This window comes from Telmatherina bonti (genome assembly GCF_933228915.1).
Source record: "Telmatherina bonti genome assembly, chromosome: 3".
NCBI classification, from domain to species: Eukaryota; Metazoa; Chordata; class Actinopteri; order Atheriniformes; family Telmatherinidae; genus Telmatherina; species Telmatherina bonti.
This window is the reverse complement of record NC_136621.1, coordinates 42316508-42454996: the sequence shown is the minus strand read 5'-3', so window position 1 is coordinate 42454996 and position 138489 is coordinate 42316508.

The following is a 138489-nucleotide window of genomic DNA, read 5'->3' as shown; positions in this document are numbered from 1 at the left end:
GACAGGTCTGTAGCTGGTTAGAGACAGGTCTATAGCTGGTTAGACAGGTCTGTAGCTGGTTGGAGACAGGTCTGTAGCTGGTTAGAGAAAGGTCTGTAGCTGGTTAGAGACAGGTTTGTAGCTGGTTAGAGACAGGTCTGTAGCTGGTTAGAGACAGGTCTGTAGCTGGTTAGAGACAGGTCTATAGCTGGTTAGAGACAGGTCTGTAGCTGGTTAGAGACTGGTCTATAGCTGGTTAGAGACAGGTCTATAGGTGGTTAGACACAGGTCTGTAGCTGGTTAGAGACAGGTCTATAGCTGGTTAGAGACAGGTCTGTAGCTGGTTAGAGACAGGTCTGTAGCTGGTTAGAGACAGGTCTGTAGCTGGTTAGAGACAGGTCTATAGCTGGTTAGAGACAGGTCTGTAGCTGGTTAGAGACAGGTCTATAGCTGGTTAGAGACAGGTCTGTAGCTGGTTAGAGATAGGTCTATAGCTGGTTAGAGACAGGTCTGTAACTGGTTAGAGACAGGTCTATAGCTGGTTAGAGACAGGTCTGTAGCTGGTTAGAGACAGGTCTATAGCTGGTTAGACAGGTCTGTAGCTGGTTAGAGACAGGTCTGTAGCTGGTTAGAGACAGGTCTATAGCTGGTTAGAGACAGGTCTGTAGCTGGTTAGAGATAGGTCTATAGCTGGTTAGAGACAGGTCTGTAACTGGTTAGAGACAGGTCTATAGCTGGTTAGAGACAGGTCTGTAGCTGGTTAGAGACAGGTCTATAGCTGGTTAGACAGGTCTGTAGCTGGTTAGAGACAGGTCTATGGCTGGTTGGACACAGGTCTGTAGCTGGTTAGAGATAGGTCTGTAGCTGGTTAGAGACAGTTCTATAGCTGGTTAGACAGGTCTATAGCTGGTTGGAGACAGGTCTGTAGCTGGTTGGAGACAGGTCTGTAGCTGGTTAGAGAAAGGTCTGTAGCTGGTTAGAGACAGGTCTATAGCTGGTTAGACAGGTCTGTAGCTGGTTAGAGACAGTTCTATAGCTGGTTAGACAGGTCTATAGCTGGTTGGAGACAGGTCTGTAGCTGGTTAGAGACAGGTCTATAGCTGGTTAGAGACAGGTCTGTAGCTGGTTAGAGACAGGTTTGTAGCTGGTTAGAGACAGGTCTGTAGCTGGTTGGAGACAGGTCTGTAGCTGGTTAGAGACAGGTCTGTAGCTGGTTAGAGACAGGTCTATAGCTGGTTAGACAGGTCTGTAGCTGGTTAGAGACAGGTCTGTAGCTGGTTAGAGACAGGTCTGTAGGTCGTTAGAGACAGGTCTGTAGCTGGTTAGAGACTGGTCTATAGCTGGTTAGAGACAGGTCTATGGCTGGTTAGAGACAGGTCTATAGCTGGTTGGAGACAGTTCTGTAGCTGGTTAGAGACAGGTCTATGGCTGGTTAGAGGCAGGTCTGTAGCTGGTTAGAGACTGGTCTATAGCTGGTTAGAGACAGGTCTGTAGCCGGTTAGAGACAGGTCTATAGCTAGTTAGAGACAGGTCTGTAGCTCGTTAGAGACTGGTCTGTAGCTGGTTAGAGACAGGTCTGTAACTGGTTAGAGACAGGTCTGTAGCTGGTTAGACAGGTCTGTAGCTGGTTAGAGACGGGTCTACAGCTGGTTAGAGACAGGTCTATAGCTGGTTAGAGACAGGTCTGTAGCTGGTTAGAGACAGGTCTATAGCTGGTTAGACAGGTCTGTAGCTGGTTGGAGACAGGTCTGTAGCTGGTTAGAGACAGGTCTGTAGCTGGTTAGAGAAAGGTCTGTAGCTGGTTAGAGACAGGTCTACAGCTTGATAGACAGGTCTATAGCTGGTTAGAGACAGGTCTGTAGCTGGTTAGAGACAGGTCTATAGCTGGTTAGAGACAGGTCTATAGCTGGTAAGAGACAGGTCTGTAGCTGGTTAGAGACAGGTCTATAACTGGTTGGAGACAGGTCTGTAGCTGGTTGGAGACAGTTCTGTAGCTGGTTAGAGACAGGTCTATGGCTGGTTAGAGACAGGTCTATAGCTGGTTGGAGACAGGTCTGTAGCTGGTTGGAGACAGGTCTGTAGCTGCTTGGAGAAAGGTCTGTAGCTGGTTAAAGACAGGTCTATTGCTGGTTAGAGACAGGTCTGTAGCTGGTTAGAGACTGGTCTATAGCTGGTTAGAGACAGGTCTGTAGCCGGTTAGAGACAGGTCTGTAGCTGGTTAGAGACAGGTCTTTAGCTGGTTAGAGACAGGTCTATAGCGTGGTTGGAGACAGTTCTGTAGCTGGTTAGAGACAGGTCTATGGCTGGTTAGAGACAGGTCTATAGCTGGTTGGAGACAGGTCTGTAGCTGGTTAGAGACTGGTCTATAGCTGGTTAGAGACAGGTCTATAGGTGGTTGGAGACAGGTCTGTAGCTGGTTAGAGACAGGTCTATAGCTGGTTGGAGAAAGGTCTGTAGCTGGTTAGAGACAGGTCTATAGCTGGTTAGAGACAGGTCTGTAGCTGGTTAGAGACAGGTGTGTAGCTGGTTAGAGACAGGTCTGTAGCTGGTTAGAGACAGGTCTATAGCTGGTTGGAGAAAGGTCTGTAGCTGGTCAGAGACAGGTCTATAGCTGGTTAGAGACAGGTCTGTAGCCGGTTAGAGACAGGTCTATAGCTAGTTAGAGACAGGTCTGTAGCTGGTTAGAGACAGGTCTGTAACTGGTTAGAGACAGGTCTGTAGCTGGTTAGACAGGTCTGTAGCTGGTTAGAGACGGGTCTACAGCTGGTTAGAGACAGGTCTATAGCTGGTTAGAGACAGGTCTGTAGCTGGTTAGAGACAGGTCTATAGCTGGTTAGACAGGTCTGTAGCTGGTTGGAGACAGGTCTGTAGCTGGTTAGAGAAAGGTCTGTAGCTGGTTAGAGACAGGTTTGTAGCTGGTTAGAGACAGGTCTGTAGCTGGTTAGAGACAGGTCTGTAGCTGGTTAGAGACAGGTCTATAGCTGGTTAGAGACAGGTCTGTAGCTGGTTAGAGACTGGTCTATAGCTGGTTAGAGACTGGTCTATAGGTGGTTAGACACAGGTCTGTAGCTGGTTAGAGACAGGTCTATAGCTGGTTAGAGACAGGTCTGTAGCTGGTTAGAGACAGGTCTGTAGCTGGTTAGAGACAGGTCTGTAGCTGGTTAGAGACAGGTCTATAGCTGGTTAGAGACAGGTCTGTAGCTGGTTAGAGACAGGTCTATAGCTGGTTAGAGACAGGTCTGTAGCTGGTTAGAGATAGGTCTATAGCTGGTTAGAGACAGGTCTGTAACTGGTTAGAGACAGGTCTATAGCTGGTTAGAGACAGGTCTGTAGCTGGTTAGAGACAGGTCTATAGCTGGTTAGACAGGTCTGTAGCTGGTTAGAGACAGGTCTGTAGCTGGTTAGAGACAGGTCTATAGCTGGTTAGAGACAGGTCTGTAGCTGGTTAGAGATAGGTCTATAGCTGGTTAGAGACAGGTCTGTAACTGGTTAGAGACAGGTCTATAGCTGGTTAGAGACAGGTCTGTAGCTGGTTAGAGACAGGTCTATAGCTGGTTAGACAGGTCTGTAGCTGGTTAGAGACAGGTCTATGGCTGGTTGGACACAGGTCTGTAGCTGGTTAGAGATAGGTCTGTAGCTGGTTAGAGACAGTTCTATAGCTGGTTAGACAGGTCTATAGCTGGTTGGAGACAGGTCTGTAGCTGGTTGGAGACAGGTCTGTAGCTGGTTAGAGAAAGGTCTGTAGCTGGTTAGAGACAGGTCTATAGCTGGTTAGACAGGTCTGTAGCTGGTTAGAGACAGTTCTATAGCTGGTTAGACAGGTCTATAGCTGGTTGGAGACAGGTCTGTAGCTGGTTAGAGACAGGTCTATAGCTGGTTAGAGACAGGTCTGTAGCTGGTTAGAGACAGGTTTGTAGCTGGTTAGAGACAGGTCTGTAGCTGGTTGGAGACAGGTCTGTAGCTGGTTAGAGACAGGTCTGTAGCTGGTTAGAGACAGGTCTATAGCTGGTTAGACAGGTCTGTAGCTGGTTAGAGACAGGTCTGTAGCTGGTTAGAGACAGGTCTGTAGGTCGTTAGAGACAGGTCTGTAGCTGGTTAGAGACAGGTCTATAGCTGGTTAGAGACAGGTCTGTAACTGGTTAGAGACAGGTCTGTAGCTGGTTAGAGACTGGTCTATAGCTGGTTAGAGACAGGTGTGTAGCTGGTTAGAGACAGGTCATTAGCTGGTTAGAGACAGGTCTATAGCTGGTTAGAGACAGGTCTGTAACTGGTTAGAGACAGGTATGTAGCTGGTTAGAGACTGGTCTATAGCTGGTTAGAGACAGGTCTGTAGCTGGTTAGAGACAGGTCTACAGCTGGTTAGACAGGTCTGTAGCTGGTTAGAGACAGGTCTATAGCTGGTTAGAGACAGGTCTGTAACTGGTTAGAGACAGGTCTGTAGCTGGTTAGAGACTGGTCTATAGCTGGTTAGAGACAGGTCTATAGCTGGTTAGACAGGTCTGTAGCTGGTTAGACAGGTGTGTAGCTGGTTAGAGACAGGTCATTAGCTGGTTAGAGACAGGTCTATAGCTGGTTAGAGACAGGTCTGTAACTGGTTAGAGACAGGTCTGTAGCTGGTTAGAGACTGGTCTATAGCTGGTTGGAGACAGGTCTGTAGCTGGTTAGAGACAGGTCTATAGCTGGTTAGAGACAGGTCTGTAACTTGTTAGAGACAGGTCTGTAGCTGGTTAGAGACTGGTCTATAGCTGGTTAGAGACAGGTCTGTAGCTGGTTAGAGACAGGTCTATAGCTGGTTAGAGACAGGTCTGTAGCTGGTTAGAGATAGGTCTATAGCTGGTTAGAGACAGGTCTGTAACTGGTTAGAGACAGGTCTATAGCTGGTTAGAGACAGGTCTGTAGCTGGTTAGAGACAGGTCTATAGCTGGTTAGACAGGTCTGTAGCTGGTTAGAGACAGGTCTGTAGCTGGTTAGAGACAGGTCTATAGCTGGTTAGAGACAGGTCTGTAGCTGGTTAGAGATAGGTCTATAGCTGGTTAGAGACAGGTCTGTAACTGGTTAGAGACAGGTCTATAGCTGGTTAGAGACAGGTCTGTAGCTGGTTAGAGACAGGTCTATAGCTGGTTAGACAGGTCTGTAGCTGGTTAGAGACAGGTCTATGGCTGGTTGGACACAGGTCTGTAGCTGGTTAGAGATAGGTCTGTAGCTGGTTAGAGACAGTTCTATAGCTGGTTAGACAGGTCTATAGCTGGTTGGAGACAGGTCTGTAGCTGGTTGGAGACAGGTCTGTAGCTGGTTAGAGAAAGGTCTGTAGCTGGTTAGAGACAGGTCTATAGCTGGTTAGACAGGTCTGTAGCTGGTTAGAGACAGTTCTATAGCTGGTTAGACAGGTCTATAGCTGGTTGGAGACAGGTCTGTAGCTGGTTAGAGACAGGTCTATAGCTGGTTAGAGACAGGTCTGTAGCTGGTTAGAGACAGGTTTGTAGCTGGTTAGAGACAGGTCTGTAGCTGGTTGGAGACAGGTCTGTAGCTGGTTAGAGACAGGTCTGTAGCTGGTTAGAGACAGGTCTATAGCTGGTTAGACAGGTCTGTAGCTGGTTAGAGACAGGTCTGTAGCTGGTTAGAGACAGGTCTGTAGGTCGTTAGAGACAGGTCTGTAGCTGGTTAGAGACAGGTCTATAGCTGGTTAGAGACAGGTCTGTAACTGGTTAGAGACAGGTCTGTAGCTGGTTAGAGACTGGTCTATAGCTGGTTAGAGACAGGTGTGTAGCTGGTTAGAGACAGGTCATTAGCTGGTTAGAGACAGGTCTATAGCTGGTTAGAGACAGGTCTGTAACTGGTTAGAGACAGGTCTGTAGCTGGTTAGAGACTGGTCTATAGCTGGTTAGAGACAGGTCTGTAGCTGGTTAGAGACAGGTCTACAGCTGGTTAGACAGGTCTGTAGCTGGTTAGAGACAGGTCTATAGCTGGTTAGAGACAGGTCTGTAACTGGTTAGAGACAGGTCTGTAGCTGGTTAGAGACTGGTCTATAGCTGGTTAGAGACAGGTCTATAGCTGGTTAGACAGGTCTGTAGCTGGTTAGACAGGTGTGTAGCTGGTTAGAGACAGGTCATTAGCTGGTTAGAGACAGGTCTATAGCTGGTTAGAGACAGGTCTGTAACTGGTTAGAGACAGGTCTGTAGCTGGTTAGAGACTGGTCTATAGCTGGTTGGAGACAGGTCTGTAGCTGGTTAGAGACAGGTCTATAGCTGGTTAGAGACAGGTCTGTAACTGGTTAGAGACAGGTCTGTAGCTGGTTAGAGACTGGTCTATAGCTGGTTAGAGACAGGTCTGTAGCTGGTTAGAGACAGGTCTATAGCTGGTTAGACAGGTCTGTAGCTGGTTAGAGACAGGTTTGTAGCTGGTTAGAGACAGGTCTATAGCTGGTTAGACAGGTCTGTAGCTGGTTAGAGACAGGTCTGTAGCTGGTTAGAGACAGGTCTATAGCTGGTTGGAGACAGGTCTGTAGCTGGTTAGAGACAGGTCTATAGCTGGTTAGAGACAGGTCTGTAACTGGTTAGAGACAGGTCTGTAGCTGGTTAGAGTCTGGTCTATAGCTGGTTAGAGACAGGTCTGTAGCTGGTTAGAGACAGGTCTATAGCTGGTTAGAGACAGGTCTGTAGCTGGTTAGAGACAGGTCTATAGCTGGTTAGAGACAGGTCTGTAGCTGGTTAGAGACAGTTCTGTAGCTGGTTAGAGACAGGTCTGTAGCTGGTTAGAGACAGGTCTGTAGCTGGTTAGAGACAGGTCTATAGCTGGTTAGAGATAGGTCTATAGCTGGTTAGAGACAGGTCTATAGCTGGTTAGAGACAGGTCTGTAACTGGTTAGAGACAGGTCTATAGCTGGTTAGAGACAGGTCTGTAGCTGGTTAGAGACAGGTCTATAGCTGGTTAGACAGGTCTGTAGCTGGTTAGAGACAGGTCTGTAGCTGGTTAGAGACAGGTCTATAGCTGGTTAGAGACAGGTCTGTAGCTGGTTAGAGACAGGTCTGTAGCTGGTTAGAGACAGGTCTGTAGCTGGTTAGAGACAGTTCTATAGCTGATTAGAGACAGTTCTATAGCTGATTAGAGACAGGTCTATGGCTGGTTGGACACAGGTCTGTAGCTGGTTAGAGACAGGTCTGTAGCTGGTTAGAGACAGTTCTATAGCTGGTTAGACAGGTCTATAGCTGGTTGGAGACAGGTCTGTAGCTGGTTAGAGACAGGTCTGTAGCTGGTTAGACACAGTTCTATAGCTGGTTAGAGACAGGTCTATAGCTGGTTGGAGACAGGTCTGTAGCTAGTTAGAGACAGGGTGTAGCTGGTTTGAGACAGGTCTGTAGCTGGTTAGAGACAGGTCTGTAGCTGGTTAGAGACAGGTTTGTAGCTGGTTAGAGACAGGTCTGTAGCTGGTTAGAGACAGGTCTATAGCTGGTTAGAGACAGGTCTGTAACTGGTTAGAGACAGGTCTGTAGCTGGTTAGAGACTGGTCTATAGCTGGTTAGAGACAGGTCTGTAGCTGGTTAGAGACAGGTCTATAGCTGGTTAGAGACAGGTCTGTAGCTGGTTAGAGACAGGTCTGTAGCTGATTGGAGACAGGTCTTTAGCTGGTTAGAGACAGGTCTGTAGCTGGTTAGAGACAGGTCTATAGCTGGTTAGAGACAGGTCTGTAGCTGGTTAGAGACAGGTCTGTAGCTGATTGGAGACAGGTCTTTAGCTGGTTAGAGACAGGTCTGTAGCTGGTTAGAGACAGGTCTATAGCTGGTTAGAGACAGGTCTGTAGCTGGTTAGAGACAGGTCTGTAGCTGGTTAGAGACAGGTCTGTAGCTGGTTAGAGACAGGTCTATAGCTGGTTAGAGACAGTTCTGTAGCTGGTTAGAGACAGGTCTGTAGCTGGTTAGAGACAGGTCTATAGCTGGTTAGAGACAGGTCTGTAGCTGGTTAGAGACAGGTCTATAGCTGGTTAGAGACAGGTCTATAGCTGGTTAGAGACAGGTCTCTAACTGGTTAGAGACAGGTCTATAGCTGGTTAGAGACAGGTCTGTAGCTGGTTAGAGACAGTTCTATAGCTGGTTAGAGACAGGTCTATAGCTGGTTGGAGACAGGTCTGTAGCTGGTTAGAGACAGGTCTGTAGCTGGTTAGACACAGTTCTATAGCTGGTTAGAGACAGGTCTATAGCTGGTTGGAGACAGGTCTGTAGCTAGTTAGAGACAGGGTGTAGCTGGTTTGAGACAGGTCTGTAGCTGGTTAGAGACAGGTCTGTAGCTGGTTAGAGACAGGTTTGTAGCTGGTTAGAGACAGGTCTGTAGCTGGTTAGAGACAGGTCTATAGCTGGTTAGAGACAGGTCTGTAACTGGTTAGAGACAGGTCTGTAGCTGGTTAGAGACTGGTCTATAGCTGGTTAGAGACAGGTCTGTAGCTGGTTAGAGACAGGTCTATAGCTGGTTAGAGACAGGTCTATAGCTGGTTAGAGACAGGTCTGTAGCTGGTTAGAGACAGGTCTGTAGCTGATTGGAGACAGGTCTTTAGCTGGTTAGAGACAGGTCTGTAGCTGGTTAGAGACAGGTCTATAGCTGGTTAGAGACAGGTCTGTAGCTGGTTAGAGACAGGTCTGTAGCTGGTTAGAGACAGGTCTGTAGCTGGTTAGAGACAGGTCTATAGCTGGTTAGAGACAGTTCTGTAGCTGGTTAGAGACAGGTCTGTAGCTGGTTAGAGACAGGTCTATAGCTGGTTAGAGACAGGTCTGTAGCTGGTTAGAGACAGGTCTATAGCTGGTTAGAGACAGGTCTATAGCTGGTTAGAGACAGGTCTCTAACTGGTTAGAGACAGGTCTATAGCTGGTTAGAGACAGGTCTGTAGCTGGTTAGAGACAGGTCTATAGCTGGTTAGACAGGTCTGTAGCTGGTTAGAGACAGGTCTGTAGCTGGTTAGAGACAGGTCTGTAGCTGGTTAGAGACAGGTTTGTAGCTGGTTAGAGACAGGTCTGTAGCTGGTTAGAGACAGGTCTATAGCTGGTAAGAGACAGGTCTGTAGCTGGTTAGAGACAGGTCTGTAGCTGGTTAGAGACAGGTCTATGGCTGGTTGGACACAGGTCTATAGCTGGTTAGAGACAGGTCTGTAGCTGGTTAGAGACAGTTCTGTAGCTGGTTAGAGACAGGTCTATAGCTGGTTAGAGACAGGTCTGTAGCTGGTTAGAGACAGGTCTATAGCTGGTTAGCGACAGTTCTGTAGCTGGTTAGCGACAGTTCTGTAACTGGTTAGAGACAGGTCTGTAGCTGGTTAGAGACAGGTCTATAGCTGGTTAGAGATAGGTCTGTAGCTGGTTAGAGATAGGTCTATAGCTGGTTAGAGACAGGTCTATAGCTGGTTAGAGACAGGTCTGTAACTGGTTAGAGACAGGTCTATAGCTGGTTAGAGACAGGTCTGTAGCTGGTTAGAGACAGGTCTATAGCTGGTTAGAGACTGGTCTGTAGCTGGTTAGAGACAGGTCTGTAGCTGGTTAGAGACAGGTCTGTAGCTGGTTAGAGACAGGTCTATAGCTGGTTAGAGACAGGTCTGTAGCTGGTTAGAGACAGGTCTGTAGCTGGTTAGAGACAGTTCTATAGCTGATTAGAGACAGGTCTGTAGCTGGTTGGACACAGGTCTGTAGCTGGTTAGAGACAGGTCTGTAGCTGGTTAGAGACAGTTCTATAGCTGGTTAGACAGGTCTATAGCTGGTTGGAGACAGGTCTGTACCTGGTTAGAGACAGGTCTATAGCTGGTTAGACACAGTTCTATAGCTGGTTAGAGACAGGTCTATAGCTGGTTGGAGACAGGTCTGTAGCTGGTTGGAGACAGGTCTATAGCTGGTTAGAGACAGGTCTATAGCTGGTTAGAGACAGGTCTGTAGCTGGTTAGAGACAGGTCTGTAGCTGATTGGAGACAGGTCTTTAGCTGGTTAGAGACAGGTCTGTAGCTGGTTAGAGACAGGTCTATAGCTGGTTAGAGACAGGTCTGTAGCTGGTTAGAGACAGGTCTGTAGCTGGTTAGAGACAGTTCTATAGCTGGTTAGAGACAGGTCTGTAGCTGGTTAGAGACAGGTCTATAGCTGGTTAGAGACAGGTCTGTAGCTGGTTAGAGACAGGTCTATAGCTGGTTAGAGACAGGTCTATAGCTGGTTAGAGACAGGTCTGTAACTGGTTAGAGACAGGTCTATAGCTGGTTAGAGACAGGTCTGTAGCTGGTTAGAGACAGGTCTATAGCTGGTTAGACAGGTCTGTAGCTGGTTAGAGACAGGTCTGTAGCTGGTTAGAGACAGGTCTGTAGCTGGTTAGAGACAGGTCTGTAGCTCGTTAGAGACAGGTCTGTAGCTGGTTGGAGACAGGTTTGTAGCTGGTTAGAGACAGGTCTATAGCTCATTGGAGACAGGTCTTTAGCTGGTTAGAGACAGGTCTGTAGCTGGTTAGAGACAGGTCTATAGCTGGTTAGAGACAGGTCTGTAGCTGGTTAGAGACAGGTCTGTAGCTGGTTAGAGACAGGTCTGTACCTGGTTAGAGACAGGTCTATAGCTGGTTAGAGACAGTTCTATAGCTGGTAAGAGACAGGTCTGTAGCTGGTTAGAGACAGGTCTATAGCTGGTTAGAGACAGGTCTGTAGCTGGTTAGAGACAGGTCTATAGCTGGTTAGAGACAGGTCTATAGCTGGTTAGAGACAGGTCTGTAACTGGTTAGAGACAGGTCTATAGCTGGTTAGAGATAGGTCTGTAGCTGGTTAGAGATAGGTCTATAGCTGGTTAGAGACAGGTCTATAGCTGGTTAGAGACAGGTCTGTAACTGGTTAGAGACAGGTCTATAGCTGGTTAGAGACAGGTCTGTAGCTGGTTAGAGACAGGTCTATAGCTGGTTAGAGACTGGTCTGTAGCTGGTTAGAGACAGGTCTGTAGCTGGTTAGAGACAGGTCTGTAGCTGGTTAGAGACAGGTCTATAGCTGGTTAGAGACAGGTCTGTAGCTGGTTAGAGACAGGTCTGTAGCTGGTTAGAGACAGGTCTGTACCTGGTTAGAGACAGGTCTATAGCTGGTTAGAGACAGTTCTATAGCTGGTTAGAGACAGGTCTGTCGCTGGTTAGAGACAGGTCTATAGCTGGTTAGAGACAGGTCTGTAGCTGGTTAGAGACAGGTCTATAGCTGGTTAGAGACAGGTTTGTAGCTGGTTAGAGACAGGTCTGTAGCTGGTTAGAGACTGGTCTATAGCTGGTTAGAGACAGGTCTGTAACTGGTTAGAGACAGGTCTGTAGATGGTTAGAGACTGGTCTATAGCTGGTTAGAGACAGGTCTGTAGCTGGTTAGAGACAGGTCTATAGCTGGTTAGAGACAGGTCTATAGCTGGTTTTAGACAGGTCTGTAGCTGGTTAGAGACAGGTCTGTAGCTGATTGGAGACAGGTCTTTAGCTGGTTAGAGACAGGTCTGTAACTGGTTAGAGACAGGTCTATAGCTGGTTAGAGACAGGTCTGTAGCTGGTTAGAGACAGGTCTGTAGCTGGTTAGAGACAGGTCTGTACCTGGTTAGAGACAGGTCTATAGCTGGTTAGAGACAGTTCTATAGCTGGTTAGAGACAGGTCTGTAGCTGGTTAGAGACAGGTCTATAGCTGGTTAGAGACAGGTCTGTAGCTGGTTAGAGACAGGTCTGTAGCTGGTTAGAGACAGGTCTATAGCTGGTTAGAGACAGGTCTGTAACTGGTTAGAGACAGGTCTATAGCTGGTTAGAGACAGGTCTGTAGCTGGTTAGAGACAGGTCTATAGCTGGTTAGAGACAGGTCTATAGCTGGTTAGAGACAGGTCTGTAGCTGGTTAGAGACAGGTCTGTAGCTGGTTAGAGACAGGTCTGTAGCTCGTTAGAGACAGGTCTGTAGCTGGTTGGAGACAGGTTTGTAGCTGGTTAGAGACAGGTCTGTAGCTGGTTAGAGACAGGTCTATAGCTGGTTAGAGACAGGTCTGTAGCTGGTTAGAGACAGGTCTGTAGCTGGTTAGAGACAGGTCTGTAGCTCGTTAGAGACAGGTCTGTAGCTGGTTGGAGACAGGTTTGTAGCTGGTTAGAGACAGGTCTGTAGCTGGTTAGAGACAGGTCTATAGCTGGTTAGAGACAGGTCTGTAGCTGGTTAGAGACAGGTCTGTAGCTGGTTAGAGACAGGTCTGTACCTGGTTAGAGACAGGTCTGTAGCTGGTTAGAGACAGTTCTATAGCTGGTTAGAGACAGGTCTGTAGCTGGTAAGAGACAGGTCTATAGCTGGTTAGAGACAGGTCTGTAGCTGGTTAGAGACAGGTCTATAGCTGGTTAGAGACAGGTCTATAGCTGGTTAGAGACAGGTCTGTAACTGGTTAGAGACAGGTCTATAGCTGGTTAGAGATAGGTCTGTAGCTGGTTAGAGATAGGTCTATAGCTGGTTAGAGACAGGTCTATAGCTGGTTAGAGACAGGTCTGTAACTGGTTAGAGACAGGTCTATAGCTGGTTAGAGACAGGTCTGTAGCTGGTTAGAGACAGGTCTATAGCTGGTTAGAGACTGGTCTGTAGCTGGTTAGAGACAGGTCTGTAGCTGGTTAGAGACAGGTCTGTAGCTGGTTAGAGACAGGTCTGTAGCTGGTTAGAGACAGGTCTATAGCTGGTTAGAGACAGGTCTGTAGCTGGTTAGAGACAGTTCTATAGCTGATTAGAGACAGGTCTGTAGCTGGTTGGACACAGGTCTGTAGCTGGTTAGAGACAGGTCTGTAGCTGGTTAGAGACAGTTCTATAGCTGGTTAGACAGGTCTATAGCTGGTTGGAGACAGGTCTGTACCTGGTTAGAGACAGGTCTGTAGCTGGTTAGACACAGTTCTATAGCTGGTTAGAGACAGGTCTATAGCTGGTTGGAGACAGGTCTGTAGCTAGTTAGAGACAGGTCTGTAGCTGGTTTGAGACAGGTCTGTAGCTGGTTAGAGACAGGTTTGTAGCTGGTTAGAGACAGTTCTATAGCTGGTTAGAGACAGGTCTGTAGCTGGTTAGAGACAGGTCTATAGCTGGTTAGAGACAGGTCTGTAACTGGTTAGAGACAGGTCTGTAGCTGGTTAGAGACTGGTCTATAGCTGGTTAGAGACAGGTCTGTAGCTGGTTAGAGACAGGTCTATAGCTGGTTAGAGACAGGTCTATAGCTGGTTAGAGACAGGTCTGTAGCTGGTTAGAGACAGGTCTGTAGCTGATTGGAGACAGGTCTTTAGCTGGTTAGAGACAGGTCTGTAGCTGGTTAGAGACAGGTCTATAGCTGGTTAGAGACAGGTCTGTAGCTGGTTAGAGACAGGTCTGTAGCTGGTTAGAGACAGGTCTGTACCTGGTTAGAGACAGGTCTATAGCTGGTTAGAGACAGTTCTTTAGCTGGTTAGAGACAGGTCTGTAGCTGGTTGGAGACTGGTCTATAGCTGGTTAGAGACAGGTCTATAGCTGGTTAGAGACAGGTCTGTAGCTGGTTAGAGACAGGTCTATAGCTGGTTGGAGACAGTACTGTAGCTGGTTAGAGACAGGTCTATAGCTGGTTAGAGACAGGTCTATAGCTGGTTGGAGACAGGTCTGTAGCTGGTTAGAGACAGGTCTATAGCTGGTTGGAGACAGGTCTATAGCTGGTTAGAGACAGTTCTGTAGCTGGTTAGAGACAGGTCTGTAGCTGGTTAGAGACAGGTCTATAGCTGGTTAGAGACAGGTCTCTAGCTGGTTAGAGACAGGTCTATAGCTGGTTAGAGACAGGTCTGTAGCTGGTTAGAGACAGGTCTATAGCTGGTTAGACAGGTCTGTAGCTGGTTAGAGACAGGTCTGTAGCTGGTTAGAGACAGGTCTGTAGATCGTTAGAGACAGGTCTGTAGCTGGTTGGAGACAGGTTTGTAGCTGGTTAGAGACAGGTCTGTAGCTGGTTAGAGACAGGTCTATAGCTGGTTAGAGACAGGTCTGTAGCTAGTTAGAGACAGGTCTGTAGCTGGTTAGAGACAGTTCTATAGCTGGTTAGAGACAGGTCTATGGCTGGTTGGACACAGGTCTGTAGCTGGTTTGAGACAGGTCTGTAGCTGGTTAGAGACAGTTCTATAGCTGGCTAGAGACAGGTCTATAGCTGGTTGGAGACAGGTCTGTAGCTAGTTAGAGACAGGTCTGTAGCTGGTTAGAGACAGTTCTATAGCTGGTTGGAGACAGGTCTATAGCTGGTTGGAGACAGGTCTGTAGCTGGTTGGAGACTGGTCTATAGCTGGTTAGAGACAGGTCTATAGCTGGTTAGAGACAGGTCTATAGCTGGTTAGAGACAGGTCTGTAGCTGGTTAGAGACAGGTCTATAGCTGGTTAGAGACAGGTCTATAGCTGGTTAGAGACAGGTCTGTAACTGGTTAGAGACAGGTCTATAGCTGGTTAGAGATAGGTCTGTAGCTGGTTAGAGATAGGTCTATAGCTGGTTAGAGACAGGTCTATAGCTGGTTAGAGACAGGTCTGTAACTGGTTAGAGACAGGTCTATAGCTGGTTAGAGACAGGTCTGTAGCTGGTTAGAGACAGGTCTATAGCTGGTTAGAGACTGGTCTGTAGCTGGTTAGAGACAGGTCTGTAGCTGGTTAGAGACAGGTCTGTAGCTGGTTAGAGACAGGTCTGTAGCTGGTTAGAGACAGGTCTATAGCTGGTTAGAGACAGGTCTGTAGCTGGTTAGAGACAGTTCTATAGCTGATTAGAGACAGGTCTGTAGCTGGTTGGACACAGGTCTGTAGCTGGTTAGAGACAGGTCTGTAGCTGGTTAGAGACAGTTCTATAGCTGGTTAGACAGGTCTATAGCTGGTTGGAGACAGGTCTGTACCTGGTTAGAGACAGGTCTGTAGCTGGTTAGACACAGTTCTATAGCTGGTTAGAGACAGGTCTATAGCTGGTTGGAGACAGGTCTGTAGCTAGTTAGAGACAGGTCTGTAGCTGGTTTGAGACAGGTCTGTAGCTGGTTAGAGACAGGTTTGTAGCTGGTTAGAGACAGTTCTATAGCTGGTTAGAGACAGGTCTGTAGCTGGTTAGAGACAGGTCTATAGCTGGTTAGAGACAGGTCTGTAACTGGTTAGAGACAGGTCTGTAGCTGGTTAGAGACTGGTCTATAGCTGGTTAGAGACAGGTCTGTAGCTGGTTAGAGACAGGTCTATAGCTGGTTAGAGACAGGTCTATAGCTGGTTAGAGACAGGTCTGTAGCTGGTTAGAGACAGGTCTGTAGCTGATTGGAGACAGGTCTTTAGCTGGTTAGAGACAGGTCTGTAGCTGGTTAGAGACAGGTCTATAGCTGGTTAGAGACAGGTCTGTAGCTGGTTAGAGACAGGTCTGTAGCTGGTTAGAGACAGGTCTGTACCTGGTTAGAGACAGGTCTATAGCTGGTTAGAGACAGTTCTTTAGCTGGTTAGAGACAGGTCTGTAGCTGGTTGGAGACTGGTCTATAGCTGGTTAGAGACAGGTCTATAGCTGGTTAGAGACAGGTCTGTAGCTGGTTAGAGACAGGTCTATAGCTGGTTGGAGACAGTACTGTAGCTGGTTAGAGACAGGTCTATAGCTGGTTAGAGACAGGTCTATAGCTGGTTGGAGACAGGTCTGTAGCTGGTTAGAGACAGGTCTATAGCTGGTTGGAGACAGGTCTATAGCTGGTTAGAGACAGTTCTGTAGCTGGTTAGAGACAGGTCTGTAGCTGGTTAGAGACAGGTCTATAGCTGGTTAGAGACAGGTCTCTAGCTGGTTAGAGACAGGTCTATAGCTGGTTAGAGACAGGTCTGTAGCTGGTTAGAGACAGGTCTATAGCTGGTTAGACAGGTCTGTAGCTGGTTAGAGACAGGTCTGTAGCTGGTTAGAGACAGGTCTGTAGATCGTTAGAGACAGGTCTGTAGCTGGTTGGAGACAGGTTTGTAGCTGGTTAGAGACAGGTCTGTAGCTGGTTAGAGACAGGTCTATAGCTGGTTAGAGACAGGTCTGTAGCTAGTTAGAGACAGGTCTGTAGCTGGTTAGAGACAGTTCTATAGCTGGTTAGAGACAGGTCTATGGCTGGTTGGACACAGGTCTGTAGCTGGTTTGAGACAGGTCTGTAGCTGGTTAGAGACAGTTCTATAGCTGGCTAGAGACAGGTCTATAGCTGGTTGGAGACAGGTCTGTAGCTAGTTAGAGACAGGTCTGTAGCTGGTTAGAGACAGTTCTATAGCTGGTTGGAGACAGGTCTATAGCTGGTTGGAGACAGGTCTGTAGCTGGTTGGAGACTGGTCTATAGCTGGTTAGAGACAGGTCTATAGCTGGTTAGAGACAGGTCTACAGCTGGTTAGACAGGTCTATAGCTGGTTAGAGACAGGTCTATGGCTGGTTGGACACAGGTCTGTAGCTGGTTTGAGACAGGTCTATAGCTGGTTGGAGACAGGTCTGTAGCTGGTTGGAGACTGGTCTATAGCTGGTTAGAGACAGGTCTATAGCTGGTTAGAGACAGGTCTGTAGCTGGTTAGAGACAGGTCTATAGCTGGTTGGAGACAGGTCTATAGCTGGTTAGAGACAGGTCTGTAGCTAGTTAGAGACAGGTCTGTAGCTGGTTAGAGACAGTTCTATAGCTGGTTAGAGACAGGTCTATGGCTGGATGGACACAGGTCTGTAGCTGGTTTGAGACAGGTCTGTAGCTGGTTAGAGACAGTTCTATAGCTGGCTAGAGACAGGTCTATAGCTGGTTGGAGACAGGTCTGTAGCTAGTTAGAGACAGGTCTGTAGCTGGTTAGAGACAGTTCTATAGCTGGTTGGAGACAGGTCTATAGCTGGTTGGAGACAGGTCTTTAGCTGGTTGGAGACTGGTCTATAGCTGGTTAGAGACAGGTCTATAGCTGGTTAGAGACAGGTCTACAGCTGGTTAGACAGGTCTATAGCTGGTTAGAGACAGGTCAATAGCTGGTTAGAGACAGGTCTGTAACTGGTTAGAGACAGGTCTACAGCTGGTTAGAGACAGGTCTATAGCTGGTTGGAGACAGGTCTGTAGCTGGTTGGAGACAGGTCTATAGCTGGTTAGAGACAGGTCTTTAGCTGGTTAGAGACAGGTCTGTAGCTGGTTAGAGACAGGTCTATAGCTGGTTAGAGACAGTTCTATAGCTGGTTAGAGACAGGTCTATAGCTGGTTAGAGACAGGTCTGTAGCTGGTTAGAGACAGGTCTGTAGCTGGTTAGAGACAGTTCTATAGCTGGTTAGAGACAGGTCTATAGCTGGTTAGAGACAGGTCTATAGCTGGTTGGAGACTGGTCTGTAGTTGGTTAGAAACAGGTCTGGAGCTGGTTAGAGACAGGTCTGTAGCTGGTTAGAGACAGGTTTGTAGCTGGTTAGATACAGGTCTGTAGCTGGTTAGAGACAGGTCTGTAGCTGGTTAGAGACAGGTCTGTAGCTGGTTAGAGACTGGTCTGTAGCTGGTTAGAGACAGGTCTGTAGCTGGTTAGAGCCAGGTCTATAGCTGGTTAGAGACAGGTCTGTAGCTTGTTAGAGACAGGTCTGTAGCTGGTTAGAAACAGGTCTGTAGCTAGTTAGAGACAGGTCTGTAGCTGGTTAGAGACAGGTCTATAGCTAGTTAGAGACAGGTCTGTAGCTGGTTAGAGACAGGTCTGTAGCTGGTTAGAGACAGGTCTATAGCTGGTTAGAGACAGGTCTGTAGCTGGTTAGAGACAGGTCTCTAGCTGGTTAAAGACAGGTCTATAGCTGGTTAGAGACAGGTCTGTAGCTGGTTAGAGACAGGTCTGTAGCTGGTTAGAGACAGGTCTATAGCTGGTTGGAGACAGGTCTATAGCTGGTTAGAGACAGGTCTGTAGCTGGTTAGAGACAGGTCTATAGCTGGTTAGAGACAGTTCTATAGCTGGTTAGAGACAGGTCTTTAGCTGGTTAGAGACAGGTCTGTAGCTGGTTGGAGACTGGTCTATAGCTGGTTAGAGACAGGTCTATAGCTGGTTAGAGACAGGTCTGTAGCTGGTTAGAGACAGGTCTATAGCTGGTTGGAGACAGTTCTGTAGCTGGTTAGAGACAGGTCTATAGCTGGTTAGAGACAGGTCTATAGCTGGTTGGAGACAGGTCTATAGCTGGTTAGAGACAGGTCTATAGCTGGTTAGAGACAGGTCTATAGCTGGTTAGAGACAGGTCTATAGCTGGTTGGAGACAGGTCTGTAGCTGGTTAGAGACAGGTCTATAGCTGGTTGGAGACAGGTCTGTAGCTGGTTAGAGACAGGTCTGTAGCTGGTTAGAGACAGGTCTATAGCTGGTTGGAGACGGGTCTGTAGCTGGTTGGAGACGGGTCTGTAGCTGGTTGGAGACAGGTCTGTAGCTGGTTAGAGACAGGTCTGTAGCTGGTTGGAGACAGGTCTATAGCTGGTTAGAGACAGGTCTGTAGCTGGTTAGAGACAGGTCTGTAGCTGGTTAGAGACAGGTCTGTACCTGGTTAGAGACAGGTCTATAGCTGGTTAGAGACAGTTCTATAGCTGGTTAGAGACAGGTCTGTAGCTGGTTGGAGACTGGTCTATAGCTGGTTAGAGACAGGTCTATAGCTGGTTAGAGACAGGTCTGTAGCTGGTTAGAGACAGGTCTATAGCTGGTTGGAGACAGTACTGTAGCTGGTTAGAGACAGGTCTATAGCTGGTTAGAGACAGGTCTATAGCTGGTTGGAGACAGGTCTGTAGCTGGTTAGAGACAGGTCTATAGCTGGTTGGAGACAGGTCTATAGCTGGTTAGAGACAGTTCTGTAGCTGGTTAGAGACAGGTCTGTAGCTGGTTAGAGACAGGTCTATAGCTGGTTAGAGACAGGTCTCTAGCTGGTTAGAGACAGGTCTATAGCTGGTTAGAGACAGGTCTGTAGCTGGTTAGAGACAGGTCTATAGCTGGTTAGACAGGTCTGTAGCTGGTTAGAGACAGGTCTGTAGCTGGTTAGAGACAGGTCTGTAGCTCGTTAGAGACAGGTCTGTAGCTGGTTGGAGACAGGTTTGTAGCTGGTTAGAGACAGGTCTGTAGCTGGTTAGAGACAGGTCTATAGCTGGTTAGAGACAGGTCTGTAGCTAGTTAGAGACAGGTCTGTAGCTGGTTAGAGACAGTTCTATAACTGGTTAGAGACAGGTCTATGGCTGGTTGGACACAGGTCTGTAGCTGGTTTGAGACAGGTCTGTAGCTGGTTAGAGACAGTTCTATAGCTGGCTAGAGACAGGTCTATAGCTGGTTGGAGACAGGTCTGTAGCTAGTTAGAGACAGGTCTGTAGCTGGTTAGAGACAGTTCTATAGCTGGTTGGAGACAGGTCTATAGCTGGTTGGAGACAGGTCTGTAGCTGGTTGGAGACTGGTCTATAGCTGGTTAGAGACAGGTCTATAGCTGGTTAGAGACAGGTCTACAGCTGGTTAGACAGGTCTATAGCTGGTTAGAGACAGGTCTATGGCTGGTTGGACACAGGTCTGTAGCTGGTTTGAGACAGGTCTATAGCTGGTTGGAGACAGGTCTGTAGCTGGTTGGAGACTGGTCTATAGCTGGTTAGAGACAGGTCTATAGCTGGTTAGAGACAGGTCTGTAGCTGGTTAGAGACAGGTCTATAGCTGGTTGGAAACAGTTCTGTAGCTGGTTAGAGACAGGTCTATAGCTGGTTAGAGACAGGTCTATAGCTGGTTGGAGACAGGTCTGTAGCTGGTTAGAGACAGGTCTATAAAGCTGGTTAGAGACAGGTCTGTAACTGGTTAGAGACAGGTCTGTAGCTGGTTAGAGACTGGTCTATAGCTGGTTAGAGACAGGTCTGTAGCTGGTTAGAGACAGGTCTATAGCTGGTTAGAGACAGGTCTATAGCTGGTTAGAGACAGGTCTGTAGCTGGTTAGAGACAGGTCTGTAGCTGTTTAGAGACAGTTCTATAGCTGGTTAGAGACAGGTCTATAGCTGGTTGGAGACAGGTCTGTAGCTGGTTGGAGACTGGTCTATAGCTGGTTAGAGACAGGTCTATAGCTGGTTAGAGACAGGTCTGTAGCTGGTTAGAGACAGGTCTATAGCTGGTTGGAGACAGTTCTGTAGCTGGTTAGAGACTGGTCTGTAGCTGGTTAGAGACAGGTCTATAGCTGGTTGGAGACAGGTCTATAGCTGGTTAGAGACAGGTCTGTAGCTGGTTAGAGACAGGTCTATAGCTGGTTAGAGACAGGTCTATAGCTGGTTGGAGACAGGTCTGTAGCTGGTTAGAGACAGGTCTATAGCTGGTTGGAGACAGGTCTGTAGCTGGTTAGAGACAGGTCTGTAGCTGGTTAGAGACAGGTCTATAGCTGGTTGGAGACAGGTCTGTAGCTGGTTAGAGACAGGTCTATAGCTGGTTAGAGACAGGTCTATAGCTGGTTAGAGACAGGTCTTTAGCTGGTTAGAGACAGGTCTATGGCTGGTTAGAGACAGTTCTAAAGCTGGTTGGAGACTGGTCTGTAGTTGGTTAGAAACAGGTCTGGAGCTGGTTAGAGACAGGTCTGTAGCTGGTTAGAGACAGGTTTGTAGCTGGTTAGATACAGGTCTGTAGCTGGTTAGAGACAGGTCTGTAGCTGGTTAGAGACAGGTCTGTAGCTGGTTAGAGACAGGTCTGTAGCTGGTTAGAGACTGGTCTGTAGCTGGTTAGAGACAGGTCTGTAGCTGGTTAGAGCCAGGTCTATAGCTGGTTAGAGACAGGTCTGTAGCTGGTTAGAGACAGGTCTGTAGCTGGTTAGAAACAGGTCTGTAGCTAGTTAGAGACAGGTCTGTAGCTGGTTAGAGACAGGTCTATAGCTAGTTAGAGACAGGTCTGTAGCTGGTTAGAGACAGGTCTGTAGCTGGTTAGAGACAGGTCTGTAGCTGGTTAGAGACAGGTCTCTAGCTGGTTAAATACAGGTCTATAGCTGGTTAGAGACAGGTCTGTAGCTGGTTAGAGACAGGTCTGTAGCTGGTTAGAGACAGGTCTATAGCTGGTTGGAGACAGGTCTATAGCTGGTTAGAGACAGTTCTATAGCTGGTTAGAGACAGGTCTATAGCTGGTTAGAGACAGTTCTATAGCTGGTTAGAGACAGGTCTATAGCTGGTTTGAGACAGGTCTGTAGCTGGTTGGAGACTGGTCTATAGCTGGTTAGAGACAGGTCTATAGCTGGTTAGAGACAGGTCTGTAGCTGGTTAGAGACAGGTCTATAGCTGGTTGGAGACAGTTCTGTAGCTGGTTAGAGACAGGTCTATAGCTGGTTAGAGACAGGTCTATAGCTGGTTGGAGACAGGTCTATAGCTGGTTAGAGACAGGTCTATAGCTGGTTAGAGACAGGTCTATAGCTGGTTAGAGACAGGTCTATAGCTGGTTGGAGACAGGTCTGTAGCTGGTTAGAGACAGGTCTATAGCTGGTTGGAGACAGGTCTGTAGCTGGTTAGAGACAGGTCTGTAGCTGGTTAGAGACAGGTCTATAGCTGGTTGGAGACGGGTCTGTAGCTGGTTGGAGACGGGTCTGTAGCTGGTTGGAGACAGGTCTGTAGCTGGTTAGAGACAGGTCTGTAGCTGGTTGGAGACAGGTCTATAGCTGGTTAGAGACAGGTCTGTAGCTGGTTAGAGACAGGTCTGTAGCTGGTTAGAGACAGGTCTGTACCTGGTTAGAGACAGGTCTATAGCTGGTTAGAGACAGTTCTATAGCTGGTTAGAGACAGTTCTGTAGCTGGTTGGAGACTGGTCTATAGCTGGTTAGAGACAGGTCTATAGCTGGTTAGAGACAGGTCTGTAGCTGGTTAGAGACAGGTCTATAGCTGGTTGGAGACAGTACTGTAGCTGGTTAGAGACAGGTCTATAGCTGGTTAGAGACAGGTCTATAGCTGGTTGGAGACAGGTCTGTAGCTGGTTAGAGACAGGTCTATAGCTGGTTGGAGACAGGTCTATAGCTGGTTAGAGACAGTTCTGTAGCTGGTTAGAGACAGGTCTGTAGCTGGTTAGAGACAGGTCTATAGCTGGTTAGAGACAGGTCTGTAGCTGGTTAGAGACAGGTCTATAGCTGGTTAGAGACAGGTCTGTAGCTGGTTAGAGACAGGTCTATAGCTGGTTAGACAGGTCTGTAGCTGGTTAGAGACAGGTCTGTAGCTGGTTAGAGACAGGTCTGTAGCTCGTTAGAGACAGGTCTGTAGCTGGTTGGAGACAGGTTTGTAGCTGGTTAGAGACAGGTCTGTAGCTGGTTAGAGACAGGTCTATAGCTGGTTAGAGACAGGTCTGTAGCTAGTTAGAGACAGGTCTGTAGCTGGTTAGAGACAGTTCTATAGCTGGTTAGAGACAGGTCTATGGCTGGTTGGACACAGGTCTGTAGCTGGTTTGAGACAGGTCTGTAGCTGGTTAGAGACAGTTCTATAGCTGGCTAGAGACAGGTCTATAGCTGGTTGGAGACAGGTCTGTAGCTAGTTAGAGACAGGTCTGTAGCTGGTTAGAGACAGTTCTATAGCTGGTTGGAGACAGGTCTATAGCTGGTTGGAGACAGGTCTGTAGCTGGTTGGAGACTGGTCTATACTGGTTAGAGACAGGTCTATAGCTGGTTAGAGACAGGTCTGTAGCTGGTTAGAGACAGGTCTATAGCTGGTTGGAGACAGTTCTGTAGCTGGTTAGAGACAGGTCTATAGCTGGTTAGAGACAGGTCTATAGCTGGTTGGAGACAGGTCTATAGCTGGTTAGAGACAGGTCTATAGCTGGTTAGAGACAGGTCTATAGCTGGTTAGAGACAGGTCTATAGCTGGTTGGAGACAGGTCTGTAGCTGGTTAGAGACAGGTCTATAGCTGGTTGGAGACAGGTCTGTAGCTGGTTAGAGACAGGTCTGTAGCTGGTTAGAGACAGGTCTATAGCTGGTTGGAGACGGGTCTGTAGCTGGTTGGAGACGGGTCTGTAGCTGGTTGGAGACAGGTCTGTAGCTGGTTAGAGACAGGTCTGTAGCTGGTTGGAGACAGGTCTATAGCTGGTTAGAGACAGGTCTGTAGCTGGTTAGAGACAGGTCTGTAGCTGGTTAGAGACAGGTCTGTACCTGGTTAGAGACAGGTCTATAGCTGGTTAGAGACAGTTCTATAGCTGGTTAGAGACAGGTCTGTAGCTGGTTGGAGACTGGTCTATAGCTGGTTAGAGACAGGTCTATAGCTGGTTAGAGACAGGTCTGTAGCTGGTTAGAGACAGGTCTATAGCTGGTTGGAGACAGTACTGTAGCTGGTTAGAGACAGGTCTATAGCTGGTTAGAGACAGGTCTATAGCTGGTTGGAGACAGGTCTGTAGCTGGTTAGAGACAGGTCTATAGCTGGTTGGAGACAGGTCTATAGCTGGTTAGAGACAGTTCTGTAGCTGGTTAGAGACAGGTCTGTAGCTGGTTAGAGACAGGTCTATAGCTGGTTAGAGACAGGTCTCTAGCTGGTTAGAGACAGGTCTATAGCTGGTTAGAGACAGGTCTGTAGCTGGTTAGAGACAGGTCTATAGCTGGTTAGACAGGTCTGTAGCTGGTTAGAGACAGGTCTGTAGCTGGTTAGAGACAGGTCTGTAGCTCGTTAGAGACAGGTCTGTAGCTGGTTGGAGACAGGTTTGTAGCTGGTTTGAGACAGGTCTATAGCTGGTTGGAGACAGGTCTGTAGCTGGTTGGAGACTGGTCTATAGCTGGTTAGAGACAGGTCTATAGCTGGTTAGAGACAGGTCTGTAGCTGGTTAGAGACAGGTCTATAGCTGGTTGGAAACAGTTCTGTAGCTGGTTAGAGACAGGTCTATAGCTGGTTAGAGACAGGTCTATAGCTGGTTGGAGACAGGTCTGTAGCTGGTTAGAGACAGGTCTATAAAGCTGGTTAGAGACAGGTCTGTAACTGGTTAGAGACAGGTCTGTAGCTGGTTAGAGACTGGTCTATAGCTGGTTAGAGACAGGTCTGTAGCTGGTTAGAGACAGGTCTATAGCTGGTTAGAGACAGGTCTATAGCTGGTTAGAGACAGGTCTGTAGCTGGTTAGAGACAGGTCTATAGCTGTTTAGAGACAGTTCTATAGCTGGTTAGAGACAGGTCTATAGCTGGTTGGAGACAGGTCTGTAGCTGGTTGGAGACTGGTCTATAGCTGGTTAGAGACAGGTCTATAGCTGGTTAGAGACAGGTCTGTAGCTGGTTAGAGACAGGTCTATAGCTGGTTGGAGACAGTTCTGTAGCTGGTTAGAGACTGGTCTGTAGCTGGTTAGAGACAGGTCTATAGCTGGTTGGAGACAGGTCTATAGCTGGTTAGAGACAGGTCTGTAGCTGGTTAGAGACAGGTCTATAGCTGGTTAGAGACAGGTCTATAGCTGGTTGGAGACAGGTCTGTAGCTGGTTAGAGACAGGTCTATAGCTGGTTGGAGACAGGTCTGTAGCTGGTTAGAGACAGGTCTGTAGCTGGTTAGAGACAGGTCTATAGCTGGTTGGAGACAGGTCTGTAGCTGGTTAGAGACAGGTCTATAGCTGGTTAGAGACAGGTCTATAGCTGGTTAGAGACAGGTCTTTAGCTGGTTAGAGACAGGTCTATGGCTGGTTAGAGACAGGTCTAAAGCTGGTTGGAGACTGGTCTGTAGTTGGTTAGAAACAGGTCTGGAGCTGGTTAGAGACAGGTCTGTAGCTGGTTAGAGACAGGTTTGTAGCTGGTTAGATACAGGTCTGTAGCTGGTTAGAGACAGGTCTGTAGCTGGTTAGAGACAGGTCTGTAGCTGGTTAGAGACTGGTCTGTAGCTGGTTAGAGACAGGTCTGTAGCTGGTTAGAGCCAGGTCTATAGCTGGTTAGAGACAGGTCTGTAGCTGGTTAGAGACAGGTCTGTAGCTGGTTAGAAACAGGTCTGTAGCTAGTTAGAGACAGGTCTGTAGCTGGTTAGAGACAGGTCTATAGCTAGTTAGAGACATGTCTGTAGCTGGTTAGAGACAGGTCTGTAGCTGGTTAGAGACAGGTCTATAGCTGGTTAGAGACAGGTCTGTAGCTGGTTAGAGACAGGTCTCTAGCTGGTTAAATACAGGTCTATAGCTGGTTAGAGACAGGTCTGTAGCTGGTTAGAGACAGGTCTGTAGCTGGTTAGAGACAGGTCTATAGCTGGTTGGAGACAGGTCTATAGCTGGTTAGAGACAGGTCTGTAGCTGGTTAGAGACAGGTCTGTAGCTGGTTAGAGACAGTTCTATAGCTGGTTAGAGACAGGTCTATAGCTGGTTAGAGACAGGTCTGTAGCTGGTTGGAGACTGGTCTATTGCTGGTTAGAGACAGGTCTATAGCTGGTTAGAGACAGGTCTGTAGCTGGTTAGAGACAGGTCTATAGCTGGTTGGAGACAGTTCTGTAGCTGGTTAGAGACAGGTCTATAGCTGGTTGGAGACAGGTCTGTAGCTGGTTAGAGACAGGTCTATAGCTAGTTAGAGACAGGTCTTTAGCTGGTTAGAGACAGGTCTATAGCTGGTTAGAGACAGGTCTCTAGCTGGTCGGAGACTGGTCTGTAGTTGGTTAGAAACAGGTCTCGAGCTGGTTAGAGACAGGTCTGTAGCTGGTTAGAGACAGGTCTGTAGCTGGTTAGAGACAGGTCTGTAGCTGGTTAGAGACAGGTCTATAGCTGGTTGGAGACAGGTCTGTAGCTGGTTAGAGACTGGTCTGTAGCTGGTTAGAGACAGGTCTATGGCTGGTTAGAGACAGGTCTATAGCTGGTTGGAGACAGGTCTGTAGCTGGTTGGAGACAGGTCTGTAGTTGGTTAGAGACAGGTCTGTAGCTGGTTAGAGACAGGTCTATAGCTGGTTAGAGACAAGTCTGTAGCTGGTTAGAGACAGGTCTGTAGCTGGTTAGAGACAGGTCTGTAGCTGGTTAGAGACAGGTCTATAGCTGGTTAGAGACAGGTCTGTAGCTGGTTGGAGACAGGTCTGTAGCTGGTTAAAGGCAGGTCTATAGCTCGTTAGAGACAGGTCTGTAGCTGGTTAGAGACTGGTCTGTAGCTGGTTAGAGACAGGTCTGTAGCTGGTTAGAGACAGGTCTATAGCTGGTTAGAGACAGGTCTGTAGCTGGTTAGAGACAGGTCTGTAGCTGGTTAGAGACTGGTCTGTAGCTGGTTAAAGACAGGTCTATAGCTGGTTAGAGACAGGTCTGTAGCTGGTTAGAGACAGGTCTGTAGCTGGTTAGAGACAGGTCTATAGCTGGTTAGAGACAGGTCTGTAGCTGGTTAGAGACAGGTCTATAGCTGGTTAGAGACAGGTCTGTAGCTGGTTAAAGACAGGTCTATAGCTGGTTAGAGACAGGTCTGTTGCTGGTTAGAGACAGGTCTATAGCTGGTTGGAGACAGGTCTGTAGCTGGTTAGAGACAGGTCTATAGCTGGTTAGAGACAGGTCTGTACCTGGTTAGAGACAGGTTTGTAGCTGGTTAGAGACAGGTCTGTAGCTGGTTAGAGACAGGTCTCTAGCTGGTTAAAGACAGGTCTATAGCTGGTTAGAGACAGGTCTGTAGCTGGTTAGAGACAGGTCTGTAGCTGGTTAGAGACAGGTCTATAGCTGGTTAGAGACAGGTCTTTAGCTGGTTAGAGACAGGTCTATGGCTGGTTAGAGACAGGTCTATAGCTGGTTGGAGACTGGTCTGTAGTTGGTTAGAAACAGGTCTGGAGCTGGTTAGAGACAGGTCTGTAGCTGGTTAGAGACAGGTTTGTAGCTGGTTAGAGACAGGTCTGTAGCTGGTTAGAGACAGGTCTGTAGCTGGTTAGAGACTGGTCTGTAGCTGGTTAGAGACAGGTCTGTAGCTGGTTAGAGCCAGGTCTATAGCTGGTTAGAGACAGGTCTGTAGCTGGTTAGAGACAGGTCTGTAGCTGGTTAGAAACAGGTCTGTAGCTAGTTAGAGACAGGTCTGTAACTGGTTAGAGACAGGTCTATAGCTAGTTAGAGACAGGTCTGTAGCTGGTTAGAGACAGGTCTGTAGCTGGTTAGAGACAGGTCTATAGCTGGTTAGAGACAGGTCTGTAGCTGGTTAGAGACAGGTCTGTAGCTGGTTAAAGACAGGTCTATAGCTGGTTAGAGACAGGTCTGTAGCTGGTTAGAGACAGGTCTGTAGCTGGTTAGAGACAGGTCTGTAGCTGGTTAAAGACAGGTCTATAGCTGGTTAGAGACAGGTCTGTAGCTGGTTAGAGACAGGTCTATAGCTGGTTGGAGACAGGTCTGTAGCTGGTTAGAGACAGGTCTATAGCTGGTTAAAGACAGGTCTATAGCTGGTTAGAGACAGGTCTGTAGCTGGTTAGAGACAGGTCTGTAGCTGGTTAGAGACAGGTATGTAGCTGGTTGGAGACAGGTCTATAGCTGGTTAGAGACAGGTCTTTAGCTGGTTAGAGACAGGTCTATGGCTGGTTGGAGACAGGTCTATAGCTGGTTGGAGACTGGTCTGTAGTTGGTTAGAAACAGGTCTGGAGCTGGTTAGAGACAGGTCTGTAGCTGGTTAGAGACAGGTTTGTAGCTGGTTGGAGACAGGTCTGTAGCTGGTTAGAGACAGGTCTGTAGCGGGTTAGAGACTGGTCTGTAGCTGGTTAGAGACAGGTCTGTAGCTGGTTAGAGCCAGGTCTATAGCTGGTTAGAGACAGGTCTGTAGCTGGTTAGAGACAGGTCTGTAGCTGGTTAGAGACAGGTCTGTAGCTAGTTAGAGACAGGTCTGTAGCTGGTTAGAGACAGGTCTATAGCTAGTTAGAGACAGGTCTGTAGCTGGTTAGAGACAGGTCTGTAGCTGGTTAAAGACAGGTCTATAGCTGGTTAGAGACAGGTCTGTAGCTGGTTAGAGACAGGTCTGTACCTGGTTAGAGACAGTTTTTTAGCTGGTTAGAGACAGGTCTGTAGCTGGTTAGAGACAGGTCTATAGCTGGTTAGAGAAAGGTCTGTAGCTGGTTAGAGACAGGTCTATAGCTAGTTAGAGACAGGTCTGTAGCTGGTTAGAGACAGGTCTGTAGCTGGTTAGAGACAGGTCTATAGCTGGTTAGAGACAGGTATATGGCTGGTTAGAGACAGGTCTGTAGCTGGTTGGAGACAGGTCTGTAGCTGGTTAGAGACGGGTCTACAGCTGGTCAGAGACAGGTCTATAGCTGGTCAGAGACAGGTCTATAGCTGGTTAGAGACAGGTCTATAGCTGGTTAGAGACAGGTCTATAGCTGGTTAGAGAAAGGTCTGTAGCTGGTTAGAGACAGGTCTGTAGCTGGTTAGAGACAGGTCTATGGCTGGTTAGAGACAGGTCTACAGCTGGTTGGAGACAGGTCTGTAGTTGGTTAGAAAAAGGTCTGGAGCTGGTTAGAGACAGGTCTGTAGCTGGTTAGAGACAGGTCTATAGCTAGTTAGAGACAGGTCTGTAGCTGGTTAGAGACAGGTCTGTAGCTGGTTAGAGACAGGTCTATAGCTGGTTAGAGACAGGTCTATGGCTGGTTAGAGACAGGTCTATAGCTGGTTGGAGATAGGTCTGTAGCTGGTCAGAGACAGGTCTGTAGCTGGTTAGAGACGGGTCTACAGCTGGTTAGAGACAGGTCTATAGCTGGTTAGAGACAGGTCTGTAGCTGGTTGGAGACAGGTCTGTAGCTGGTTAGAGACGGGTCTACAGCTGGTCAGAGACAGGTCTATAGCTGGTCAGAGACAGGTCTATAGCTGGTTAGAGACAGGTCTAAAGCTGGTTAGAGACAGGTCTATAGCTGGTTAGAGAAAGGTCTGTAGCTGGTTAGAGACAGGTCTGTAGCTGGTTAGAGACAGGTCTATGGCTGGTTAGAGACAGGTCTATAGCTGGTTGGAGACAGGTCTGTAGTTGGTTAGAAAAAGGTCTTGAGCTGGTTAGAGACAGGTCTGTAGCTGGTTAGAGACAGGTTTGTAGCTGGTTAGAGACAGGTCTGTAGCTGGTTAGAGACAGGTCTGTAGCTGGTTAGAGACTGGTCTGTAGCTGGTTAGAGACAGGTCGATAGCTGGTTGGAGACTGGTCTGTAGTTGGTTAGAAACAGGTCTTGAGCTGGTTAGAGACAGGTCTGTAGCTGGTTAGAGACAGGTTTGTAGCTGGTTAGAGACAGGTCTGTAGCTGGTTAGAGACAGGTCTGTAGCTGGTTAGAGACAGGTCTGTAGCTGGTTAGAGACAGGTCTATGGCTGGTTAGAGACAGGTCTGTAGCTGGTTGGAGACAGGTCTGTAGCTGGTTAGAGACAGGTCTGTAGTTGGAAAGAGACAGGTCTGTAACTGGTTGGAGACAGGTCTACAGCTGGTCAGAGACAGGTCTATAGCTGGTTAGAGACAGTTCTGTAGCTGGTTAGAGACAGGTCTGTAGCTGGTTAGAGACAGGTCTGTAGTTGGTTAGAGACAGGTCTGTAACTGGTTAGAGAAAGGTCTATAGCTGGTTAGAGACAGCTCTATAACTGGTTGGAGACAGGTCTGTAGCTGGTTAGAGACAGGTCTATAGCTGGTTAGAGACAGGTCTATGGCTGGTTAGAGACAGGTCTATAGCTGGTTAGAGACAGGTCTTTAGCTGGTTAGAGACAGGTCTATGGCTGGTTAGAGACAGGTCTCTAACTGGTCGGAGACTGGTCTGTAGTTGGTTAGAAACAGGTCTCGAGCTGGTTATAGACAGGTCTGTAGCTGGTTAGAGACAGGTCTGTAGCTGGTTAGAGACTGGTCTGTAGCTGGTTAGAGACAGGTCTGTACCTGGTTAGAGCCAGGTCTATAGCTGGTTAGAGACAGGTCTGTAGCTGGTTAGAGACAGGTCTGTAGCTGGTTAGAGACAGGTCTGTAGCTAGTTAGAGACAGGTCTGTAGCTGGTTAGAGACAGGTCTATAGCTAGTTAGAGACAGGTCTGTAGCTGGTTAGAGACAGGTCTGTAGCTGGTTAAAGACAGGTCTATAGCTGGTTAGAGACTGGTCTGTAGCTGGTTAGAGACAGGTCTGTAGCTGGTTAGAGACAGTTTTTTAGCTGGTTAGAGACAGGTCTGTAGCTGGTTAGAGACAGGTCTGTAGCTGGTTAGAGACAGGTCTATAGCTGGTTAGAGAAAGGTCTGTAGCTGGTTAGAGACAGGTCTATAGCTAGGTAGAGACAGGTCTGTAGCTGGTTAGAGACAGGTCTGTAGCTGGTTAGAGACAGGTCTATAGCTGGTTAGAGACAGGTCTATGGCTGGTTAGAGACAGGTCTATAGCTGGTTGGAGATAGGTCTGTAGCTGGTCAGAGACAGGTCTGTAGCTGGTTAGAGACGGGTCTACAGCTGGTTAGAGACAGGTCTATAGCTGGTTAGAGACAGGTCTGTAGCTGGTTGGAGACAGGTCTGTAGCTGGTTAGAGACGGGTCTACAGCTGGTCAGAGACAGGTCTATAGCTGGTCAGAGACAGGTCTATAGCTGGTTAGAGACAGGTCTATAGCTGGTTAGAGACAGGTCTGTAGCTGGTTAGAGACAGGTCTGTAGCTGGTTAGAGACAGGTCTATGGCTGGTTAGAGACAGGTCTATAGCTGGTTGGAGACTGGTCTGTAGCTGGTTAGAGACAGGTTTGTAGCTGGTTAGAGACAGGTCTGTAGCTGGTTAGAGACAGTTCTGTAGCTGGTTAGAGACTGGTCTGTAGCTGGTTAGAGACAGGTCGATAGCTGGTTGGAGACTGGTCTGTAGTTGGTTAGAAACAGGTCTTGAGCTGGTTAGAGACAGGTCTGTAGCTGGTTAGAGAAAGGTCTGTAGCTGGTTAGAGCCAGGTCTGTAGCTGGTTAGAGACAGGTCTATGGCTGGTTAGAGACAGGTCTGTAGCTGGTTGGAGACAGGTCTATAGCTGGTTAGAGACAGGTCTGTAGTTGGTTAGAGACAGGTCTGTAACTGGTTGGAGACAGGTCTATAGCTGGTTAGAGACAAGTCTGTAGCTGGTTAGAGACAGGTCTATAGCTGGTTAGAGACAGGTCTATAGCTGGTTAGAGACAGGTCTGTAGCTGGTTAGAGACAGGTCTGTAGCTGGTTAGAGACGGGTCTACAGCTGGTTAGAGACAGGTCTATAGCTGGTTAGAGACAGGTCTGTAGCTGGTTGGAGACAGGTCTGTAGCTGGTTAGAGACGGGTCTACAGCTGGTCAGAGACAGGTCTGTAGCTGGTCAAAGACAGGTCTATAGCTGGTTAGAGACAGGTCTATAGCTGGTTAGAGACAGGTCTGTAGCTGGTTAGAGACAGGTCTGTAGCTGGTTAGAGACAGGTCTGTAGCTGGTTAGAGACAGGTCTATAGCTGGTTGGAGACTGGTCTGTAGTTGGTTAGAAACAGGTCTGGAGCTGGTTAGAGACAGGTCTGTAGCTGGTTAGAGACAGGTTTGTAGCTGGCTAGAGACAGGTCTGTAGCTGGTTAGAGACAGGTCTGTAGCTGGTTAGAGACTGGTCTATAGCTGGTTAGAAAAAGGTCTGTAGCTGGTTAGAGACAGGTCTGTAGCTGGTTAGAGACAGGTCTATAGCTAGTTAGAGACAGGTCTGTAGCTGGTTAGAGACAGGTCTATAGCTAGTTAGAGACAGGTCTATAGCTGGTTAGAGAAAGGTCTGTAGCTGGTTAGAGACAGGTCTATAGCTGGTTAGAGACAGGTCTATAGCTAGTTAGAGACAGGTCTGTAGCTGGTTAAAGACAGGTCTATAGCTGGTTAGAGACAGGTCTGTAGCTGGTTAGAGACAGGTCTGTAGCTGGTTAGAGACAGTTTTTTAGCTGGTTAGAGACAGGTCTGTAGCTGGTTAGAGACAGGTCTGTAGCTGGTTAGAGACAGGTCTATAGCTGGTTAGAGACAGGTCTATGGCTGGTTAGAGACAGGTCTAGAGCTGGTTGGAGATAGGTCTGTAGCTGGTCAGAGACAGGTCTGTAGCTGGTTAGAGACGGGTCTACAGCTGGTTAGAGACAGGTCTATAGCTGGTTAGAGACAGGTCTGTAGCTGGTTGGAGACAGGTCTGTAGCTGGTTAGAGACGGGTCTACAGCTGGTCAGAGACAGGTCTGTAGCTGGTCAGAGACAGGTCTATAGCTGGTTAGAGACAGGTCTGTAGCTGGTTGGAGACAGGTCTGTCGCTGGTTAGAGACAGCTCTGTAGTTGGAAAGAGACAGGTCTGTAACTGGTTGGAGACAGGTCTATAGCTGGTTAGAGACAGGTCTGTAGCTGGTTGGAGACAGGTCTACAGCTGGTCAGAGACAGGTCTATAGCTGGTTAGAGGCAGTTCTGTAGCTGGTTAGAGACAGGTCTGTAGCTGGTTAGAGACAGGTCTGTAGCTGGTTAGAGACAGGTCTGTAACTGGTTAGAGACAGGTCTGTAGCTGGTTAGAGACAGGTCTGTAACTGGTTAGAGAAAGGTCTATTGCTGGTTAGAGACAGCTCTATAACTGGTTGGAGACAGGTCTGTAGCTGGTTAGAGACAGGTCTATAGCTGGTTAGAGACAGGTCTATGGCTGGTTAGAGACAGGTCTATAGCTGGTTAGAGACAGGTCTTTAGCTGGTTAGAGACAGGTCTATGGCTGGTTAGAGACAGGTCTCTAGCTGGTTGGAGACTGGTCTGTAGTTGGTTAGAAACAGGTCTCGAGCTGGTTAGAGAAAGGTCTGTAGCTGGTTAGAGACAGGTTTGTAGCTGGTTAGAAACAGGTCTGTAGCTGGTTAGAGACAGGTCTGTAGCTGGTTAGAGACTGGTCTGTAGCTGGTTAGAGACAGGTCTGTAGCTGGTTAGAGCCAGGTCTATAGCTGGTTAGAGACAGGTCTGTAGCTGGTTAGAGACAGGTCAGTAGCTAGTTAGAGACAGGTCTGTAGCTGGTTAGAGACAGGTCTATAGCTAGTTAGAGACAGGTCTGTAGCTGGTTAGAGACAGGTCTGTAGCTGGTTAAAGACAGGTCTATAGCTGGTTAGAGACTGGTCTGTAGCTGGTTAGAGACAGGTCTGTAGCTGGTTAGAGACAGTTTTTAGCTGGTTAGAGACAGGTCTGTAGCTGGTTAGAGACAGGTCTGTAGCTGGTTAGAGACAGGTCTATAGCTAGGTAGAGACAGGTCTGTAGCTGGTTAGAGACAGGTCTGTAGCTGGTTAGAGACAGGTCTATAGCTGGTTAGAGACAGGTCTATGGCTGGTTAGAGACAGGTCTATAGCTGGTCGGAGATAGGTCTGTAGCTGGTCAGAGACAGGTCTGTAGCTGGTTAGAGACGGGTCTACAGCTGGTTAGAGACAGGTCTATAGCTGGTTAGAGACAGGTCTGTAGCTGGTTGGAGACGGGTCTGTAGCTGGTTAGAGACGGGTCTACAGCTGTTCAGAGACAGGTCTATAGCTGGTCAGAGACAGGTCTATAGCTGGTTAGAGACAGGTCTGTAGCTGGTTAGAGACAGGTCTGTAGCTGGTTAGAGACAGGTCTATGGCTGGTTAGAGACAGGTCTGTAGCTGGTTAGAGACAGGTCTGTAGCTGGTTAGAAACAGGTCTATGGCTGGTTAGAGACAGGTCTATAGCTGGTTGGAGACAGGTCTGTAGTTGGTTAGAAAAAGGTCTGGAGCTGGTTAGAGACAGGTCTGTAGCTGGTTAGAGACAGGTTTGTAGCTGGTTAGAGACAGGTCTGTAGCTGGTTAGAGACAGTTCTGTAGCTGGTTAGAGACTGGTCTGTAGCTGGTTAGAGACAGGTCGATAGCTGGTTGGAGACTGGTCTGTAGTTGGTTAGAAACAGGTCTTGAGCTGGTTAGAGACAGGTCTGTAGCTGGTTAGAGAAAGGTCTGTAGCTGGTTAGAGACAGGTCTGTAGCTGGTTAGAGCCAGGTCTGTAGCTGGTTAGAGACAGGTCTGTAGCTGGTTAGAGACAGGTCTGTATCTGGTTAGAGACAGGTCTGTAACTGGTTAGAGACAGGTCTATAGCTGGTTAGAGACAAGTCTGTAGCTGGTTAGAGACAGGTCTATAGCTGGTTAGAGACAGGTCTATAGCTGGTTAGAGACAGGTCTGTAGCTGGTTAGAGACAGGTCTGTAGCTGGTTAGAGACGGGTCTACAGCTGGTTAGAGACAGGTCTATAGCGGGTTAGAGACAGGTCTGTAGCTGGTTGGAGACAGGTCTGTAGCTGGTTAGAGACGGGTCTACAGCTGGTCAGAGACAGGTCTGTAGCTGGTCAAAGACAGGTCTATAGCTGGTTAGAGACAGGTCTATAGCTGGTTAGAGACAGGTCTGTAGCTGGTTAGAGACAGGTCTGTAGCTGGTTAGAGACAGGTCTGTAGCTGGTTAGAGACAGGTCTATAGCTGGTTGGAGACTGGTCTGTAGTTGGTTAGAAACAGGTCTGGAGCTGGTTAGAGACAGGTCTGTAGCTGGTTAGAGACTGGTCTGTAGCTGGTTAGAGACAGGTCTGTAGCTGGTTAGAGCCAGGTCTATAGCTGGTTAGAGACAGGTCTGTAGCTGGTTAGAGACAGGTCAGTAGCTAGTTAGGGACAGGTCTGTAGCTGGTTAGAGACAGGTCTAGAGCTGGTTGGAGATAGGTCTGTAGCTGGTCAGAGACAGGTCTGTAGCTGGTTAGAGACGGGTCTATAGCTGGTTAGAGACAGGTCTGTAGCTGGTTGGAGACAGGTCTGTAGCTGGTTAGAGACGGGTCTACAGCTGGTCAGAGACAGGTCTGTAGCTGGTCAGAGACAGGTCTATAGCTGGTTAGAGACAGGTCTGTAGCTGGTTGGAGACAGGTCTGTCGCTGGTTAGAGACAGCTCTGTAGTTGGAAAGAGACAGGTCTGTAACTGGTTGGAGACAGGTCTATAGCTGGTTAGAGACAGGTCTGTAGCTGGTTGGAGACAGGTCTACAGCTGGTCAGAGACAGGTCTATAGCTGGTTAGAGGCAGTTCTGTAGCTGGTTAGAGACAGGTCTGTAGCTGGTTAGAGACAGGTCTGTAGCTGGTTAGAGACAGGTCTGTAACTGGTTAGAGACAGGTCTGTAGCTGGTTAGAGACAGGTCTGTAACTGGTTAGAGAAAGGTCTATTGCTGGTTAGAGACAGCTCTATAACTGGTTGGAGACAGGTCTGTAGCTGGTTAGAGACAGGTCTATAGCTGGTTAGAGACAGGTCTATGGCTGGTTAGAGACAGGTCTATAGCTGGTTAGAGACAGGTCTTTAGCTGGTTAGAGACAGGTCTATGGCTGGTTAGAGACAGGTCTCTAGCTGGTTGGAGACTGGTCTGTAGTTGGTTAGAAACAGGTCTCGAGCTGGTTAGAGAAAGGTCTGTAGCTGGTTAGAGACAGGTTTGTAGCTGGTTAGAAACAGGTCTGTAGCTGGTTAGAGACAGGTCTGTAGCTGGTTAGAGACTGGTCTGTAGCTGGTTAGAGACAGGTCTGTAGCTGGTTAGAGCCAGGTCTATAGCTGGTTAGAGACAGGTCTGTAGCTGGTTAGAGACAGGTCAGTAGCTAGTTAGAGACAGGTCTGTAGCTGGTTAGAGACAGGTCTATAGCTAGTTAGAGACAGGTCTGTAGCTGGTTAGAGACAGGTCTGTAGCTGGTTAAAGACAGGTCTATAGCTGGTTAGAGACTGGTCTGTAGCTGGTTAGAGACAGGTCTGTAGCTGGTTAGAGACAGTTTTTAGCTGGTTAGAGACAGGTCTGTAGCTGGTTAGAGACAGGTCTGTATCTGGTTAGAGACAGGTCTATAGCTAGGTAGAGACAGGTCTGTAGCTGGTTAGAGACAGGTCTGTAGCTGGTTAGAGACAGGTCTATAGCTGGTTAGAGACAGGTCTATGGCTGGTTAGAGACAGGTCTATAGCTGGTCGGAGATAGGTCTGTAGCTGGTCAGAGACAGGTCTGTAGCTGGTTAGAGACGGGTCTACAGCTGGTTAGAGACAGGTCTATAGCTGGTTAGAGACAGGTCTGTAGCTGGTTGGAGACGGGTCTGTAGCTGGTTAGAGACGGGTCTACAGCTGTTCAGAGACAGGTCTATAGCTGGTCAGAGACAGGTCTATAGCTGGTTAGAGACAGGTCTGTAGCTGGTTAGAGACAGGTCTGTAGCTGGTTAGAGACAGGTCTATGGCTGGTTAGAGACAGGTCTGTAGCTGGTTAGAGACAGGTCTGTAGCTGGTTAGAAACAGGTCTATGGCTGGTTAGAGACAGGTCTATAGCTGGTTGGAGACAGGTCTGTAGTTGGTTAGAAAAAGGTCTGGAGCTGGTTAGAGACAGGTCTGTAGCTGGTTAGAGACAGGTTTGTAGCTGGTTAGAGACAGGTCTGTAGCTGGTTAGAGACAGTTCTGTAGCTGGTTAGAGACTGGTCTGTAGCTGGTTAGAGACAGGTCGATAGCTGGTTGGAGACTGGTCTGTAGTTGGTTAGAAACAGGTCTTGAGCTGGTTAGAGACAGGTCTGTAGCTGGTTAGAGAAAGGTCTGTAGCTGGTTAGAGACAGGTCTGTAGCTGGTTAGAGCCAGGTCTGTAGCTGGTTAGAGACAGGTCTGTAGCTGGTTAGAGACAGGTCTGTATCTGGTTAGAGACAGGTCTGTAACTGGTTAGAGACAGGTCTATAGCTGGTTAGAGACAAGTCTGTAGCTGGTTAGAGACAGGTCTATAGCTGGTTAGAGACAGGTCTATAGCTGGTTAGAGACAGGTCTGTAGCTGGTTAGAGACAGGTCTGTAGCTGGTTAGAGACGGGTCTACAGCTGGTTAGAGACAGGTCTATAGCTGGTTAGAGACAGGTCTGTAGCTGGTTGGAGACAGGTCTGTAGCTGGTTAGAGACGGGTCTACAGCTGGTCAGAGACAGGTCTGTAGCTGGTCAAAGACAGGTCTATAGCTGGTTAGAGACAGGTCTATAGCTGGTTAGAGACAGGTCTGTAGCTGGTTAGAGACAGGTCTGTAGCTGGTTAGAGACAGGTCTGTAGCTGGTTAGAGACAGGTCTATAGCTGGTTGGAGACTGGTCTGTAGTTGGTTAGAAACAGGTCTGGAGCTGGTTAGAGACAGGTCTGTAGCTGGTTAGAGACTGGTCTGTAGCTGGTTAGAGACAGGTCTGTAGCTGGTTAGAGCCAGGTCTATAGCTGGTTAGAGACAGGTCTGTAGCTGGTTAGAGACAGGTCAGTAGCTAGTTAGAGACAGGTCTGTAGCTGGTTAGAGACAGGTCTATAGCTAGTTAGAGACAGGTCTGTAGCTGGTTAGAGACAGGTCTGTAGCTGGTTAAAGACAGGTCTATAGCTGGTTAGAGACTGGTCTGTAGCTGGTTAGAGACAGGTCTGTAGCTGGTTAGAGACAGTTTTTAGCTGGTTAGAGACAGGTCTGTAGCTGGTTAGAGACAGGTCTGTAGCTGGTTAGAGACAGGTCTATAGCTAGGTAGAGACAGGTCTGTAGCTGGTTAGAGACAGGTCTGTAGCTGGTTAGAGACAGGTCTATAGCTGGTTAGAGACAGGTCTATGGCTGGTTAGAGACAGGTCTATAGCTGGTCGGAGATAGGTCTGTAGCTGGTCAGAGACAGGTCTGTAGCTGGTTAGAGACGGGTCTACAGCTGGTTAGAGACAGGTCTATAGCTGGTTAGAGACAGGTCTGTAGCTGGTTGGAAACGGGTCTGTAGCTGGTTAGAGACGGGTCTACAGCTGTTCAGAGACAGGTCTATAGCTGGTCAGAGACAGGTCTATAGCTGGTTAGAGACAGGTCTATAGCTGGTTAGAGACAGGTCTATAGCTGGTTAGAGACAGGTCTGTAGCTGGTTAGAGACAGGTCTGTAGCTGGTTAGAGACAGGTCTATGGCTGGTTAGAGACAGGTCTGTAGCTGGTTAGAGACAGGTCTGTAGCTGGTTAGAAACAGGTCTATGGCTGGTTAGAGACAGGTCTATAGCTGGTTGGAGACAGGTCTGTAGTTGGTTAGAAAAAGGTCTGGAGCTGGTTAGAGACAGGTCTGTAGCTGGTTAGAGACAGGTTTGTAGCTGGTTAGAGACAGGTCTGTAGCTGGTTAGAGACAGTTCTGTAGCTGGTTAGAGACTGGTCTGTAGCTGGTTAGAGACAGGTCGATAGCTGGTTGGAGACTGGTCTGTAGTTGGTTAGAAACAGGTCTTGAGCTGGTTAGAGACAGGTCTGTAGCTGGTTAGAGAAAGGTCTGTAGCTGGTTAGAGACAGGTCTGTAGCTGGTTAGAGCCAGGTCTGTAGCTGGTTAGAGACAGGTCTGTAGCTGGTTAGAGACAGGTCTGTATCTGGTTAGAGACAGGTCTGTAACTGGTTAGAGACAGGTCTATAGCTGGTTAGAGACAAGTCTGTAGCTGGTTAGAGACAGGTCTATAGCTGGTTAGAGACAGGTCTATAGCTGGTTAGAGACAGGTCTGTAGCTGGTTAGAGACAGGTCTGTAGCTGGTTAGAGACGGGTCTACAGCTGGTTAGAGACAGGTCTATAGCTGGTTAGAGACAGGTCTGTAGCTGGTTGGAGACAGGTCTGTAGCTGGTTAGAGACGGGTCTACAGCTGGTCAGAGACAGGTCTGTAGCTGGTCAAAGACAGGTCTATAGCTGGTTAGAGACAGGTCTATAGCTGGTTAGAGACAGGTCTGTAGCTGGTTAGAGACAGGTCTGTAGCTGGTTAGAGACAGGTCTGTAGCTGGTTAGAGACAGGTCTATAGCTGGTTGGAGACTGGTCTGTAGTTGGTTAGAAACAGGTCTGGAGCTGGTTAGAGACAGGTCTGTAGCTGGTTAGAGACAGGTTTGTAGCTGGCTAGAGACAGGTCTGTAGCTGGTTAGAGACAGGTCTGTAGCTGGTTAGAGACAGGTCTATAGCTGGTTAGAGAAAGGTCTGTAGCTGGTTAGAGACAGGTCTGTAGCTGGTTAGAGACAGGTCTATAGCTAGTTAGAGACAGGTCTGTAGCTGGTTAGAGACAGGTCTGTAGCTGGTTAAAGACAGGTCTATAGCTGGTTAGAGACAGGTCTGTAGCTGGTTAGAGACAGGTCTGTAGCTGGTTAGAGACAGTTTTTTAGCTGGTTAGAGACAGGTCTGTAGCTGGTTAGAGACAGGTCTGTAGCTGGTTAGAGACAGGTCTATAGCTGGTTAGCGAAAGGTCTGTAGCTGGTTAGAGACAGGTCTATAGCTAGTTAGAGACAGGTCTGTAGCTGGTTAGAGACAGGTCTATAACTGGTTTGAGACGGGTCTACAGCTGGTTAGAGACAGGTCTATAGCTGGTTAGAGACAGGTCTGTAGCTGGTTGGAGACAGGTCTGTAGCTGGTTAGAGACGGGTCTACAGCTGGTCAGAGACAGGTCTATAGCTGGTTAGAGACAGGTCTATAGCTGGTTAGAGACAGGTCTATAGCTGGTTAGAGACAGGTCTGTAGCTGGTTAGAGACAGGTCTGTAGCTGGTTAGAGACAGGTCTGTAGCTGGTTAGAGACAGGTCTATGGCTGGTTAGAGACAGGTCTATAGCTGGTTGGAGACTGGTCTGTAGTTGGTTAGAAACAGGTCTGGAGCTGGTTAGAGACAGGTCTGTAGCTGGTTAGAGACAGGTCTGTAGCTGGTTAGAGACAGGTCTTTAGCTGGTTAGAGACTGGTCTGTAGCTGGTTAGAGACAGGTCTGTAGCTGGTTAGAGCCAGGTCTGTAGCTGGTTAGAGACAGGTCTGTAGCTGGTTAGAGACAGGTCTGTAGCTGGTTAGAGACAGGTCTATAGCTGGTTAGAGACAGGTCTGTAGCTGGTTAGAGACAGGTCTGTAGCTGGTTAAAGACAGGTCTATAGCTGGTTAGAGACAGGTCTGTAGCTGGTTAGAGACAGGTCTGTAGCTGGTTAGAGACAGGTCTGTAGCTGGTTAAAGACAGGTCTGTAGCTGGTTAGAGACAGGTCTGTAGCTGGTTAGAGACAGGTCTATAGCTGGTTGGAGACAGGTCTGTAGCTGGTTAGAGACAGGTCTATAGCTGGTTAAAGACAGGTCTATAGCTGGTTAGAGACAGGTCTGTAGCTGGTTAGAGACAGGTCTGTAGCTGGTTAGAGACAGGTCTATAGCTGGTTAGAGACAGGTCTTTAGCTGGTTAGAGACAGGTCTATGGCTGGTTAGAGACAGGTCTATAGCTGGTTGGAGACTGGTCTGTAGTTGGTTAGAAACAGGTCTGGAGCTGGTTAGAGACAGGTCTGTAGCTGGTTAGAGACAGGTTTGTAGCTGGTTAGAGACAGGTCTGTAGCTGGTTAGAGAAAGGTCTGTAGCTGGTTAGAGACAGGTCTGTAGCTGGTTAGAGCCAGGTCTGTAGCTGGTTAGAGACAGGTCTATGGCTGGTTAGAGACAGGTCTGTAGCTGGTTGGAGACAGGTCTATAGCTGGTTAGAGACAGGTCTGTAGTTGGTTAGAGACAGGTCTGTAACTGGTTGGAGACAGGTCTATAGCTGGTTAGAGACAGGTCTGTAGCTGGTTGGAGACAGGTCTGTAGCTGGTCAGAGACAGGTCTATAGCTGGTTAGAGACAGTTCTGTAGCTGGTTAGAGACAGGTCTGTAGCTGGTTAGAGACAGGTCTGTAGCTGGTTAGAGACAGGTCTGTAACTGGTTAGAGACAGGTCTATAGCTGGTTAGAGACAAGTCTGTAGCTGGTTAGAGACAGGTCTATAGCTGGTTAGAGACAGGTCTATAGCTGGTTAGAGACAGGTCTGTAGCTGGTTAGAGACAGGTCTGTAGCTGGTTAGAGACGGGTCTACAGCTGGTTAGAGACAGGTCTATAGCTGGTTAGAGACAGGTCTGTAGCTGGTTGGAGACAGGTCTGTAGCTGGTTAGAGACGGGTCTACAGCTGGTCAGAGACAGGTCTGTAGCTGGTCAAAGACAGGTCTATAGCTGGTTAGAGACAGGTCTATAGCTGGTTAGAGACAGGTCTGTAGCTGGTTAGAGACAGGTCTGTAGCTGGTTAGAGACAGGTCTGTAGCTGGTTAGAGACAGGTCTATAGCTGGTTGGAGACTGGTCTGTAGTTGGTTAGAAACAGGTCTGGAGCTGGTTAGAGACAGGTCTGTAGCTGGTTAGAGACAGGTTTGTAGCTGGCTAGAGACAGGTATGTAGCTGGTTAGAGACAGGTCTGTAGCTGGTTAGAGACTGGTCTATAGCTGGTTAGAGAAAGGTCTGTAGCTGGTTAGAGACAGGTCTGTAGCTGGTTAGAGACAGGTCTATAGCTAGTTAGAGACAGGTCTGTAGCTGGTTAGAGACAGGTCTGTAGCTGGTTAAAGACAGGTCTATAGCTGGTTAGAGACAGGTCTGTAGCTGGTTAGAGACAGGTCCTTAGCTGGTTAGAGACAGTTTTTTAGCTGGTTAGAGACAGGTCTGTAGCTGGTTAGAGACAGGTCTTTAGCTGGTTAGAGACAGGTCTATAGCTGGTTAGAGACAGGTCTATGGCTGGTTAGAGACAGGTCTATAGCTGGTTGGAGATAGGTCTGTAGCTGGTCAGAGACAGGTCTGTAGCTGGTTAGAGACGGGTCTACAGCTGGTTAGAGACAGGTCTATAGCTGGTTAGAGACAGGTCTGTAGCTGGTTGGAGACAGGTCTGTAGCTGGTTAGAGACGGGTCTACAGCTGGTCAGAGACAGGTCTGTAGCTGGTCAGAGACAGGTCTATAGCTGGTTAGAGACAGGTCTAAAGCTGGTTAGAGACAGGTCTATAGCTGGTTAGAGACAGGTCTGTAGCTGGTTAGAGACAGGTCTGTAGCTGGTTAGAGACAGGTCTATGGCTGGTTAGAGACAGGTCTATAGCTGGTTGGAGACAGGTCTGTAGTTGGTTAGAAAAAGGTCTGGAGCTGGTTAGAGACATGTCTGTAGCTGGTTAGACACAGGTTTGTAGCTGGTTAGAGACAGGTCTGTAGCTGGTTAGAGACAGGTCTGTAGCTGGTTAGAGACTGGTCTGTAGCTGGTTAGAGACAGGTCGATAGCTGGTTGGAGACTGGTCTGTAGTTGGTTAGAAACAGGTCTTGAGCTGGTTAGAGACAGGTCTGTAGCTGGTTAGAGACAGGTTTGTAGCTGGTTAGAGACAGGTCTGTAGCTGGTTAGAGACAGGTCTGTAGCTGGTTAGAGACAGGTCTGTAGCTGGTTAGACACAGGTCTGTAGCTGGTTAGAGACAGGTCTATGGCTGGTTAGAGACAGGTCTGTAGCTGGTTGGAGACAGGTCTGTAGCTGGTTAGAGACAGGTCTGTAGTTGGAAAGAGACAGGTCTGTAACTGGTTGGAGACAGGTCTATAGCTGGTTAGAGACAGGTCTGTAGCTGGTTGGAGACAGGTCTACAGCTGGTCAGAGACAGGTCTATAGCTGGTTAGAGACAGTTCTGTAGCTGGTTAGAGACAGGTCTGTAGCTGGTTAGAGACAGGTCTGTAGCTGGTTAGAGACAGGTCTGTAACTGGTTAGAGAAAGGTCTATAGCTGGTTAGAGACAGCTCTATAACTGGTTGGAGACAGGTCTGTAGCTGGTTAGAGACAGGTCTATAGCTGGTTAGAGACAGGTCTATGGCTGGTTAGATACAGGTCTATAGCTGGTTAGAGACAGGTCTTTAGCTGGTTAGAGACTGGTCTGTAGTTGGTTAGAAACAGGTCTGGAGCTGGTTAGAGACAGGTCTGTAGCTGGTTAGAGACAGGTTTGTAGCTGGTTAGAGACAGGTCTGTAGCTGGTTAGAGAAAGGTCTGTAGCTGGATAGAGACAGGTCTGTAGCTGGTTAGAGCCAGGTCTGTAGCTGGTTAGAGACAGGTCTATGGCTGGTTAGAGACAGGTCTGTAGCTGGTTGGAGACAGGTCTATAGCTGGTTAGAGACAGGTCTGTAGTTGGTTAGAGACAGGTCTGTAACTGGTTGGAGACAGGTCTATAGCTGGTTAGAGACAGGTCTGTAGCTGGTTGGAGACAGGTCTACAGCTGGTCAGAGACAGGTCTATAGCTGGTTAGAGACAGTTCTGTAGCTGGTTAGAGACAGGTCTGTAGCTGGTTAGAGACAGGTCTGTAGCTGGTTAGAGACAGGTCTGTAACTGGTTAGAGACAGGTCTATAGCTGGTTAGAGACAAGTCTGTAGCTGGTTAGAGACAGGTCTATAGCTGGTTAGAGACAGGTCTGTAGCTGGTTAGAGACAGGTCTGTAGCTGGTTAGAGACGGGTCTACAGCTGGTTAGAGACAGGTCTATAGCTGGTTAGAGACAGGTCTGTAGCTGGTTGGAGACAGGTCTTTAGCTGGTTAGAGACGGGTCTACAGCTGGTCAGAGACAGGTCTGTAGCTGGTCAAAGACAGGTCTATAGCTGGTTAGAGACAGGTCTATAGCTGGTTAGAGACAGGTCTGTAGCTGGTTAGAGACAGGTCTGTAGCTGGTTAGAGACAGGTCTGTAGCTGGTTAGAGACAGGTCTATAGCTGGTTGGAGACTGGTCTGTAGTTGGTTAGAAACAGGTCTGGAGCTGGTTAGAGACAGGTCTGTAGCTGGTTAGAGACAGGTTTGTAGCTGGCTAGAGACAGGTCTGTAGCTGGTTAGAGACAGGTCTGTAGCTGGTTAGAGACTGGTCTATAGCTGGTTAGAGAAAGGTCTGTAGCTGGTTAGAGACAGGTCTGTAGCTGGTTAGAGACAGGTCTATAGCTAGTTAGAGACAGGTCTGTAGCTGGTTAGAGACAGGTCTGTAGCTGGTTAAAGACAGGTCTATAGCTGGTTAGAGACAGGTCTGTAGCTGGTTAGAGACAGGTCTGTAGCTGGTTAGAGACAGTTTTTTAGCTGGTTAGAGACAGGTCTGTAGCTGGTTAGAGACAGGTCTATAGCTGGTTAGAGACAGGTCTATGGCTGGTTAGAAACAGGTCTATAGCTGGTTGGAGATAGGTCTGTAGCTGGTCAGAGACAGGTCTGTAGCTGGTTAGAGACGGGTCTACAGCTGGTTAGAGACAGGTCTATAGCTGGTTAGAGACAGGTCTGTAGCTGGTTGGAGACAGGTCTGTAGCTGGTTAGAGACGGGTCTACAGCTGGTCAGAGACAGGTCTGTAGCTGGTCAGAGACAGGTCTATAGCTGGTTAGAGACAGGTCTAAAGCTGGTTAGAGACAGGTCTATAGCTGGTTAGAGACAGGTCTGTAGCTGGTTGGAGACAGGTCTATAGCTGGTTAGAGACAGGTCTGTAGTTGGTTAGAGACAGGTCTGTAACTGGTTGGAGACAGGTCTATAGCTGGTTAGAGACAGGTCTGTAGCTGGTTGGAGACAGGTCTATAGCTGGTTAGAGACAGGTCTGTAGTTGGTTAGAGACAGGTCTGTCACTGGTTGGAGACAGGTCTATAGCTGGTTAGAGACAGGTCTGTAGCTGGTTGGAGACAGGTCTACAGCTGGTCAGAGACAGGTCTATAGCTGGTTAGAGACAGTTCTGTAGCTGGTTAGAGACAGGTCTGTAGCTGGTTAGAGACAGGTCTGTAGCTGGTTAGAGACAGGTCTGTAACTGGTTAGAGACAGGTCTATAGCTGGTTAGAGACAAGTCTGTAGCTGGTTAGAGACAGGTCTATAGCTGGTTAGAGACAGGTCTGTAGCTGGTTAGAGACAGGTCTGTAGCTGGTTAGAGACGGGTCTACAGCTGGTTAGAGACAGGTCTATAGCTGGTTAGAGACAGGTCTGTAGCTGGTTGGAGACAGGTCTGTAGCTGGTTAGAGACGGGTCTACAGCTGGTCAGAGACAGGTCTGTAGCTGGTCAAAGACAGGTCTATAGCTGGTTAGAGACAGGTCTATAGCTGGTTAGAGACAGGTCTGTAGCTGGTTAGAGACAGGTCTGTAGCTGGTTAGAGACAGGTCTGTAGCTGGTTAGAGACAGGTCTATAGCTGGTTGGAGACTGGTCTGTAGTTGGTTAGAAACAGGTCTGGAGCTGGTTAGAGACAGGTCTGTAGCTGGTTAGAGACAGGTTTGTAGCTGGCTAGAGACAGGTCTGTAGCTGGTTAGAGACAGGTCTGTAGCTGGTTAGAGACTGGTCTATAGCTGGTTAGAGAAAGGTCTGTAGCTGGTTAGAGACAGGTCTGTAGCTGGTTAGAGACAGGTCTATAGCTAGTTAGAGACAGGTCTGTAGCTGGTTAGAGACAGGTCTGTAGCTGGTTAAAGACAGGTCTATAGCTGGTTAGAGACAGGTCTGTAGCTGGTTAGAGACAGGTCTGTAGCTGGTTAGAGACAGTTTTTTAGCTGGTTAGAGACAGGTCTGTAGCTGGTTAGAGACAGGTCTATAGCTGGTTAGAGACAGGTCTATGGCTGGTTAGAAACAGGTCTATAGCTGGTTGGAGATAGGTCTGTAGCTGGTCAGAGACAGGTCTGTAGCTGGTTAGAGACGGGTCTACAGCTGGTTAGAGACAGGTCTATAGCTGGTTAGAGACAGGTCTGTAGCTGGTTGGAGACAGGTCTGTAGCTGGTTAGAGACGGGTCTACAGCTGGTCAGAGACAGGTCTGTAGCTGGTCAGAGACAGGTCTATAGCTGGTTAGAGACAGGTCTAAAGCTGGTTAGAGACAGGTCTATAGCTGGTTAGAGACAGGTCTGTAGCTGGTTGGAGACAGGTCTATAGCTGGTTAGAGACAGGTCTGTAGTTGGTTAGAGACAGGTCTGTAACTGGTTGGAGACAGGTCTATAGCTGGTTAGAGACAGGTCTGTAGCTGGTTGGAGACAGGTCTATAGCTGGTTAGAGACAGGTCTGTAGTTGGTTAGAGACAGGTCTGTCACTGGTTGGAGACAGGTCTATAGCTGGTTAGAGACAGGTCTGTAGCTGGTTGGAGACAGGTCTACAGCTGGTCAGAGACAGGTCTATAGCTGGTTAGAGACAGTTCTGTAGCTGGTTAGAGACAGGTCTGTAGCTGGTTAGAGACAGGTCTGTAGCTGGTTAGAGACAGGTCTGTAACTGGTTAGAGACAGGTCTATAGCTGGTTAGAGACAAGTCTGTAGCTGGTTAGAGACAGGTCTATAGCTGGTTAGAGACAGGTCTGTAGCTGGTTAGAGACAGGTCTGTAGCTGGTTAGAGACGGGTCTACAGCTGGTTAGAGACAGGTCTATAGCTGGTTAGAGACAGGTCTGTAGCTGGTTGGAGACAGGTCTGTAGCTGGTTAGAGACGGGTCTACAGCTGGTCAGAGACAGGTCTGTAGCTGGTCAAAGACAGGTCTATAGCTGGTTAGAGACAGGTCTATAGCTGGTTAGAGACAGGTCTGTAGCTGGTTAGAGACAGGTCTGTAGCTGGTTAGAGACAGGTCTGTAGCTGGTTAGAGACAGGTCTATAGCTGGTTGGAGACTGGTCTGTAGTTGGTTAGAAACAGGTCTGGAGCTGGTTAGAGACAGGTCTGTAGCTGGTTAGAGACAGGTTTGTAGCTGGCTAGAGACAGGTCTGTAGCTGGTTAGAGACAGGTCTGTAGCTGGTTAGAGACTGGTCTATAGCTGGTTAGAGAAAGGTCTGTAGCTGGTTAGAGACAGGTCTGTAGCTGGTTAGAGACAGGTCTATAGCTAGTTAGAGACAGGTCTGTAGCTGGTTAGAGACAGGTCTGTAGCTGGTTAAAGACAGGTCTATAGCTGGTTAGAGACAGGTCTGTAGCTGGTTAGAGACAGGTCTGTAGCTGGTTAGAGACAGTTTTTTAGCTGGTTAGAGACAGGTCTGTAGCTGGTTAGAGACAGGTCTGTAGCTGGTTAGAGACAGGTCTATAGCTGGTTAGAGACAGGTCTATGGCTGGTTAGAGACAGGTCTATAGCTGGTTGGAGATAGGTCTGTAGCTGGTCAGAGACAGGTCTGTAGCTGGTTAGAGACGGGTCTACAGCTGGTTAGAGACAGGTCTATAGCTGGTTAGAGACAGGTCTGTAGCTGGTTGGAGACAGGTCTGTAGCTGGTTAGAGACGGGTCTACAGCTGGTCAGAGACAGGTCTGTAGCTGGTCAGAGACAGGTCTATAGCTGGTTAGAGACAGGTCTAAAGCTGGTTAGAGACAGGTCTATAGCTGGTTAGAGACAGGTCTGTAGCTGGTTAGAGACAGGTCTGTAGCTGGTTAGAGACAGGTCTATGGCTGGTTAGAGACAGGTCTATAGCTGGTTGGAGACAGGTCTGTAGTTGGTTAGAAAAAGGTCTGGAGCTGGTTAGAGACAGGTCTGTAGCTGGTTAGACACAGGTTTGTAGCTGGTTAGAGACAGGTCTGTAGCTGGTTAGAGACAGGTCTGTAGCTGGTTAGAGACTGGTCTGTAGCTGGTTAGAGACAGGTCGATAGCTGGTTGGAGACTGGTCTGTAGTTGGTTAGAGACAGGTCTGTAGCTGGTTAGAGACAGGTCTATGGCTGGTTAGAGACAGGTCTATAGCTGGTTGGAGACTGGTCTGTAGTTGGTTAGAAACAGGTCTGGAGCTGGTTAGAGACAGGTCTGTAGCTGGTTAGAGACAGGTCTGTAGCTGGTTAGAGACAGGTCTTTAGCTGGTTAGAGACTGGTCTGTAGCTGGTTAGAGACAGGTCTGTAGCTGGTTAGAGCCAGGTCTATAGCTGGTTAGAGACAGGTCTGTAGCTGGTTAGAGACAGGTCTGTAGCTGGTTAGAGACAGGTCTGTAGCTGGTTAGAGACAGGTCTATAGCTGGTTAGAGACAGGTCTGTAGCTGGTTAGAGACAGGTCTGTAGCTGGTTAAAGACAGGTCTATAGCTGGTTAGAGACAGGTCTGTAGCTGGTTAGAGACAGGTCTGTAGCTGGTTAGAGACAGGTCTGTAGCTGGTTAAAGACAGGTCTACAGCTGGTTAGAGACAGGTCTGTAGCTGGTTAGAGACAGGTCTATAGCTGGTTGGAGACAGGTCTGTAGCTGGTTAGAGACAGGTCTATAGCTGGTTAAAGACAGGTCTATAGCTGGTTAGAGACAGGTCTGTAGCTGGTTAGAGACAGGTCTGGAGCTGGTTAGAGACAGGTCTGTAGCTGGTTAGAGACAGGTCTATAGCTGGTTAGAGACAGGTCTTTAGCTGGTTAGAGACAGGTCTATGGCTGGTTAGAGACAGGTCTATAGCTGGTTGGAGACTGGTCTGTAGTTGGTTAGAAACAGGTCTGGAGCTGGTTAGAGACAGGTCTGTAGCTGGTTAGAGACAGGTTTGTAGCTGGTTAGAGACAGGTCTGTAGCTGGTTAGAGAAAGGTCTGTAGCTGGTTAGAGACAGGTCTGTAGCTGGTTAGAGCCAGGTCTGTAGCTGGTTAGAGACAGGTCTATGGCTGGTTAGAGACAGGTCTGTAGCTGGTTGGAGACAGGTCTATAGCTGGTTAGAGACAGGTCTGTAGTTGGTTAGAGACAGGTCTGTAACTGGTTGGAGACAGGTCTATAGCTGGTTAGAGACAGGTCTGTAGCTGGTTGGAGACAGGTCTACAGCTGGTCAGAGACAGGTCTATAGCTGGTTAGAGACAGTTCTGTAGCTGGTTAGAGACAGGTCTGTAGCTGGTTAGAGACAGGTCTGTAGCTGGTTAGAGACAGGTCTGTAACTGGTTAGAGACAGGTCTATAGCTGGTTAGAGACAAGTCTGTAGCTGGTTAGAGACAGGTCTGTAGCTGGTTAGAGACAGGTCTGTAGCTGGTTAGAGACAGGTCTATAGCTGGTTAGAGACAGGTCTATGGCTGGTTAGAAACAGGTCTATAGCTGGTTGGAGATAGGTCTGTAGCTGGTCAGAGACAGGTCTGTAGCTGGTTAGAGACGGGTCTACAGCTGGTTAGAGACAGGTCTATAGCTGGTTAGAGACAGGTCTGTAGCTGGTTGGAGACAGGTCTGTAGCTGGTTAGAGACGGGTCTACAGCTGGTCAGAGACAGGTCTGTAGCTGGTCAGAGACAGGTCTATAGCTGGTTAGAGACAGGTCTAAAGCTGGTTAGAGACAGGTCTATAGCTGGTTAGAGACAGGTCTGTAGCTGGTTGGAGACAGGTCTATAGCTGGTTAGAGACAGGTCTGTAGTTGGTTAGAGACAGGTCTGTAACTGGTTGGAGACAGGTCTATAGCTGGTTAGAGACAGGTCTGTAGCTGGTTGGAGACAGGTCTATAGCTGGTTAGAGACAGGTCTGTAGTTGGTTAGAGACAGGTCTGTAACTGGTTGGAGACAGGTCTATAGCTGGTTAGAGACAGGTCTGTAGCTGGTTGGAGACAGGTCTACAGCTGGTCAGAGACAGGTCTATAGCTGGTTAGAGACAGTTCTGTAGCTGGTTAGAGACAGGTCTGTAGCTGGTTAGAGACAGGTCTGTAGCTGGTTAGAGACAGGTCTGTAACTGGTTAGAGACAGGTCTATAGCTGGTTAGAGACAAGTCTGTAGCTGGTTAGAGACAGGTCTATAGCTGGTTAGAGACAGGTCTGTAGCTGGTTAGAGACAGGTCTGTAGCTGGTTAGAGACGGGTCTACAGCTGGTTAGAGACAGGTCTATAGCTGGTTAGAGACAGGTCTGTAGCTGGTTGGAGACAGGTCTGTAGCTGGTTAGAGACGGGTCTACAGCTGGTCAGAAACAGGTCTGTAGCTGGTCAAAGACAGGTCTATAGCTGGTTAGAGACAGGTCTATAGCTGGTTAGAGACAGGTCTGTAGCTGGTTAGAGACAGGTCTGTAGCTGGTTAGAGACAGGTCTGTAGCTGGTTAGAGACAGGTCTATAGCTGGTTGGAGACTGGTCTGTAGTTGGTTAGAAACAGGTCTGGAGCTGGTTAGAGACAGGTCTGTAGCTGGTTAGAGACAGGTTTGTAGCTGGCTAGAGACAGGTCTGTAGCTGGTTAGAGACAGGTCTGTAGCTGGTTAGAGACTGGTCTATAGCTGGTTAGAGAAAGGTCTGTAGCTGGTTAGAGACAGGTCTGTAGCTGGTTAGAGACAGGTCTATAGCTAGTTAGAGACAGGTCTGTAGCTGGTTAGAGACAGGTCTGTAGCTGGTTAAAGACAGGTCTATAGCTGGTTAGAGACAGGTCTGTAGCTGGTTAGAGACAGGTCTGTAGCTGGTTAGAGACAGTTTTTTAGCTGGTTAGAGACAGGTCTGTAGCTGGTTAGAGACAGGTCTGTAGCTGGTTAGAGACAGGTCTATAGCTGGTTAGAGACAGGTCTATGGCTGGTTAGAGACAGGTCTATAGCTGGTTGGAGATAGGTCTGTAGCTGGTCAGAGACAGGTCTGTAGCTGGTTAGAGACGGGTCTACAGCTGGTTAGAGACAGGTCTATAGCTGGTTAGAGACAGGTCTGTAGCTGGTTGGAGACAGGTCTGTAGCTGGTTAGAGACGGGTCTACAGCTGGTCAGAGACAGGTCTGTAGCTGGTCAGAGACAGTTCTATAGCTGGTTAGAGACAGGTCTAAAGCTGGTTAGAGACAGGTCTATAGCTGGTTAGAGACAGGTCTGTAGCTGGTTAGAGACAGGTCTGTAGCTGGTTAGAGACAGGTCTATGGCTGGTTAGAGACAGGTCTATAGCTGGTTGGAGACAGGTCTGTAGTTGGTTAGAAAAAGGTCTGGAGCTGGTTAGAGACAGGTCTGTAGCTGGTTAGACACAGGTTTGTAGCTGGTTAGAGACAGGTCTGTAGCTGGTTAGAGACAGGTCTGTAGCTGGTTAGAGACTGGTCTGTAGCTGGTTAGAGACAGGTCGATAGCTGGTTGGAGACTGGTCTGTAGTTGGTTAGAGACAGGTCTGTAGCTGGTTAGAGACAGGTCTATGGCTGGTTAGAGACAGGTCTATAGCTGGTTGGAGACTGGTCTGTAGTTGGTTAGAAACAGGTCTGGAGCTGGTTAGAGACAGGTCTGTAGCTGGTTAGAGACAGGTCTGTAGCTGGTTAGAGACAGGTCTTTAGCTGGTTAGAGACTGGTCTGTAGCTGGTTAGAGACAGGTCTGTAGCTGGTTAGAGCCAGGTCTATAGCTGGTTAGAGACAGGTCTGTAGCTGGTTAGAGACAGGTCTGTAGCTGGTTAGAGACAGGTCTGTAGCTGGTTAGAGACAGGTCTATAGCTGGTTAGAGACAGGTCTGTAGCTGGTTAGAGACAGGTCTGTAGCTGGTTAAAGACAGGTCTATAGCTGGTTAGAGACAGGTCTGTAGCTGGTTAGAGACAGGTCTGTAGCTGGTTAGAGACAGGTCTGTAGCTGGTTAAAGACAGGTCTACAGCTGGTTAGAGACAGGTCTTTAGCTGGTTAGAGACAGGTCTATAGCTGGTTGGAGACAGGTCTGTAGCTGGTTAGAGACAGGTCTATAGCTGGTTAAAGACAGGTCTGTAGCTGGTTAGAGACAGGTCTGTAGCTGGTTAGAGACAGGTCTGTAGCTGGTTAGAGACAGGTCTATAGCTGGTTAGAGACAGGTCTTTAGCTGGTTAGAGACAGGTCTATGGCTGGTTAGAGACAGGTCTATAGCTGGTTGGAGACTGGTCTGTAGTTGGTTAGAAACAGGTCTGGAGCTGGTTAGAGACAGGTCTGTAGCTGGTTAGAGACAGGTTTGTAGCTGGTTAGAGACAGGTCTGTAGCTGGTTAGAGAAAGGTCTGTAGCTGGTTAGAGACAGGTCTGTAGCTGGTTAGAGCCAGGTCTGTAGCTGGTTAGAGACAGGTCTATGGCTGGTTAGAGACAGGTCTGTAGCTGGTTGGAGACAGGTCTATAGCTGGTTAGAGACAGGTCTGTAGTTGGTTAGAGACAGGTCTGTAACTGGTTGGAGACAGGTCTATAGCTGGTTAGAGACAGGTCTGTAGCTGGTTGGAGACAGGTCTACAGCTGGTCAGAGACAGGTCTATAGCTGGTTAGAGACAGTTCTGTAGCTGGTTAGAGACAGGTCTGTAGCTGGTTAGAGACAGGTCTGTAGCTGGTTAGAGACAGGTCTGTAACTGGTTAGAGACAGGTCTATAGCTGGTTAGAGACAAGTCTGTAGCTGGTTAGAGACAGGTCTATAGCTGGTTAGAGACAGGTCTATAGCAGGTTAGAGACAGGTCTGTAGCTGGTTAGAGACAGGTCTGTAGCTGGTTAGAGACGGGTCTACAGCTAGTTAGAGACAGGTCTATAGCTGGTTAGAGACAGGTCTGTAGCTGGTTGGAGACAGGTCTGTAGCAGGTATAGAGACGGGTCTACAGCTGGTCAGAGACAGGTCTGTAGCTGGTCAAAGACAGGTCTATAGCTGGTTAGAGACAGGTCTATAGCTGGTAAGAGACAGGTCTGTAGCTGGTTAGAGACAGGTCTGTAGCTGGTTAGAGACAGGTCTGTAGCTGGTTAGAGACAGGTCTATAGCTGGTTGGAGACTGGTCTGTAGTTGGTTAGAAACAGGTCTGGAGCTGGTTAGAGACAGGTCTGTAGCTGGTTAGAGACAGGTTTGTAGCTGGCTAGAGACAGGTCTGTAGCTGGTTAGAGACAGGTCTGTAGCTGGTTAGAGACTGGTCTATAGCTGGTTAGAGAAAGGTCTGTAGCTGGTTAGAGACAGGTCTGTAGCTGGTTAGAGACAGGTCTATAGCTAGTTAGAGACAGGTCTGTAGCTGGTTAGAGACAGGTCTGTAGCTGGTTAAAGACAGGTCTATAGCTGGTTAGAGACAGGTCTGTAGCTGGTTAGAGACAGGTCTGTAGCTGGTTAGAGACAGTTTTTTAGCTGGTTAGAGACAGGTCTATGGCTGGTTAGAGACAGGTCTATAGCTGGTTGGAGATAGGTCTGTAGCTGGTCAGAGACAGGTCTGTAGCTGGTTAGAGACGGGTCTACAGCTGGTTAGAGACAGGTCTATAGCTGGTTAGAGACAGGTCTGTAGCTGGTTGGAGACAGGTCTGTAGCTGGTTAGAGACGGGTCTACAGCTGGTCAGAGACAGGTCTGTAGCTGGTCAGAGACAGGTCTATAGCTGGTTAGAGACAGGTCTAAAGCTGGTTAGAGACAGGTCTATAGCTGGTTAGAGACAGGTCTGTAGCTGGTTAGAGACAGGTCTGTAGCTGGTTAGAGACAGGTCTATGGCTGGTTAGAGACAGGTCTATAGCTGGTTGGAGACAGGTCTGTAGTTGGTTAGAAAAAGGTCTGGAGCTGGTTAGAGACAGGTCTGTAGCTGGTTAGACACAGGTTTGTAGCTGGTTAGAGACAGGTCTGTAGCTGGTTAGAGACAGGTCTGTAGCTGGTTAGAGACTGGTCTGTAGCTGGTTAGAGACAGGTCGATAGCTGGTTGGAGACTGGTCTGTAGTTGGTTAGAAACAGGTCTTGAGCTGGTTAGAGACAGGTCTGTAGCTGGTTAGAGACAGGTTTGTAGCTGGTTAGAGACAGGTCTGTAGCTGGTTAGAGACAGGTCTGTAGCTGGTTAGAGACAGGTCTGTAGCTGGTTAGACACAGGTCTGTAGCTGGTTAGAGACAGGTCTATGGCTGGTTAGAGACAGGTCTGTAGCTGGTTGGAGACAGGTCTGTAGCTGGTTAGAGACAGGTCTGTAGTTGGAAAGAGACAGGTCTGTAACTGGTTGGAGACAGGTCTATAGCTGGTTAGAGACAGGTCTGTAGCTGGTTGGAGACAGGTCTACAGCTGGTCAGAGACAGGTCTATAGCTGGTTAGAGACAGTTCTGTAGCTGGTTAGAGACAGGTCTGTAGCTGGTTAGAGACAGGTCTGTAGCTGGTTAGAGACAGGTCTGTAACTGGTTAGAGAAAGGTCTATAGCTGGTTAGAGACAGCTCTATAACTGGTTGGAGACAGGTCTGTAGCTGGTTAGAGACAGGTCTATAGCTGGTTAGAGACAGGTCTATGGCTGGTTAGATACAGGTCTATAGCTGGTTAGAGACAGGTCTTTAGCTGGTTAGAGACTGGTCTGTAGTTGGTTAGAAACAGGTCTGGAGCTGGTTAGAGACAGGTCTGTAGCTGGTTAGAGACAGGTTTGTAGCTGGTTAGAGACAGGTCTGTAGCTGGTTAGAGAAAGGTCTGTAGCTGGTTAGAGACAGGTCTGTAGCTGGTTAGAGCCAGGTCTGTAGCTGGTTAGAGACAGGTCTATGGCTGGTTAGAGACAGGTCTGTAGCTGGTTGGAGACAGGTCTATAGCTGGTTAGAGACAGGTCTGTAGTTGGTTAGAGACAGGTCTGTAACTGGTTGGAGACAGGTCTATAGCTGGTTAGAGACAGGTCTGTAGCTGGTTGGAGACAGGTCTACAGCTGGTCAGAGACAGGTCTATAGCTGGTTAGAGACAGTTCTGTAGCTGGTTAGAGACAGGTCTGTAGCTGGTTAGAGACAGGTCTGTAGCTGGTTAGAGACAGGTCTGTAACTGGTTAGAGACAGGTCTATAGCTGGTTAGAGACAAGTCTGTAGCTGGTTAGAGACAGGTCTATAGCTGGTTAGAGACAGGTCTATAGCTGGTTAGAGACAGGTCTGTAGCTGGTTAGAGACAGGTCTGTAGCTGGTTAGAGACGGGTCTACAGCTGGTTAGAGACAGGTCTATAGCTGGTTAGAGACAGGTCTGTAGCTGGTTGGAGACAGGTCTGTAGCTGGTTAGAGACGGGTCTACAGCTGGTCAGAGACAGGTCTGTAGCTGGTCAAAGACAGGTCTATAGCTGGTTAGAGACAGGTCTATAGCTGGTTAGAGACAGGTCTGTAGCTGGTTAGAGACAGGTCTGTAGCTGGTTAGAGACAGGTCTGTAGCTGGTTAGAGACAGGTCTATAGCTGGTTGGAGACTGGTCTGTAGTTGGTTAGAAACAGGTCTGGAGCTGGTTAGAGACAGGTCTGTAGCTGGTTAGAGACAGGTTTGTAGCTGGCTAGAGACAGGTCTGTAGCTGGTTAGAGACAGGTCTGTAGCTGGTTAGAGACTGGTCTATAGCTGGTTAGAGAAAGGTCTGTAGCTGGTTAGAGACAGGTCTGTAGCTGGTTAGAGACAGGTCTATAGCTAGTTAGAGACAGGTCTGTAGCTGGTTAGAGACAGGTCTGTAGCTGGTTAAAGACAGGTCTATAGCTGGTTAGAGACAGGTCTGTAGCTGGTTAGAGACAGGTCTGTAGCTGGTTAGAGACAGTTTTTTAGCTGGTTAGAGACAGGTCTGTAGCTGGTTAGAGACAGGTCTGTAGCTGGTTAGAGACAGGTCTATAGCTGGTTAGAGACAGGTCTATGGCTGGTTAGAGACAGGTCTATAGCTGGTTGGAGATAGGTCTGTAGCTGGTCAGAGACAGGTCTGTAGCTGGTTAGAGACGGGTCTACAGCTGGTTAGAGACAGGTCTATAGCTGGTTAGAGACAGGTCTGTAGCTGGTTGGAGACAGGTCTGTAGCTGGTTAGAGACGGGTCTACAGCTGGTCAGAGACAGGTCTGTAGCTGGTCAGAGACAGGTCTGTAGCTGGTCAGAGACAGGTCTATAGCTGGTTAGAGACAGGTCTAAAGCTGGTTAGAGACAGGTCTATAGCTGGTTAGAGACAGGTCTGTAGCTGGTTAGAGACAGGTCTGTAGCTGGTTAGAGACAGGTCTATGGCTGGTTAGAGACAGGTCTATAGCTGGTTGGAGACAGGTCTGTAGTTGGTTAGAAAAAGGTCTGGAGCTGGTTAGAGACAGGTCTGTAGATGGTTAGACACAGGTTTGTAGCTGGTTAGAGACAGGTCTGTAGCTGGTTAGAGACAGGTCTGTAGCTGGTTAGAGACTGGTCTGTAGCTGGTTAGAGACAGGTCGATAGCTGGTTGGAGACTGGTCTGTAGTTGGTTAGAAACAGGTCTTGAGCTGGTTAGAGACAGGTCTGTAGCTGGTTAGAGACAGGTTTGTAGCTGGTTAGAGACAGGTCTGTAGCTGGTTAGAGACAGGTCTGTAGCTGGTTAGAGACACGTCTGTAGCTGGTTAGAGACAGGTCTATGGCTGGTTAGAGACAGGTCTGTAGCTGGTTGGAGACAGGTCTGTAGCTGGTTAGAGACAGGTCTGTAGTTGGAAAGAGACAGGTCTGTAACTGGTTGGAGACAGGTCTATAGCTGGTTAGAGACAGGTCTGTAGCTGGTTGGAGACAGGTCTACAGCTGGTCAGAGACAGGTCTATAGCTGGTTAGAGACAGTTCTGTAGCTGGTTAGAGACAGGTCTGTAGCTGGTTAGAGACAGGTCTGTAGCTGGTTAGAGACAGGTCTGTAACTGGTTAGAGAAAGGTCTATAGCTGGTTAGAGACAGCTCTATAACTGGTTGGAGACAGGTCTGTAGCTGGTTAGAGACAGTTCTGTAGCTGGTTAGAGACAGGTCTGTAGCTGGTTAGAGACAGGTCTGTAGCTGGTTAGAGACAGGTCTGTAACTGGTTAGAGACAGGTCTATAGCTGGTTAGAGACAAGTCTGTAGCTGGTTAGAGACAGGTCTATAGCTGGTTAGAGACAGGTCTATAGCTGGTTAGAGACAGGTCTGTAGCTGGTTAGAGACAGGTCTGTAGCTGGTTAGAGACGGGTCTACAGCTGGTTAGAGACAGGTCTATAGCTGGTTAGAGACAGGTCTGTAGCTGGTTGGAGACAGGTCTGTAGCTGGTTAGAGACGGGTCTACAGCTGGTCAGAGACAGGTCTGTAGCTGGTCAAAGACAGGTCTATAGCTGGTTAGAGACAGGTCTATAGCTGGTTAGAGACAGGTCTGTAGCTGGTTAGAGACAGGTCTGTAGCTGGTTAGAGACAGGTCTGTAGCTGGTTAGAGACAGGTCTATAGCTGGTTGGAGACTGGTCTGTAGTTGGTTAGAAACAGGTCTGGAGCTGGTTAGAGACAGGTCTGTAGCTGGTTAGAGACAGGTTTGTAGCTGGCTAGAGACAGGTCTGTAGCTGGTTAGAGACAGGTCTGTAGCTGGTTAGAGACTGGTCTATAGCTGGTTAGAGAAAGGTCTGTAGCTGGTTAGAGACAGGTCTGTAGCTGGTTAGAGACAGGTCTATAGCTAGTTAGAGACAGGTCTGTAGCTGGTTAGAGACAGGTCTGTAGCTGGTTAAAGACAGGTCTATAGCTGGTTAGAGACAGGTCTGTAGCTGGTTAGAGACAGGTCTGTAGCTGGTTAGAGACAGTTTTTTAGCTGGTTAGAGACAGGTCTGTAGCTGGTTAGAGACAGGTCTGTAGCTGGTTAGAGACAGGTCTATAGCTGGTTAGAGACAGGTCTATGGCTGGTTAGAGACAGGTCTATAGCTGGTTGGAGATAGGTCTGTAGCTGGTCAGAGACAGGTCTGTAGCTGGTTAGAGACGGGTCTACAGCTGGTTAGAGACAGGTCTATAGCTGGTTAGAGACAGGTCTGTAGCTGGTTGGAGACAGGTCTGTAGCTGGTTAGAGACGGGTCTACAGCTGGTCAGAGACAGGTCTGTAGCTGGTCAGAGACAGGTCTGTAGCTGGTCAGAGACAGGTCTATAGCTGGTTAGAGACAGGTCTAAAGCTGGTTAGAGACAGGTCTATAGCTGGTTAGAGACAGGTCTGTAGCTGGTTAGAGACAGGTCTGTAGCTGGTTAGAGACAGGTCTATGGCTGGTTAGAGACAGGTCTATAGCTGGTTGGAGACAGGTCTGTAGTTGGTTAGAAAAAGGTCTGGAGCTGGTTAGAGACAGGTCTGTAGATGGTTAGACACAGGTTTGTAGCTGGTTAGAGACAGGTCTGTAGCTGGTTAGAGACAGGTCTGTAGCTGGTTAGAGACTGGTCTGTAGCTGGTTAGAGACAGGTCGATAGCTGGTTGGAGACTGGTCTGTAGTTGGTTAGAAACAGGTCTTGAGCTGGTTAGAGACAGGTCTGTAGCTGGTTAGAGACAGGTTTGTAGCTGGTTAGAGACAGGTCTGTAGCTGGTTAGAGACAGGTCTGTAGCTGGTTAGAGACACGTCTGTAGCTGGTTAGAGACAGGTCTATGGCTGGTTAGAGACAGGTCTGTAGCTGGTTGGAGACAGGTCTGTAGCTGGTTAGAGACAGGTCTGTAGTTGGAAAGAGACAGGTCTGTAACTGGTTGGAGACAGGTCTATAGCTGGTTAGAGACAGGTCTGTAGCTGGTTGGAGACAGGTCTACAGCTGGTCAGAGACAGGTCTATAGCTGGTTAGAGACAGTTCTGTAGCTGGTTAGAGACAGGTCTGTAGCTGGTTAGAGACAGGTCTGTAGCTGGTTAGAGACAGGTCTGTAACTGGTTAGAGAAAGGTCTATAGCTGGTTAGAGACAGCTCTATAACTGGTTGGAGACAGGTCTGTAGCTGGTTAGAGACAGGTCTATAGCTGGTTAGAGACAGGTCTATGGCTGGTTAGATACAGGTCTATAGCTGGTTAGAGACAGGTCTTTAGCTGGTTAGAGACAGGTCTATGGCTGGTTAGAGACAGGTCTCTAGCTGGTTGGAGACTGGTCTGTAGTTGGTTAGAAACAGGTCTCGAGCTGGTTAGAGACAGGTCTGTAGCTGGTTAGAGACAGGTTTGTAGCTGGTTAGAGACAGGTCTGTAGCTGGTTAGAGACAGGTCTGTAGCTGGTTAGAGACTGGTCTACAGCTGGTTAGAGACAGGTCTGTAGCTGGTTAGAGCCAGGTCTATAGCTGGTTAGAGACAGGTCTGTAGCTGGTTAGAGACAGGTCTGTAGCTGGTTAGAGACAGGTCTGTAGCTAGTTAGAGACAGGTCTGTAGCTGGTTAGAGACAGGTCTATAGCTAGTTAGAGACAGGTCTGTAGCTGGTTAGAGACAGGTCTGTAGCTGGTTAAAGACAGGTCTATAGCTGGTTAGAGACTGGTCTGTAGCTGGTTAGAGACAGGTCTGTAGCTGGTTAGAGACAGTTTTTTAGCTGGTTAGAGACAGGTCTGTAGCTGGTAAGAGACAGGTCTGTAGCTGGTTAGAGACAGGTCTATAGCTAGGTAGAGACAGGTCTGTAGCTGGTTAGAGACAGGTCTGTAGCTGGTTAAAGACAGGTCTATAGCTGGTTAGAGACAGGTCTATGGCTGGTTAGAGACAGGTCTATAGCTGGTTGGAGATAGGTCTGTAGCTGGTCAGAGACAGGTCTGTAGCTGGTTAGAGACGGGTCTACAGCTGGTTAGAGACAGGTCTATAGCTGGTTAGAGACAGGTCTGTAGCTGGTTGGAGACAGGTCTGTAGCTGGTTAGAGACGGGTCTACAGCTGGTCAGAGACAGGTCTATAGCTGGTCAGAGACAGGTCTATAGCTGGTTAGAGACAGGTCTATAGCTGGTTAGAGACAGGTCTATAGCTGGTTAGAGACAGGTCTGTAGCTGGTTAGAGACAGGTCTGTAGCTGGTTAGAGACAGGTCTATGGCTGGTTAGAGACAGGTCTGTAGCTGGTTAGAGACAGGTCTGTAGCTGGTTAGAAACAGGTCTATGGCTGGTTAGAGACAGGTCTATAGCTGGTTGGAGACAGGTCTGTAGTTGGTTAGAAAAAGGTCTGGAGCTGGTTAGAGACAGGTCTGTAGCTGGTTAGAGACAGGTTTGTAGCTGGTTAGAGACAGGTCTGTAGCTGGTTAGAGACAGTTCTGTAGCTGGTTAGAGACTGGTCTGTAGCTGGTTAGAGACAGGTCGATAGCTGGTTGGAGACTGGTCTGTAGTTGGTTAGAAACAGGTCTTGAGCTGGTTAGAGACAGGTCTGTAGCTGGTTAGAGAAAGGTCTGTAGCTGGTTAGAGACAGGTCTATAGCTGGTTAGAGCCAGGTCTGTAGCTGGTTAGAGACAGGTCTATGGCTGGTTAGAGACAGGTCTGTAGCTGGTTGGAGACAGGTCTATAGCTGGTTAGAGACAGGTCTGTAGTTGGTTAGAGACAGGTCTGTAACTGGTTGGAGACAGGTCTATAGCTGGTTAGAGACAGGTCTGTAGCTGGTTGGAGACAGGTCTACAGCTGGTCAGAGACAGGTCTATTGCTGGTTAGAGACAGTTCTGTAGCTGGTTAGAGACAGGTCTGTAGCTGGTTAGAGACAGGTCTGTAGCTGGTTGGAGACAGGTCTGTAACTGGTTAGAGACAGGTCTATAGCTGGTTAGAGACAAGTCTGTAGCTGGTTAGAGACAGGTCTATAGCTGGTTAGAGACAGGTCTATAGCTGGTTAGAGACAGGTCTGTAGCTGGTTAGAGACAGGTCTGTAGCTGGTTAGAGACGGGTCTACAGCTGGTTAGAGACAGGTCTATAGCTGGTTAGAGACAGGTCTGTAGCTGGTTGGAGACAGGTCTGTAGCTGGTTAGAGACGGGTCTACAGCTGGTCAGAGACAGGTCTGTAGCTGGTCAAAGACAGGTCTATAGCTGGTTAGAGACAGGTCTATAGCTGGTTAGAGACAGGTCTGTAGCTGGTTAGAGACAGGTCTGTAGCTGGTTAGAGACAGGTCTGTAGCTGGTTAGAGACAGGTCTATAGCTGGTTGGAGACTGGTCTGTAGTTGGTTAGAAACAGGTCTGGAGCAGGTTAGAGACAGGTCTGTAGCTGGTTGGAGACAGGTTTGTAGCTGGCTAGAGACAGGTCTGTAGCTGGTTAGAGACAGGTCTGTAGCTGGTTAGAGACTGGTCTATAGCTGGTTAGAGAAAGGTATGTAGCTGGTTAGAGACAGGTCTGTAGCTGGTTAGAGACAGGTCTATAGCTAGTTAGAGACAGGTCTGTAGCTGGTTAGAGACAGGTCTGTAGCTGGTTAAAGACAGGTCTATAGCTGGTTAGAGACAGGTCTGTAGCTGGTTAGAGACAGGTCTGTAGCTGGTTAGAGACAGTTTTTTAGCTGGTTAGAGACAGGTCTGTAGCTGGTTAGAGACAGGTCTGTAGCTGGTTAGAGACAGGTCTATAGCTGGTTAGAGACAGGTCTATAGCTGGTTAGAGAAAGGTCTGTAGCTGGTTGGAGACAGGTCTGTAGCTGGTTAGAGACGGGTCTACAGCTGGTCAGAGACAGGTCTATAGCTGGTTAGAGACAGGTCTATAGCTGGTTAGAGACAGGTCTATAGCTGGTTAGAGACAGGTCTGTAGCTGGTTAGAGACAGGTCTGTAGCTGGTTAGAGACAGGTCTGTAGCTGGTTAGAGACAGGTCTATGGCTGGTTAGAGACAGGTCTATAGCTGGTTGGAGACTGGTCTGTAGTTGGTTAGAAACAGGTCTGGAGCTGGTTAGAGACAGGTCTGTAGCTGGTTAGAGACAGGTCTGTAGCTGGTTAGAGACAGGTCTGTAGCTGGTTAGAGACTGGTCTGTAGCTGGTTAGAGACAGGTCTGTAGCTGGTTAGAGACAGGTCTGTAGCTGGTTAGAGACAGGTCTATAGCTGGTTAGAGACAGGTCTGTAGCTGGTTAAAGACAGGTCTATAGCTGGTTAGAGACAGGTCTGTAGCTGGTTAGAGACAGGTCTGTAGCTGGTTAGAGACGGGTCTACAGCTGGTCAGAGACAGGTCTGTAGCTGGTCAAAGACAGGTCTATAGCTGGTTAGAGACAGGTCTATAGCTGGTTAGAGACAGGTCTGTAGCTGGTTAGAGACAGGTCTGTAGCTGGTTAGAGACAGGTCTGTAGCTGGTTAGAGACAGGTCTATAGCTGGTTGGAGACTGGTCTGTAGTTGGTTAGAAACAGGTCTGGAGCTGGTTAGAGACAGGTCTGTAGCTGGTTAGAGACAGGTTTGTAGCTGGCTAGAGACAGGTCTGTAGCTGGTTAGAGACAGGTCTGTAGCTGGTTAGAGACTGGTCTATAGCTGGTTAGAGAAAGGTCTGTAGCTGGTTAGAGACAGGTCTGTAGCTGGTTAGAGACAGGTCTATAGCTAGTTAGAGACAGGTCTGTAGCTGGTTAGAGACAGGTCTGTAGCTGGTTAAAGACAGGTCTATAGCTGGTTAGAGACAGGTCTGTACCTGGTTAGAGACAGGTCTGTAGCTGGTTAGAGACAGGTCTATAACTGGTTTGAGACGGGTCTACAGCTGGTTAGAGACAGGTCTATAGCTGGTTAGAGACAGGTCTGTAGCTGGTTGGAGACAGGTCTGTAGCTGGTTAGAGACGGGTCTACAGCTGGTCAGAGACAGGTCTATAGCTGGTTAAAGACAGGTCTATAGCTGGTTAGAGACAGGTCTGTAGCTGGTTAAAGACAGGTCTATAGCTGGTTAGAGACAGGTCTGTAGCTGGTTAGAGACAGGTCTGTAGCTGGTTAGAGACGGGTCTACAGCTGGTCAGAGACAGGTCTGTAGCTGGTCAAAGACAGGTCTATAGCTGGTTAGAGACAGGTCTATAGCTGGTTAGAGACAGGTCTGTAGCTGGTTAGAGACAGGTCTGTAGCTGGTTAGAGACAGGTCTGTAGCTGGTTAGAGACAGGTCTATAGCTGGTTGGAGACTGGTCTTTAGTTGGTTAGAAACAGGTCTGGAGCTGGTTAGAGACAGGTCTGTAGCTGGTTAGAGACAGGTTTGTAGCTGGCTAGAGACAGGTCTGTAGCTGGTTAGAGACAGGTCTGTAGCTGGTTAGAGACTGGTCTATAGCTGGTTAGAGAAAAGTCTGTAGCTGGTTAGAGACAGGTCTGTAGCTGGTTAGAGACAGGTCTATAGCTAGTTAGAGACAGGTCTGTAGCTGGTTAGAGACAGGTCTGTAGCTGGTTAAAGACAGGTCTATAGCTGGTTAGAGACAGGTCTGTACCTGGTTAGAGACAGGTCTGTAGCTGGTTAGAGACAGGTCTATAACTGGTTTGAGACGGGTCTACAGCTGGTTAGAGACAGGTCTATAGCTGGTTAGAGACAGGTCTGTAGCTGGTTGGCGACAGGTCTGTAGCTGGTTAGAGACGGGTCTACAGCTGGTCAGAGACAGGTCTATAGCTGGTTAGAGACAGGTCTATAGCTGGTTAGAGACAGGTCTATAGCTGGTTAGAGACAGGTCTGTAGCTGGTTAGAGACAGGTCTGTAGCTGGTTAGAGACAGGTCTGTAGCTGGTTAGAGACAGGTCTATGGCTGGTTAGAGACAGGTCTGTAGCTGGTTGGAGACTGGTCTGTAGTTGGTTAGAAACAGGTCTGGAGCTGGTTAGAGACAGGTCTGTAGCTGGTTAGAGACAGGTCTGTAGCTGGTTAGAGACAGGTCTTTAGCTGGTTAGAGACTGGTCTGTAGCTGGTTAGAGACAGGTCTGTAGCTGGTTAGAGCCAGGTCTATAGCTGGTTAGAGACAGGTCTGTAGCTGGTTAGAGACAGGTCTGTAGCTGGTTAGAGACAGGTCTGTAGCTGGTTAGAGACAGGTCTATAGCTGGTTAGAGACAGGTCTGTAGCTGGTTAGAGACAGGTCTGTAGCTGGTTAAAGACAGGTCTATAGCTGGTTAGAGACAGGTCTGTAGCTGGTTAGAGACAGGTCTGTAGCTGGTTAGAGACAGGTCTGTAGCTGGTTAAAGACAGGTCTATAGCTGGTTAGAGACAGGTCTGTAGCTGGTTAGAGACAGGTCTATAGCTGGTTGGAGACAGGTCTGTAGCTGGTTAGAGACAGGTCTATAGCTGGTTAAAGACAGGTCTATAGCTGGTTAGAGACTGGTCTGTAGCTGGTTAGAGACAGGTCTGTAGCTGGTTAGAGACAGGTCTATAGCTGGTTAGAGACAGGTCTATAGCTGGTTAGAGACAGGTCTATGGCTGGTTAGAGACAGGTCTATAGCTGGTTGGAGACTGGTCTGTAGTTGGTTAGAAACAGGTCTGGAGCTGGTTAGAGACAGGTCTGTAGCTGGTTAGAGACAGGTTTGTAGCTGGTTAGAGACAGGTCTGTAGCTGGTTAGAGACAGGTCTGTAGCTGGTTAGAGACAGGTCTGTAGCTGGTTAGAGCCAGGTCTATAGCTGGTTAGAGACAGGTCTGTAGCTGGTTAGAGACAGGTCTGTAGCTGGTTAGAGACAGGTCTGTAGGTAGTTAGAGACAGGTCTGTAGCTGGTTAGAGACAGGTCTATAGCTAGTTAGAGACAGGTCTGTAGCTGGTTAGAGACAGGTCTGTAGCTGGTTAGAGACAGGTGTATAGCTGGTTAGAGACAGGTCTGTAGCTGGTTAGAGACAGGTCTGTAGCTGGTTAGAGACAGTTTTTTAGCTGGTTAGAGACAGGTCTGTAGCTGGTTAGAGACAGGTCTGTAGCTGGTTAGAGACAGGTCTATACCTGGTTAGAGAAAGGTCTGTAGCTGGTTAGAGACAGGTCTATAGCTAGTTAGAGACAGGTCTGTAGCTGGTTAGAGACAGGTCTATAGCTGGTTAGAGACAGGTCTGTAGCTGGTTATAGACAGGTCTATGGCTGGTTAGAGACAGGTCTGTAGCTGGTTGGAGACTGGTCTATAGCTGGTTAGAGACAGGTCTATAGCTGGTTAGAGACTGGTCTGTAGCTGGTTGGAGACAGGTCTATAGCTGGTTAGAGACAGGTCTGTAGCTGGTTAGAGACAGGTCTTTAGCTGGTTAGAGACAGGTTTTTAGCTGGTTAGAGACAGGTCTGTAGCTGGTTAGAGACAGGTCTGTAGCTGGTTAGAGACAGGTCTATAGCTGGTTAGAGACAGGTCTATGGCTGGTTAGAGACAGGTCTGTAGCTGGTTAGAGACAGGTCTATAGCTTGTTAGAGACAGGTCTATGGCTGGTTAGAGACAGGTCTGTAGCTGGTTAGAGACAGGTCTGTAGCTGGTTAGAGACAGGTCTATAGCTGGTTAGAGACAGGTCTATGGCTGGTTAGAGACAGGTCTGTAGCTGGTTAGAGACAGGTCTGTAGCTGGTTAGAGACAGGTCTATGGCTGGTTAGAGACAGGTCTGTAGCTGGTTAGAGACAGGTCTGTAGCTGGTTAGAGACAGGTCTATAGCTGGTTAGAGACAGGTCTATGGCTGGTTAGAGACAGGTCTGTAGCTGGTTAGAGACAGGTCTATAGCTGGTTGGAGACAGGTCTGTAGCTGGTTAGAGACAGGTCTGTAGCTGGTTAGAGACAGGTCTACAGCTGGTTAGACAGGTCTATACCTGGTTAGAGACAGGTCTATAGCTGGTTGGAGACAGGTCTGTAGCTGGTTAGAGACAGGTCTATAGCTGGTTAGAGACAGGTCTATAGCTGGTTGGAGACAGGTCTGTAGCTGGTTAGAGACTGGTCTGTAGCTGGTTAGAGACAGGTCTATGGCTGGTTAGAGACAGGTCTATAGCTGGTTGGAGACAGGTCTGTAGCTGGTTGGAGACAGGTCTGTAGTTGGTTAGAGACAGGTCTGTAGCTGGTTAGAGACAGGTCTATAGCTGGTTAGAGACACGTCTGTAGCTGGTTAGAGACAGGTCTGTAGCTGGTTAGAGACAGGTCTGTAGCTGGTTAGAGACAGGTCTATAGCTGGTTAGAGACAGGTCTGTAGCTGGTTGGAGACAGGTCTGTAGCTGGTTAAAGACAGGTCTATAGCTGGTTAGAGACAGGTCTGTAGCTGGTTAGAGACAGGTGTGTAGCTGGTTAGAGACAGGTCTATAGCTGGTTAGAGACAGGTCTGTAGCTGGTTAGAGACAGGTCTGTAGCTGGTTAGAGACTGGTCTGTAGCTGGTTAAGGACAGGTCTATAGCTGGTTGGAGACAGGTCTGTAGCTGGTTAGACACAGGTCTGTAGCTGGTTAGAGACAGGTCTATAGCTGGTTAGAGACAGGTCTGTAGCTGGTTAGAGACAGGTCTGTAGCTGGTTAGAGACAGGTCTGTAGCTGGTTAAAGACAGGTCTATAGCTGGTTAGAGACAGGTCTGTAGCTGGTTAGAGACAGGTCTATAGCTGGTTGGAGACAGGTCTGTAGCTGGTTAGAGACAGGTCTATAGCTGGTTAGAGACAGGTCTGTACCTGGTTAGAGACAGGTTTGTAGCTGGTTAGAGACAGGTCTGTAGCTGGTAAGAGACAGGTCTCTAGCTGGTTAAAGACAGGTCTATAGCTGGTTAGAGACAGGTCTGTAGCTGGTTAGAGACAGGTCTGTAGCTGGTTAGACACAGGTCTGTAGCTGGTTAGAGACAGGTCTATAGCTGGTTAGAGACAGGTCTATAGCTGGTTAGAGACAGGTCTGTAACTGGTTAGAGACGGGTCTACAGCTGGTTAGAGACAGGTCTGTAGCTGGTTGGAGACAGGTCTATAGCTGGTTAGAGACAGGTCTATAGCTGGTTAGAGACAGGTCTGTAGCTGGTTAGAGACAGGTTTGTAGCTGGTTAGAGACAGGTCTGTAGCTGGTTAGAGACAGGTCTATAGCTGGTTAGAGACAGGTCTGTAGCTGGTTAGAGACAGGTCTGTAGCTGGTTAAAGACAGGTCTGTAGCTGGTTAGAGACAGGTCTGTAGCTGGTTAGAGACTGGTCTGTAGCTGGTTAGAGACTGGTCTGTAGCTGGTTAAAGACAGGTCTATAGCTGGTTGGAGACAGGTCTGTAGCTGGTTAGAGACAGGTCTGTAGCTGGTTAGAGACAGGTCTGTAGCTGGTTAGAGACAGGTCTATAGCTGGTTAGAGACAGGTCTGTAACTGGTTAGAGACGGGTCTACAGCTGGTTAGAGACAGGTCTATAGCTGGTTGGAGACAGGTCTGTAGCTGGTTGGAGACAGGTCTATAGCTGGTTAGAGACAGGTCTATAGCTGGTTAGAGAGAGGTCTGTAGCTGGTTAGAGACAGGTTTGTAGCTGGTTAGAGACAGGTCTGTAGCTGGTTAGAGACAGGTCTATAGCTGGTTAGAGACAGGTCTGTAGCTGGTTAGAGACAGGTCTGTAGCTGGTTAAAGACAGGTCTGTAGCTGGTTAGAGACAGGTCTGTAGCTGGTTAGAGACTGGTCTGTAGCTGGTTAGAGACAGGTCTGTAGCTGGTTAGAGACAGGTCTGTAGCTGGTTAGAGACAGGTCTGTGGCTGGTTAGAGACAGGTCTATAGCTGGTTGGAGACAGGTCTATAGCTGGTTGGAGACAGGTCTGTAGCTGGTTGGAGACTGGTCTATGGCTGGTTAGAGACAGGTCTATAGCTGGTTGGAGACAGGTCTGTAGCTGGTTGGAGACAGGTCTGTAGCTGGTTGGAGACTGGTCTATAGCTGGTTAGAGACAGGTCTATAGCTGGTTAGAGACAGGTCTGTAGCTGGTTAGAGACAGGTCTATAGCTGGTTAGAGAAAGGTCTATAGCTGGTTGGAGACAGGTCTGTAGCTGGTTAGAGACTGGTCTGTAGCTGGTTAGAGACAGGTCTATGGCTGGTTAGAGACAGGTCTATAGCTGGTTGGAGACAGGTCTGTAGCTGGTTGGAGACAGGTCTGTAGTTGGTTAGAGACAGGTCTGTAGCTGGTTAGAGACAGGTCTATAGCTGGTTAGAGACAAGTCTGTAGCTGGTTAGAGACAGGTCTGTAGCTGGTTAGAGACAGGTCTGTAGCTGGTTAGAGACAGGTCTATAGCTGGTTAGAGACAGGTCTGTAGCTGGTTGGAGACAGGTCTGTAGCTGGTTAAAGACAGGTCTATAGCTGGTTAGAGACAGGTCTATAGCTGGTTAGAGACAGGTCTGTAGCTGGTAAGAGACAGGTCTATAGCTGGTTAGAGAAAGGTCTATAGCTGGTTGGAGACAGGTCTGTAGCTGGTTAGAGACTGGTCTGTAGCTGGTTAGAGACAGGTCTATGGCTGGTTAGAGACAGGTCTATAGCTGGTTGGAGACAGGTCTGTAGCTGGTTGGAGACAGGTCTGTAGTTGGTTAGAGACAGGTCTGTAGCTGGTTAGAGACAGGTCTATAGCTGGTTAGAGACAAGTCTGTAGCTGGTTAGAGACAGGTCTGTAGCTGGTTAGAGACAGGTCTATAGCTGGTTAGAGACAAGTCTGTAGCTGGTTAGAGACAGGTCTGTAGCTGGTTAGAGACAGGTCTATAGCTGGTTAGAGACAGGTCTGTAGCTGGTTGGAGACAGGTCTGTAGCTGGTTAGAGACAGGTCTGTAGCTGGTTAGAGACAGGTCTATAGCTGGTTAGAGACAGGTCTGTAGCTGGTTAGAGACAGGTCTGTAGCTGGTTAGAGACAGGTCTGTAGATGGTTAGAGACAGGTCTATAGCTGGTTGGAGACAGGTCTGTAGCTGGTTAGAGACAGGTCTATAGCTGGTTAGAGACAGGTCTGTACCTGGTTAGAGACAGGTCTGTAGCTGGTTAGAGACAGGTCTCTAGCTGGTTAAAGACAGGTCTATAGCTGTTTAGAGACAGGTCTGTAGCTGGTTAGAGACAGGTCTGTAGCTGGTTAGAGACAGGTCTGTAGCTGGTTGGAGACAGGTCTATAGCTGGTTAGAGACAGGTCTATAGCTGGTTAGAGACAGGTCTGTAGCTGGTTAGAGACAGGTCTATAGCTGGTTAGAGACAAGTCTGTAGCTGGTTAGAGACAGGTCTGTAGCTGGTTAGAGACAGGTCTATAGCTGGTTAGAGACAGGTCTGTAGCTGGTTGGAGACAGGTCTGTAGCTGGTTAGAGACAGGTCTGTAGCTGGTTAGAGACAGGTCTATAGCTGGTTAGAGACAGGTCTGTAGCTGGTTAGAGACAGGTCTGTAGCTGGTTAGAGACAGGTCTGTAGATGGTTAGAGACAGGTCTATAGCTGGTTGGAGACAGGTCTGTAGCTGGTTAGAGACAGGTCTATAGCTGGTTAGAGACAGGTCTGTACCTGGTTAGAGACAGGTCTGTAGCTGGTTAGAGACAGGTCTCTAGCTGGTTAAAGACAGGTCTATAGCTGTTTAGAGACAGGTCTGTAGCTGGTTAGAGACAGGTCTGTAGCTGGTTAGAGACAGGTCTGTAGCTGGTTGGAGACAGGTCTATAGCTGGTTAGAGACAGGTCTATAGCTGGTTAGACACAGGTCTGTAACTGGTTAGAGACGGGTCTACAGCTGGTTAGAGACAGGTCTATAGCTGGTTGGAGACAGGTCTGTAACTGGTTGGAGACAGGTCTATAGCTGGTTAGAGACAGGTCTATAGCTGGTTAGAGACAGGTCTGTAGCTGGTTAGAGACAGGTTTGTAGCTGGTTAGAGACAGGTCTGTAGCTGGTTAGAGACAGGTCTGTAGCTGGTTAAAGACAGGTCTGTAGCTGGTTGGAGACAGGTCTGTAGCTGGTTAGAGACTGGTCTGCAGCTGGTTAGAGACAGGTCTGTAGCTGGTTAGAGACAGGTCTATGGCTGGTTAGAGACAGGTCTATAGCTGGTTGGAGACAGGTCTGTAGCTGGTTAGAGACAGGTCTCTAGCTGGTTGGAGACTGGTCTATGGCTGGTTAGAGACAGGTCTATAGCTGGTTGGAGACAGGTCTGTAGCTGGTTTGAGACAGGTCTGTAGCTGGTTGGAGACTGGTCTATAGCTGGTTAGAGACAGGTCTATAGCTGGTTAGAGACAGGTCTGTAGCTGGTTAGAGACAGGTCTGTAGCTGGTTAGAGACAGGTTTATAGCTGGTTAGAGACAGGTCAGTAGCTGGTTAGAGACTGGTCTGTAGCAAGTTAGAGACAGGTCTATGGCTGGTTAGAGACAGGTCTATAGCTGGTTGGAGACAGGTCTTTAGCTGGTTGGAGACAGGTCTGTAGTTGGTTAGAGACAGGTCTGTAGCTGGTTAGAGACAGGTCTATAGCTGGTTAGAGACAAGTCTGTAGCTGGTTAGAGACAGGTCTGTAGCTGGATAGAGACAGGTCTATAGCTGGTCAGAGACAGGTCTATAGCTGGTTAGAGACAGGTTTGTAGCTGGTTAGAGACAGGTCTGTAGCTGGTTAGAGACAGGTCTCTAGCTGGTTAAAGACAGGTCTGTAGCTGGTTAGAGACAGGTCTGTAGTTGGTTAGAGACAGGTCTGTAGCTGGTTAGAGACAGGTCTATAGCTGGTTGGAGACAAGTCTGTAGCTGGTTAGAGACAGGTCTGTAGCTGGTTAGAGACAGGTCTGTAGCTGGTTAGAGACAGGTCTATAGCTGGTTAGAGACAGGTCTGTAGCTGGTTGGAGACAGGTCTGTAGCTGGTTAAAGACAGGTCTATAGCTGGTTAGAGACAGGTCTGTAGCTGGTTAGAGACAGGTGTGTAGCTGGTTAGAGACAGGTCTATAGCTGGTTAGAGACAGGTCTGTAGCTGGTTAGAGACAGGTCTGTAGCTGGTTAGAGACTGGTCTGTAGCTGGTTAAGGACAGGTCTATAGCTGGTTGGAGACAGGTCTGTAGCTGGTTAGAGACAGGTCTGTAGCTGGTTAGAGACAGGTCTATAGCTGGTTAGAGACAGGTCTATAGCTGGTTGGAGACAGGTCTGTAGCTGGTTGGAGACTGGTCTATGGCTGGTTAGAGACAGGTCTATAGCTGGTTGGAGACAGGTCTGTAGCTGGTTGGAGACAGGTCTGTAGCTGGTTGGAGACTGGTCTATAGCTGGTTAGAGACAGGTCTATAGCTGGTTAGAGACAGGTCTGTAGCTGGTTAGAGACAGGTCTATAGCTGGTTAGAGAAAGGTCTATAGCTGGTTGGAGACAGGTCTGTAGCTGGTTAGAGACTGGTCTGTAGCTGGTTAGAGACAGGTCTATGGCTGGTTAGAGACAGGTCTATAGCTGGTTGGAGACAGGTCTGTAGCTGGTTGGAGACAGGTCTGTAGTTGGTTAGAGACAGGTCTGTAGCTGGTTAGAGACAGGTCTATAGCTGGTTAGAGACAGGTCTGTAGCTGGTTAGAGACAGGTCTGTAGCTGGTTAGAGACAGGTCTGTAGCTGGTTAGAGACAGGTCTATAGCTGGTTAGAGACAGGTCTGTAGCTGGTTGGAGACAGGTCTGTAGCTGGTTAAAGACAGGTCTATAGCTGGATAGAGACAGGTCTATAGCTGGTTAGAGACAGGTCTGTAGCTGGTAAGAGACAGGTCTATAGCTGGTTAGAGAAAGGTCTATAGCTGGTTGGAGACAGGTCTGTAGCTGGTTAGAGACTGGTCTGTAGCTGGTTAGAGACAGGTCTATGGCTGGTTAGAGACAGGTCTATAGCTGGTTGGAGACAGGTCTGTAGCTGGTTGGAGACAGGTCTGTAGTTGGTTAGAGACAGGTCTGTAGCTGGTTGGAGACAGGTCTATAGCTGGTTAGAGACAAGTCTGTAGCTGGTAAGAGACAGGTCTGTAGCTGGTTAGAGACAGGTCTATAGCTGGTTAGAGACAAGTCTGTAGCTGGTTAGAGACAGGTCTGTAGCTGGTTAGAGACAGGTCTATAGCTGGTTAGAGACAGGTCTGTAGCTGGTTGGAGACAGGTCTGTAGCTGGTTAGAGACAGGTCTGTGGCTGGTTAGAGACAGGTCTATAGCTGGTTAGAGACAGGTCTGTAGCTGGTTAGAGACAGGTCTGTAGCTGGTTAGAGACAGGTCTGTAGATGGTTAGAGACAGGTCTATAGCTGGTTGGAGACAGGTCTGTAGCTGGTTAGAGACAGGTCTATAGCTGGTTAGAGACAGGTCTGTACCTGGTTAGAGACAGGTCTGTAGCTGGTTAGAGACAGGTCTCTAGCTGGTTAAAGACAGGTCTATAGCTGTTTAGAGACAGGTCTGTAGCTGGTTAGAGACAGGTCTGTAGCTGGTTGGAGACAGGTCTATAGCTGGTTAGAGACAGGTCTATAGCTGGTTAGAGACAGGTCTATAGCTGGTTAGAGACAAGTCTGTAGCTGGTTAGAGACAGGTCTGTAGCTGGTTAGAGACAGGTCTATAGCTGGTTAGAGACAGGTCTGTAGCTGGTTGGAGACAGGTCTGTAGCTGGTTGGAGACAGGTCTGTAGCTGGTTAGAGACAGGTCTATAGCTGGTTAGAGACAGGTCTGTAGCTGGTTAGAGACAGGTCTGTAGCTGGTTAGAGACAGGTCTGTAGATGGTTAGAGACAGGTCTATAGCTGGTTGGAGACAGGTCTGTAGCTGGTTAGAGACAGGTCTATAGCTGGTTAGAGACAGGTCTGTACCTGGTTAGAGACAGGTCTGTAGCTGGTTAGAGACAGGTCTCTAGCTGGTTAAAGACAGGTCTATAGCTGTTTAGAGACAGGTCTGTAGCTGGTTAGAGACAGGTCTGTAGCTGGTTAGAGACAGGTCTGTAGCTGGTTGGAGACAGGTCTATAGCTGGTTAGAGACAGGTCTATAGCTGGTTAGACACAGGTCTGTAACTGGTTAGAGACGGGTCTACAGCTGGTTAGAGACAGGTCTATAGCTGGTTGGAGACAGGTCTGTAACTGGTTGGAGACAGGTCTATAGCTGGTTAGAGACAGGTCTATAGCTGGTTAGAGACAGGTCTGTAGCTGGTTAGAGACAGGTTTGTAGCTGGTTAGAGACAGGTCTGTAGCTGGTTAGAGACAGGTCTGTAGCTGGTTAAAGACAGGTCTGTAGCTGGTTGGAGACAGGTCTGTAGCTGGTTAGAGACTGGTCTGCAGCTGGTTAGAGACAGGTCTGTAGCTGGTTAGAGACAGGTCTATGGCTGGTTAGAGACAGGTCTATAGCTGGTTGGAGACAGGTCTGTAGCTGGTTAGAGACAGGTCTCTAGCTGGTTGGAGACTGGTCTATGGCTGGTTAGAGACAGGTCTATAGCTGGTTGGAGACAGGTCTGTAGCTGGTTTGAGACAGGTCTGTAGCTGGTTGGAGACTGGTCTATAGCTGGTTAGAGACAGGTCTATAGCTGGTTAGAGACAGGTCTGTAGCTGGTTAGAGACAGGTCTGTAGCTGGTTAGAGACAGGTCTATAGCTGGTTAGAGACAGGTCAGTAGCTGGTTAGAGACTGGTCTGTAGCAAGTTAGAGACAGGTCTATGGCTGGTTAGAGACAGGTCTATAGCTGGTTAGAGACAGGTCTTTAGCTGGTTGGAGACAGGTCTGTAGTTGGTTAGAGACAGGTCTGTAGCTGGTTAGAGACAGGTCTATAGCTGGTTAGAGACAAGTCTGTAGCTGGTTAGAGACAGGTCTGTAGCTGGTTAGAGACAGGTCTGTAGCTGGTTAGAGACAGGTCTATAGCTGGTTAGAGACAGGTCTGTAGCTGGTTAGAGACAGGTCTATAGCTGGTTGGAGACAGGTCTGTAGCTGGATAGAGACAGGTCTATAGCTGGTCAGAGACAGGTCTATAGCTGGTTAGAGACAGGTTTGTAGCTGGTTAGAGACAGGTCTGTAGCTGGTTAGAGACAGGTCTCTAGCTGGTTAAAGACAGGTCTGTAGCTGGTTAGAGACAGGTCTATAGCTGGTTAGAGACAGGTCTGTAACTGGTTAGAGACAGGTCTATAGCTCGTTAGAGACAGGTCTGTAACTGGTTAGAGACGGGTCTACAGCTGGTTAGAGACAGGTCTATAGCTGGTTGGAGACAGGTCTATAGCTGGTTAGAGACAGGTCTGTAGCTGGTTAGAGACAGGTTTGTAGCTGGTTAGAGACAGGTCTGTAGCTGGTTAGAGACATGTCTGTAGCTGGTTAGAGACAGGTTTGTAGCTGGTTAGAGACAGGTCTGTAGCTGGTTAGAGACAGGTCTCTAGCTGGTTAAAGACAGGTCTATAGCTGTTTAGAGACAGGTCTGTAGCTGGTTAGAGACAGGTCTGTAGCTGGTTAGAGACAGGTCTGTAGCTGGTTGGAGACAGGTCTATAGCTGGTTAGAGACAGGTCTATAGCTGGTTAGACACAGGTCTGTAACTGGTTAGAGACGGGTCTACAGCTGGTTAGAAACAGGTCTATAGCTGGTTGGAGACAGGTCTGTAACTGGTTGGAGACAGGTCTATAGCTGGTTAGAGACAGGTCTATAGCTGGTTAGAGACAGGTCTGTAGCTGGTTAGAGACAGGTTTGTAGCTGGTTAGAGACAGGTCTGTAGCTGGTTAGAGACAGGTCTGTAGCTGGTTAAAGACAGGTCTGTAGCTGGTTGGAGACAGGTCTGTAGCTGGTTAGAGACTGGTCTGCAGCTGGTTAGAGACAGGTCTGTAGCTGGTTAGAGACAGGTCTATGGCTGGTTAGAGACAGGTCTATAGCTGGTTGGAGACAGGTCTGTAACTGGTTAGAGACAGGTCTCTAGCTGGTTGGAGACTGGTCTATGGCTGGTTAGAGACAGGTCTATAGCTGGTTGGAGACAGGTCTGTAGCTGGTTTGAGACAGGTCTGTAGCTGGTTGGAGACTGGTCTATAGCTGGTTAGAGACAGGTCTATAGCTGGTTGGAGACAGGTCTGTAGCTGGTTAGAGACAGGTCTGTAGCTGGTTAGAGACAGGTCTATAGCTGGTTAGAGACAGGTCAGTAGCTGGTTAGAGACTGGTCTGTAGCAAGTTAGAGACAGGTCTATGGCTGGTTAGAGACAGGTCTATAGCTGGTTGGAGACAGGTCTTTAGCTGGTTGGAGACAGGTCTGTAGCTGGTTAGAGACAGGTCTGTAGCTGGTTAGAGACAGGTCTATAGCTGGTTGGAGACAGGTCTGTAGCTGGATAGAGACAGGTCTATAGCTGGTCAGAGACAGGTCTATAGCTGGTTAGAGACAGGTTTGTAGCTGGTTAGAGACAGGTCTGTAGCTGGTTAGAGACAGGTCTCTAGCTGGTTAAAGACAGGTCTGTAGCTGGTTAGAGACAGGTCTATAGCTGGTTGGAGACAGGTCTGTAGCTGGATAGAGACAGGTCTATAGCTGGTCAGAGACAGGTCTATAGCTGGTTAGAGACAGGTTTGTAGCTGGTTAGAGACAGGTCTGTAGCTGGTTAGAGACAGGTCTCTAGCTGGTTAAAGACAGGTCTGTAGCTGGTTAGAGACAGGTCTATAGCTGGTTAGAGACAGGTCTGTAACTGGTTAGAGACAGGTCTATAGCTCGTTAGAGACAGGTCTGTAACTGGTTAGAGACGGGTCTACAGCTGGTTAGAGACAGGTCTATAGCTGGTTGGAGACAGGTCTATAGCTGGTTAGAGACAGGTCTGTAGCTGGTTAGAGACAGGTTTGTAGCTGGTTAGAGACAGGTCTGTAGCTGGTTAGAGACATGTCTGTAGCTGGTTAGAGACAGGTTTGTAGCTGGTTAGAGACAGGTCTGTAGCTGGTTAGAGACAGGTCTCTAGCTGGTTAAAGACAGGTCTATAGCTGTTTAGAGACAGGTCTGTAGCTGGTTAGAGACAGGTCTGTAGCTGGTTAGAGACAGGTCTGTAGCTGGTTGGAGACAGGTCTATAGCTGGTTAGAGACAGGTCTATAGCTGGTTAGACACAGGTCTGTAACTGGTTAGAGACGGGTCTACAGCTGGTTAGAAACAGGTCTATAGCTGGTTGGAGACAGGTCTGTAACTGGTTGGAGACAGGTCTATAGCTGGTTAGAGACAGGTCTATAGCTGGTTAGAGACAGGTCTGTAGCTGGTTAGAGACAGGTTTGTAGCTGGTTAGAGACAGGTCTGTAGCTGGTTAGAGACAGGTCTGTAGCTGGTTAAAGACAGGTCTGTAGCTGGTTGGAGACAGGTCTGTAGCTGGTTAGAGACTGGTCTGCAGCTGGTTAGAGACAGGTCTGTAGCTGGTTAGAGACAGGTCTATGGCTGGTTAGAGACAGGTCTATAGCTGGTTGGAGACAGGTCTGTAACTGGTTAGAGACAGGTCTCTAGCTGGTTGGAGACTGGTCTATGGCTGGTTAGAGACAGGTCTATAGCTGGTTGGAGACAGGTCTGTAGCTGGTTTGAGACAGGTCTGTAGCTGGTTGGAGACTGGTCTATAGCTGGTTAGAGACAGGTCTATAGCTGGTTGGAGACAGGTCTATAGCTGGTTAGAGACAGGTCTGTAGCTGGTTAGAGACAGGTTTGTAGCTGGTTAGAGACAGGTCTGTAGCTGGTTAGAGACATGTCTGTAGCTGGTTAGAGACAGGTTTGTAGCTGGTTAGAGACAGGTCTGTAGCTGGTTAGAGACAGGTCTCTAGCTGGTTAAAGACAGGTCTATAGCTGTTTAGAGACAGGTCTGTAGCTGGTTAGAGACAGGTCTGTAGCTGGTTAGAGACAGGTCTGTAGCTGGTTGGAGACAGGTCTATAGCTGGTTAGAGACAGGTCTATAGCTGGTTAGACACAGGTCTGTAACTGGTTAGAGACGGGTCTACAGCTGGTTAGAAACAGGTCTATAGCTGGTTGGAGACAGGTCTGTAACTGGTTGGAGACAGGTCTATAGCTGGTTAGAGACAGGTCTATAGCTGGTTAGAGACAGGTCTGTAGCTGGTTAGAGACAGGTTTGTAGCTGGTTAGAGACAGGTCTGTAGCTGGTTAGAGACAGGTCTGTAGCTGGTTAAAGACAGGTCTGTAGCTGGTTGGAGACAGGTCTGTAGCTGGTTAGAGACTGGTCTGCAGCTGGTTAGAGACAGGTCTGTAGCTGGTTAGAGACAGGTCTATGGCTGGTTAGAGACAGGTCTATAGCTGGTTGGAGACAGGTCTGTAACTGGTTAGAGACAGGTCTCTAGCTGGTTGGAGACTGGTCTATGGCTGGTTAGAGACAGGTCTATAGCTGGTTGGAGACAGGTCTGTAGCTGGTTTGAGACAGGTCTGTAGCTGGTTGGAGACTGGTCTATAGCTGGTTAGAGACAGGTCTATAGCTGGTTGGAGACAGGTCTGTAGCTGGTTAGAGACAGGTCTGTAGCTGGTTAGAGACAGGTCTATAGCTGGTTAGAGACAGGTCAGTAGCTGGTTAGAGACTGGTCTGTAGCAAGTTAGAGACAGGTCTATGGCTGGTTAGAGACAGGTCTATAGCTGGTTGGAGACAGGTCTTTAGCTGGTTGGAGACAGGTCTGTAGTTGGTTAGAGACAGGTCTGTAGCTGGTTAGAGACAGGTCTATAGCTGGTTAGAGACAAGTCTGTAGCTGGTTAGAGACAGGTCTGTAGCTGGTTAGAGACAGGTCTGTAGCTGGTTAGAGACAGGTCTATAGCTGGTTAGAGACAGGTCTGTAGCTGGTTAGAGACAGGTTTGTAGCTGGTTGGAGACAGGTCTGTAGCTGGATAGAGACAGGTCTATAGCTGGTCAGAGACAGGTCTATAGCTGGTTAGAGACAGGTTTGTAGCTGGTTAGAGACAGGTCTGTAGCTGGTTAGAGACAGGTCTCTAGCTGGTTAAAGACAGGTCTATAGCTGGTTAGAGACAGGTCTGTAGCTGGTTAAAGACAGGTCTGTAGCTGGTTAGAGACAGGTCTATAGCTGGTTAGAGACAGGTCTGTAACTGGTTAGAGACAGGTCTATAGCTCGTTAGAGACAGGTCTGTAACTGGTTAGAGACGGGTCTACAGCTGGTTAGAGACAGGTCTATAGCTGGTTGGAGACAGGTCTATAGCTGGTTAGAGACAGGTCTGTAGCTGGTTAGAGACAGGTTTGTAGCTGGTTAGAGACAGGTCTGTAGCTGGTTAGAGACATGTCTGTAGCTGGTTAGAGACAGGTTTGTAGCTGGTTAGAGACAGGTCTGTAGCTGGTTAGAGACAGGTTTGTAGCTGGTTAGAGACAGGTCTGTAGCTGGTTAGAGACTGGTCTGTAGCAAGTTAGAGACAGGTCTATGGCTGGTTAGAGACAGGTCTATAGCTGGTTAGAGACAGGTCTGTAGCTGGTTAAAGACAGGTCTGTAGCTGGTTAGAGACAGGTCTGTAGCTGGTTAGAGACAAGTCTGTAGCTGGTTAGAGACAGGTCTATAGCTGGTTAGAGACAGGTCTATAGCTGGTTAGAGACAGGTCTGTAGCTGGTTGGAGACAGGTCTGTAGCTGGTTAAAGACAGGTCTATAGCTGGTTAGAGACAGGTCTGTAGCTGGTTAGAGACAGGTCTGTAGCTGGTTAAAGACAGGTCTATAGCTGGTTAGAGACAGGTCTGTAGCTGGTTAGAGACAGGTCTAAAGCTGGTTGGAGACAGGGCTGTAGCTGGTTAGAGACAGGTCTATAGCTGGTTAGAGACAGGTCTGTACCTGGTTAGAGACAGGTCTGTAGCTGGTTAGAGACGGGTCTCTAGCTGGTTAGAGACAGGTCTATAGCTGGTTAGACACAGGTCTGTAGCTGGTTAGAGACAGGTCTGTAGCTGGTTAGAGACAGTTCTGTAGCTGGTTGGAGACAGGTCTATAGCTGGTTAGAGACAGGTCTATAGCTGGTTAGAGACAGGTCTGTAACTGGTTAGAGACGGGTCTACAGCTGGTTAGAGACAGGTCTATAGCTGGTTGGAGACAGGTCTGTAGCTGGTTGGAGACAGGTCTATAGCTGGTTAGAGACAGGTCTATAGCTGGTTAGAGACAGGTCTGGAGCTGGTTAGAGACAGGTTTGTAGCTGGTTAGAGACAGGTCTGTAGCTGGTTAGAGACAGGTCTGTAGCTGGTTAGAGACAGGTCTATAGCTGGTTAGAGACAGGTCTGTAGCTGGTTAGAGACAGGTCTGTAGCTGGTTAGAGACAGGTCTATGGCTGGTTAGAGACAGGTCTATAGCTGGTTGGAGACAGGTCTGTAGCTGGTTAGAGACAGGTCTCTAACTGGTTGGAGACTGGTCTATGGCTGGTTAGAGACAGGTTTGTAGCTGGTTGGAGACAGGTCTGTAGCTGGTTGGAGACAGGTCTGTAGCTGGTTGGAGACTGGTCTATAGCTGGTTAGAGACAGGTCTATAGCTGGTTAGAGACAGGTCTGTAGCTGGTTAGAGACAGGTCTGTAGCTGGTTAGAGACAGGTCTATAGCTGGTTAGAGACAGGTCTATAGCTGGTTGGAGACAGGTCTGTAGCTGGTTAGAGACTGGTCTGTAGCAAGTTAGAGACAGGTCTATGGCTGGTTAGAGACAGGTCTATAGCTGGTTGGAGACAGGTCTGTAGTTGGTTAGAGACAGGTCTGTAGCTGGTTAGAGACAGGTCTATAGCTGGTTAGAGACAAGTCTGTAGCTGGTTAGAGACAGGTCTGTAGCTGGTTAGAGACAGGTCTGTAGCTGGTTGGAGACAGGTCTGTAGTTGGTTAGACACAGGTCTGTAGCTAGTTAGAGACAGGTCTGTAACTGGTTAGAGACAGGTCTATAGCTGGTTAGAGACAAGTCTGTAGCTGGTTAGACACAGGTCTGTAGCTAGTTAGAGACAGGTCTGTAACTGGTTGGAGACAGGTCTATAGTTGGTTAGAGACAGGTCTGTAGCTGGTTAGAGACAGGTCTATAGCTGGTTAGAGACAAGTCTGTAGCTGGTTAGAGACAGGTCTGTAGCTGGTTAGAGACAGGTCTATAGCTGGTTAGAGACAAGTCTGTAGCTGGTTAGACACAGGTCTGTAGCTAGTTAGAGACAGGTCTGTAACTGGTTGGAGACAGGTCTGTAGTTGGTTAGAGACAGGTCTGTAGCTGGTTAGAGACAGGTCTATAGCTGGTTAGAGACAAGTCTGTAGCTGGTTAGAGACAGGTCTGTAGCTGGTTAGAGACAGGTCTATAGCTGGTTAGAGACAGGTCTGTAGCTGGTTGGAGACACGTCTGTAGCTGGTTAAAGACAGGTCTATAGCTGGTTAGAGACAGGTCTGTAGCTGGTTAGAGACAGGTCTGTAGCTGGTTAAAGACAGGTCTATAGCTGGTTAGAGACAGGTCTGTAGCTGGTTAGAGACAGGTCTGTAGCTGGTTAGAGACAGGTCTGTAGCTGGTTAAAGGCAGGTCTATAGCTGGTTAGAGACAGGTCTGTAGCTGGTTAGAGACAGGTCTATAGCTGGTTGGAGACAGGTCTGTAGCTGGTTAGAGACAGGTCTATAGCTGGTCAGAGACAGGTCTGTACCTGGTTAGAGACAGGTTTGTAGCTGGTTAGAGACAGGTCTCTAGCTGGTTAGAGACAGGTCTATAGCTGGTTAAAGACAGGTCTATAGCTGGTTAGAGACAGGTCTGTAGCTGGTTAAAGACAGGTCTGTAGCTGGTTAGAGACAGGTCTGTAGCTGTTTAGAGACAGGTCTATAGCTGGTTAGAGACAGGTCTAACTGGTTAGAGACAGGTCTATAGCTCGTTAGAGACAGGTCTGTAACTGGTTAGAGACGGGTCTACAGCTGGTTAGAGACAGGTCTATGGCAGGTTGGAGACAGGTCTGTAGCTGGTTGGAGACAGGTCTGTAGCTGGTTAGAGACAGGTCTATAGCTGGTTAGAGACAGGTCTGTAGCTGGTTAGAGACAGGTTTGTAGCTGGTTAGAGACAGGTCTGTAGCTGGTTAGAGACAGGTCTGTAGCTGGTTAGAGACAGGTTTGTAGCTGGTTAGAGACAGGTCTGTAGCTGGTTAGAGACAGGTCTGTAGCTGGTTAAAGACAGGTCTGTAGCTGGTTAGAGAAAGGTCTGTAGCTGGTTAGACACTGGTCTGTAGCTGGTTAGAGACAGGTCTGTAGCTGGTTAGAGACAGGTCTATAGCTGGTTAGAGAAAGGTCTGTAGCTGGTTGGAGACAGGTCTGTAGTTGGTTAGAGACAGGTCTGTAGCTGGTTAGAGACAGGTCTATAGCTGGTTAGAGACAAGTCTGTAGCTGGTTAGAGACAGGTCTGTAGCTGGTTAGAGACAGGTCTATAGCTGGTTAGAGACAGGTCTGTAGCTGGTTGGAGACAGGTCTGTAGCTGGTTAAAGACAGGTCTATAGCTGGTTAGAGACAGGTCTGTAGCTGGTTAGAGACAGGTCTGTAGCTGGTTAAAGACAGGTCTATAGCTGGTTAGCGACAGGTCTGTAGCTGGTTAGAGACAGGTCTGTAGCTGGTTAGAGTCAGGTCTGTAGCTGGTTAAAGACAGGTCTATAGCTGGTTAGAGACAGGTCTATAGCTGGTTAGAGACAGGTCTATAGCTGGTTGGAGACAGGTCTGTAGCTGGTTGGAGACAGGTCTGTACCTGGTCAGAGACAGTTCTATAGCTGGTTAGAGACAGGTCTGTAGCTGGTTAGAGACAGCTCTGTAGCTGGTTAAAGACAGGTCTATAGCTGGTTAGAGACAGGTCTGTAGCTGGTTAGAGACAGTTCTGTAGCTGGTTAGAGACAGGTCTGTAGCTGGTTAGAGACAGGTCTGTAGCTGGTTAAAGACAGGTCTATAGCTGGTTAGAGACAGGTCTGTAGCTGGTTAGAGACAGGTCTGTAGCTGGTTAGAGACAGGTCTGTAGCTGGTTAGAGACAGGTCTATAGCTAGTTAGAGACAGGTCTATAGCTGGTTAGAGACAGGTCTATAGCTGGTTAGAGACAGGTCTATAGCTGGTTAGAGACAGGTCTGTAGCTGGTTAGAGACAGGTCTATAGCTGGTTAGAGACAGGTCTGTAACTGGTTAGAGACGGGTCTACAGCTGGTTAGAGACAGGTCTGTAGCTGGTTAGAGACGGGTCTGTAACTGGTTAGAGACGGGTCTACAGCTGGTTAGAGACAGGTCTATAGCTGGTTGGAGACACGTCTGTAGCTGGTTGGAGACAGGTCTATAGCTGGTTAGAGACAGGTCTTTAGCTGGTTAGAGACAGGTCTGTAGCTGGTTAGACACAGTTCTATAGCTGGTTAGAGACAGGTCTATGGCTGGTTAGAGACAGGTCTATAGCTGGTTTGAGACAGGTCAGTAGCTAGTTAGAGACAGGTCTGTAGCTGGTTAGAGACAGGTCTGTAGCTGGTTAGAGACAGGTCTATAGCTGGTTAGAGACAGGTCTATAGCTGGTTAGAGACAGGTCTGTAGCTCGTTAGAGACAGGTCTGTACCTGGTTAGAGACAGTTCTGTAGCTGGTTAGAGACAGGTCTGTAGCTGGTTAGAGACAGGTCTGTAGCTGGTTAAAGACAGGTCTATAGCTGGTTAGAGACAGGTCTGTAGCTGGTTAGAGACAGTTCTATAGCTGGTTAGAGACAGGTCTGTAGCTGGTTAGAGACAGGTCTGTAGCTGGTTAAAGACAGGTCTATAGCTGGTTAGAGACAGGTCTGTAGCTGGTTAGAGACAGGTCTGTAGCTGGTTAGAGACAGGTCTGTAGCTGGTTAGAGACAGGTCTATAGATAGTTAGAGACAGGTCTATAGCTGGTTAGAGACAGGTCTATAGCTGGTTAGAGACAGGTCTATAGCTGGTTAGAGACAGGTCTGTAGCTGGTTAGAGACAGGTCTATAGCTGGTTAGAGACAGGTCTGTAACTGGTTAGAGACGGGTCTACAGCTGGTTAGAGACAGGTCTATAGCTGGTTGGAGACAGGTCTGTAGCTGGTTGGAGACAGGTCTATAGCTGGTTAGAGACAGGTCTTTAGCTGGTTAGAGACAGGTCTGTAGCTGGTTAGAGACAGTTCTATAGCTGGTTAGAGACAGGTCTATGGCTGGTTAGAGACAGGTCTATAGCTGGTTGGAGACAGGTCTGTAGCTAGTTAGAGACAGGTCTGTAGCTGGTTAGAGACAGGTCTGTAGCTGGTTAGAGACAGGTCTATAGCTGGTTAGAGACAGGTCTATAGCTGGTTAGAGACAGGTCTGTAGCTGGTTAGAGACAGGTCTATAGCTGGTTAGAGACAGGTCTGTAGCTGGTTAGAGACAGGTCTATAGCTGGATGGAGAAAGGTCTGTAGCTAGTTAGAGACAGGTCTGTAGCTGGTTAGAGACAGGTCTGTAGCTGGTTAGAGACAGGTCTATAGCTGGTTAGAGACAGGTCTATAGCTGGTTAGAGACAGGTCTGTAGCTGGTTAGAGACAGGTCTGTAGCTGGTTAGAGACAGGTCTGTAGCTGGTTAGAGACAGGTCTACAGCTTGTTGGACAGGTCTATAGCTGGTTAGAGACAGGTCTATAGCTGGTTAGAGACAGGTCTATAGCTGGTTAGAGACAGGTCTGTAGCTGGTTAGAGACAGGTCTATAGCTGGTTAGACAGGTCTGTAGCTGGTTGGAGACAGGTCTGTAGCTGGTTAGAGACAGGTCTGTAGCTGGTTAGAGACAGGTCTGTAGCTGGTTAGAGACAGGTCTATAGCTGGTTAGAGACAGGTCTATGGCTGGTTAGAGGCAGGTCTATAGCTAGTTAGAGACAGGTCTGTAGCTGTTTAGAGACAGGTCTGTAGCTGGTTAGACAGGTCTGTAGCTGGTTAGAGACGGGTCTATAGCTGGTTAGACAGGTCTGTAGCTGGTTGGAGACAGGTCTGTAGCTGGTTAGAGACAGGTCTGTAGCTGGATAGAGAAAGGTCTGTAGCTGGTTAGAGACAGGTCTACAGCTTGATAGACAGGTCTATAGCTGGTTAGAGACAGGTCTGTAGCTGGTTAAAGACAGGTCTATAGCTGGTTAGAGACAGGTCTATGGCTGGTTAGAGGCAGGTCTGTAGCTGGTTAGAGACAGGTCTGTAGCTGGTTAGAGACAGGTCTATAGCTGGTTAGAGACAGGTCTATAGCTGGTAAGAGACAGGTCTGTAGCTGGTTAGAGACAGGTCTGTTGCTGGTTAGAGACAGGTCTGTAGCTGGTTAGAGACTGGTCTATAGCTGGTTAGAGACAGGTCTATGGCTGGTTAGAGACAGGTCTATAACTGGTTGGAGACAGGTCTGTAGCTGGTTGGAGACAGTTCTGTAGCTGGTTAGAGACAGGTCTATGGCTGGTTAGAGACAGGTCTATAGCTGGTTGGAGACAGGTCTGTAGCTGGTTGGAGACAGGTCTGTAGCTGCTTGGAGAAAGGTCTGTAGCTGGTTAGAGACAGGTCTATAGCTGGTTAGAGACAGGTCTGTAGCTGGTAAGAGACCGGTCTATAGCTGGTTAGAGACAGGTCTGTAGCCGGTTAGAGACAGGTCTATAGCTAGTTAGAGACAGGTCTGTAGCTGGTTAGAGACAGGTCTGTAGCTGGTTAGAGACAGGTCTATAGCGTGGTTGGAGACAGTTCTGTAGCTGGTTAGAGACAGGTCTATGGCTGGTTAGAGACAGGTCTATAGCTGGTTGGAGACAGGTCTGTAGCTGGTTAGAGACAGGTCTATAGCTGGTTAGAGACAGGTCTATAGCTGGTTGGAGACAGGTCTGTAGCTGGTTAGAGACAGGTCTATAGCTGGTTGGAGACAGTTCTGTAGCTGGTTAGAGACAGGTCTATGGCTGGTTAGAGACAGGTCTATAGCTGGTTGGAGACAGGTCTGTAGCTGGTTAGAGACAGGTCTATAGCTGGTTAGAGACAGGTCTATAGCTGGTTGGAGACAGGTCTGTAGCTGGTTAGAGACAGGTCTATAGCTGGTTGGAGAAAGGTCTGTAGCTGGTTAGAGACAGGTCTATAGCTGGTTAGAGACAGGTCTGTAGCTGGTTAGAGACTGGTCTATAGCTGGTTAGAGACAGGTCTGTAGCCGGTTAGAGACAGGTCTATAGCTAGTTAGAGACAGGTCTGTAGCTGGTTAGAGACAGGTCTGTAGCTGGTTAGAGACAGGTCTGTAACTGGTTAGAGACAGGTCTGTAGCTGGTTAGACAGGTCTGTAGCTGGTTAGAGACGGGTCTACAGCTGGTTAGAGACAGGTCTATAGCTGGTTAGAGAAAGGTCTGTAGCTGGTTAGAGACAGGTCTTTAGCTGGTTAGAGACAGGTCTGTAGCTGGTTAGAGACAGTTCTATAGCTGGTTAGAGACAGGTCTATGGCTGGTTAGAGACAGGTCTATAGCTGGTTGGAGACAGGTCTGTAGCTAGTTAGAGACAGGTCTGTAGCTGGTTAGAGACAGGTCTATAGCTTGTTAGAGACAGGTCTATAGCTGGTTAGAGACAGGTCTATAGCTGGTTAGAGACAGGTCTGTAGCTGGTTAGAGACAGGTCTATAGCTGGATGGAGAAAGGTCTGTAGCTAGTTAGAGACAGGTCTGTAGCTGGTTAGAGACAGGTCTGTAGCTGGTTAGAGACAGGTCTATAGCTGGTTAGAGACAGGTCTATAGCTGGTTAGAGACAGGTCTGTAGCTGGTTAGAGACAGGTCTGTAGCTGGTTAGAGACAGGTCTACAGCTTGTTAGACAGGTCTATAGCTGGTTAGAGACAGGTCTATAGCTGGTTAGAGACAGGTCTATGGCTGGTTAGAGGCAGGTCTGTAGCTGGTTAGAGACAGGTCTATGGCTGGTTAGAGACAGGTCTATAGCTGGTAAGAAACAGGTCTGTAGCTGGTTAGAGACAGGTCTGTTGCTGGTTGGAGACAGTTCTGTAGCTGGTTAGAGACAGGTCTATGGCTGGTTAGAGACAGGTCTATAGCTGGTTAGAGACAGGTCTGTAGCTGGTTGGAGACAGGTCTGTAGCTGGTTGGAGACTGGTCTATAGCTGGTAAGAGACAGGTCTATAGCTGGTTAGAGACAGGTCTGTAGCTGGTTAGAGACAGGTCTATAGCTGGTTGGAGACAGTTCTGTAGCTGGTTAGAGACAGGTCTATGGCTGGTTAGAGACAGGTCTATAGCTGGTTGGAGAAATGTCTGTAGCTGGTTAGAGACAGGTCTATAGCTGGTTAGAGACAGGTCTATAGCTGGTTGGAGACTGGTCTATAGCTGGTTAGAGACAGGTCTGTAGCCGGTTAGAGACAGGTCTATAGCTAGTTAGAGACAGGTCTGTAGCTGGTTAGAGACAGGTCTGTAGCTGGTTAGAGACAGGTCTGTAGCTGGTTAGAGACAGGTCTGTAGCTGGTTAGACAGGTCTGTAGCTGGTTAGAGACGGGTCTACAGCTGGTTAGAGACAGGTCTATAGCTGGTTAGAGACAGGTCTGTAGCTGGTTAGAGACAGGTCTATAGCTGGTTAGACAGGTCTGTAGCTGGTTGGAGACAGGTCTGTAGCTGGTTAGAGACAGGTCTGTAGCTGGTTAGAGAAAGGTCTGTAGCTGGTTAGAGACAGGTCTACAGCTTGATAGACAGGTCTATAGCTGGTTAGAGACAGGTCTGTAGCTGGTTAGAGACAGGTCTATAGCTGGTTAGAGACAGGTCTATGGCTGGTTAGAGGCAGGTCTGTAGCTGGTTAGAGACTGGTCTATAGCTGGTTAGAGACATGTCTGTAGCTGGTTAGAGACAGGTCTATAGCTGGTTGGAGACAGGTCTGTAGCTGTTTAGAGACAGGTCTGTAGCTGGTTAGACAGGTCTGTAGCTGGTTAGAGACGGGTCTATAGCTGGTTAGACAGGTCTGTAGCTGGTTGGAGACAGGTCTGTAGCTGGTTAGAGACAGGTCTGTAGCTGGATAGAGAAAGGTCTGTAGCTGGTTAGAGACAGGTCTACAGCTTGATAGACAGGTCTATAGCTGGTTAGAGACAGGTCTGTAGCTGGTTAAAGACAGGTCTATAGCTGGTTAGAGACAGGTCTATGGCTGGTTAGAGGCAGGTCTGTAGCTGGTTAGAGACAGGTCTGTAGCTGGTTAGAGACAGGTCTATAGCTGGTTAGAGACAGGTCTATAGCTGGTAAGAGACAGGTCTGTAGCTGGTTAGAGACAGGTCTGTTGCTGGTTAGAGACAGGTCTGTAGCTGGTTAGAGACTGGTCTATAGCTGTTTAGAGACAGGTCTATGGCTGGTTAGAGACAGGTCTATAACTGGTTGGAGACAGGTCTGTAGCTGGTTGGAGACAGTTCTGTAGCTGGTTAGAGACAGGTCTATGGCTGGTTAGAGACAGGTCTATAGCTGGTTGGAGACAGGTCTATAGCTGGTTAGAGACAGGTCTGTAGCTGGTTAGAGACAGGTCTATAGCTGGTTAGACAGGTCTGTAGCTGGTTAGAGACTGGTCTGTAGCTGGTTAGAGACAGGTCTATAGCTGGTTAGAGACAGGTCTGTAGCTGGTTAGAGACAGGTCTGTAGCTGGTTAGAGACAGTTCTATAGCTGGTTAGAGACAGGTCTATGGCTGGTTAGAGACAGGTCTATAGCTGGTTGGACACAGGTCTATAGCTGGTTAGAGACAGGTCTGTAGCTAGTTAGAGACAGTTCTATAGCTGGTTAGACAGGTCTATAGCTGGTTGGAGACAGGTCTGTAGCTGGTTAGAGACAGGTCTATAGCTGGTTAGAGACAGGTCTGTAGCTGGTTAGAGACAGGTTTGTAGCTGGTTAGAGACAGGTCTGTAGCTGGTTGGAGACAGGTCTGTAGCTGGTTAGAGACAGGTCTGTAGCTGGTTAGAGACAGGTCTATATCTGGTTAGACAGGTCTGTAGCTGGTTAGAGACAGGTCTGTAGCTGGTTAGAGACAGGTCTGTAGCTCGTTAGAGACAGGTCTGTAGCTGGTTAGAGACAGGTCTATAGCTGGTTAGAGACAGGTCTGTAACTGGTTAGAGACAGGTCTGTAGCTGGTTAGAGACTGGTCTATAGCTGGTTAGAGACAGGTCTGTAGCTGGTTAGAGACAGGTCTATAGCTGGTTAGACAGGTCTGTAGCTGGTTAGAGACAGGTCTGTAGCTGGTTAGAGACAGGTCTGTAGCTCGTTAGAGACAGGTCTGTAGCTGGTTAGAGACAGGTCTATAGCTGGTTAGAGACAGGTCTGTAACTGGTTAGAGACAGGTCTGTAGCTGGTTAGAGACTGGTCTATAGCTGGTTAGAGACAGGTCTGTAACTGGTTAGAGACAGGTCTGTAGCTGGTTAGAGACTGGTCTATAGCTGGTTAGAGACAGGTCTGTAGCTGGTTAGAGACAGGTCTATAGCTGGTTAGAGACAGGTCTATAGCTGGTTAGAGACAGGTCTGTAGCTGGTTAGAGACAGGTCTGTAGCTGATTGGAGACAGGTCTTTAGCTGGTTAGAGACAGGTCTGTAGCTGGTTAGAGACAGGTCTATAGCTGGTTAGAGACAGGTCTGTAGCTGGTTAGAGACAGGTCTGTAGCTGGTTAGAGACAGGTCTTAAGCTGGTTAGAGACAGGTCTTTAGCTGGTTAGAGACAGGTCTATAGCTGGTTAGACAGGTCTGTAGCTGGTTAGAGACAGGTCTGTAGCTGGTTAGAGACAGGTCATTAGCTGGTTAGAGACAGGTCTGTAGCTGGTTAGAGACAGGTCTATAGCTGGTTAGAGACAGGTCTGTAGCTGGTTAGAGACAGGTCTATAGCTGGTTAGAGACAGGTCTGTAGCTGGTTAGAGAAAGGTCTATAGCTGGTTAGAGACAGTTCTGTAGCTGGTTAGAGACAGGTCTGTAGCTGGTTAGAGACAGGTCTGTAGCTGGTTAGAGACAGGTCTGTAACTGGTTAGAGACAGGTCTATAGCTGGTTAGAGACAGGTCTGTAGCTAGTTAGAGACAGGTCTATAGCTGGTTAGACAGGTCTGTAGCTGGTTAGAGACAGGTCTATAGCTGGTTAGAGACAGGTCTGTAGCTGGTTAGAGATAGGTCTATAGCTGGTTAGAGACAGGTCTGTAACTGGTTAGAGACAGGTCTATAGCTGGTTAGAGACAGGTCTGTAGCTGGTTAAAGACAGGTCTATAGCTGGTTAGACAGGTCTGTAGCTGGTTAGAGACAGTTCTATAGCTGGTTAGACAGGTCTATAGCTGGTTGGAGACAGGTCTGTAGCTGGTTAGAGACAGGTCTGTAGCTGGTTAGACACAGTTCTATAGCTGGTTAGAGACAGGTCTATAGCTGGTTGGAGAAAGGTCTGTACCTGGTTAGAGACAGGTCTGTAGCTGGTTTGAGACAGGTCTGTAGCTGGTTAGAGACAGGTCTGTAGCTGGTTAGAGACAGGACTGTAGCTGGTTGGAGACAGGTCTATAGCTGGTTAGAGACAGGTCTGTAACTGGTTAGAGACAGGTCTGTAGCTGGTTAGAGACTGGTCTATAGCTGGTTAGAGACAGGTCTGTAGCTGGTTAGAGACAGGTCTATAGCTGGTTAGAGACAGGTCTGTAGCTGGTTAGAGACAGGTCTGTAGCTGATTGGAGACAGGTCTTTAGCTGGTTAGAGACAGGTCTGTAGCTGGTTAGAGACAGGTCTATAGCTGGTTAGAGACAGGTCTGTAGCTGGTTAGAGACAGGTCTGTAGCTGGTTAGAGACAGGTCTATAGCTGGTTAGAGACAGTTCTGTAGCTGGTTAGAGACAGGTCTGTAGCTGGTTAGAGACAGGTCTATAGCTGGTTAGAGACAGGTCTGTAGCTGGTTAGAGACAGGTCTATAGCTGGTTAGAGACAGGTCTATAGCTGGTTAGAGACAGGTCTGTAACTGGTTAGAGACAGGTCTATAGCTGGTTAGAGACAGGTCTGTAGCTGGTTAGAGACAGGTCTATAGCTGGTTAGAGACAGGTCTGTAGCTGGTTAGAGACAGGTCTGTAGCTGGTTAGAGACAGGTCTATAGCTGGTTAGAGACAGGTCTGTAGCTGGTTAGAGACAGGTCTATAGCTGGTTAGAGACAGGTCTGTAGCTGGTTAGAGACAGGTCTATAGCTGGTTAGAGACAGGTCTGTAGCTGGTTAGAGACAGGTCTGTAGCTGGTTAGAGACAGGTCTATAGCTGGTTAGAGACAGGTCTGTAGCTCGTTAGAGACAGGTCTGTAGCTGGTTGGAGACAGGTTTGTAGCTGGTTAGAGACAGGTCTGTAGCTGGTTAGAGACAGGTCTATAGCTGGTTAGAGACAGGTCTGTAGCTGGTTAGAGACAGGTCTGTAGCTGGTTAGAGACAGTTCTATAGCTGGTTAGAGACAGGTCTATAGCTGGTTGGAGACAGGTCTGTAGCTAGTTAGAGACAGGTCTGTAGCTGGTTGGAGACTGGTCTATAGCTGGTTAGCGACAGTTCTGTAGCTGGTTGGAGACAGGTCTGTAGCTGGTTAGAGACGGGTCTACAGCTGGTTAGAGACAGGTCTATAGCTGGTTAGAGACAGGTCTGTAGCTGGTTGGAGACAGGTCTATAGCTGGTTAGCGACAGTTCTGTAGCTGGTTAGAGACAGGTCTGTAGCTGGTTAGAGACAGGTCTATAGCTGGTTAGAGACAGGTCTGTAGCTGGTTAGAGATAGGTCTATAGCTGGTTAGAGACAGGTCTATAGCTGGTTAGAGACAGGTCTGTAACTGGTTAGAGACAGGTCTGTAGCTGGTTAGAGATAGGTCTATAGCTGGTTAGAGACAGGTCTATAACTGGTTAGAGACAGGTCTGTAGCTGGTTAGAGACAGGTCTGTAGCTGGTTAGAGACAGGTCTGTAGCTGGTTAGAGACAGGTCTATAGCTGGTTAGAGACAGGTCTGTAGCTGGTTAGAGACTGGTCTGTAGCTGGTTAGAGACAGTTCTATAGCTGATTAGAGACAGGTCTATGGCTGGTTGGACACAGGTCTGTAGCTGGTTAGAGACAGTTCTATAGCTGGTTAGACAGGTCTATAGCTGGTTGGAGACAGGTCTGTAGCTGGTTAGAGACAGGTCTGTAGCTGGTCAGAGACAGGTCTATAGCTGGTCAGAGACAGGTCTATAGCTGGTTAGAGACAGGTCTATAGCTGGTTAGAGACAGGTCTATAGCTGGTTAGAGACAGGTCTGTAGCTGGTTAGAGACAGGTCTGTAGCTGGTTAGAGACAGGTCTATGGCTGGTTAGAGACAGGTCTGTAGCTGGTTAGAGACAGGTCTGTAGCTGGTTAGAAACAGGTCTATGGCTGGTTAGAGACAGGTCTATAGCTGGTTGGAGACAGGTCTGTAGTTGGTTAGAAAAAGGTCTGGAGCTGGTTAGAGACAGGTCTGTAGCTGGTTAGAGACAGGTTTGTAGCTGGTTAGAGACAGGTCTGTAGCTGGTTAGAGACAGTTCTGTAGCTGGTTAGAGACTGGTCTGTAGCTGGTTAGAGACAGGTCGATAGCTGGTTGGAGACTGGTCTGTAGTTGGTTAGAAACAGGTCTTGAGCTGGTTAGAGACAGGTCTGTAGCTGGTTAGAGAAAGGTCTGTAGCTGGTTAGAGACAGGTCTATAGCTGGTTAGAGCCAGGTCTGTAGCTGGTTAGAGACAGGTCTATGGCTGGTTAGAGACAGGTCTGTAGCTGGTTGGAGACAGGTCTATAGCTGGTTAGAGACAGGTCTGTAGTTGGTTAGAGACAGGTCTGTAACTGGTTGGAGACAGGTCTATAGCTGGTTAGAGACAGGTCTGTAGCTGGTTGGAGACAGGTCTACAGCTGGTCAGAGACAGGTCTATTGCTGGTTAGAGACAGTTCTGTAGCTGGTTAGAGACAGGTCTGTAGCTGGTTAGAGACAGGTCTGTAGCTGGTTGGAGACAGGTCTGTAACTGGTTAGAGACAGGTCTATAGCTGGTTAGAGACAAGTCTGTAGCTGGTTAGAGACAGGTCTATAGCTGGTTAGAGACAGGTCTATAGCTGGTTAGAGACAGGTCTGTAGCTGGTTAGAGACAGGTCTGTAGCTGGTTAGAGACGGGTCTACAGCTGGTTAGAGACAGGTCTATAGCTGGTTAGAGACAGGTCTGTAGCTGGTTGGAGACAGGTCTGTAGCTGGTTAGAGACGGGTCTACAGCTGGTCAGAGACAGGTCTGTAGCTGGTCAAAGACAGGTCTATAGCTGGTTAGAGACAGGTCTATAGCTGGTTAGAGACAGGTCTGTAGCTGGTTAGAGACAGGTCTGTAGCTGGTTAGAGACAGGTCTGTAGCTGGTTAGAGACAGGTCTATAGCTGGTTGGAGACTGGTCTGTAGTTGGTTAGAAACAGGTCTGGAGCAGGTTAGAGACAGGTCTGTAGCTGGTTGGAGACAGGTTTGTAGCTGGCTAGAGACAGGTCTGTAGCTGGTTAGAGACAGGTCTGTAGCTGGTTAGAGACTGGTCTATAGCTGGTTAGAGAAAGGTATGTAGCTGGTTAGAGACAGGTCTGTAGCTGGTTAGAGACAGGTCTATAGCTAGTTAGAGACAGGTCTGTAGCTGGTTAGAGACAGGTCTGTAGCTGGTTAAAGACAGGTCTATAGCTGGTTAGAGACAGGTCTGTAGCTGGTTAGAGACAGGTCTGTAGCTGGTTAGAGACAGTTTTTTAGCTGGTTAGAGACAGGTCTGTAGCTGGTTAGAGACAGGTCTGTAGCTGGTTAGAGACAGGTCTATAGCTGGTTAGAGACAGGTCTATAGCTGGTTAGAGAAAGGTCTGTAGCTGGTTGGAGACAGGTCTGTAGCTGGTTAGAGACGGGTCTACAGCTGGTCAGAGACAGGTCTATAGCTGGTTAGAGACAGGTCTATAGCTGGTTAGAGACAGGTCTATAGCTGGTTAGAGACAGGTCTGTAGCTGGTTAGAGACAGGTCTGTAGCTGGTTAGAGACAGGTCTGTAGCTGGTTAGAGACAGGTCTATGGCTGGTTAGAGACAGGTCTATAGCTGGTTGGAGACTGGTCTGTAGTTGGTTAGAAACAGGTCTGGAGCTGGTTAGAGACAGGTCTGTAGCTGGTTAGAGACAGGTCTGTAGCTGGTTAGAGACAGGTCTGTAGCTGGTTAGAGACTGGTCTGTAGCTGGTTAGAGACAGGTCTGTAGCTGGTTAGAGACAGGTCTGTAGCTGGTTAGAGACAGGTCTATAGCTGGTTAGAGACAGGTCTGTAGCTGGTTAAAGACAGGTCTATAGCTGGTTAGAGACAGGTCTGTAGCTGGTTAGAGACAGGTCTGTAGCTGGTTAGAGACGGGTCTACAGCTGGTCAGAGACAGGTCTGTAGCTGGTCAAAGACAGGTCTATAGCTGGTTAGAGACAGGTCTATAGCTGGTTAGAGACAGGTCTGTAGCTGGTTAGAGACAGGTCTGTAGCTGGTTAGAGACAGGTCTGTAGCTGGTTAGAGACAGGTCTATAGCTGGTTGGAGACTGGTCTGTAGTTGGTTAGAAACAGGTCTGGAGCTGGTTAGAGACAGGTCTGTAGCTGGTTAGAGACAGGTTTGTAGCTGGCTAGAGACAGGTCTGTAGCTGGTTAGAGACAGGTCTGTAGCTGGTTAGAGACTGGTCTATAGCTGGTTAGAGAAAGGTCTGTAGCTGGTTAGAGACAGGTCTGTAGCTGGTTAGAGACAGGTCTATAGCTAGTTAGAGACAGGTCTGTAGCTGGTTAGAGACAGGTCTGTAGCTGGTTAAAGACAGGTCTATAGCTGGTTAGAGACAGGTCTGTACCTGGTTAGAGACAGGTCTGTAGCTGGTTAGAGACAGGTCTATAACTGGTTTGAGACGGGTCTACAGCTGGTTAGAGACAGGTCTATAGCTGGTTAGAGACAGGTCTGTAGCTGGTTGGAGACAGGTCTGTAGCTGGTTAGAGACGGGTCTACAGCTGGTCAGAGACAGGTCTATAGCTGGTTAAAGACAGGTCTATAGCTGGTTAGAGACAGGTCTGTAGCTGGTTAAAGACAGGTCTATAGCTGGTTAGAGACAGGTCTGTAGCTGGTTAGAGACAGGTCTGTAGCTGGTTAGAGACGGGTCTACAGCTGGTCAGAGACAGGTCTGTAGCTGGTCAAAGACAGGTCTATAGCTGGTTAGAGACAGGTCTATAGCTGGTTAGAGACAGGTCTGTAGCTGGTTAGAGACAGGTCTGTAGCTGGTTAGAGACAGGTCTGTAGCTGGTTAGAGACAGGTCTATAGCTGGTTGGAGACTGGTCTTTAGTTGGTTAGAAACAGGTCTGGAGCTGGTTAGAGACAGGTCTGTAGCTGGTTAGAGACAGGTTTGTAGCTGGCTAGAGACAGGTCTGTAGCTGGTTAGAGACAGGTCTGTAGCTGGTTAGAGACTGGTCTATAGCTGGTTAGAGAAAAGTCTGTAGCTGGTTAGAGACAGGTCTGTAGCTGGTTAGAGACAGGTCTATAGCTAGTTAGAGACAGGTCTGTAGCTGGTTAGAGACAGGTCTGTAGCTGGTTAAAGACAGGTCTATAGCTGGTTAGAGACAGGTCTGTACCTGGTTAGAGACAGGTCTGTAGCTGGTTAGAGACAGGTCTATAACTGGTTTGAGACGGGTCTACAGCTGGTTAGAGACAGGTCTATAGCTGGTTAGAGACAGGTCTGTAGCTGGTTGGCGACAGGTCTGTAGCTGGTTAGAGACGGGTCTACAGCTGGTCAGAGACAGGTCTGTAGCTGGTTAGAGACAGGTCTATAGCTGGTTAGAGACAGGTCTATAGCTGGTTAGAGACAGGTCTGTAGCTGGTTAGAGACAGGTCTGTAGCTGGTTAGAGACAGGTCTGTAGCTGGTTAGAGACAGGTCTATGGCTGGTTAGAGACAGGTCTGTAGCTGGTTGGAGACTGGTCTGTAGTTGGTTAGAAACAGGTCTGGAGCTGGTTAGAGACAGGTCTGTAGCTGGTTAGAGACAGGTCTGTAGCTGGTTAGAGACAGGTCTTTAGCTGGTTAGAGACTGGTCTGTAGCTGGTTAGAGACAGGTCTGTAGCTGGTTAGAGCCAGGTCTATAGCTGGTTAGAGACAGGTCTGTAGCTGGTTAGAGACAGGTCTGTAGCTGGTTAGAGACAGGTCTGTAGCTGGTTAGAGACAGGTCTGTAGCTGGTTAAAGACAGGTCTATAGCTGGTTAGAGACAGGTCTGTAGCTGGTTAGAGACAGGTCTATAGCTGGTTGGAGACAGGTCTGTAGCTGGTTAGAGACAGGTCTATAGCTGGTTAAAGACAGGTCTATAGCTGGTTAGAGACTGGTCTGTAGCTGGTTAGAGACAGGTCTGTAGCTGGTTAGAGACAGGTCTATAGCTGGTTAGAGACAGGTCTATAGCTGGTTAGAGACAGGTCTATGGCTGGTTAGAGACAGGTCTATAGCTGGTTGGAGACTGGTCTGTAGTTGGTTAGAAACAGGTCTGGAGCTGGTTAGAGACAGGTCTGTAGCTGGTTAGAGACAGGTTTGTAGCTGGTTAGAGACAGGTCTGTAGCTGGTTAGAGACAGGTCTGTAGCTGGTTAGAGACAGGTCTGTAGCTGGTTAGAGCCAGGTCTATAGCTGGTTAGAGACAGGTCTGTAGCTGGTTAGAGACAGGTCTGTAGCTGGTTAGAGACAGGTCTGTAGGTAGTTAGAGACAGGTCTGTAGCTGGTTAGAGACAGGTCTATAGCTAGTTAGAGACAGGTCTGTAGCTGGTTAGAGACAGGTCTGTAGCTGGTTAGAGACAGGTGTATAGCTGGTTAGAGACAGGTCTGTAGCTGGTTAGAGACAGGTCTGTAGCTGGTTAGAGACAGTTTTTTAGCTGGTTAGAGACAGGTCTGTAGCTGGTTAGAGACAGGTCTGTAGCTGGTTAGAGACAGGTCTATACCTGGTTAGAGAAAGGTCTGTAGCTGGTTAGAGACAGGTCTATAGCTAGTTAGAGACAGGTCTGTAGCTGGTTAGAGACAGGTCTATAGCTGGTTAGAGACAGGTCTGTAGCTGGTTATAGACAGGTCTATGGCTGGTTAGAGACAGGTCTGTAGCTGGTTGGAGACTGGTCTATAGCTGGTTAGAGACAGGTCTATAGCTGGTTAGAGACTGGTCTGTAGCTGGTTGGAGACAGGTCTATAGCTGGTTAGAGACAGGTCTGTAGCTGGTTAGAGACAGGTCTTTAGCTGGTTAGAGACAGGTTTTTAGCTGGTTAGAGACAGGTCTGTAGCTGGTTAGAGACAGGTCTGTAGCTGGTTAGAGACAGGTCTATAGCTGGTTAGAGACAGGTCTATGGCTGGTTAGAGACAGGTCTGTAGCTGGTTAGAGACAGGTCTATAGCTTGTTAGAGACAGGTCTATGGCTGGTTAGAGACAGGTCTGTAGCTGGTTAGAGACAGGTCTGTAGCTGGTTAGAGACAGGTCTATAGCTGGTTAGAGACAGGTCTATGGCTGGTTAGAGACAGGTCTGTAGCTGGTTAGAGACAGGTCTGTAGCTGGTTAGAGACAGGTCTATGGCTGGTTAGAGACAGGTCTGTAGCTGGTTAGAGACAGGTCTGTAGCTGGTTAGAGACAGGTCTATAGCTGGTTAGAGACAGGTCTATGGCTGGTTAGAGACAGGTCTGTAGCTGGTTAGAGACAGGTCTATAGCTGGTTGGAGACAGGTCTGTAGCTGGTTAGAGACAGGTCTGTAGCTGGTTAGAGACAGGTCTACAGCTGGTTAGACAGGTCTATACCTGGTTAGAGACAGGTCTATAGCTGGTTGGAGACAGGTCTGTAGCTGGTTAGAGACAGGTCTATAGCTGGTTAGAGACAGGTCTATAGCTGGTTGGAGACAGGTCTGTAGCTGGTTAGAGACTGGTCTGTAGCTGGTTAGAGACAGGTCTATGGCTGGTTAGAGACAGGTCTATAGCTGGTTGGAGACAGGTCTGTAGCTGGTTGGAGACAGGTCTGTAGTTGGTTAGAGACAGGTCTGTAGCTGGTTAGAGACAGGTCTATAGCTGGTTAGAGACACGTCTGTAGCTGGTTAGAGACAGGTCTGTAGCTGGTTAGAGACAGGTCTGTAGCTGGTTAGAGACAGGTCTATAGCTGGTTAGAGACAGGTCTGTAGCTGGTTGGAGACAGGTCTGTAGCTGGTTAAAGACAGGTCTATAGCTGGTTAGAGACAGGTCTGTAGCTGGTTAGAGACAGGTGTGTAGCTGGTTAGAGACAGGTCTATAGCTGGTTAGAGACAGGTCTGTAGCTGGTTAGAGACAGGTCTGTAGCTGGTTAGAGACTGGTCTGTAGCTGGTTAAGGACAGGTCTATAGCTGGTTGGAGACAGGTCTGTAGCTGGTTAGACACAGGTCTGTAGCTGGTTAGAGACAGGTCTATAGCTGGTTAGAGACAGGTCTGTAGCTGGTTAGAGACAGGTCTGTAGCTGGTTAGAGACAGGTCTGTAGCTGGTTAAAGACAGGTCTATAGCTGGTTAGAGACAGGTCTGTAGCTGGTTAGAGACAGGTCTATAGCTGGTTGGAGACAGGTCTGTAGCTGGTTAGAGACAGGTCTATAGCTGGTTAGAGACAGGTCTGTACCTGGTTAGAGACAGGTTTGTAGCTGGTTAGAGACAGGTCTGTAGCTGGTAAGAGACAGGTCTCTAGCTGGTTAAAGACAGGTCTATAGCTGGTTAGAGACAGGTCTGTAGCTGGTTAGAGACAGGTCTGTAGCTGGTTAGACACAGGTCTGTAGCTGGTTAGAGACAGGTCTATAGCTGGTTAGAGACAGGTCTATAGCTGGTTAGAGACAGGTCTGTAACTGGTTAGAGACGGGTCTACAGCTGGTTAGAGACAGGTCTGTAGCTGGTTGGAGACAGGTCTATAGCTGGTTAGAGACAGGTCTATAGCTGGTTAGAGACAGGTCTGTAGCTGGTTAGAGACAGGTTTGTAGCTGGTTAGAGACAGGTCTGTAGCTGGTTAGAGACAGGTCTATAGCTGGTTAGAGACAGGTCTGTAGCTGGTTAGAGACAGGTCTGTAGCTGGTTAAAGACAGGTCTGTAGCTGGTTAGAGACAGGTCTGTAGCTGGTTAGAGACTGGTCTGTAGCTGGTTAGAGACTGGTCTGTAGCTGGTTAAAGACAGGTCTATAGCTGGTTGGAGACAGGTCTGTAGCTGGTTAGAGACAGGTCTGTAGCTGGTTAGAGACAGGTCTGTAGCTGGTTAGAGACAGGTCTATAGCTGGTTAGAGACAGGTCTGTAACTGGTTAGAGACGGGTCTACAGCTGGTTAGAGACAGGTCTATAGCTGGTTGGAGACAGGTCTGTAGCTGGTTGGAGACAGGTCTATAGCTGGTTAGAGACAGGTCTATAGCTGGTTAGAGAGAGGTCTGTAGCTGGTTAGAGACAGGTTTGTAGCTGGTTAGAGACAGGTCTGTAGCTGGTTAGAGACAGGTCTATAGCTGGTTAGAGACAGGTCTGTAGCTGGTTAGAGACAGGTCTGTAGCTGGTTAAAGACAGGTCTGTAGCTGGTTAGAGACAGGTCTGTAGCTGGTTAGAGACTGGTCTGTAGCTGGTTAGAGACAGGTCTGTAGCTGGTTAGAGACAGGTCTGTAGCTGGTTAGAGACAGGTCTGTGGCTGGTTAGAGACAGGTCTATAGCTGGTTGGAGACAGGTCTATAGCTGGTTGGAGACAGGTCTGTAGCTGGTTGGAGACTGGTCTATGGCTGGTTAGAGACAGGTCTATAGCTGGTTGGAGACAGGTCTGTAGCTGGTTGGAGACAGGTCTGTAGCTGGTTGGAGACTGGTCTATAGCTGGTTAGAGACAGGTCTATAGCTGGTTAGAGACAGGTCTGTAGCTGGTTAGAGACAGGTCTATAGCTGGTTAGAGAAAGGTCTATAGCTGGTTGGAGACAGGTCTGTAGCTGGTTAGAGACTGGTCTGTAGCTGGTTAGAGACAGGTCTATGGCTGGTTAGAGACAGGTCTATAGCTGGTTGGAGACAGGTCTGTAGCTGGTTGGAGACAGGTCTGTAGTTGGTTAGAGACAGGTCTGTAGCTGGTTAGAGACAGGTCTATAGCTGGTTAGAGACAAGTCTGTAGCTGGTTAGAGACAGGTCTGTAGCTGGTTAGAGACAGGTCTGTAGCTGGTTAGAGACAGGTCTATAGCTGGTTAGAGACAGGTCTGTAGCTGGTTGGAGACAGGTCTGTAGCTGGTTAAAGACAGGTCTATAGCTGGTTAGAGACAGGTCTATAGCTGGTTAGAGACAGGTCTGTAGCTGGTAAGAGACAGGTCTATAGCTGGTTAGAGAAAGGTCTATAGCTGGTTGGAGACAGGTCTGTAGCTGGTTAGAGACTGGTCTGTAGCTGGTTAGAGACAGGTCTATGGCTGGTTAGAGACAGGTCTATAGCTGGTTGGAGACAGGTCTGTAGCTGGTTGGAGACAGGTCTGTAGTTGGTTAGAGACAGGTCTGTAGCTGGTTAGAGACAGGTCTATAGCTGGTTAGAGACAAGTCTGTAGCTGGTTAGAGACAGGTCTGTAGCTGGTTAGAGACAGGTCTATAGCTGGTTAGAGACAAGTCTGTAGCTGGTTAGAGACAGGTCTGTAGCTGGTTAGAGACAGGTCTATAGCTGGTTAGAGACAGGTCTGTAGCTGGTTGGAGACAGGTCTGTAGCTGGTTAGAGACAGGTCTGTAGCTGGTTAGAGACAGGTCTATAGCTGGTTAGAGACAGGTCTGTAGCTGGTTAGAGACAGGTCTGTAGCTGGTTAGAGACAGGTCTGTAGATGGTTAGAGACAGGTCTATAGCTGGTTGGAGACAGGTCTGTAGCTGGTTAGAGACAGGTCTATAGCTGGTTAGAGACAGGTCTGTACCTGGTTAGAGACAGGTCTGTAGCTGGTTAGAGACAGGTCTCTAGCTGGTTAAAGACAGGTCTATAGCTGTTTAGAGACAGGTCTGTAGCTGGTTAGAGACAGGTCTGTAGCTGGTTAGAGACAGGTCTGTAGCTGGTTGGAGACAGGTCTATAGCTGGTTAGAGACAGGTCTATAGCTGGTTAGAGACAGGTCTGTAGCTGGTTAGAGACAGGTCTATAGCTGGTTAGAGACAAGTCTGTAGCTGGTTAGAGACAGGTCTGTAGCTGGTTAGAGACAGGTCTATAGCTGGTTAGAGACAGGTCTGTAGCTGGTTGGAGACAGGTCTGTAGCTGGTTAGAGACAGGTCTGTAGCTGGTTAGAGACAGGTCTATAGCTGGTTAGAGACAGGTCTGTAGCTGGTTAGAGACAGGTCTGTAGCTGGTTAGAGACAGGTCTGTAGATGGTTAGAGACAGGTCTATAGCTGGTTGGAGACAGGTCTGTAGCTGGTTAGAGACAGGTCTATAGCTGGTTAGAGACAGGTCTGTACCTGGTTAGAGACAGGTCTGTAGCTGGTTAGAGACAGGTCTCTAGCTGGTTAAAGACAGGTCTATAGCTGTTTAGAGACAGGTCTGTAGCTGGTTAGAGACAGGTCTGTAGCTGGTTAGAGACAGGTCTGTAGCTGGTTGGAGACAGGTCTATAGCTGGTTAGAGACAGGTCTATAGCTGGTTAGACACAGGTCTGTAACTGGTTAGAGACGGGTCTACAGCTGGTTAGAGACAGGTCTATAGCTGGTTGGAGACAGGTCTGTAACTGGTTGGAGACAGGTCTATAGCTGGTTAGAGACAGGTCTATAGCTGGTTAGAGACAGGTCTGTAGCTGGTTAGAGACAGGTTTGTAGCTGGTTAGAGACAGGTCTGTAGCTGGTTAGAGACAGGTCTGTAGCTGGTTAAAGACAGGTCTGTAGCTGGTTGGAGACAGGTCTGTAGCTGGTTAGAGACTGGTCTGCAGCTGGTTAGAGACAGGTCTGTAGCTGGTTAGAGACAGGTCTATGGCTGGTTAGAGACAGGTCTATAGCTGGTTGGAGACAGGTCTGTAGCTGGTTAGAGACAGGTCTCTAGCTGGTTGGAGACTGGTCTATGGCTGGTTAGAGACAGGTCTATAGCTGGTTGGAGACAGGTCTGTAGCTGGTTTGAGACAGGTCTGTAGCTGGTTGGAGACTGGTCTATAGCTGGTTAGAGACAGGTCTATAGCTGGTTAGAGACAGGTCTGTAGCTGGTTAGAGACAGGTCTGTAGCTGGTTAGAGACAGGTTTATAGCTGGTTAGAGACAGGTCAGTAGCTGGTTAGAGACTGGTCTGTAGCAAGTTAGAGACAGGTCTATGGCTGGTTAGAGACAGGTCTATAGCTGGTTGGAGACAGGTCTTTAGCTGGTTGGAGACAGGTCTGTAGTTGGTTAGAGACAGGTCTGTAGCTGGTTAGAGACAGGTCTATAGCTGGTTAGAGACAAGTCTGTAGCTGGTTAGAGACAGGTCTGTAGCTGGATAGAGACAGGTCTATAGCTGGTCAGAGACAGGTCTATAGCTGGTTAGAGACAGGTTTGTAGCTGGTTAGAGACAGGTCTGTAGCTGGTTAGAGACAGGTCTCTAGCTGGTTAAAGACAGGTCTGTAGCTGGTTAGAGACAGGTCTGTAGTTGGTTAGAGACAGGTCTGTAGCTGGTTAGAGACAGGTCTATAGCTGGTTAGAGACAAGTCTGTAGCTGGTTAGAGACAGGTCTGTAGCTGGTTAGAGACAGGTCTGTAGCTGGTTAGAGACAGGTCTATAGCTGGTTAGAGACAGGTCTGTAGCTGGTTGGAGACAGGTCTGTAGCTGGTTAAAGACAGGTCTATAGCTGGTTAGAGACAGGTCTGTAGCTGGTTAGAGACAGGTGTGTAGCTGGTTAGAGACAGGTCTATAGCTGGTTAGAGACAGGTCTGTAGCTGGTTAGAGACAGGTCTGTAGCTGGTTAGAGACTGGTCTGTAGCTGGTTAAGGACAGGTCTATAGCTGGTTGGAGACAGGTCTGTAGCTGGTTAGAGACAGGTCTGTAGCTGGTTAGAGACAGGTCTATAGCTGGTTAGAGACAGGTCTATAGCTGGTTGGAGACAGGTCTGTAGCTGGTTGGAGACTGGTCTATGGCTGGTTAGAGACAGGTCTATAGCTGGTTGGAGACAGGTCTGTAGCTGGTTGGAGACAGGTCTGTAGCTGGTTGGAGACTGGTCTATAGCTGGTTAGAGACAGGTCTATAGCTGGTTAGAGACAGGTCTGTAGCTGGTTAGAGACAGGTCTATAGCTGGTTAGAGAAAGGTCTATAGCTGGTTGGAGACAGGTCTGTAGCTGGTTAGAGACTGGTCTGTAGCTGGTTAGAGACAGGTCTATGGCTGGTTAGAGACAGGTCTATAGCTGGTTGGAGACAGGTCTGTAGCTGGTTGGAGACAGGTCTGTAGTTGGTTAGAGACAGGTCTGTAGCTGGTTAGAGACAGGTCTATAGCTGGTTAGAGACAGGTCTGTAGCTGGTTAGAGACAGGTCTGTAGCTGGTTAGAGACAGGTCTGTAGCTGGTTAGAGACAGGTCTATAGCTGGTTAGAGACAGGTCTGTAGCTGGTTGGAGACAGGTCTGTAGCTGGTTAAAGACAGGTCTATAGCTGGATAGAGACAGGTCTATAGCTGGTTAGAGACAGGTCTGTAGCTGGTAAGAGACAGGTCTATAGCTGGTTAGAGAAAGGTCTATAGCTGGTTGGAGACAGGTCTGTAGCTGGTTAGAGACTGGTCTGTAGCTGGTTAGAGACAGGTCTATGGCTGGTTAGAGACAGGTCTATAGCTGGTTGGAGACAGGTCTGTAGCTGGTTGGAGACAGGTCTGTAGTTGGTTAGAGACAGGTCTGTAGCTGGTTGGAGACAGGTCTATAGCTGGTTAGAGACAAGTCTGTAGCTGGTAAGAGACAGGTCTGTAGCTGGTTAGAGACAGGTCTATAGCTGGTTAGAGACAAGTCTGTAGCTGGTTAGAGACAGGTCTGTAGCTGGTTAGAGACAGGTCTATAGCTGGTTAGAGACAGGTCTGTAGCTGGTTGGAGACAGGTCTGTAGCTGGTTAGAGACAGGTCTGTAGCTGGTTAGAGACAGGTCTATAGCTGGTTAGAGACAGGTCTGTAGCTGGTTAGAGACAGGTCTGTAGCTGGTTAGAGACAGGTCTGTAGATGGTTAGAGACAGGTCTATAGCTGGTTGGAGACAGGTCTGTAGCTGGTTAGAGACAGGTCTATAGCTGGTTAGAGACAGGTCTGTACCTGGTTAGAGACAGGTCTGTAGCTGGTTAGAGACAGGTCTCTAGCTGGTTAAAGACAGGTCTATAGCTGTTTAGAGACAGGTCTGTAGCTGGTTAGAGACAGGTCTGTAGCTGGTTGGAGACAGGTCTATAGCTGGTTAGAGACAGGTCTATAGCTGGTTAGAGACAGGTCTATAGCTGGTTAGAGACAAGTCTGTAGCTGGTTAGAGACAGGTCTGTAGCTGGTTAGAGACAGGTCTATAGCTGGTTAGAGACAGGTCTGTAGCTGGTTGGAGACAGGTCTGTAGCTGGTTGGAGACAGGTCTGTAGCTGGTTAGAGACAGGTCTATAGCTGGTTAGAGACAGGTCTGTAGCTGGTTAGAGACAGGTCTGTAGCTGGTTAGAGACAGGTCTGTAGATGGTTAGAGACAGGTCTATAGCTGGTTGGAGACAGGTCTGTAGCTGGTTAGAGACAGGTCTATAGCTGGTTAGAGACAGGTCTGTACCTGGTTAGAGACAGGTCTGTAGCTGGTTAGAGACAGGTCTCTAGCTGGTTAAAGACAGGTCTATAGCTGTTTAGAGACAGGTCTGTAGCTGGTTAGAGACAGGTCTGTAGCTGGTTAGAGACAGGTCTGTAGCTGGTTGGAGACAGGTCTATAGCTGGTTAGAGACAGGTCTATAGCTGGTTAGACACAGGTCTGTAACTGGTTAGAGACGGGTCTACAGCTGGTTAGAGACAGGTCTATAGCTGGTTGGAGACAGGTCTGTAACTGGTTGGAGACAGGTCTATAGCTGGTTAGAGACAGGTCTATAGCTGGTTAGAGACAGGTCTGTAGCTGGTTAGAGACAGGTTTGTAGCTGGTTAGAGACAGGTCTGTAGCTGGTTAGAGACAGGTCTGTAGCTGGTTAAAGACAGGTCTGTAGCTGGTTGGAGACAGGTCTGTAGCTGGTTAGAGACTGGTCTGCAGCTGGTTAGAGACAGGTCTGTAGCTGGTTAGAGACAGGTCTATGGCTGGTTAGAGACAGGTCTATAGCTGGTTGGAGACAGGTCTGTAGCTGGTTAGAGACAGGTCTCTAGCTGGTTGGAGACTGGTCTATGGCTGGTTAGAGACAGGTCTATAGCTGGTTGGAGACAGGTCTGTAGCTGGTTTGAGACAGGTCTGTAGCTGGTTGGAGACTGGTCTATAGCTGGTTAGAGACAGGTCTATAGCTGGTTAGAGACAGGTCTGTAGCTGGTTAGAGACAGGTCTGTAGCTGGTTAGAGACAGGTCTATAGCTGGTTAGAGACAGGTCAGTAGCTGGTTAGAGACTGGTCTGTAGCAAGTTAGAGACAGGTCTATGGCTGGTTAGAGACAGGTCTATAGCTGGTTAGAGACAGGTCTTTAGCTGGTTGGAGACAGGTCTGTAGTTGGTTAGAGACAGGTCTGTAGCTGGTTAGAGACAGGTCTATAGCTGGTTAGAGACAAGTCTGTAGCTGGTTAGAGACAGGTCTGTAGCTGGTTAGAGACAGGTCTGTAGCTGGTTAGAGACAGGTCTATAGCTGGTTAGAGACAGGTCTGTAGCTGGTTAGAGACAGGTCTATAGCTGGTTGGAGACAGGTCTGTAGCTGGATAGAGACAGGTCTATAGCTGGTCAGAGACAGGTCTATAGCTGGTTAGAGACAGGTTTGTAGCTGGTTAGAGACAGGTCTGTAGCTGGTTAGAGACAGGTCTCTAGCTGGTTAAAGACAGGTCTGTAGCTGGTTAGAGACAGGTCTATAGCTGGTTAGAGACAGGTCTGTAACTGGTTAGAGACAGGTCTATAGCTCGTTAGAGACAGGTCTGTAACTGGTTAGAGACGGGTCTACAGCTGGTTAGAGACAGGTCTATAGCTGGTTGGAGACAGGTCTATAGCTGGTTAGAGACAGGTCTGTAGCTGGTTAGAGACAGGTTTGTAGCTGGTTAGAGACAGGTCTGTAGCTGGTTAGAGACATGTCTGTAGCTGGTTAGAGACAGGTTTGTAGCTGGTTAGAGACAGGTCTGTAGCTGGTTAGAGACAGGTCTCTAGCTGGTTAAAGACAGGTCTATAGCTGTTTAGAGACAGGTCTGTAGCTGGTTAGAGACAGGTCTGTAGCTGGTTAGAGACAGGTCTGTAGCTGGTTGGAGACAGGTCTATAGCTGGTTAGAGACAGGTCTATAGCTGGTTAGACACAGGTCTGTAACTGGTTAGAGACGGGTCTACAGCTGGTTAGAAACAGGTCTATAGCTGGTTGGAGACAGGTCTGTAACTGGTTGGAGACAGGTCTATAGCTGGTTAGAGACAGGTCTATAGCTGGTTAGAGACAGGTCTGTAGCTGGTTAGAGACAGGTTTGTAGCTGGTTAGAGACAGGTCTGTAGCTGGTTAGAGACAGGTCTGTAGCTGGTTAAAGACAGGTCTGTAGCTGGTTGGAGACAGGTCTGTAGCTGGTTAGAGACTGGTCTGCAGCTGGTTAGAGACAGGTCTGTAGCTGGTTAGAGACAGGTCTATGGCTGGTTAGAGACAGGTCTATAGCTGGTTGGAGACAGGTCTGTAACTGGTTAGAGACAGGTCTCTAGCTGGTTGGAGACTGGTCTATGGCTGGTTAGAGACAGGTCTATAGCTGGTTGGAGACAGGTCTGTAGCTGGTTTGAGACAGGTCTGTAGCTGGTTGGAGACTGGTCTATAGCTGGTTAGAGACAGGTCTATAGCTGGTTGGAGACAGGTCTGTAGCTGGTTAGAGACAGGTCTGTAGCTGGTTAGAGACAGGTCTATAGCTGGTTAGAGACAGGTCAGTAGCTGGTTAGAGACTGGTCTGTAGCAAGTTAGAGACAGGTCTATGGCTGGTTAGAGACAGGTCTATAGCTGGTTGGAGACAGGTCTTTAGCTGGTTGGAGACAGGTCTGTAGCTGGTTAGAGACAGGTCTGTAGCTGGTTAGAGACAGGTCTATAGCTGGTTGGAGACAGGTCTGTAGCTGGATAGAGACAGGTCTATAGCTGGTCAGAGACAGGTCTATAGCTGGTTAGAGACAGGTTTGTAGCTGGTTAGAGACAGGTCTGTAGCTGGTTAGAGACAGGTCTCTAGCTGGTTAAAGACAGGTCTGTAGCTGGTTAGAGACAGGTCTATAGCTGGTTGGAGACAGGTCTGTAGCTGGATAGAGACAGGTCTATAGCTGGTCAGAGACAGGTCTATAGCTGGTTAGAGACAGGTTTGTAGCTGGTTAGAGACAGGTCTGTAGCTGGTTAGAGACAGGTCTCTAGCTGGTTAAAGACAGGTCTGTAGCTGGTTAGAGACAGGTCTATAGCTGGTTAGAGACAGGTCTGTAACTGGTTAGAGACAGGTCTATAGCTCGTTAGAGACAGGTCTGTAACTGGTTAGAGACGGGTCTACAGCTGGTTAGAGACAGGTCTATAGCTGGTTGGAGACAGGTCTATAGCTGGTTAGAGACAGGTCTGTAGCTGGTTAGAGACAGGTTTGTAGCTGGTTAGAGACAGGTCTGTAGCTGGTTAGAGACATGTCTGTAGCTGGTTAGAGACAGGTTTGTAGCTGGTTAGAGACAGGTCTGTAGCTGGTTAGAGACAGGTCTCTAGCTGGTTAAAGACAGGTCTATAGCTGTTTAGAGACAGGTCTGTAGCTGGTTAGAGACAGGTCTGTAGCTGGTTAGAGACAGGTCTGTAGCTGGTTGGAGACAGGTCTATAGCTGGTTAGAGACAGGTCTATAGCTGGTTAGACACAGGTCTGTAACTGGTTAGAGACGGGTCTACAGCTGGTTAGAAACAGGTCTATAGCTGGTTGGAGACAGGTCTGTAACTGGTTGGAGACAGGTCTATAGCTGGTTAGAGACAGGTCTATAGCTGGTTAGAGACAGGTCTGTAGCTGGTTAGAGACAGGTTTGTAGCTGGTTAGAGACAGGTCTGTAGCTGGTTAGAGACAGGTCTGTAGCTGGTTAAAGACAGGTCTGTAGCTGGTTGGAGACAGGTCTGTAGCTGGTTAGAGACTGGTCTGCAGCTGGTTAGAGACAGGTCTGTAGCTGGTTAGAGACAGGTCTATGGCTGGTTAGAGACAGGTCTATAGCTGGTTGGAGACAGGTCTGTAACTGGTTAGAGACAGGTCTCTAGCTGGTTGGAGACTGGTCTATGGCTGGTTAGAGACAGGTCTATAGCTGGTTGGAGACAGGTCTGTAGCTGGTTTGAGACAGGTCTGTAGCTGGTTGGAGACTGGTCTATAGCTGGTTAGAGACAGGTCTATAGCTGGTTGGAGACAGGTCTATAGCTGGTTAGAGACAGGTCTGTAGCTGGTTAGAGACAGGTTTGTAGCTGGTTAGAGACAGGTCTGTAGCTGGTTAGAGACATGTCTGTAGCTGGTTAGAGACAGGTTTGTAGCTGGTTAGAGACAGGTCTGTAGCTGGTTAGAGACAGGTCTCTAGCTGGTTAAAGACAGGTCTATAGCTGTTTAGAGACAGGTCTGTAGCTGGTTAGAGACAGGTCTGTAGCTGGTTAGAGACAGGTCTGTAGCTGGTTGGAGACAGGTCTATAGCTGGTTAGAGACAGGTCTATAGCTGGTTAGACACAGGTCTGTAACTGGTTAGAGACGGGTCTACAGCTGGTTAGAAACAGGTCTATAGCTGGTTGGAGACAGGTCTGTAACTGGTTGGAGACAGGTCTATAGTTGGTTAGAGACAGGTCTATAGCTGGTTAGAGACAGGTCTGTAGCTGGTTAGAGACAGGTTTGTAGCTGGTTAGAGACAGGTCTGTAGCTGGTTAGAGACAGGTCTGTAGCTGGTTAAAGACAGGTCTGTAGCTGGTTGGAGACAGGTCTGTAGCTGGTTAGAGACTGGTCTGCAGCTGGTTAGAGACAGGTCTGTAGCTGGTTAGAGACAGGTCTATGGCTGGTTAGAGACAGGTCTATAGCTGGTTGGAGACAGGTCTGTAACTGGTTAGAGACAGGTCTCTAGCTGGTTGGAGACTGGTCTATGGCTGGTTAGAGACAGGTCTATAGCTGGTTGGAGACAGGTCTGTAGCTGGTTTGAGACAGGTCTGTAGCTGGTTGGAGACTGGTCTATAGCTGGTTAGAGACAGGTCTATAGCTGGTTGGAGACAGGTCTGTAGCTGGTTAGAGACAGGTCTGTAGCTGGTTAGAGACAGGTCTATAGCTGGTTAGAGACAGGTCAGTAGCTGGTTAGAGACTGGTCTGTAGCAAGTTAGAGACAGGTCTATGGCTGGTTAGAGACAGGTCTATAGCTGGTTGGAGACAGGTCTTTAGCTGGTTGGAGACAGGTCTGTAGTTGGTTAGAGACAGGTCTGTAGCTGGTTAGAGACAGGTCTATAGCTGGTTAGAGACAAGTCTGTAGCTGGTTAGAGACAGGTCTGTAGCTGGTTAGAGACAGGTCTGTAGCTGGTTAGAGACAGGTCTATAGCTGGTTAGAGACAGGTCTGTAGCTGGTTAGAGACAGGTTTGTAGCTGGTTGGAGACAGGTCTGTAGCTGGATAGAGACAGGTCTATAGCTGGTCAGAGACAGGTCTATAGCTGGTTAGAGACAGGTTTGTAGCTGGTTAGAGACAGGTCTGTAGCTGGTTAGAGACAGGTCTCTAGCTGGTTAAAGACAGGTCTATAGCTGGTTAGAGACAGGTCTGTAGCTGGTTAAAGACAGGTCTGTAGCTGGTTAGAGACAGGTCTATAGCTGGTTAGAGACAGGTCTGTAACTGGTTAGAGACAGGTCTATAGCTCGTTAGAGACAGGTCTGTAACTGGTTAGAGACGGGTCTACAGCTGGTTAGAGACAGGTCTATAGCTGGTTGGAGACAGGTCTATAGCTGGTTAGAGACAGGTCTGTAGCTGGTTAGAGACAGGTTTGTAGCTGGTTAGAGACAGGTCTGTAGCTGGTTAGAGACATGTCTGTAGCTGGTTAGAGACAGGTTTGTAGCTGGTTAGAGACAGGTCTGTAGCTGGTTAGAGACAGGTTTGTAGCTGGTTAGAGACAGGTCTGTAGCTGGTTAGAGACTGGTCTGTAGCAAGTTAGAGACAGGTCTATGGCTGGTTAGAGACAGGTCTATAGCTGGTTAGAGACAGGTCTGTAGCTGGTTAAAGACAGGTCTGTAGCTGGTTAGAGACAGGTCTGTAGCTGGTTAGAGACAAGTCTGTAGCTGGTTAGAGACAGGTCTATAGCTGGTTAGAGACAGGTCTATAGCTGGTTAGAGACAGGTCTGTAGCTGGTTGGAGACAGGTCTGTAGCTGGTTAAAGACAGGTCTATAGCTGGTTAGAGACAGGTCTGTAGCTGGTTAGAGACAGGTCTGTAGCTGGTTAAAGACAGGTCTATAGCTGGTTAGAGACAGGTCTGTAGCTGGTTAGAGACAGGTCTAAAGCTGGTTGGAGACAGGGCTGTAGCTGGTTAGAGACAGGTCTATAGCTGGTTAGAGACAGGTCTGTACCTGGTTAGAGACAGGTCTGTAGCTGGTTAGAGACGGGTCTCTAGCTGGTTAGAGACAGGTCTATAGCTGGTTAGACACAGGTCTGTAGCTGGTTAGAGACAGGTCTGTAGCTGGTTAGAGACAGTTCTGTAGCTGGTTGGAGACAGGTCTATAGCTGGTTAGAGACAGGTCTATAGCTGGTTAGAGACAGGTCTGTAACTGGTTAGAGACGGGTCTACAGCTGGTTAGAGACAGGTCTATAGCTGGTTGGAGACAGGTCTGTAGCTGGTTGGAGACAGGTCTATAGCTGGTTAGAGACAGGTCTATAGCTGGTTAGAGACAGGTCTGGAGCTGGTTAGAGACAGGTTTGTAGCTGGTTAGAGACAGGTCTGTAGCTGGTTAGAGACAGGTCTGTAGCTGGTTAGAGACAGGTCTATAGCTGGTTAGAGACAGGTCTGTAGCTGGTTAGAGACAGGTCTGTAGCTGGTTAGAGACAGGTCTATGGCTGGTTAGAGACAGGTCTATAGCTGGTTGGAGACAGGTCTGTAGCTGGTTAGAGACAGGTCTCTAACTGGTTGGAGACTGGTCTATGGCTGGTTAGAGACAGGTTTGTAGCTGGTTGGAGACAGGTCTGTAGCTGGTTGGAGACAGGTCTGTAGCTGGTTGGAGACTGGTCTATAGCTGGTTAGAGACAGGTCTATAGCTGGTTAGAGACAGGTCTGTAGCTGGTTAGAGACAGGTCTGTAGCTGGTTAGAGACAGGTCTATAGCTGGTTAGAGACAGGTCTATAGCTGGTTGGAGACAGGTCTGTAGCTGGTTAGAGACTGGTCTGTAGCAAGTTAGAGACAGGTCTATGGCTGGTTAGAGACAGGTCTATAGCTGGTTGGAGACAGGTCTGTAGTTGGTTAGAGACAGGTCTGTAGCTGGTTAGAGACAGGTCTATAGCTGGTTAGAGACAAGTCTGTAGCTGGTTAGAGACAGGTCTGTAGCTGGTTAGAGACAGGTCTGTAGCTGGTTGGAGACAGGTCTGTAGTTGGTTAGACACAGGTCTGTAGCTAGTTAGAGACAGGTCTGTAACTGGTTAGAGACAGGTCTATAGCTGGTTAGAGACAAGTCTGTAGCTGGTTAGACACAGGTCTGTAGCTAGTTAGAGACAGGTCTGTAACTGGTTGGAGACAGGTCTATAGTTGGTTAGAGACAGGTCTGTAGCTGGTTAGAGACAGGTCTATAGCTGGTTAGAGACAAGTCTGTAGCTGGTTAGAGACAGGTCTGTAGCTGGTTAGAGACAGGTCTATAGCTGGTTAGAGACAAGTCTGTAGCTGGTTAGACACAGGTCTGTAGCTAGTTAGAGACAGGTCTGTAACTGGTTGGAGACAGGTCTGTAGTTGGTTAGAGACAGGTCTGTAGCTGGTTAGAGACAGGTCTATAGCTGGTTAGAGACAAGTCTGTAGCTGGTTAGAGACAGGTCTGTAGCTGGTTAGAGACAGGTCTATAGCTGGTTAGAGACAGGTCTGTAGCTGGTTGGAGACACGTCTGTAGCTGGTTAAAGACAGGTCTATAGCTGGTTAGAGACAGGTCTGTAGCTGGTTAGAGACAGGTCTGTAGCTGGTTAAAGACAGGTCTATAGCTGGTTAGAGACAGGTCTGTAGCTGGTTAGAGACAGGTCTGTAGCTGGTTAGAGACAGGTCTGTAGCTGGTTAAAGGCAGGTCTATAGCTGGTTAGAGACAGGTCTGTAGCTGGTTAGAGACAGGTCTATAGCTGGTTGGAGACAGGTCTGTAGCTGGTTAGAGACAGGTCTATAGCTGGTCAGAGACAGGTCTGTACCTGGTTAGAGACAGGTTTGTAGCTGGTTAGAGACAGGTCTCTAGCTGGTTAGAGACAGGTCTATAGCTGGTTAAAGACAGGTCTATAGCTGGTTAGAGACAGGTCTGTAGCTGGTTAAAGACAGGTCTGTAGCTGGTTAGAGACAGGTCTGTAGCTGTTTAGAGACAGGTCTATAGCTGGTTAGAGACAGGTCTAACTGGTTAGAGACAGGTCTATAGCTCGTTAGAGACAGGTCTGTAACTGGTTAGAGACGGGTCTACAGCTGGTTAGAGACAGGTCTATGGCAGGTTGGAGACAGGTCTGTAGCTGGTTGGAGACAGGTCTGTAGCTGGTTAGAGACAGGTCTATAGCTGGTTAGAGACAGGTCTGTAGCTGGTTAGAGACAGGTTTGTAGCTGGTTAGAGACAGGTCTGTAGCTGGTTAGAGACAGGTCTGTAGCTGGTTAGAGACAGGTTTGTAGCTGGTTAGAGACAGGTCTGTAGCTGGTTAGAGACAGGTCTGTAGCTGGTTAAAGACAGGTCTGTAGCTGGTTAGAGAAAGGTCTGTAGCTGGTTAGACACTGGTCTGTAGCTGGTTAGAGACAGGTCTGTAGCTGGTTAGAGACAGGTCTATAGCTGGTTAGAGAAAGGTCTGTAGCTGGTTGGAGACAGGTCTGTAGTTGGTTAGAGACAGGTCTGTAGCTGGTTAGAGACAGGTCTATAGCTGGTTAGAGACAAGTCTGTAGCTGGTTAGAGACAGGTCTGTAGCTGGTTAGAGACAGGTCTATAGCTGGTTAGAGACAGGTCTGTAGCTGGTTGGAGACAGGTCTGTAGCTGGTTAAAGACAGGTCTATAGCTGGTTAGAGACAGGTCTGTAGCTGGTTAGAGACAGGTCTGTAGCTGGTTAAAGACAGGTCTATAGCTGGTTAGCGACAGGTCTGTAGCTGGTTAGAGACAGGTCTGTAGCTGGTTAGAGTCAGGTCTGTAGCTGGTTAAAGACAGGTCTATAGCTGGTTAGAGACAGGTCTATAGCTGGTTAGAGACAGGTCTATAGCTGGTTGGAGACAGGTCTGTAGCTGGTTGGAGACAGGTCTGTACCTGGTCAGAGACAGTTCTATAGCTGGTTAGAGACAGGTCTGTAGCTGGTTAGAGACAGCTCTGTAGCTGGTTAAAGACAGGTCTATAGCTGGTTAGAGACAGGTCTGTAGCTGGTTAGAGACAGTTCTGTAGCTGGTTAGAGACAGGTCTGTAGCTGGTTAGAGACAGGTCTGTAGCTGGTTAAAGACAGGTCTATAGCTGGTTAGAGACAGGTCTGTAGCTGGTTAGAGACAGGTCTGTAGCTGGTTAGAGACAGGTCTGTAGCTGGTTAGAGACAGGTCTATAGCTAGTTAGAGACAGGTCTATAGCTGGTTAGAGACAGGTCTATAGCTGGTTAGAGACAGGTCTATAGCTGGTTAGAGACAGGTCTGTAGCTGGTTAGAGACAGGTCTATAGCTGGTTAGAGACAGGTCTGTAACTGGTTAGAGACGGGTCTACAGCTGGTTAGAGACAGGTCTGTAGCTGGTTAGAGACGGGTCTGTAACTGGTTAGAGACGGGTCTACAGCTGGTTAGAGACAGGTCTATAGCTGGTTGGAGACACGTCTGTAGCTGGTTGGAGACAGGTCTATAGCTGGTTAGAGACAGGTCTTTAGCTGGTTAGAGACAGGTCTGTAGCTGGTTAGACACAGTTCTATAGCTGGTTAGAGACAGGTCTATGGCTGGTTAGAGACAGGTCTATAGCTGGTTTGAGACAGGTCAGTAGCTAGTTAGAGACAGGTCTGTAGCTGGTTAGAGACAGGTCTGTAGCTGGTTAGAGACAGGTCTATAGCTGGTTAGAGACAGGTCTATAGCTGGTTAGAGACAGGTCTGTAGCTCGTTAGAGACAGGTCTGTACCTGGTTAGAGACAGTTCTGTAGCTGGTTAGAGACAGGTCTGTAGCTGGTTAGAGACAGGTCTGTAGCTGGTTAAAGACAGGTCTATAGCTGGTTAGAGACAGGTCTGTAGCTGGTTAGAGACAGTTCTATAGCTGGTTAGAGACAGGTCTGTAGCTGGTTAGAGACAGGTCTGTAGCTGGTTAAAGACAGGTCTATAGCTGGTTAGAGACAGGTCTGTAGCTGGTTAGAGACAGGTCTGTAGCTGGTTAGAGACAGGTCTGTAGCTGGTTAGAGACAGGTCTATAGATAGTTAGAGACAGGTCTATAGCTGGTTAGAGACAGGTCTATAGCTGGTTAGAGACAGGTCTATAGCTGGTTAGAGACAGGTCTGTAGCTGGTTAGAGACAGGTCTATAGCTGGTTAGAGACAGGTCTGTAACTGGTTAGAGACGGGTCTACAGCTGGTTAGAGACAGGTCTATAGCTGGTTGGAGACAGGTCTGTAGCTGGTTGGAGACAGGTCTATAGCTGGTTAGAGACAGGTCTTTAGCTGGTTAGAGACAGGTCTGTAGCTGGTTAGAGACAGTTCTATAGCTGGTTAGAGACAGGTCTATGGCTGGTTAGAGACAGGTCTATAGCTGGTTGGAGACAGGTCTGTAGCTAGTTAGAGACAGGTCTGTAGCTGGTTAGAGACAGGTCTGTAGCTGGTTAGAGACAGGTCTATAGCTGGTTAGAGACAGGTCTATAGCTGGTTAGAGACAGGTCTGTAGCTGGTTAGAGACAGGTCTATAGCTGGTTAGAGACAGGTCTGTAGCTGGTTAGAGACAGGTCTATAGCTGGATGGAGAAAGGTCTGTAGCTAGTTAGAGACAGGTCTGTAGCTGGTTAGAGACAGGTCTGTAGCTGGTTAGAGACAGGTCTATAGCTGGTTAGAGACAGGTCTATAGCTGGTTAGAGACAGGTCTGTAGCTGGTTAGAGACAGGTCTGTAGCTGGTTAGAGACAGGTCTGTAGCTGGTTAGAGACAGGTCTACAGCTTGTTAGACAGGTCTATAGCTGGTTAGAGACAGGTCTATAGCTGGTTAGAGACAGGTCTATAGCTGGTTAGAGACAGGTCTGTAGCTGGTTAGAGACAGGTCTATAGCTGGTTAGACAGGTCTGTAGCTGGTTGGAGACAGGTCTGTAGCTGGTTAGAGACAGGTCTGTAGCTGGTTAGAGACAGGTCTGTAGCTGGTTAGAGACAGGTCTATAGCTGGTTAGAGACAGGTCTATGGCTGGTTAGAGGCAGGTCTATAGCTAGTTAGAGACAGGTCTGTAGCTGTTTAGAGACAGGTCTGTAGCTGGTTAGACAGGTCTGTAGCTGGTTAGAGACGGGTCTATAGCTGGTTAGACAGGTCTGTAGCTGGTTGGAGACAGGTCTGTAGCTGGTTAGAGACAGGTCTGTAGCTGGATAGAGAAAGGTCTGTAGCTGGTTAGAGACAGGTCTACAGCTTGATAGACAGGTCTATAGCTGGTTAGAGACAGGTCTGTAGCTGGTTAAAGACAGGTCTATAGCTGGTTAGAGACAGGTCTATGGCTGGTTAGAGGCAGGTCTGTAGCTGGTTAGAGACAGGTCTGTAGCTGGTTAGAGACAGGTCTATAGCTGGTTAGAGACAGGTCTATAGCTGGTAAGAGACAGGTCTGTAGCTGGTTAGAGACAGGTCTGTTGCTGGTTAGAGACAGGTCTGTAGCTGGTTAGAGACTGGTCTATAGCTGGTTAGAGACAGGTCTATGGCTGGTTAGAGACAGGTCTATAACTGGTTGGAGACAGGTCTGTAGCTGGTTGGAGACAGTTCTGTAGCTGGTTAGAGACAGGTCTATGGCTGGTTAGAGACAGGTCTATAGCTGGTTGGAGACAGGTCTGTAGCTGGTTGGAGACAGGTCTGTAGCTGCTTGGAGAAAGGTCTGTAGCTGGTTAGAGACAGGTCTATAGCTGGTTAGAGACAGGTCTGTAGCTGGTAAGAGACCGGTCTATAGCTGGTTAGAGACAGGTCTGTAGCCGGTTAGAGACAGGTCTATAGCTAGTTAGAGACAGGTCTGTAGCTGGTTAGAGACAGGTCTGTAGCTGGTTAGAGACAGGTCTATAGCGTGGTTGGAGACAGTTCTGTAGCTGGTTAGAGACAGGTCTATGGCTGGTTAGAGACAGGTCTATAGCTGGTTGGAGACAGGTCTGTAGCTGGTTAGAGACAGGTCTATAGCTGGTTAGAGACAGGTCTATAGCTGGTTGGAGACAGGTCTGTAGCTGGTTAGAGACAGGTCTATAGCTGGTTGGAGACAGTTCTGTAGCTGGTTAGAGACAGGTCTATGGCTGGTTGGAGACAGGTCTATAGCTGGTTGGAGACAGGTCTGTAGCTGGTTAGAGACAGGTCTATAGCTGGTTAGAGACAGGTCTATAGCTGGTTGGAGACAGGTCTGTAGCTGGTTAGAGACAGGTCTATAGCTGGTTGGAGAAAGGTCTGTAGCTGGTTAGAGACAGGTCTATAGCTGGTTAGAGACAGGTCTGTAGCTGGTTAGAGACTGGTCTATAGCTGGTTAGAGACAGGTCTGTAGCCGGTTAGAGACAGGTCTATAGCTAGTTAGAGACAGGTCTGTAGCTGGTTAGAGACAGGTCTGTAGCTGGTTAGAGACAGGTCTGTAACTGGTTAGAGACAGGTCTGTAGCTGGTTAGACAGGTCTGTAGCTGGTTAGAGACGGGTCTACAGCTGGTTAGAGACAGGTCTATAGCTGGTTAGAGAAAGGTCTGTAGCTGGTTAGAGACAGGTCTTTAGCTGGTTAGAGACAGGTCTGTAGCTGGTTAGAGACAGTTCTATAGCTGGTTAGAGACAGGTCTATGGCTGGTTAGAGACAGGTCTATAGCTGGTTGGAGACAGGTCTGTAGCTAGTTAGAGACAGGTCTGTAGCTGGTTAGAGACAGGTCTATAGCTTGTTAGAGACAGGTCTATAGCTGGTTAGAGACAGGTCTATAGCTGGTTAGAGACAGGTCTGTAGCTGGTTAGAGACAGGTCTATAGCTGGATGGAGAAAGGTCTGTAGCTAGTTAGAGACAGGTCTGTAGCTGGTTAGAGACAGGTCTGTAGCTGGTTAGAGACAGGTCTATAGCTGGTTAGAGACAGGTCTATAGCTGGTTAGAGACAGGTCTGTAGCTGGTTAGAGACAGGTCTGTAGCTGGTTAGAGACAGGTCTACAGCTTGTTAGACAGGTCTATAGCTGGTTAGAGACAGGTCTATAGCTGGTTAGAGACAGGTCTATGGCTGGTTAGAGGCAGGTCTGTAGCTGGTTAGAGACAGGTCTATGGCTGGTTAGAGACAGGTCTATAGCTGGTAAGAAACAGGTCTGTAGCTGGTTAGAGACAGGTCTGTTGCTGGTTGGAGACAGTTCTGTAGCTGGTTAGAGACAGGTCTATGGCTGGTTAGAGACAGGTCTATAGCTGGTTAGAGACAGGTCTGTAGCTGGTTGGAGACAGGTCTGTAGCTGGTTGGAGACTGGTCTATAGCTGGTAAGAGACAGGTCTATAGCTGGTTAGAGACAGGTCTGTAGCTGGTTAGAGACAGGTCTATAGCTGGTTGGAGACAGTTCTGTAGCTGGTTAGAGACAGGTCTATGGCTGGTTAGAGACAGGTCTATAGCTGGTTGGAGAAATGTCTGTAGCTGGTTAGAGACAGGTCTATAGCTGGTTAGAGACAGGTCTATAGCTGGTTGGAGACTGGTCTATAGCTGGTTAGAGACAGGTCTGTAGCCGGTTAGAGACAGGTCTATAGCTAGTTAGAGACAGGTCTGTAGCTGGTTAGAGACAGGTCTGTAGCTGGTTAGAGACAGGTCTGTAGCTGGTTAGAGACAGGTCTGTAGCTGGTTAGACAGGTCTGTAGCTGGTTAGAGACGGGTCTACAGCTGGTTAGAGACAGGTCTATAGCTGGTTAGAGACAGGTCTGTAGCTGGTTAGAGACAGGTCTATAGCTGGTTAGACAGGTCTGTAGCTGGTTGGAGACAGGTCTGTAGCTGGTTAGAGACAGGTCTGTAGCTGGTTAGAGAAAGGTCTGTAGCTGGTTAGAGACAGGTCTACAGCTTGATAGACAGGTCTATAGCTGGTTAGAGACAGGTCTGTAGCTGGTTAGAGACAGGTCTATAGCTGGTTAGAGACAGGTCTATGGCTGGTTAGAGGCAGGTCTGTAGCTGGTTAGAGACTGGTCTATAGCTGGTTAGAGACATGTCTGTAGCTGGTTAGAGACAGGTCTATAGCTGGTTGGAGACAGGTCTGTAGCTGTTTAGAGACAGGTCTGTAGCTGGTTAGACAGGTCTGTAGCTGGTTAGAGACGGGTCTATAGCTGGTTAGACAGGTCTGTAGCTGGTTGGAGACAGGTCTGTAGCTGGTTAGAGACAGGTCTGTAGCTGGATAGAGAAAGGTCTGTAGCTGGTTAGAGACAGGTCTACAGCTTGATAGACAGGTCTATAGCTGGTTAGAGACAGGTCTGTAGCTGGTTAAAGACAGGTCTATAGCTGGTTAGAGACAGGTCTATGGCAGGTTAGAGGCAGGTCTGTAGCTGGTTAGAGACAGGTCTGTAGCTGGTTAGAGACAGGTCTATAGCTGGTTAGAGACAGGTCTATAGCTGGTAAGAGACAGGTCTGTAGCTGGTTAGAGACAGGTCTGTTGCTGGTTAGAGACAGGTCTGTAGCTGGTTAGAGACTGGTCTATAGCTGTTTAGAGACAGGTCTATGGCTGGTTAGAGACAGGTCTATAACTGGTTGGAGACAGGTCTGTAGCTGGTTGGAGACAGTTCTGTAGCTGGTTAGAGACAGGTCTATGGCTGGTTAGAGACAGGTCTATAGCTGGTTGGAGACAGGTCTATAGCTGGTTAGAGACAGGTCTGTAGCTGGTTAGAGACAGGTCTATAGCTGGTTAGACAGGTCTGTAGCTGGTTAGAGACTGGTCTGTAGCTGGTTAGAGACAGGTCTATAGCTGGTTAGAGACAGGTCTGTAGCTGGTTAGAGACAGGTCTGTAGCTGGTTAGAGACAGTTCTATAGCTGGTTAGAGACAGGTCTATGGCTGGTTAGAGACAGGTCTATAGCTGGTTGGACACAGGTCTATAGCTGGTTAGAGACAGGTCTGTAGCTAGTTAGAGACAGTTCTATAGCTGGTTAGACAGGTCTATAGCTGGTTGGAGACAGGTCTGTAGCTGGTTAGAGACAGGTCTATAGCTGGTTAGAGACAGGTCTGTAGCTGGTTAGAGACAGGTTTGTAGCTGGTTAGAGACAGGTCTGTAGCTGGTTGGAGACAGGTCTGTAGCTGGTTAGAGACAGGTCTGTAGCTGGTTAGAGACAGGTCTATATCTGGTTAGACAGGTCTGTAGCTGGTTAGAGACAGGTCTGTAGCTGGTTAGAGACAGGTCTGTAGCTCGTTAGAGACAGGTCTGTAGCTGGTTAGAGACAGGTCTATAGCTGGTTAGAGACAGGTCTGTAACTGGTTAGAGACAGGTCTGTAGCTGGTTAGAGACTGGTCTATAGCTGGTTAGAGACAGGTCTGTAGCTGGTTAGAGACAGGTCTATAGCTGGTTAGACAGGTCTGTAGCTGGTTAGAGACAGGTCTGTAGCTGGTTAGAGACAGGTCTGTAGCTCGTTAGAGACAGGTCTGTAGCTGGTTAGAGACAGGTCTATAGCTGGTTAGAGACAGGTCTGTAACTGGTTAGAGACAGGTCTGTAGCTGGTTAGAGACTGGTCTATAGCTGGTTAGAGACAGGTCTGTAACTGGTTAGAGACAGGTCTGTAGCTGGTTAGAGACTGGTCTATAGCTGGTTAGAGACAGGTCTGTAGCTGGTTAGAGACAGGTCTATAGCTGGTTAGAGACAGGTCTATAGCTGGTTAGAGACAGGTCTGTAGCTGGTTAGAGACAGGTCTGTAGCTGATTGGAGACAGGTCTTTAGCTGGTTAGAGACAGGTCTGTAGCTGGTTAGAGACAGGTCTATAGCTGGTTAGAGACAGGTCTGTAGCTGGTTAGAGACAGGTCTGTAGCTGGTTAGAGACAGGTCTTAAGCTGGTTAGAGACAGGTCTTTAGCTGGTTAGAGACAGGTCTATAGCTGGTTAGACAGGTCTGTAGCTGGTTAGAGACAGGTCTGTAGCTGGTTAGAGACAGGTCATTAGCTGGTTAGAGACAGGTCTGTAGCTGGTTAGAGACAGGTCTATAGCTGGTTAGAGACAGGTCTGTAGCTGGTTAGAGACAGGTCTATAGCTGGTTAGAGACAGGTCTGTAGCTGGTTAGAGAAAGGTCTATAGCTGGTTAGAGACAGTTCTGTAGCTGGTTAGAGACAGGTCTGTAGCTGGTTAGAGACAGGTCTGTAGCTGGTTAGAGACAGGTCTGTAACTGGTTAGAGACAGGTCTATAGCTGGTTAGAGACAGGTCTGTAGCTAGTTAGAGACAGGTCTATAGCTGGTTAGACAGGTCTGTAGCTGGTTAGAGACAGGTCTATAGCTGGTTAGAGACAGGTCTGTAGCTGGTTAGAGATAGGTCTATAGCTGGTTAGAGACAGGTCTGTAACTGGTTAGAGACAGGTCTATAGCTGGTTAGAGACAGGTCTGTAGCTGGTTAAAGACAGGTCTATAGCTGGTTAGACAGGTCTGTAGCTGGTTAGAGACAGTTCTATAGCTGGTTAGACAGGTCTATAGCTGGTTGGAGACAGGTCTGTAGCTGGTTAGAGACAGGTCTGTAGCTGGTTAGACACAGTTCTATAGCTGGTTAGAGACAGGTCTATAGCTGGTTGGAGAAAGGTCTGTACCTGGTTAGAGACAGGTCTGTAGCTGGTTTGAGACAGGTCTGTAGCTGGTTAGAGACAGGTCTGTAGCTGGTTAGAGACAGGACTGTAGCTGGTTGGAGACAGGTCTATAGCTGGTTAGAGACAGGTCTGTAACTGGTTAGAGACAGGTCTGTAGCTGGTTAGAGACTGGTCTATAGCTGGTTAGAGACAGGTCTGTAGCTGGTTAGAGACAGGTCTATAGCTGGTTAGAGACAGGTCTGTAGCTGGTTAGAGACAGGTCTGTAGCTGATTGGAGACAGGTCTTTAGCTGGTTAGAGACAGGTCTGTAGCTGGTTAGAGACAGGTCTATAGCTGGTTAGAGACAGGTCTGTAGCTGGTTAGAGACAGGTCTGTAGCTGGTTAGAGACAGGTCTATAGCTGGTTAGAGACAGTTCTGTAGCTGGTTAGAGACAGGTCTGTAGCTGGTTAGAGACAGGTCTATAGCTGGTTAGAGACAGGTCTGTAGCTGGTTAGAGACAGGTCTATAGCTGGTTAGAGACAGGTCTATAGCTGGTTAGAGACAGGTCTGTAACTGGTTAGAGACAGGTCTATAGCTGGTTAGAGACAGGTCTGTAGCTGGTTAGAGACAGGTCTATAGCTGGTTAGAGACAGGTCTGTAGCTGGTTAGAGACAGGTCTGTAGCTGGTTAGAGACAGGTCTATAGCTGGTTAGAGACAGGTCTGTAGCTGGTTAGAGACAGGTCTATAGCTGGTTAGAGACAGGTCTGTAGCTGGTTAGAGACAGGTCTATAGCTGGTTAGAGACAGGTCTGTAGCTGGTTAGAGACAGGTCTGTAGCTGGTTAGAGACAGGTCTATAGCTGGTTAGAGACAGGTCTGTAGCTCGTTAGAGACAGGTCTGTAGCTGGTTGGAGACAGGTTTGTAGCTGGTTAGAGACAGGTCTGTAGCTGGTTAGAGACAGGTCTATAGCTGGTTAGAGACAGGTCTGTAGCTGGTTAGAGACAGGTCTGTAGCTGGTTAGAGACAGTTCTATAGCTGGTTAGAGACAGGTCTATAGCTGGTTGGAGACAGGTCTGTAGCTAGTTAGAGACAGGTCTGTAGCTGGTTGGAGACTGGTCTATAGCTGGTTAGCGACAGTTCTGTAGCTGGTTGGAGACAGGTCTGTAGCTGGTTAGAGACGGGTCTACAGCTGGTTAGAGACAGGTCTATAGCTGGTTAGAGACAGGTCTGTAGCTGGTTGGAGACAGGTCTATAGCTGGTTAGCGACAGTTCTGTAGCTGGTTAGAGACAGGTCTGTAGCTGGTTAGAGACAGGTCTATAGCTGGTTAGAGACAGGTCTGTAGCTGGTTAGAGATAGGTCTATAGCTGGTTAGAGACAGGTCTATAGCTGGTTAGAGACAGGTCTGTAACTGGTTAGAGACAGGTCTGTAGCTGGTTAGAGATAGGTCTATAGCTGGTTAGAGACAGGTCTATAACTGGTTAGAGACAGGTCTGTAGCTGGTTAGAGACAGGTCTGTAGCTGGTTAGAGACAGGTCTGTAGCTGGTTAGAGACAGGTCTATAGCTGGTTAGAGACAGGTCTGTAGCTGGTTAGAGACTGGTCTGTAGCTGGTTAGAGACAGTTCTATAGCTGATTAGAGACAGGTCTATGGCTGGTTGGACACAGGTCTGTAGCTGGTTAGAGACAGTTCTATAGCTGGTTAGACAGGTCTATAGCTGGTTGGAGACAGGTCTGTAGCTGGTTAGAGACAGGTCTGTAGCTGGTTAGACACAGTTCTATAGCTGGTTAGAGACAGGTCTATAGCTGGTTGGAGAAAGGTCTGTAGCTAGTTAGAGACAGGTCTGTAGCTGGTTTGAGACAGGTCTGTAGCTGGTTAGAGACAGGTCTGTAGCTGGTTAGAGACAGGTTTGTAGCTGGTTAGAGACAGGTCTGTAGCTGGTTGGAGACAGGTCTATAGCTGGTTAGAGACAGGTCTGTAACTGGTTAGAGACAGGTCTGTAGCTGGTTAGAGACTGGTCTATAGCTGGTTAGAGACAGGTCTGTAGCTGGTTAGAGACAGGTCTATAGCTGGTTAGAGACAGGTCTGTAGCTGGTTAGAGACAGGTCTGTAGCTGATTGGAGACAGGTCTTTAGCTGGTTAGAGACAGGTCTGTAGCTGGTTAGAGACAGGTCTATAGCTGGTTAGAGACAGGTCTGTAGCTGGTTAGAGACAGGTCTGTAGCTGGTTAGAGACAGTTCTGTAGCTGGTTAGAGACAGGTCTGTAGCTGGTTAGAGACAGGTCTATAGCTGGTTAGAGACAGGTCTGTAGCTGGTTAGAGACAGGTCTATAGCTGGTTAGAGACAGGTCTATAGCTGGTTAGAGACAGGTCTGTAACTGGTTAGAGACAGGTCTATAGCTGGTTAGAGACAGGTCTGTAGCTGGTTAGAGACAGGTCTATAGCTGGTTAGAGACAGGTCTGTAGCTGGTTAGAGACAGGTCTGTAGCTGGTTAGAGACAGGTCTATAGCTGGTTAGAGACAGGTCTGTAGCTGGTTAGAGACAGCTCTATAGCTGGTTAGAGACAGGTCTGTAGCTGGTTAGAGACAGGTCTATAGCTGGTTAGAGACAGGTCTGTAGCTGGTTAGAGACAGGTCTGTAGCTGGTTAGAGACAGGTCTGTAGCTCGTTAGAGACAGGTCTGTAGCTGGTTGGAGACAGGTTTGTAGCTGGTTAGAGACAGGTCTGTAGCTGGTTAGAGACAGGTCTATAGCTGGTTAGAGACAGGTCTGTAGCTGGTTAGAGACAGTTCTATAGCTGGTTAGAGACAGGTCTATAGCTGGTTGGAGACAGGTCTGTAGCTAGTTAGAGACAGGTCTGTAGCTGGTTGGAGACTGGTCTATAGCTGGTTAGAGACAGGTCTATAGCTGGTTAGAGACAGGTCTGTAGCTGGTTAGAGACGGGTCTATAGCTGGTTAGACAGGTCTGTAGCTGGTTGGAGACAGGTCTATAGCTGGTTAGAGACAGGTCTGTAGCTGGTTAGAGACAGGTCTGTAGCTGATTGGAGACAGGTCTTTAGCTGGTTAGAGACAGGTCTGTAGCTGGTTAGAGACAGGTCTATAGCTGGTTAGAGACAGGTCTGTAGCTGGTTAGAGACAGGTCTGTAGCTGGTTAGAGACAGGTCTATAGCTGGTTAGAGACAGTTCTGTAGCTGGTTAGAGACAGGTCTGTAGCTGGTTAGAGACAGGTCTATAGCTGGTTGGAGACTGGTCTATAGCTGGTTAGAGACAGGTCTATAGCTGGTTAGAGACAGGTCTGTAGCTGGTTAGAGACGGGTCTATAGCTGGTTAGACAGGTCTGTAGCTGGTTGGAGACAGGTCTGTAGCTGGTTAGAGACAGGTCTGTAGCTGGATAGAGAAAGGTCTGTAGCTGGTTAGAGACAGGTCTACAGCTTGATAGACAGGTCTATAGCTGGTTAGAGACAGGTCTGTAGCTGGTTAAAGACAGGTCTATAGCTGGTTAGAGACAGGTCTATGGCTGGTTAGAGGCAGGTCTGTAGCTGGTTAGAGACAGGTCTGTAGCTGGTTAGAGACAGGTCTATAGCTGGTTAGAGACAGGTCTATAGCTGGTAAGAGACAGGTCTGTAGCTGGTTAGAGACAGGTCTGTTGCTGGTTAGAGACAGGTCTGTAGCTGGTTAGAGACTGGTCTATAGCTGTTTAGAGACAGGTCTATGGCTGGTTAGAGACAGGTCTATAACTGGTTGGAGACAGGTCTGTAGCTGGTTGGAGACAGTTCTGTAGCTGGTTAGAGACAGGTCTATGGCTGGTTAGAGACAGGTCTATAGCTGGTTGGAGACAGGTCTATAGCTGGTTAGAGACAGGTCTGTAGCTGGTTAGAGACAGGTCTATAGCTGGTTAGACAGGTCTGTAGCTGGTTAGAGACTGGTCTGTAGCTGGTTAGAGACAGGTCTATAGCTGGTTAGAGACAGGTCTGTAGCTGGTTAGAGACAGGTCTGTAGCTGGTTAGAGACAGTTCTATAGCTGGTTAGAGACAGGTCTATGGCTGGTTAGAGACAGGTCTATAGCTGGTTGGACACAGGTCTATAGCTGGTTAGAGACAGGTCTGTAGCTAGTTAGAGACAGTTCTATAGCTGGTTAGACAGGTCTATAGCTGGTTGGAGACAGGTCTGTAGCTGGTTAGAGACAGGTCTATAGCTGGTTAGAGACAGGTCTGTAGCTGGTTAGAGACAGGTTTGTAGCTGGTTAGAGACAGGTCTGTAGCTGGTTGGAGACAGGTCTGTAGCTGGTTAGAGACAGGTCTGTAGCTGGTTAGAGACAGGTCTATATCTGGTTAGACAGGTCTGTAGCTGGTTAGAGACAGGTCTGTAGCTGGTTAGAGACAGGTCTGTAGCTCGTTAGAGACAGGTCTGTAGCTGGTTAGAGACAGGTCTATAGCTGGTTAGAGACAGGTCTGTAACTGGTTAGAGACAGGTCTGTAGCTGGTTAGAGACTGGTCTATAGCTGGTTAGAGACAGGTCTGTAGCTGGTTAGAGACAGGTCTATAGCTGGTTAGACAGGTCTGTAGCTGGTTAGAGACAGGTCTGTAGCTGGTTAGAGACAGGTCTGTAGCTCGTTAGAGACAGGTCTGTAGCTGGTTAGAGACAGGTCTATAGCTGGTTAGAGACAGGTCTGTAACTGGTTAGAGACAGGTCTGTAGCTGGTTAGAGACTGGTCTATAGCTGGTTAGAGACAGGTCTGTAACTGGTTAGAGACAGGTCTGTAGCTGGTTAGAGACTGGTCTATAGCTGGTTAGAGACAGGTCTGTAGCTGGTTAGAGACAGGTCTATAGCTGGTTAGAGACAGGTCTATAGCTGGTTAGAGACAGGTCTGTAGCTGGTTAGAGACAGGTCTGTAGCTGATTGGAGACAGGTCTTTAGCTGGTTAGAGACAGGTCTGTAGCTGGTTAGAGACAGGTCTATAGCTGGTTAGAGACAGGTCTGTAGCTGGTTAGAGACAGGTCTGTAGCTGGTTAGAGACAGGTCTTAAGCTGGTTAGAGACAGGTCTTTAGCTGGTTAGAGACAGGTCTATAGCTGGTTAGACAGGTCTGTAGCTGGTTAGAGACAGGTCTGTAGCTGGTTAGAGACAGGTCATTAGCTGGTTAGAGACAGGTCTGTAGCTGGTTAGAGACAGGTCTATAGCTGGTTAGAGACAGGTCTGTAGCTGGTTAGAGACAGGTCTATAGCTGGTTAGAGACAGGTCTGTAGCTGGTTAGAGACAGGTCTATAGCTGGTTAGAGACAGTTCTGTAGCTGGTTAGAGACAGGTCTGTAGCTGGTTAGAGACAGGTCTGTAGCTGGTTAGAGACAGGTCTGTAACTGGTTAGAGACAGGTCTATAGCTGGTTAGAGACAGGTCTGTAGCTAGTTAGAGACAGGTCTATAGCTGGTTAGACAGGTCTGTAGCTGGTTAGAGACAGGTCTATAGCTGGTTAGAGACAGGTCTGTAGCTGGTTAGAGATAGGTCTATAGCTGGTTAGAGACAGGTCTGTAACTGGTTAGAGACAGGTCTATAGCTGGTTAGAGACAGGTCTGTAGCTGGTTAAAGACAGGTCTATAGCTGGTTAGACAGGTCTGTAGCTGGTTAGAGACAGTTCTATAGCTGGTTAGACAGGTCTATAGCTGGTTGGAGACAGGTCTGTAGCTGGTTAGAGACAGGTCTGTAGCTGGTTAGACACAGTTCTATAGCTGGTTAGAGACAGGTCTATAGCTGGTTGGAGAAAGGTCTGTACCTAGTTAGAGACAGGTCTGTAGCTGGTTTGAGACAGGTCTGTAGCTGGTTAGAGACAGGTCTGTAGCTGGTTAGAGACAGGTTTGTAGCTGGTTAGTGACAGGTCTGTAGCTGGTTGGAGACAGGTCTATAGCTGGTTAGAGACAGGTCTGTAACTGGTTAGAGACAGGTCTGTAGCTGGTTAGAGACTGGTCTATAGCTGGTTAGAGACAGGTCTGTAGCTGGTTAGAGACAGGTCTATAGCTGGTTAGAGACAGGTCTGTAGCTGGTTAGAGACAGGTCTGTAGCTGATTGGAGACAGGTCTTTAGCTGGTTAGAGACAGGTCTGTAGCTGGTTAGAGACAGGTCTATAGCTGGTTAGAGACAGGTCTGTAGCTGGTTAGAGACAGGTCTGTAGCTGGTTAGAGACAGGTCTATAGCTGGTTAGAGACAGTTCTGTAGCTGGTTAGAGACAGGTCTGTAGCTGGTTAGAGACAGGTCTATAGCTGGTTAGAGACAGGTCTGTAGCTGGTTAGAGACAGGTCTATAGCTGGTTAGAGACAGGTCTATAGCTGGTTAGAGACAGGTCTGTAACTGGTTAGAGACAGGTCTATAGCTGGTTAGAGACAGGTCTGTAGCTGGTTAGAGACAGGTCTATAGCTGGTTAGAGACAGGTCTGTAGCTGGTTAGAGACAGGTCTGTAGCTGGTTAGAGACAGGTCTATAGCTGGTTAGAGACAGGTCTGTAGCTGGTTAGAGACAGGTCTATAGCTGGTTAGAGACAGGTCTGTAGCTGGTTAGAGACAGGTCTAAAGCTGGTTAGAGACAGGTCTGTAGCTGGTTAGAGACAGGTCTGTAGCTGGTTAGAGACAGGTCTGTAGCTGGTTAGAGACAGGTCTGTAGCTCGTTAGAGACAGGTCTGTAGCTGGTTGGAGACAGGTTTGTAGCTGGTTAGAGACAGGTCTGTAGCTGGTTAGAGACAGGTCTATAGCTGGTTAGAGACAGGTCTGTAGCTGGTTAGAGACAGGTCTGTAGCTGGTTAGAGACAGTTCTATAGCTGGTTAGAGACAGGTCTATAGCTGGTTGGAGACAGGTCTGTAGCTAGTTAGAGACAGGTCTGTAGCTGGTTGGAGACTGGTCTATAGCTGGTTAGCGACAGTTCTGTAGCTGGTTGGAGACAGGTCTGTAGCTGGTTAGAGACGGGTCTACAGCTGGTTAGAGACAGGTCTATAGCTGGTTAGAGACAGGTCTGTAGCTGGTTGGAGACAGGTCTATAGCTGGTTAGCGACAGTTCTGTAGCTGGTTAGAGACAGGTCTGTAGCTGGTTAGAGACAGGTCTATAGCTGGTTAGAGACAGGTCTGTAGCTGGTTAGAGATAGGTCTATAGCTGGTTAGAGACAGGTCTATAGCTGGTTAGAGACAGGTCTGTAACTGGTTAGAGACAGGTCTGTAGCTGGTTAGAGATAGGTCTATAGCTGGTTAGAGACAGGTCTATAACTGGTTAGAGACAGGTCTGTAGCTGGTTAGAGACAGGTCTGTAGCTGGTTAGAGACAGGTCTGTAGCTGGTTAGAGACAGGTCTATAGCTGGTTAGAGACAGGTCTGTAGCTGGTTAGAGACTGGTCTGTAGCTGGTTAGAGACAGTTCTATAGCTGATTAGAGACAGGTCTATGGCTGGTTGGACACAGGTCTGTAGCTGGTTAGAGACAGTTCTATAGCTGGTTAGACAGGTCTATAGCTGGTTGGAGACAGGTCTGTAGCTGGTTAGAGACAGGTCTGTAGCTGGTTAGACACAGTTCTATAGCTGGTTAGAGACAGGTCTATAGCTGGTTGGAGAAAGGTCTGTAGCTAGTTAGAGACAGGTCTGTAGCTGGTTTGAGACAGGTCTGTAGCTGGTTAGAGACAGGTCTGTAGCTGGTTAGAGACAGGTTTGTAGCTGGTTAGAGACAGGTCTGTAGCTGGTTGGAGACAGGTCTATAGCTGGTTAGAGACAGGTCTGTAACTGGTTAGAGACAGGTCTGTAGCTGGTTAGAGACTGGTCTATAGCTGGTTAGAGACAGGTCTGTAGCTGGTTAGAGACAGGTCTATAGCTGGTTAGAGACAGGTCTGTAGCTGGTTAGAGACAGGTCTGTAGCTGATTGGAGACAGGTCTTTAGCTGGTTAGAGACAGGTCTGTAGCTGGTTAGAGACAGGTCTATAGCTGGTTAGAGACAGGTCTGTAGCTGGTTAGAGACAGGTCTGTAGCTGGTTAGAGACAGGTCTATAGCTGGTTAGAGACAGTTCTGTAGCTGGTTAGAGACAGGTCTGTAGCTGGTTAGAGACAGGTCTATAGCTGGTTAGAGACAGGTCTGTAGCTGGTTAGAGACAGGTCTATAGCTGGTTAGAGACAGGTCTATAGCTGGTTAGAGACAGGTCTGTAACTGGTTAGAGACAGGTCTATAGCTGGTTAGAGACAGGTCTGTAGCTGGTTAGAGACAGGTCTATAGCTGGTTAGAGACAGGTCTGTAGCTGGTTAGAGACAGGTCTGTAGCTGGTTAGAGACAGGTCTATAGCTGGTTAGAGACAGGTCTGTAGCTGGTTAGAGACAGGTCTATAGCTGGTTAGAGACAGGTCTGTAGCTGGTTAGAGACAGGTCTATAGCTGGTTAGAGACAGGTCTGTAGCTGGTTAGAGACAGGTCTGTAGCTGGTTAGAGACAGGTCTGTAGCTCGTTAGAGACAGGTCTGTAGCTGGTTGGAGACAGGTTTGTAGCTGGTTAGAGACAGGTCTGTAGCTGGTTAGAGACAGGTCTATAGCTGGTTAGAGACAGGTCTGTAGCTGGTTAGAGACAGTTCTATAGCTGGTTAGAGACAGGTCTATAGCTGGTTGGAGACAGGTCTGTAGCTAGTTAGAGACAGGTCTGTAGCTGGTTGGAGACTGGTCTATAGCTGGTTGGAGACAGGTCTATAGCTGGTTAGAGACAGGTCTGTAGCTGGTTAGAGACAGGTCTATAGCTGGTTGGAGACAGTACTGTAGCTGGTTAGAGACAGGTCTATAGCTGGTTGGAGACAGGTCTATAGCTGGTTGGAGACAGGTCTGTAGCTGGTTAGAGACAGGTCTATAGCTGGTTAGAGACAGGTCTATAGCTGGTTAGAGACAGGTCTATAGCTGGTTGGAGACAGGTCTGTAGCTGGTTAGTGACAGGTCTATAGCTGGTTGGAGACAGGTCTGTAGCTGGTTAGAGACAGGTCTATAGCTGGTTAGAGACAGGTCTGTAGCTGGTTAGAGACAGGTCTATAGCTGGTTGGAGACGGGTCTGTAGCTGGTTGGAGACGGGTCTGTAGCTGGTTGGAGACAGGTCTGTAGCTGGTTAGAGACAGGTCTGTAGCTGGTTGGAGACAGGTCTATAGCTGGTTAGAGACAGGTCTGTAGCTGGTTAGAGACAGGTCTATAGCTTGTTAGAGACAGGTCTGTAGCTGGTTGGAGACAGGTCTGTAGCTGGTTAGAGACAGGTCTATAGCTAGTTAGAGACAGGTCTATAGCTGGTTAGAGACAGTTCTGTAGCTGGTTAGAGACAGGTCTGTAGCTGGTTAGAGACAGGTCTATAGCTGGTTTGAGACAGGTCTATAGCTGGTTAGAGACAGGTCTCTAGCTGGTTAGAGACAGGTCTATAGCTGGTTAGACAGGTCTGTAGCTGGTTAGAGACAGGTCTGTAGCTGGTTAGAGACAGGTCTGTAGCTCGTTAGAGACAGGTCTGTAGCTGGTTGGAGACAGGTTTGTAGCTGGTTAGAGACAGGTCTATGGCTGGTTAGAGACAGGTCTATAGCTGGTTAGAGACAGGTCTGTAGCTAGTTAGAGACAGGTCTGTAGCTGGTTGGAGACAGTTCTATAGCTGGTTAGAGACAGGTCTATGGCTGGTTGGACACAGGTCTGTAGCTGGTTTGAGACAGGTCTGTAGCTGGTTAGAGACAGTTCTATAGCTGGCTAGAGACAGGTCTATAGCTGGTTGGAGACAGGTCTGTAGCTAGTTAGAGACAGGTCTGTAGCTGGTTAGAGACAGTTCTATAGCTGGTTGGAGACAGGTCTATAGCTGGTTGGAGACAGGTCTGTAGCTGGTTGGAGACTGGTCTATAGCTGGTTAGAGACAGGTCTATAGCTGGTTAGAGACAGGTCTACAGCTGGTTAGACAGGTCTATAGCTGGTTAGAGACAGGTCTATGGCTGGTTGGACACAGCTCTGTAGCTGGTTTGAGACAGGTCTATAGCTGGTTGGAGACAGTTCTATAGCTGGTTAGAGACAGGTCTATGGCTGGTTGGACACAGGTCTGTAGCTGGTTTGAGACAGGTCTGTAGCTGGTTAGAGACAGTTCTATAGCTGGTTAGAGACAGGTCTATAGCTGGTTAGAGACAGTTCTGTAGCTGGTTAGAGACAGGTCTGTAGCTGGTTAGAGACAGGTCTATAGCTGGTTAGAGACAGGTCTATAGCTGGTTAGAGACAGGTCTGTAACTGGTTAGAGACAGGTCTATAGCTGGTTAGAGACAGGTCTGTAGCTGGTTAGAGACAGGTCTATAGCTGGTTAGAGACAGGTCTGTAACTGGTTAGAGACAGGTCTGTAGCTGGTAAGAGACAGGTCTGTAGCTGGTTAGAGACAGGTCTGTAGCTGGTTAGAGACAGGTCTATGGCTGGTTGGACACAGGTCTGTAGCTGGTTAGAGACAGGTCTGTAGCTGGTTAGAGACAGGTCTGTAGCTGGTTAGAGACAGGTCTATAGCTGGTTAGAGACAGGTCTGTAGCTGGTTAGAGACAGGTCTATAGCTGGTTGGCGACAGTTCTGTAGCTGGTTAGAGACAGGTCTGTAGCTGGTTAGAGACAGGTCTATAGCTGGTTAGAGACAGGTCTGTAGCTGGTTAGAGATAGGTCTATAGCTGGTTAGAGACAGGTCTATAGCTGGTTAGAGACAGGTCTGTAACTGGTTAGAGACAGGTCTATAGCTGGTTAGAGACAGGTCTGTAGCTGGTTAGAGACAGGTGTATAGCTGGTTAGACAGGTCTGTAGCTGGTTAGAGACTGGTCTGTAGCTGGTTAGAGACAGGTCTGTAGCTGGTTAGAGACAGGTCTGTAGCTGGTTAGAGACAGGTCTATAGCTGGTTAGAGACAGGTCTGTAGCTGGTTAGAGACAGTTCTGTAGCTGGTTAGAGACAGGTCTGTAGCTGGTTAGAGACAGGTCTGTAGCTGGTTAGAGACAGGTCTGTAGCTGGTTAGAGACAGGTCTATAGCTGGTTAGAGACAGGTCTATAGCTGGTTAGAGACAGGTCTGTAACTGGTTAGAGACAGGTCTATAGCTGGTTAGAGACAGGTCTGTAGCTGGTTAGAGACAGGTCTATAGCTGGTTAGACAGGTCTGTAGCTGGTTAGAGACAGGTCTGTAGCTGGTTAGAGACAGGTCTGTAGCTGGTTAGAGACAGGTCTATAGCTGGTTAGAGACAGGTCTATAGCTGGTTAGAGACAGGTCTGTAACTGGTTAGAGACAGGTCTATAGCTGGTTAGAGACAGGTCTGTAGCTGGTTAGAGACAGGTCTATAGCTGGTTAGAGACAGGTCTGTAACTGGTTAGAGACAGGTCTATAGCTGGTTAGAGACAGGTCTATAGCTGGTTGGAGACAGGTCTGTAGCTGGTTGGAGACAGGTCTATAGCTGGTTAGAGACAGGTCTATAGCTGGTTAGAGACAGGTCTATAGCTGGTTAGAGACAGGTCTATAGCTGGTTAGAGACAGGTCTATAGCTGGTTAGAGACAGGTCTATAGCTGGTTAGAGACAGGTCTATAGCTGGTTAGAGACAGGTCTGTAGCTGGTTAGAGACAGGTCTATAGCTGGTTAGAGACAGGTCTATAGCTGGTTAGAGACAGGTCTATAGCTGGTTAGAGACAGGTCTATAGCTGGTTAGAGACAGGTCTGTAACTGGTTAGAGACAGGTCTATAGCTGGTTAGAGACAGGTCTGTAGCTGGTTAGAGACAGGTCTATAGCTGGTTAGACAGGTCTGTAGCTGGTTAGAGACAGGTCTTTAGCTGGTTAGAGACAGGTCTGTAGCTGGTTAGAGACAGGTCTGTAGCTCGTTAGAGACAGGTCTGTAGCTGGTTGGAGACAGGTTTGTTGCTGGTTAGAGACAGGTCTGTAGCTGGTTAGAGACAGGTCTATAGCTGGTTAGAGACAGGTCTGTAGCTGGTTAGAGACAGGTCTGTAGCTGGTTAGAGACAGTTCTATAGCTGGTTAGAGACAGGTCTATAGCTGGTTGGAGACAGGTCTGTAGCTAGTTAGAGACAGGTCTGTAGCTGGTTGGAGACTGGTCTATAGCTGGTTAGAGACAGGTCTATAGCTGGTTAGAGACAGGTCTGTAGCTGGTTAGAGACAGGTCTATAGCTGGTTGGAGACAGTACTGTAGCTGGTTAGAGACAGGTCTATAGCTGGTTAGAGACAGGTCTATAGCTGGTTGGAGACAGGTCTGTAGCTGGTTAGAGACAGGTCTATAGCTGGTTAGAGACAGGTCTATAGCTGGTTAGAGACAGGTCTATAGCTGGTTGGAGACAGGTCTGTAGCTGGTTAGTGACAGGTCTATAGCTGGTTGGAGACAGGTCTGTAGCTGGTTAGAGACAGGTCTATAGCTGGTTAGAGACAGGTCTGTAGCTGGTTAGAGACAGGTCTGTAGCTGGTTAGAGACAGGTCTGTAGCTGGTTGGAGACGGGTCTGTAGCTGGTTGGAGACGGGTCTGTAGCTGGTTGGAGACAGGTCTGTAGCTGGTTAGAGACAGGTCTGTAGCTGGTTGGAGAAGGGTCTATAGCTGGTTAGAGACAGGTCTGTAGCTGGTTAGAGACAGGTCTATAGCTGGTTAGAGACAGGTCTATAGCTGGTTGGAGACAGGTCTGTAGCTGGTTAGAGACAGGTCTATAGCTAGTTAGAGACAGGTCTATAGCTGGTTAGAGACAGTTCTGTAGCTGGTTAGAGACAGGTCTGTAGCTGGTTAGAGACAGGTCTATAGCTGGTTAGAGACAGGTCTATAGCTGGTTACAGACAGGTCTGTAGCTGGTTAGAGACAGGTCTGTAGCTGGTTAGAGACAGGTCTATAGCTGGTTAGACAGGTCTGTAGCTGGTTAGAGACAGGTCTGTAGCTGGTTAGAGACAGGTCTGTAGCTCGTTAGAGACAGGTCTGTAGCTGGTTGGAGACAGGTTTGTAGCTGGTTAGAGACAGGTCTGTAGCTGGTTAGAGACAGGTCTATAGCTGGTTAGAGACAGGTCTGTAGCTAGTTAGAGACAGGTCTGTAGCTGGTTAGAGACAGTTCTATAGCTGGTTAGAGACAGGTCTATGGCTGGTTGGACACAGGTCTGTAGCTGGTTTGAGACAGGTCTGTAGCTGGTTAGAGACAGTTCTATAGCTGGCTAGAGACAGGTCTATAGCTGGTTGGAGACAGGTCTGTAGCTAGTTAGAGACAGGTCTGTAGCTGGTTAGAGACAGTTCTATAGCTGGTTGGAGACAGGTCTATAGCTGGTTGGAGACAGGTCTGTAGCTGGTTGGAGACTGGTCTATAGCTGGTTAGAGACAGGTCTATAGCTGGTTAGAGACAGGTCTACAGCTGGTTAGACAGGTCTATAGCTGGTTAGAGACAGGTCTATGGCTGGTTGGACACAGGTCTGTAGCTGGTTTGAGACAGGTCTATAGCTGGTTGGAGACAGGTCTGTAGCTGGTTGGAGACTGGTCTATAGCTGGTTAGAGACAGGTCTATAGCTGGTTAGAGACAGGTCTGTAGCTGGTTAGAGACAGGTCTATAGCTGGTTAGAGACAGGTCTATAGCTGGTTGGAGACAGGTCTGTAGCTGGTTAGAGACAGGTCTATAGCTGGTTTGAGACAGGTCTGTAACTGGTTAGAGACAGGTCTGTAGCTGGTTAGAGACTGGTCTATAGCTGGTTAGAGAGAGGTCTGTAGCTGGTTAGAGACAGGTCTATAGCTGGTTAGAGACAGGTCTATAGCTGGTTAGAGACAGGTCTGTAGCTGGTTAGAGACAGGTCTGTAGCTGGTTAGAGACAGTTCTATAGCTGGTTAGAGACAGGTCTATAGCTGGTTAGAGACAGGTCTATAGCTGGTTAGAGACAGGTCTATAGCTGGTTAGAGACAGGTCTGTAGCTGGTTAGAGACAGGTCTATAGCTGGTTGGAGACAGTTCTGTAGCTGGTTAGAGACAGGTCTATAGCTGGTTAGAGACAGGTCTATAGCTGGTTGGAGACAGGTCTATAGCTGGTTAGAGACAGGTCTATAGCTGGTTAGAGACAGGTCTATAGCTGGTTAGAGACAGGTCTGTAGCTGGTTGGAGACAGGTCTGTAGCTGGTTAGAGACAGGTCTATAGCTGGTTAGAGACAGGTCTGTAGCTGGTTAGAGACGGGTCTATAGCTGGTTGGAGACGGGTCTGTAGCTGGTTGGAGACGGGTCTGTAGCTGGTTGGAGACAGGTCTGTAGCTGGTTAGAGACAGGTCTGTAGCTGGTTGGAGACAGGTCTATAGCTGGTTAGAGACAGGTCTGTAGCTGGTTAGAGACAGGTCTATAGCTGGTTGGAGACAGGTCTGTAGCTGGTTAGAGACAGGTCTATAGCTGGTTAGAGACAGGTCTATAGCTGGTTAGAGACTAGTCTATAGCTGGTTAGAGACAGGTCTGTAGCTGGTTAGAGACAGGTCTGTAGCTGGTTAGAGACAGGTCTGTAGCTCGTTAGAGACAGGTCTGTAGCTGGTTAGAGACAGGTTTGTAGCTGGTTAGAGACAGGTCTGTAGCTGGTTAGAGACAGGTCTATAGCTGGTTGGAGACAGGTCTGTAGCTGGTTGGAGACTGGTCTGTAGCTGGTTGGAGACAGGTCTATAGCTGGTTAGAGACATGTCTGTAGCTGGTTAGAGACAGGTCTATAGCTGGTTGGAGACAGTTCTGTAGCTGGTTAGAGACAGGTCTATAGCTGGTTAGAGACAGGTCTATAGCTGGTTGGAGACAGGTCTGTAGCTGGTTAGAGACAGGTCTATAGCTGGTTAGAGACAGGTCTGTAACTGGTTAGAGACAGGTCTGTAGCTGTTTAGAGACTGGTCTGTAGCTGGTTAGAGACAGGTCTGTAGCTGGTTAGAGACAGGTCTATAGCTGGTTAGAGACAGGTCTGTAGCTGGTTAGAGACAGGTCTTTAGCTGGTTAGAGACAGGTCTGTAGCTGGTTAGAGACAGGTTTGTATCTGGTTAGAGACAGGTCTGTAGCTGGTTAGAGACAGGTCTGTAGCTGGTTAGAGACAGGTCTGTAGCTGGTTGGAGACAGGTTTGTAGCTGGTTAGAGACAGGTCTGTAGCTGGTTAGAGACAGGTCTGTAGCTGGTTAGAGACAGGTCTGTAGCTGGTTGGAGACAGGTCTGTAGCTGGTTAGAGACAGGTCTATAGCTGGTTGGAGACAGGTCTGTAGCTGGTTGGAGACAGGTCTGTAGCTGGTTAGAGACAGGTCTGTAGCTGGTTAGAGACAGGTTTGTAGCTGGTTAGAGACAGGTCTATAGCTAGTTAGAGACAGGTCTGGAGTTGGTTAGAGACAGGTCTATAGCTGGTTAGAGACAGGTCTGTAGCTGGTTAGAGACAGGTCTGTACCTGGTTAGAGACAGGTCTGGAGTTGGTTAGAGACAGGTCTATAGCTAGTTAGAGACAGGTCTGGAGTTGGTTAGAGACAGGTCTATAGCTAGTTAGAGACAGGTCTGGAGTTGGTTAGAGACAGGTCTGTAGCTGGTTAGAGACAGGTCTATAGCTAGTTAGAGACAGGTCTATAGCTGGTTGGAGACAGGTCTATAGCTGGTTAGAGACAGGTCTGTAGCTGGTTAGAGACAGGTCTGTAGCTGGTTGGAGACAGGTCTGTAGCTGGTTAGAGACAGGTCTGTTGCTAGTTAGAGACAGGTCTGTAGCTGGTTAGAGACAGGTCTGTAGCTGGTTGGAGACAGGTCTATAGCTGGTTAGAGACAGGTCTGTAGCTGGTTAGAGACAGGTCTGTAGCTGGTTAGAGACAGGTCTGTAGCTGGTTAGAGACAGGTCTGTTGCTAGTTAGAGACAGGTCTGTTGCTAGTTAGAGACAGGTCTGGAGTTGGTTAGAGACAGCTGGTTAATGGGAAGTCTATGAATACATATTCATTGTATTTCTAAGTGGAGAGGAGGTCTGGGCTGAACTGTTTAGGAGTATTTGTAAGTTTTTCTATCATAGCAAACAGAGTGCAGGAATTGTTCACACTCTTGTTAATCATGTGAGACAGATACCGCTCTCTGGCCCTGCACAGCTCATTGGTATAATCTTGCAGGTTTTGTTTGTACAGCTCATAATGGATCTGAAGGTTTGTTTTCCTCCACTTACGTTCTGCTTTTCTGCATTCTCTTTTTAGGTTTACAACCAAACTCGGATTTTGCCATGGTGTCTTCTGTATGCTTAAGTTACTCTTGATTCTTATCGGTGCTACAGCATCCATCACATTCAAGATTTTCAGATTGAAATTATCCAGGAGTCCATCAACTGACTCTGCAGTCGGTGGCAACAGAGCTACGGCCTTGATAAACTCTGCACTTTTTCTTTCAATCGTGAACCTCCTCCTCGCCAAGAAGCAGGTTGTTTGGACATTCTGGCTGATCAGTAAATAAACAAGATACAGAAATGGTCCGACAAGGCCATGTCAAACTGAAACGGAGGAAATATCGACACCTTTAGAATAATCAGGTCCAGAATGTGACCTCGAATGTGGGTCGGTTCTTTTACATGTTGCCTTAAACCAAACATGTCCAATACAGAAGAAATGGCTTTGGCAATACCATCTGTTATATTATCTATGTGGATGTTAAAATCACCTTTTCAGATAAAGTGATTAAATTCAGTAGAGATAACAGACAGTAATTCTATCTCAATTTTATCTATCTGTCCATCAATCTATGAGAGCAGATCACTCCAGATGGGACCAGACTGGATCACAACATACCACGAGGGACCAGACCAGAACAAACCAGTCTGCACCAGACCAGGTGGGACCAGGCTGCATTGACCAGAACAGACTAGATCAGATGGGACCGGCTCCGAGAAATAAGATGAATGAAAATCATTAAAACTCTAACCCACTCCCACCTGGAGACTTAAAACAGCATCCACTTTCCTCACAGAGCGACGTGCCTCTTTGCTCCACCCTTTAGCTTGGCCTCTGGATCTCACCCCGTTTTATGTATATAAAAAGATGGGCGGAGCCTCCTTGACGTCACCCGTAGGTTTCTGAAGGTCTGAATTGAAGCTGGGTGGGCGGTTCCTACCATCTCCATCTTGGCAGGGGCATGTGTGTCATCTCACCCGGAAAATACAAATATGGGCAAAGAGGTGGAGCTGAGAGGGGGGCTGTGAGCGTCATGGTGGATGATTGACATCGAGCGAACTCCGAGCTTTCTGTAGCTAAGAGCTAATCTGGAGATAACAGGAGATAACCGGCTAGCAGAGGTAAGCGGGCTAAAGCTAAGTCACGTTGCTAACCGGCTAAAAACTGCGGTTGTTTTTCTGTTTGTTTTTCTGACTTGAAGCAGGAGATCGGGTACCTGTCAATCAAAAGGACACGCCCCTAAATATGCAGAGTTTTGAGATTAAATTAGTTTTAAACGGGCGAGTTAGGAAAAAAAATTTACTCCCCCCACAGTTGTCATGAAGGTAAACCTGACCTATTAAACCTAAAATGGATTTTTGTACCAGGCTGTAAACATGTTTATTTCTGCTGTAAACATGTTTATTTCTGCTGTGAACATGTTTATTCCTGCTGTAAACATGTTTATTCCTGCTGTGAACGTGTTTATTTCTGCTGTAAACATGTTTATTCCTGCTGTAAACATATTTATTTCAGCTGTAAACATGTTTATTTCTGCTGTAAACATGTTTATTTCTGCTGTAAACATGTTTATTCCTGCTGTAAACGTGTTTATTCCTGCTGTAAACATGTTTATTTCTGCTGTAAACATGTTTATTTCTGCTGTGAAGTTGGTCTTTTTAACATGGGAGTCTATGGGGATTTGCTCTGTTTTGCAGCCCCTAGTGGATGAAGAGGGAACTGCAGTTTTATGCACTTCCGCATCGGATTCACTTTTAACTGCCAGAGGTTGCTGCTTGCTAAAAACGCCATTTTTTCAAGGTTGGAAATCAGCTGAAAAGGTTAAACAGTACATGAAGGATTTTGGTCTTTGCAATGCATGGCGTTCTCATCACCCGACACTGAGAGAATACACTTTCTTCTTTTCAGTTCACCATACCTATTCTAGACTAGACTACTTCCTAATCAGCACTTCACTCATGAGTGACATATCAGAGATAAAGATCCATCCCATAATCATCAGTGATCATGCACCTGTATCATTAACCCTTAGAAGTAAAAACTGTAAGCCAGCCACTAGAAACTGGAGGTTTAATACATCATTACTTACAGATTCTGAGTTTATCAGTTACTTTAAAAGAGAATGGTCCTCATATCTAGAAAACAATAACAGACCAGAAACTTCAGCGTGTGTTCTGTGGGAAGCAGGAAAAGCAGTAATGAGAGGGAAAATAATATCCTTCTCTTCCCATAAGAAAAAGAAGGAAACTTTGAGAACATCAGAATTAGAACTCAGAATTAAATCACTAGAGGAAGCTTACCATGTCTCCCCAGAAGAACACACACTGAATGATATTAGAAAAGCCAAATTAGAACTTAATGAAATAATAGATAAAAGAACACAATTCATGGTGCAAAGACTTCGATTGGACAATTTTGAACATGGTAACAAATCTGGAAAGTTCCTGGCTAACCAACTAAAGGCAAATAAGGAGAAAACAACAATTTCCTCTATAAAAGATTCAGAAGGAAATATCAGCCATGATCCTGACATGATAAACAATACTTTCAAAGAATTTTACAAAGCATTATATTCATCACAAATAAACTCAACAGATGAGAATATTAACCAATTTCTTAGCAGCATCAATCTTCCTAAAATAAATCAGGAAAATAAAATGGCTCTAGATTCACCTATTTCAGTTCATGAGCTCCATGAAGCTCTCCACCGTATGCCAAATAATAAAGCACCAGGTCCAGATGGTTATCCAGCTGAATTCTACAAAGAATTCTGGACCACACTGGCTCCAACCTTTTACAGCATGGTATTAGAAATAAAGGAAAAGCAAAAAATACCCTCCAATATGAACTTGGCGAATATTTCAGTCCTATTAAAACCAGGAAAGGACCCTACACTCCCATCCAGTTATCGTCCAATAAACGTAGATCTCAAAATAATCAGCAAAGCTCTAGCCAGAAGGATAGAGAAAATAACCCCTTCCATTATTCACCCTGATCAAACAGGCTTTATAAAAGGTAGACATTCCTACACTAACATGCGCAGATTAATTAACATAATAGATTATTCAACTCTACACAATCTGAAGTCCACAGTTATTTCTTTAGATGCAGAAAAAGCATTTGACCGTGTAAACTGGAAACTTTTATTTGCAACTTTAAAAGAATTTGGGTTTGGGTCATCATTTATTGACTGGATAAAAATATTATACAACAACCCAAATGCATGTGTGAAGACTAATGACGAAACTTCTCCAAACTTCTGCTTACAGAGAGGCACCAGACAGGGCTGCCCACTTTCTCCATCACTCTTTGCCATTTTTATTGAACCTCTGGCAGCTGCCATAAGACAAAACCCAGAAATCAAAGGAATTCAAGCTAAAAATATTGAACATAAAATTAGTCTTTATGCAGATGACATTTTACTTTTCCTTCACAACTCACAAACAACACTTTCTCAAACAATCACACTAATTAATAAATTCTCTTCAATATCAGACTATTCTATTAACTGGTTAAAGACTACAGCAATGCCCATTAACTGTGACTTTAAAAACATAACACCACTATACAGTCAGGAAATATTAGTTATTTAGGTATAATAATCTCTCCCAGACTAACCGAACTAATAAAGTTAAATCATGATCAGCTAATAAAAACAGTAGAGGATGACCTCTCAAGGTGGAACCGCTTGCCCATATCACTTATGGGGAGGGTTTCCACTGTTAAAATGATGGTTTTACCAAAAGTTAATTAGCTTTTCTCAATGGTTCCCATCAGACCATCCTCCACTTGGTTTAAATCACTAGACTCCCACATATCCAGATTTCTCTGGAAAAACAAGCCATCCCGCATTAGTCTAAAAACTTTACAACAGACCAAAGACAGAGGTGGGTTGGACCTGCCAAATTTTAATCAATATTTCTTATGTAATAGGCTGCAATGCATCTCCAAGTGGCTTAATCCAAGTTCTTTGGATGAG